General features: G+C 33.6%; 13 protein-coding genes across 20 annotated transcripts in view; 6 read left to right on the top strand and 7 right to left on the bottom strand.

Moving 5' to 3' along the window:
* LOC108780761 (transcription factor SOX-8-like) overlaps positions 1-4,154 on the bottom strand; it is a gene marked incomplete at its 3' end in the record, with an annotated part of 7,194 nt that extends 3,040 nt beyond the window's left edge. The window contains exon 1 of the mRNA XM_018548567.1: positions 3,925-4,154. Within this exon, the coding sequence (XP_018404069.1) occupies positions 3,925-4,154 (230 nt within the window). The remainder of the gene's footprint in view (positions 1-3,924) is intronic.
* An 8,510-nt stretch (positions 4,155-12,664) lies between these two features.
* LOC108780771 (transcription factor SOX-8) lies at positions 12,665-23,742 on the top strand. The gene is made up of 4 exons (XM_018548584.1): positions 12,665-12,982; positions 20,294-20,471; positions 21,513-21,600; positions 22,594-23,742. Exons 1-4 carry the CDS (start codon positions 12,856-12,858, stop codon positions 23,302-23,304), a joined length of 1,104 nt encoding a protein of 367 aa, XP_018404086.1. The 5' UTR covers positions 12,665-12,855; the 3' UTR covers positions 23,305-23,742.
* A 404-nt stretch (positions 23,743-24,146) lies between these two features.
* iPLA2-VIA (calcium-independent phospholipase A2 VIA) lies at positions 24,147-27,769 on the bottom strand. Its single transcript, XM_018548582.1, has 3 exons — positions 27,406-27,769; positions 26,607-26,697; positions 24,147-26,428 (listed from the first exon to the last, which is right to left on the bottom strand). The coding sequence occupies exons 1-3, from the start codon at positions 27,627-27,629 to the stop codon at positions 24,344-24,346; spliced, it is 2,400 nt and encodes a 799-aa protein (XP_018404084.1). The 5' UTR covers positions 27,630-27,769; the 3' UTR covers positions 24,147-24,343.
* Positions 27,770-28,760: 991 nt separating this feature from the next.
* Cby (beta catenin antagonist chibby) lies at positions 28,761-29,474 on the top strand. Its single transcript, XM_018548590.1, has 3 exons — positions 28,761-28,944; positions 29,030-29,145; positions 29,385-29,474. Exons 1-3 carry the CDS (start codon positions 28,761-28,763, stop codon positions 29,472-29,474), a joined length of 390 nt encoding a protein of 129 aa, XP_018404092.1.
* A 3,066-nt stretch (positions 29,475-32,540) lies between these two features.
* Positions 32,541-38,565, bottom strand: Top3alpha (topoisomerase 3-alpha). 2 transcript variants are annotated; one of them, XM_018548580.1, is made up of 12 exons: positions 38,331-38,565; positions 37,250-37,596; positions 36,901-37,019; positions 36,471-36,817; positions 36,118-36,406; positions 35,360-35,858; positions 34,621-34,960; positions 34,149-34,530; positions 33,918-34,070; positions 33,635-33,848; positions 33,198-33,451; positions 32,541-32,675 (listed from the first exon to the last, which is right to left on the bottom strand). In XM_018548580.1, exons 1-12 carry the CDS (start codon positions 38,547-38,549, stop codon positions 32,635-32,637), a joined length of 3,204 nt encoding a protein of 1,067 aa, XP_018404082.1. In that variant the 5' UTR covers positions 38,550-38,565; the 3' UTR covers positions 32,541-32,634. The 2 variants fall into 2 exon arrangements, with proteins under 2 accessions (XP_018404082.1, XP_018404081.1); XM_018548579.1 differs by having other exon boundaries at positions 33,918-34,530.
* A 749-nt stretch (positions 38,566-39,314) lies between these two features.
* Positions 39,315-46,075, top strand: MARCH6 (membrane-associated ring finger (C3HC4) 6). Its single transcript, XM_018548575.1, has 7 exons — positions 39,315-39,408; positions 40,745-41,192; positions 41,536-41,857; positions 42,081-42,427; positions 43,409-44,065; positions 44,141-44,594; positions 45,260-46,075. The coding sequence occupies exons 2-7, from the start codon at positions 40,806-40,808 to the stop codon at positions 46,006-46,008; spliced, it is 2,916 nt and encodes a 971-aa protein (XP_018404077.1). The 5' UTR covers positions 39,315-39,408; positions 40,745-40,805; the 3' UTR covers positions 46,009-46,075.
* A 2,096-nt stretch (positions 46,076-48,171) lies between these two features.
* Positions 48,172-52,618, bottom strand: LOC108780777 (DIS3-like exonuclease 2). The gene is made up of 8 exons (XM_018548591.1): positions 52,101-52,618; positions 50,572-51,254; positions 50,133-50,394; positions 49,531-50,066; positions 49,136-49,418; positions 48,829-49,019; positions 48,464-48,743; positions 48,172-48,382 (listed from the first exon to the last, which is right to left on the bottom strand). Exons 1-8 carry the CDS (start codon positions 52,605-52,607, stop codon positions 48,287-48,289), a joined length of 2,838 nt encoding a protein of 945 aa, XP_018404093.1. The 5' UTR covers positions 52,608-52,618; the 3' UTR covers positions 48,172-48,286.
* Positions 52,619-52,894: 276 nt separating this feature from the next.
* Vps52 (vacuolar protein sorting 52) lies at positions 52,895-56,848 on the top strand. The gene is made up of 10 exons (XM_018548592.1): positions 52,895-52,959; positions 53,034-53,596; positions 54,257-54,432; positions 54,544-54,928; positions 55,003-55,185; positions 55,372-55,497; positions 55,610-55,794; positions 55,883-55,967; positions 56,066-56,269; positions 56,354-56,848. Exons 2-10 carry the CDS (start codon positions 53,360-53,362, stop codon positions 56,777-56,779), a joined length of 2,007 nt encoding a protein of 668 aa, XP_018404094.1. The 5' UTR covers positions 52,895-52,959; positions 53,034-53,359; the 3' UTR covers positions 56,780-56,848.
* A 171-nt stretch (positions 56,849-57,019) lies between these two features.
* Positions 57,020-84,668, bottom strand: LOC108780763 (histone-lysine N-methyltransferase 2D). 2 transcript variants are annotated; one of them, XM_018548573.1, is made up of 8 exons: positions 83,894-84,668; positions 63,632-65,319; positions 62,676-63,118; positions 59,627-59,742; positions 59,240-59,377; positions 58,082-58,283; positions 57,725-57,949; positions 57,020-57,610 (listed from the first exon to the last, which is right to left on the bottom strand). In XM_018548573.1, exons 1-8 carry the CDS (start codon positions 84,014-84,016, stop codon positions 57,522-57,524), a joined length of 3,024 nt encoding a protein of 1,007 aa, XP_018404075.1. In that variant the 5' UTR covers positions 84,017-84,668; the 3' UTR covers positions 57,020-57,521. The 2 variants fall into 2 exon arrangements, with proteins under 2 accessions (XP_018404075.1, XP_018404076.1); XM_018548574.1 differs by having other exon boundaries at positions 59,246-59,377.
* A 4,297-nt stretch (positions 84,669-88,965) lies between these two features.
* Positions 88,966-91,784, bottom strand: O-fut2 (O-fucosyltransferase 2). The gene is made up of 8 exons (XM_018548585.1): positions 91,642-91,784; positions 91,275-91,411; positions 91,077-91,202; positions 90,358-90,622; positions 90,104-90,296; positions 89,858-90,035; positions 89,265-89,394; positions 88,966-89,116 (listed from the first exon to the last, which is right to left on the bottom strand). Exons 1-8 carry the CDS (start codon positions 91,782-91,784, stop codon positions 88,966-88,968), a joined length of 1,323 nt encoding a protein of 440 aa, XP_018404087.1.
* Positions 91,785-93,998: 2,214 nt separating this feature from the next.
* On the top strand, positions 93,999-98,056 carry LOC108780770 (uncharacterized). The gene is made up of 2 exons (XM_018548583.1): positions 93,999-94,114; positions 95,924-98,056. The coding sequence occupies exons 1-2, from the start codon at positions 94,096-94,098 to the stop codon at positions 98,038-98,040; spliced, it is 2,136 nt and encodes a 711-aa protein (XP_018404085.1). The 5' UTR covers positions 93,999-94,095; the 3' UTR covers positions 98,041-98,056.
* Positions 98,057-102,999: 4,943 nt separating this feature from the next.
* Positions 103,000-108,125, bottom strand: SecS (Sec synthetase). 2 transcript variants are annotated; one of them, XM_018548576.1, is made up of 6 exons: positions 108,098-108,125; positions 107,611-107,846; positions 106,450-106,723; positions 105,590-105,965; positions 104,882-105,378; positions 103,095-103,360 (listed from the first exon to the last, which is right to left on the bottom strand). In XM_018548576.1, exons 2-6 carry the CDS (start codon positions 107,722-107,724, stop codon positions 103,095-103,097), a joined length of 1,527 nt encoding a protein of 508 aa, XP_018404078.1. In that variant the 5' UTR covers positions 107,725-107,846; positions 108,098-108,125. The 2 variants fall into 2 exon arrangements, with proteins under 2 accessions (XP_018404080.1, XP_018404078.1); XM_018548578.1 differs by lacking the exon at positions 108,098-108,125 and having other exon boundaries at positions 103,000-103,360; positions 107,611-107,724.
* Positions 108,126-109,361: 1,236 nt separating this feature from the next.
* Nt5b (5' nucleotidase B) overlaps positions 109,362-128,647 on the top strand; it is a 22,886-nt gene continuing 3,600 nt past the window's right edge. The window contains exons 1-2 of one of the 5 annotated variants that reach the window (XM_018548568.1): positions 109,362-109,759; positions 114,983-115,104. In XM_018548568.1, the coding sequence (XP_018404070.1) occupies positions 109,493-109,759; positions 114,983-115,104 (389 nt within the window). In that variant the 5' untranslated portion in view covers positions 109,362-109,492. Of the gene's footprint in view, positions 109,760-111,837; positions 111,971-114,365; positions 114,401-114,982; positions 115,105-118,174; positions 118,319-119,812; positions 119,988-126,652; positions 126,769-128,647 lie in introns of those variants that run through there. The other 4 variants (XM_018548570.1, XM_018548571.1, XM_018548569.1 and 1 more) reach the window with 4 other exon arrangements.

Genomic DNA, 128,647 nt, shown 5'->3' with positions numbered 1-128,647 from the left:
AAAAAAAAAAAAAAAAAAAACAGGAAAAAACATACGTACGATGCGTGCGACTCTGCGTTCGCGACGAAGGCGTGGTACCGTGCAAAATGGCACGAACGCGCTTGTCTTGCAACGGTAAGAAACGCGCGCATGCAAGAGCGATATCGCGCTAATAATTATCACGGGAACAAAATCTCCCTGCCGTAGCTAATCTCGTTTGTTAAAATATATTTGTTGCCATAACTGTAAATTTATAAATTATGGTAAAATGGTTTGCTGTTGCTGGTATAATATAAATCATAGCTAAGACATTAGCTGTAATACCTATTTTCAGCTGTCCATCTTCTTATTTTACACCAACCATATATATAGTTACCAAACGTAGTTTTCAGTTCTTAATTGCGGCAGCTATTTTCTTTTTTTCGTAAAAGGGACAATAACGCGACAATAATTCGATCCTGTATCTTGAATATGATTTTTGCCGAACTGCTATTTTGAACCCAATTTTACGTTTAACCCTAGACCAGCCAAATTGAACTTTGAATGAAGGCATAATCGATATTTTGATTACGGATTCTGGTAGATAAATTTAAATCTGTGAAAATTAATAAAATATAATCCAACTTCTTTGTAACGGTAAAAGTTCATTGTTAAAGCTTTTATAAGTATGCAAAAATTTTTTCTGATTCTTATACAATTAAAATATAAAAATTCACATTAAAGATTGAAGATCCAGGTTGCTAACAAGAGATACAAAATGCCACATGGCTGATTCGTGGTTAATAATCACGAATTAAATGTTGAAAATATGGCGATGGTAGCTTCTGTTAGATGCGCGATGTACTTCATGGGAATTAAAAAACCGGCGGTCGATTTTATCGAGGCTCTATCGCTGGGAATAAACACCGCACCCTTTGCATCTATTTCCCCGGAGATAACCCCGTAATTGAGGGTTAGTGATAAGCAGGCGTAACGATACACTCTGTGATTTCTGTCGTGGCCCATTCTCCTCTATGATTTAACCGCGCACCTAGTGCGTAATCGCTTTTTCTAGTCATTCTGTTGAATTTTTCTAGAATCTTATCTTCGACAGCCGCGATCTTCCGGACGTTTCTTTCTGTACGCGATTAACGACGTTGAGATTATACGAAATCATACTCCATCATTTCATATAACATTTCCCTCGAGAAAATCGATATTTTTAGGTTTCATTTGCGATAAATTTCCAGCTGGGACAATTTTAAAGTTCCTATAATATATTTCAAAGAAAACACTTTGTCTCATAAATACTATTTGCCATATTGACATCTTTTTGCAGTTTCAAAATCGATTCCTAAATTAAAATATATTCAAACTTTTTATTAAAATTTTCTACAGATATCTACATAATTTTCTAGATATGGAAAATTTCATTATTTTCTCTAAATTTTTTAGAGTAGAATCTCACTCTAAAGAGTAAAAATTCTGCCATTCTTGAAAAAAAAAAAGTAAGATTTCACTCTTAAAGAATGAGATTCTGCTTCAAAGAATTTAGAGAGTTAGTTATTTTATTATTAGCTTTATGTAATATAATTACATCCAAACGTAATTCCGTGTTTTCATATTTAACATTTAAAGATTGATTTTTTGCGTAAAAAGATAAAGTTTTAGATTTTTCAATAATTATATTTTTTATACTGATAAGATATTTAATTTTTTTTTATCATTTCTATAATAATTTATTCACTCGCTTATTTTAGTGATGAAAACGTTGGTATTTTTAGTATTAACGTAACATAAGCTTCTGTAGACGCTTTGATAAGATACTTTTCAGTTCTTGGAAACTTTTTTAATCTTCCTGATAGATTCTTTCATTCTATTTTCTTTTACAAGAGTAAATATGATCATCGCAGCAACTAGAAATATCAGATCGCAGTATCAGCAGCCATTACGGCAGCTGGAGAATCGGAAAGCGCGTTGCACAATTTTGCGCATATCGAGGTCGCGCTCACGATTTTATCGAGTTCGTCGGCGATCTAATGATTTTTCATCGACTAATGCCGAGTGACGCGTCGAGGACACCGCTCTGCTTCTAAAGTGCAGGAAGAAATAGCGTTTTTTCTCTCTTTCTCTTCTCCTTTTTCTCCCTCCTCCCTCCACATCTCTCACTCTCTTTCTCTCTCTCTCGAGTCGTTATCAGGTCGCTATTTTAAGATCGCCTGCCTTCCCACGATGGATGAGAGCTGACGAGCACGACGCGCAGGACGCTGACGATCGGGCATTAATTAGCTAATTTGCGTTAATTGACGTCCGAGGACATTTTTCCGCGGAGACGCGCGTTTCCCAGGCCGAGGAAACGAGTGCGTCATAATTGAGTTAGCGTTACGTATTTTTAAGGCCACGCCACGCTTCCTCGCCCGCTTCTTCTCTCCTGGACGGCTTCGTCGCGCCGTTCCTTTCCTCCTTCTTTCTCCTCTGGTTTTTCCCCCCTCGCGCGAGTTAAGCCCAAGAGACTTAACAGCACGGCCACATGCGTGTGTTAACGCGTCGCTAATGTGACTCGCGGTGATTAAAACGCTTTGCGAAAACACTGAAAATCAAGGAAGCTTAGAAAAGGAAAAAAAAAAGAATATTTCTCGGAAACTGCGATTTATCAATGATTCCGATCTAAACGGAAAAAATGTAAAACGTCAAGAATTAAATTTTATTCAAATAAAATATCAATGTGAGAATATACCTAGAATATTTTATTTGTTTTATATAATGAAGTAACTTTGCACTCTAATTTAGATCATATTTATTTTTCTCAACTTCTTCAGATCGCTGAATTTTTGTGTAACAGCAAAAGTCTCTTTCCATCATTCTCTTTTTGGAAATTTACTTCTTTTATATATAATATTTATTATTATAACAATATATTAATTTTTTGTTCAATCGTATATTGATGTAAGTTTACATTTTACACATCATAAATTTATGGTTCATATATTCATTTTCCTATTTTGTAGACAACATGTTAACTTTACGCATACGCAACTATATCAGATCTCTACAAAGCCTGTTTAGTTTTATTTCTTAGTTCTCTTTATAGCTAGCCTATCTTTGGTGAATCTCAAGTCTGTATTATGTAAATCTATCAGTTATTAAACTATGTGCGAAGATTATAAACGCAGAAGTTATTTTTATCTCTATATTTGATCAGCACAGATCATTACAGCAACGTTCTATTAATATTGCAGTATATAACATTGTTACATTGTAGCAATGTTGTTGTTAAGTTTATGTATTGTATGTTGGTCGGATAGACACATAAGAATAGACTGCGCATTCCTATAAAGTTGACACTATCAGTTCAGAAAGATCTCTCTCTCTCTCTCTCTCTCTCTCTCTCTCTCTCTCTCACTCACTCACTCACTCACTTATTAAATATCAAATTGAAGAGAGATACTAATGTATGATTCATAATTTTCTTTCTATCGGAGTTTGAGAACAATATTTACAGCTCCCTCTTATTCCAAGTAATATTTTAACGCGGTCCTCACTTGACATGTTACAAACTTTCTATAACAAGTTATTATATAATAAATTTAAGTTGTACACCAATATAATAAATTTAAGTCTTTTTAGCTGTAAAAAATTGACCAATTACAGTCAAAGTGAGAAGAACGATCGACTATAATGGGTCAATTCCTTACGATTTACATAGGATATAAAGCTGAAGTAACGACTTATTATAGAAAGCTTATTAAGACAGTTTTACGTATAAGAAACGACCACGAATACATCGACTTGTATCTTACTACGTGTGTATTCCAAAATTTCCTGCCAGTACTGAAAACCTCTATAATGCTCGTGACATAAACTATAGAATTTCAGTCTAGCAGTCAATTTTGGAACACAGCCTATACGTCTAGGAGTAAAACGACGAATCGAAGGTGAGAAAAGTTAGCCACGCAATACACTTACTTGGTGGCAACGGGTACCAGGGTCCAGTCGTATCCTTGAAGAACCTTGGCGACGGCGGCACTGATACCTTCGCCGCCATTGGCGGCCACCGTCGCCGCGGCGGCGGCAGCGGCTGCGACGGCCGTTGCCGACGTTTTACCATTTCCATTGATACTGTTATTGTTATTGTTTCCGCCCGCTGGCGAAATCGACGCGCCGCTGCTCTCCGGCTTGACGTCGTTCATCTTCATCCCCTACGTCGCGTACGTCGCGCGAGCAACAAATTCCGCAAGGTCGTCGAGAGAGTGGTCGAAGGATGCCGTATGATCGCGCACAATCAGTCTTGTCGATTTATCGCGGACGACACGTGGAAAGAGTACGTCTCATCTCGTATCAGCCGCGACGAGGAGTAGACTCGATCGATCAGTTTGTCATCGCCGTATGTGATATCGCTTTTGTTATCGCCTTATCATCGCAGCGAGCGCGTGAACTTCCGTTTTTCCGCGATTCTTCCCTCTCGATCTGACAACAAGTTTCGTTAGCCGCCGATTTCTGCTCGAGCCTCTTTCCCTCTCCCTCGTGGAATTTCGGGTAATCGATATCGCTGTACGATTAACTCGCGACACCGCGTATCTCGCGCGTGCACGCGCGCGTGATTCCGTGTAGCGTATTCCTCTATCTGCGTATCGGTTGGCTTTTCGCTCGTCGGCAGTTCGCCGAACTCGCCGTTGTTGGTTCTTATCTACGCTGCTTCTCTTTGTCCGTGTCTCGAAAGTCGCGCGTCTGGTCTGCTTCCCGAGAAGGCGAGATCGGAACTGCGTATCGCGTGAAATCGTAATAGGCAGTTTTCCACGATACTCTCTTCTCCCTCCTCTTTAGATCATTGCACTTTTCCTTCAGGAAAGACTTCTCGTTCCGCTCAGGTGCGGATAACACGTGACTCGGTAGACAGATACATACCACTGACGGATTCTCGTATCTTAATTACGGTTCACCATTCGTCGTGTACTCTTCGAGAAGTAAAACGAGTGCGATAAATAGGAGCCCGTGTAACGTCACCAGAATCGAAATGATCAGAAAGCGGAATCCACGAGGAGTCGCTGCGACGATCCCGACAGATCTCGGCTCGTTCGATCGTATAGGGAACCGTTAACTCGCGTGCCGCCAGACTACGACCTCGCACCTTACCGTCTCGAGGAGTCTTTCGTGTGGCGTCGAACAATTTCACACATCGAGAATACCGGGATCTCGCCGGACCGGATCACGAACGGGGCGCGCGCTCGCATTACTCGCGGTAACTCGCGCCGCGTTCAAGCTCTCTCGGGGTTTCGGCGGGTCGCTTGTCGCGCGATCGGCGCTCGAGTGAGGTGGTTGCATCGCCTCGGGGCAGTTTCCACCACGAGGCCTGACATCGTTCACTCGGCACGGCTGGCTCGTTTTAGGGGCGGGGCGAAGGCAGCGCGCTGGGTAACACTTGTTGCTCCGTGAAGTCACGGCAACGGTCGCGTGCACCGGGAGGGAGATGACGACGGCCGCGGTGGAAGTGGCCGGGGATATCTAGCGGGTGGAAGCGAGACGAGGAGAGGCACGAGGCATTTGCTCCGCGTCGGCGTATCTCGCGGCCGCGGCCGTCGTTGTGTTTCCCGGCCTCGTCGTCGCCTCGAGGAACGCGGCCAAATAAGGCGGCACTCGCGAGGTCGTTACATTTTTTTTTCTCTTGCTTTTTCGTATTGTAATACACCGTCAATGGAAAGATTCCACGTTATCGTAATCGACGTACGCAAATGTAAGCTTCGCCATGTAACTGTAATAATTGTAATACTTTTTTAAATTTAGACACGATCGATTATTGTGATGGAATCTTAATTAACAATTATAAATTGAAATTAGATCGACGAAGACACATAATTAATAGAAGTAATCCTGTTTTCGGGGTGAAATTAACAGTAATTATGAAAGAATTGTTGTAATTAATAAATGAATAATTAATTAATAAACGGAGAGCTGCTAGAATTCTTGTTCATTGAAAAAAAGAAATGAATTCTCAAGTATTAAAAAAAAAGTCATAAAAGCTCTTTCTTCGGGCGAGTATGCAATAAAAATTATCAAAGAAATATATGTGATCTAAGCGGAGTACATAAAAAGTTTTACTACGAAATAAAGTCTCGAGTATCAAATAAACATTACACTTGTGTGACGCATTAAGCGTTCAATCACCTTTTTCCGTTCGACTTAATTTTCCAGAACGAGTTCCATTAATGTGTGTTATACGGTCTTCAAATTTCCTCCAACACTTTTTATTCTAATACAAAGCGTTTCTACTTTTTGTCCCAAGATTGCATTCATAAATGCTAAAGATTGGAGGATAAAGAATGCGGACATCCCATCTCGTTGACTAAAGGAAAGGACGTGTCCTGTGACAATGTTGCCACCATCTGATTGCAAGCCTGACATTTTTTTGTGCGAGAAACCACTCTCGCTCGTCTCACTGACCGACAATCAGACGTTAATAATATCGCGATTTCTTTTTCTCTCTCTTCTCTCTTTCTCTCTTTCTGTTCTCGGATAGATCATCTCCCCTTCCTCACGATACCACGTTCCCTTCCCCTTCGGGGAAGATCGCCGGTCATTCCATTTATATTTCGGTGCTCTTTGCTGACAAGAGAGTTTCCATGGCTACGATATATTCTGCGGGAGGATGGAACCAATCGTATTTCTGCTTGCTCCACCTATCTCTCGCCTCGTCCCTCTTCTTCTCTTCTTCCTGCCATCTCCTTCTCACCTTCTGTAATTCTTCAGTACTTCGCCGTTCCTGGTCGCGATCGTCTTCGTTCCTCCGACGTGGTCCCGTCGATTGGTCGGCCGCAATTATGACGTCGCGTGGAGGAGAGTACGCGCCGCAACAAGACCGGTTGCATTCACGACTGCACGCTGCACTCATCGGCTGACCCTCGCGGCGACCGGACATTTGCGCGTTTTGACAAGGAAACGAAAGCTTCGATGCAGAGACGAGTCTGTAGTTCGCGAGGATCACTTTTGATGTCATTTTGTATTTAAAGCGAATCTATAGCAAGTGAATTTACCTCCGGTCTTTTTGTGTATGGATTCTTTTCGGCTGATAGTACAGAGAGAACATAAACGTATAGATATACAAAAGAAATAAACATGTGTAGAATTTTTGTAAAAAGGCTGAATTATAGTATCACCAATAAATATCAGCTCTACAGTTTGGAAAATTTTTCACTTTTAATAAATTTTGTGATTTTTTTACAATTTTTTTGTAAATCTCTTTTCGAAATGTTATTAATTATCCTAGTAATTCTTATTTTTCGAAAAATAAAATATAAAGCCGTTCTTTGTCTATTGTAAAGTGAGTTAGAATATAATTGGTTATTTAATTAACAGATTAATTACGCTTATTACAATATATAGCGTAAATTGCGGCGTTAATTCTTGAAGGAATATACTTCTTTTATTATTTTTATTAACATGGTATAATGAGGACATCTTCTTTAATTGTCAATTGCATTTGCATCTTTGAACGCACATAAATCTTGACGCCTATTGGTATTCTCAGGCAACTGTCTTTGGAACGCAACTCGAGTCATTAATCAAGTCGGTTGTAATTAATGATTTCGTAAGCATCAGGCCGGGAAGCCCGAGCGAATTAATTAGAAAGCAATAGCAATCGGCTGAGTTTCACAATGAAAATTAAGCGTAACGAGAAAGATTTGCAGATAAAGAGAACGAAGCTGCGTTCTTATATGCAGTCAATTTTCGTAAACAAAGAGAAACGTTAAATATCGATCTATCTTACATTATTTTATTTAAAATAATAACATACAGAATATATTATATTTCATGGAACTGGATAATGATCATGTGTTTTTTTCCCTAAGATGGAAACGTAAAATGTAAACATTTTTATCACTGAAGGTAACGCAAATATTTTTCACTTCTCACGTTTTCGCCTTAGAGAAAAAGTTACGTGATCCCTATTCAATTTCTGACGTGAGTGAGATTAAGCCGTAATTACACTAGCGATTGTGCGACTGTAATTGACAATTGAGGATTACTTTTCAACCAGTTAGACCGTTAGAGCAAAGCAATCGGTGACTGCTTTGCTCTGATTGGTTGAAAAGCAATCCTCAATTGTCAATTACAATCGCACAATCGCTAGTGTGATTACGGCTTTACGTTGTTCTTGCCGAAAATAATTTAACTGCGATCGGAGGAAAAATATTCGATCGACGCGCGCGGCGCACATCCGTGCGTGTTTGCCGACACGCGTACACCCGTATACACGTGTAGCTATCGGCCTCATGTACTACGCAATGACGTTGCCAGGACGCGATGATGACGGCGCAGAACGTCTCGAGGCTCGTGTCTCCGTTGGGGGTCCGTGCACGAGTCGCCGGTACTCGCCACCCGGGGGGCTACATGTGTCGGGTACCCGGCTCCACCGACCCCCGTTCCCCGCCCACGAGATCCTTTCAAGTGCCCGACGGCACGTCGTCCCGACCCCCAGGAATTGCTGGAATTATTATTTTATCACTCGCGCGCAAGAGAGTCGCATATTCGATAATCTTCATCCTTCGATCCACCATCGGACTTTCCAATGACAACCTCCCTCCTCACCGTTCCTAATTCTGTTACCTATAATTAACATTTACGAAAATTAATGGCACAAAAGTGAAAAACTCTTTAAATTCTTTGGAGTGAAATGTCTTAGTTGAAAAGAGTGAAAATTGCGAGCTATGGTCTTGAGAGACTCAATTTGCAATCTTTAAGAGTGATATTTCACTCTTCAGGGTGAGATTCACTCAACAATTTTAGAAAGAGTATTTTTCGAAAAACATATATATTAGGATAAAGTAGTGGAAGTAATTTATTCAAATCTAAAATAAGTGTTTTTACTTAATCATTTCATAAAAAATGCAAGTTTTGCTTTTATATTCTCCAACCTTTACTCAATGTCTTCTTGACAAATTATATCTTTAAATTATATCTCGTAATTTTTTTATTAAAAATTATTAAATTCTTTATATTATAAATTTGTTATTACTGTGTTAGAAAAAAGAGAAAAATCTGATTTTATTTATTTATTTTCATTTTGAACTATTCTTCATTGAAATACCAATATAGCTTCGAATATTTGTAATAATCGTCTCGAAATAAAGAGACACGAATGCGAAGCAAGTGCGAATGTTTCTTCGGATGGAAACACTGAGGCTGCGCCTCAGGAACGGCCCTGAGAAAGAGAAACGAATTCTCGCTTACGTACATCGGGGAAAGGCGCATATTGACACCACGTGCGCGCGCGCCGGGATGTTTATCCCGGCAAGAGCAAAATTCCGGCTTCGTGAAATCAATATTATTGTTCCCGTCGGGCTAAATTTGCATTGCCGGTGCACCGAGGCCGGTACATAATACGAGCGCGCGTCCGGACAGACATTTGGAGGGTGCGCGGACAAACTTGTATATCTCGAGAAATGAGCACAGAAATGAAGAGTGTTAATCGTTACGTCGGTTCTAATACAAATTTATTTTTATTCAGGCATATAGAAGTAAAGACAATAAATTGTATTAGACGAATCATTGGAACAATACTTTATATCTTTTATTATGTAATTATATTAATTATTAGAAACATTTATCATATAATTTATATTTGTATTATACAATTTATATATGCATCACATCTTTATTATATTTATACTATTATATTTATTTAATTTAAAATATAGGATAAATGTTTAATATTTGTGATTGTATGTATAGTTGCTGTAATGTTAGTAATAACTAATAAATAATTACATTTATATAATACATTTATATATAATTCTACTAAAAAATTTTGGTTAAATTGATACGGTACATGCAACTATTTTTTCCTCAATGTATGAGAGAAATTACATTCATTTTTCAAACGCCCCGGCAAAATTGAAAAAGATTTTCGCTGATGTCGATTTACAAATGAATTATCGCCTGTGATTATCTTTTATGCTTATCGAACGGGAAATGCTAAACGTTTCAGTTTCGTCGTGTCAGTCTAACTTGCGTTTCAACATAGACCATTCATATTCGCGCACAATTACGAAAGATTGAAACAGATTGGAACGACGATCTGTACTCTCGGCGTGCGAGTACTCCGGATAGGAATGTCGTAATCTTTAATCCGTGAGGGGACCCGAGGGTCGCGCATTCGCGGTGCATTCACGCGCCAGTGGTAGCACGAGTTAATCCTGCAAAGTGCGAGAGCAAGAGATGCTCTCTTTGATCTCTCCACAAAAGCCGCTACACGGCATTGACCGTGGTTTATATACGCCCATGGTTTGTATGAGCCACTGTATTTGCTAGCTCACTCATTCATTAAATTCGTTGTATAATTAGGCTCGCCTTTCGGGGCCGTCGGAGGAAGGAGGGAACGACTTCGGGACTCGGTGCTCTTCTCTTTTCTTTTCCCCGTGAAGATCTCGCTGCTCTATTTTGTCGCACGCACTTTTTTCGCATTCCGCCCCGACGCGACGTTATTCTCGCGCATTTACGTACAGAACATACCGAAGAAAAATGTTTCAAGAGCGATGAATATTTGGGGCGAAGTGGATAATTACTTCGTTTTTGAAAAGAATACAATCATTGATGATGGAGACATTTACGAGACATTTGCTAAAGATAGCAGTTTGATGATAGTTTGAGGATTATCTAATTAGTCGCTCATGCACTGAAATAAGTACTAAATTTTAAGAAATTATTTGTATGAATTGTGTGTATCAATTATAAATGTTTATTAAATATAAAGATATTTATTTCATACGAGAGTCACATTAATTTGAATTAACTATTACTTTTTACTTTATTGTTTTGATGATTAAATATAATTATTTTTAAATCTGTGTTTGGCATAATATTTTTACATACTTTCGTAAAATCGTTTTTTTCCGACTGTAAATAATAGTTACGCTCAATTATATGAATAAAAATCTTTCGAGAATCCTTATTATTAATCATTTATTCGCATATATACGGTCAATAAACTAGCGGTCTACTTTCTGAAGACCTTTTCACGTACGATCTACTCGTTTGCGACAACAAACGAACGGTAATTAGTCGACGCTTTGTCGTGAACAAATCGCAAAATATCGTAAACCGGATGCGGATTATCTGTCAATCTATAGATTCTACATTATTATGATACAATGACGTAAAAATCCAAAAAATGTTCTTGTATATAGCAAAAATTTTTTGTTGATATTAACTTTTTTAGTTGATTTTTTGGCTGATACTTTTAGTATTATTATAATAATTACTATAATAAAGTTGTTGTACAAAACCAAAAATATCCTTAAATTTTCCCTTGAAATATCTCCGAAATAATTTTCTGACACTTTAGTATATATGTATAGTGCAAAGAAGTTTTTTTGTTCACACTTAGAAAATTATTGCTATTCTGATCATTAAAAAGAAAAATTGACTTTAAGTTAACTGAAGAATCTGCCACAGTATTCGATTTTTCTGCAATTATTCTTCAAAAGCGGACCGACCTTTTCTGCGTATTTAGTAAAATAGAAGAGAAAAATAAAATAATCATCATGTGGCGCGCCTTCGTGATTTCACAAAATCTCAGATTTCATGGTTTTCCAGAAGGAAAAGGAGCGCCGGAGATTTGCGAAGAATTGCGGTGTAAAGACGCGCTGCAGGATTGCATCGCAGGATACGTTAAAGGCCGACGCGGGAAACCGACAACGACGAAGAGAAAGAGAAGAGAATGAAGGATAGTGAAAAAGAGAAAGGAGGAAGATCTTACGTGTCTCCCCCACCAGAGGTAGGTGGTCCACGGAACCGCCTCCGCGGATGGTCTGCCATCCGCCCGACGGTTTCGGTGCGTGTGCCAGACGTGCGCTCGTCTCGTTTTGCCTCGGCCTCTTCCATCCCGTGGACCAACCTGTGCAGCTGAGCTGTGCGGACGGCTTTCTTCGCCTCCCTGAATCCATCGGGTCCATCGTCGCGTCTCTCCTCTCAGCCGATCAGTCGGCCATCGGAGTTTACCTGATTCGCCAGTACCGCCGCGCCGTCGCGTCTCCCGATCTCGGGTATCCATTCGATGTCTCGAAGTAGAAATCGGATAAAGGACGACACGGCGTCCCAATTTACATTACCTCTCGTCTTTCGATAACCGATAACAAGATAAAGAAAGAAAGAAGCAACGATAAAGAGACGCCGTGATCGAACTATGACACGACTCGATGACCTCAAGGTCGACCAGGACGAATCTTCTCCCGTTCGATGTGGCATCCCTCGAAGTAACGTACCCCACGACGACTTTTGAGCCGTCTCGGCCTCGAACGCGAGAAGGACACGGAATCCTCGAGAAAGGATCCATTGAAAGATAAGTCGAGAAGCTGCAGAGTACGAGGGATTTCCGAAGAGTGTATCCCTCTTTTTCTCTCAGCGCATCGCGTTCCGTCGCATCGGTTTCCGTTTTAATATTTCTCGGAGCTGATAACGAAGTGAATCTCTGAGTGATCTACGAGTTCGCGGGAATCGGTTTAATCAATCAGGATAAGAAAAAAAAAATATATTCGATACGGATACGGTCACATGAGGTCGACTAAGTAGCCATAAAGAAGATTTGGCGACCTATCCGACCCGATAAATCGCGCTATGATAACCCTCGATTAATTATCGAGCTCCTCTCTCTTCCTGCGACGGAGATTTCTTACCGAGAAACTCTCTTATCTGCGACTTATATCCACGAGATGCATTTTACGTCTCGTCGAAATTTGCCATTTGATTTCTCGATGGTTATTTAAATGATATTTTTGACGTTCGTGTATCAAGTACATTTTTAAGTTTATAAATCTTTGTCATCTATGAAAAAAAAAGCTTTTGGTGATCGTGGGCATCGACGGCCATCAGTGAGAGTGTCTTTTACGTTTAACGGAAATAAAAATGGAGTCCCATCATAATAATAACGGCTTGCCATCATTGGAGTCATTGGAGAATAAAGCTAGCTCTTCCAGCAACGAGCATGGCAACAATAATTCCTTGGACGATGCCGTAGGCAAATTACTACAAGGTATGCATTTTATAACTTAGCATATAATCATGTAACATAAATTAATAATCAATGAAAATTGAAAAAATGAGCTCAGCAAGTTGACAGTGCAATTAACAATTTCATATTATTTGTATTTCAATCAGTTAAGTTGTCCAGACATTTCAATTTACATTAAATCACCTTTTTAGGGTCATCCTTTAATTAATACAAGTAATACAATTGTTAATTGCTCTATCAACTTTCCATTACTCCTTTTTTCAATTTGTATTAATTGTTAATTATTTGAACTAGTTTAGTTACTTTTTGATAAATTAACAACTTTAACATACAATCATGTAACATAAATGCATTAAAAAAATTTATGACAATGAGAGTATAGTAACAGTTTCATAATGAGCAACATCTTGAAAAATAATGACAATTAAATGACAATGATGTATAAATATGATAGAAAGAACGATTTTGTCGAAAGATCTAAAATTTTTTTACGCTAGACGAAGAGCTGAAAATAATTTTATTGGACTATCAAAATAAGTCAATTACATACCTCAGCTAATTCCACGCAAGGAAAAATTATGGCAATAAATAAAAAACAAATACTACGAAATATCGCTCTTTAAAATTGGTCGACACTTGATAAAAAATTGATTATTAGTTTTTGTCTGTATAAATTTATAATAAATATTTATTATCTGTTTTGTTATGAATTTTTAAAGAATGTAAAGAGCACGTACCGTCAAAAAGAGACGTTAAAAAAATAATAAAATATTTACAAAATATATTGAAAAATGATTTACATTAGTGTAACACACTTGAATGCGATATCGGATATGATAGCGAAATAAACTGCAAATGAAAATTGGCAAATGAAAAAATATATCATCCGAAATAGCACGTGAAATGCGCGTGTCCATTCGTCGCCTCGTTCCTTTTCGTTGCAGTCTTTATCGAGTCATTTAGGGAGGCAAGGCGACTTGGTAATTGGCGCTGAAAGCCCGCGTCGTCAGCCGGCACCGTTCTCATCTCCATTTGGCCGTACGCCGATTTATCCGGGCGATATTCGCGAGAGTAGAAAGCGGAAAGCAGGGGTGGAACCCGACGAACAAGGCGGAGAAAGAGCGAAAAGCGGCAACGACGCGGCGGAGCGGAGTCGGACGAGACGGAGAAATATAGCCCGAGAGGATCGTCTCCTCGCGAGAACGATCCTCAGCTATATACATATTTCTCCGAGGGAGGGGAAAACTCGCGAGGGCCACGGCAGGTGCTGCGAGCAGAGCGAGACGAGGCGTGCGCGCCTGCCACCGCCGCTAATTATGTTAGTACCGAATTAAATCTGAAAGATCACTGCGGGAGGGGGCGCAGGGCCCATGATTTACGGCGCGCGTCGAGACTCGGATCTCTGCGACTATACGGAGTTTCGCCAGAGATATGGGCACGCGATCATCGCCAGGGAGCGGCGGAACCCCGGACGAACAGACAGGTGGAAATCGCCTGAGGATGATATCTCTACCGGACTAATTCTGTCCGCGATGTCGGACAATCGCGACGCGAATAATTACGAGGATTAATGGGGTCTGGTCGATGTAGCGGATTAGAAGGAAGAGTCGCGGACTCGTCGCCATCGCTCTTTTCTTGAGTCTGGCTATTCTAGTTTAGTCTAGATGCGAGATATACGTATATCAGACTGTATCAGCCCTTCGATGCCACTCTCATTATGGCATACTCGGGGGTTTTTTTTTACTTTATATCCCCCTGATAGAAATATCATTCATTTTTTAGCAGTTACTGCGGACAGTTGTCTCTGTCTATAGTGAGAAGTAACTTAGAACTCTAATTAAAATGTAACACTTTGCCTGTAATTATTACGCACAAAAAATATGCAAAATATATATGAATCCATTTACTAAACAAATAATAACGGAACAATAAATGGACTACTCAAAATTTTAATTAATAATAATTTATTAATACTAAATAATAACTGAGTAAATGCTTACGCGAATTGTACATGCTTTTACCAGGAAAATTGCTTTAGTTACTGAATAAAACTCTATCAAATCTTGTCCATTTTCTATACAATGTTGCTACAACTAATGAGAATATAGTAATATTAGATAATAATTAGATATCTAGGAAAAGTGCGTATATTTCTACCAGGAATACTATTACCTTTTTATTAATAAAGATACATATACCATATATTTGCTTATTATTGTTATATTCTTTAATGCCTAGCATTTAGATTAAAAATAAAATTTTTTGTATGATTTTTATGCAATATTTTTACACGATATTCAGATACAAAAGTGATACCAAAGAGTTGGTATTTCTCGAATCGTTCATTATAAAAACTTTTTTCGTGATCTTTACAAATTTATTCAGATACTGTACTCTTTAAATTAAATTTCTAGGAAAATTTCCAAGAGGATTTTAGAGTGTATTTCGACGATAACCGATCCACTCGAAGAGCGATGCCGCGAATCATGACACGCTCCCGTTTTAAGATTAAATTTGAGATATGTTTAGTTAGATTAGACAGTGCTAGAAACGACAGCAGAGTGACGGACACTTGAATCCGTCGATGGTAGAAGTTGAAAAACTGATGGCACGCGCGAGTCGTTCGTGAACATCGCACGCAGGAATGTATAATCTAAATAGTTTATCATATAACTTGAGAAGAGACAAGCCCGCGTCTGCACCACGAATAAATATTTGATCCACCGGTGCTAAGCAATACATTTTGCTACAAAGTGTCCACTCGACGAAAATACAGGTGTCGAAATTACTCTGTCATGCGCGAAGCGCCAACGTGTCTCGGACAGTTATATCTCCTGGTTTTGCAACAAAGTTATGAAATTATGCAAATTATTTCGTTTATCGATGTGTTTTACATATCTACTTAAATTTTTAAATACTTTAGCAAAACTTTTCTTTCTATGCATTAAATAAGACTTCGTAGTTGTATGTTAATGAGCGCTAATTTTTTATTTTACACTGTTATGTAGCTATAGTGTTTATGGCATTCAAAATTTTATATCAGATAAATTACTTTTTACAAACGTTTTAAAAAATTTCAGCACCGATCACTAAGGATCATCAGAGCGATCGATGTATTAAAATACAGACTTTTTAATTAGTCGTATTTAATCTTCCATCGCCAACGTGAATTTTAACTCTTTCGTCAGCAGTAAGAGTCTTCGAGAAATAATGCACATTTTTTATTTGTTGATTTTATATATAAAAATTTTTTTTAATTCTGATATACCTACACTTGTCGAAGTTTTAACAACGAGTTTTTACTGTTATCAGTTAGAAGAATGTAACTCGATATCTTTTTACACATTTTTGACGTATATTTTTTTAAAGATCTTTATTATTTTATATATATAATTAAAAAATGTATAATTAAGAACATACATGACAAATGATAAAAAGCCACAAAAGGATATCACGTGGAAGCAAAGTTTACAAAAGTCGTAACAGTTTGAATTTAGCAAAGAGTCAAAATCATTGTCTTAGTCTTCTTCTATAGGTAGACAATTTAATAAAAATTCAGCCACCTAATACGATTGAAATTTTTTTTACCAAAGTTAAAAATATGGAAGATGATGAAAAGTCACAAGAGGATATTATCATATATGAAAGCAAAGTTCGTAGCAGAAAGCAACAGTCGTAGCAGTTTGAATTTCACGAATAGTCAAATTGACTGTGTCTCGAGCTTCCTAGTGTTAAAGACTTTAATTGCTGGCGAAGGATTAAATTTTGATTGTCTCGTCTCAATCAATACTAAATAAATGCACTCGTTTCACTGATCGTTTCACATTAGTATCACGCGAATACTCGTCGCAACATGAGATCGAACAGTGCGCGGCGCGAGTCGAGGATCGTCGGGCACGTGGCGACAAGCCGCGATATCAAACATCGACGGGACGAGGTGTCGAAGCGTTTAAGAGGGCCTCGTTAAAGGCGGTAGGATTTGTAACAGGCGGATTTGTAAAGGAGTTAATGTAGCAAGAGTCAGACGACAGGTCGCCATTGACGTCCGAGCACACCGGTTCATTCACCAGACCGCACAACCCGCCTATTGTAGCACGGGCGCGCTAACTACGGCCCTGATCTCGCTACTCAAAAGCCATTCACGATCCTGAAAAAAAAAACGAGCGGTTCTCGGTCACTCGATCCGATCCGCCGATTCACCAAGTCGTTACGCTAATTAGTCATTACGTTAAATCGAAAGGGGAGGAAGTGGTGGAAGAGCCTAAAATTAAGCGCGATCTGGCGAACGACTCTCTCATATTTCGCGATTTAGGATTTATCATTTAATCGCCGAGTATAAGGCTGTATTTCGATGCCAGAGATCGATTAATTCACCAATAACAAATATGTTAACGTCACTTTGAGATAAAGCCTCGTTGTATTGCTAATCCCCGCTTTATCTTTAGACGAATATAACAATCTTCAGATGAACAGTTATTTTCTAAGTTTTATTTGCAAGACATATTTTTACTTATTTTTTTAAAGGATATCGTACTATTAATTGTACAGAAAATTAATAATGATACGGTCCTGGATTATTAAATATTAAACTTAATCCTAGAAATCAGTTTGATTTTATATAGTTTAATTTATAATGTAATGGTGAACAAAAGACGTTACGGACATAGACCCAATAATTTTTGAGCTATGATTAAAGGTACAAAACTTATGCTTTGTGAACCACCTTTGATAACATTATAATTTAAAAAGTATTTATTATTAAGCATTGCGTTTGATATTTTTTGATTACCAAACAAGCACATTATATGTGAAAACTAACTTATTTTAATTTTCTGAATTCAATTTTTTTACATATAAATTTTAACGCAAAGTCCTTTATTAAAAAGACATGGAATGCAAAGAAAAAAAATGTTTCTTTTTGCCTTTCTATGTAAGGCTCCAGCGACTGAGGAGGTTCACCTATATAGTCACTTATTAAGCCTCAAAAAGGGGCCGTCTTAACTAAGGCCTTCTACACGCCTAATTTACCACGTACGCTCGGTTCGCGCGAAATTTTCTCTATTCCCGTCGCGTTCCTCGCAAAGCCCTTCCGCGTTTCCGTGTAAAATTGTATTTCGGCCGCGGCTATCGGTGCAGGCGTTGACGAAGGACCTCTCCCAGATGCTGAAAGGCGCCGACACAAGTGCCGCGTCAGTGGACCGTGGACCCACGGTAATTAGCTCCCACCAGCCTCCCGGGTTGACGCTTCGTCACGTGCACCGTCTTTCCCCCGTTTACCCTTGTTGACTCGATCCCTGAGTGCTTAATGGTGATTAAAAACACAAAAGTAATTCAATGTAGTTAAACTGAGATTTAAGCTCTTTCCTCAATCTCATATTTTTAATTCCTGCACGTATAATGCTCTCTTCTTTCTTTTCATCTTTTTTAACATATAATTATATTAATATTGTTAAAGTAGTACAAGATATTGAGACGGAAGAGAGAATAAATATATATTATATATATATATATATATATATATATATATATTCATTTGTTAAGAATAATTTTTTTAATTTTTGTTAATCTTTACATAAAATATCAAAATGGTTCTAATTCTGAATGTGTCTCTAATACTCGATTCTACTAATGTAGATTTTAATCTCGCTTTAATTTAGCCTTTATTTGATCTTTTTCTAATTCTTTAGAATTAAGTAAAAAATAAATAATAACTAAGATTAAAGTTAATCGACAGTAGAAAGGGACATAAGTAATTTTCAGTCGCATGAAGAAAAGGATATGTTGTAAGACGAGATTTTAATTGCTAGCTCTAAAGTCAATTTCATCAATCTTATATACACGGGATATTACGCAATTTCCGAACCGACCTAATTACCGCCTTACATACCAAGCTCTTCCTCATTCCTCTAAATCTGCCTTCACCAATTTGAACCAGACTGCGCTCTTTCGAACTGGGGAATTAAGATTTAGGAGACCACAGTGAGGGCACAGGACAGATTTACATAAGTCGGTATACATTTGTTCGAAGGGAGACAAGGTTTTACGACCTCGAGCTTGCTACGAGCTCTTTTCCCACGAAGTAAAATATAGGAATCCACATCCGGAGCTGAATCCTTATTAAGCGGCGCGGAATTTTCGGTAATCCGGAGCACTTACGTCACTTAACGTCTCAACCACATAAGTAGGGCTGTGCTTTGTAATATATAAACTTCGATACTATCATATTCACTGATCTGTTACGCCCGAAATTTAATTCAATCGAATTTTCTAAATGTAAGATAGACGATAAAAGAAATGTAGATGCAAAGTAGAAAATTATTCAAAGTTAATATTTTTCTGGTTAAAATTAATGTTCAATTCAAATTAGAAAACTCGGTATTCACAAAATCGGTACATGCATTTTTTATTTCTTAATTTTCCTCGATCGCATACCATATATTCATAGGTTAATGATACTTATGGTCATCTTTCTAATAAGGAATAGTTTTTTCTTTACTGAAAATTGTATATACGGAATCTCGAGCAATCCGAGATTTCAATTAGCTATTTGCATTTGAGAAAAAATGACTGTTGGATAGTAATAATAATTAATTTCTTATAATGTGAAGGAATCACGAGAGAACAATAAAAAGAGCATGCTGCTCGTTCTCCCTCCCCCTCTCTCTCTCTCTCTCTCTCTCTTTCTTTTTTTTCTTCCTCTATCTCCTTGTACGATTTCCAGGTCGTAAAAGTCCTATCGTGTTCTTTATAAAGAAGTTAAATAAAAAAGAGACAGAAGAAGGGAAGCGAGATAGCGCTAACAAATGTTGGTCGAATCGGCCGCACGAGCCACGAGGATACAGGTGTAGTTTTATCTCGTATTATATTCCCTTACAATCCGATTGCACGGACAGGACTACTTCCGGTGCTTATGCAAGGACGACAAGAGCCAAACAATTCCGTTATCACGTGCCGTTTATAACGTACTTTTCGTAGTTGCGCTTTCCTTATGATGAAATAAAATATATCAAGACAAACTGATTTTAAATTAAATCAGATACAGATATTGTATGAAACGACGAGAAAAAACACCGAGAAATAAAGTCGAATTTTTCTCCATTGACTATCGAAAGATTATCTAAAATTCACATGTTTTTATTGAAGCTTATATTAGGCTAACAAAGTTATAAATAAGTTATTAAATTTAAATTAAATCAAATAAATTTATCGAATTTGATATAATTTTTTTTCTAGCGTATATAATGATACTCGTCAGAGTAATTTGTTTCTTCCAAAAATATTTCGGAAATTGTATATAGATTACGAGTCCCATTATATGCTGCATACTTACAGGGTACGATTGGACACTACTTCCGGTGACTTCGCGCGCCGGCGGACGAAGAAGCGCCCACGTGAAACGGCCGATGAACGCCTTCATGGTGTGGGCGCAGGCGGCAAGGCGAAGATTAGCTGACCAATATCCGCAATTGCACAATGCTGAGCTGTCGAAGACGCTGGGAAAGTTATGGAGGTAATCTAGCTTTGACCAGATCTAACTTTGTGGGTCTGTCGTAGAGTGGGATATAGAGTCGTAATTTGTATTTTGTTACAGAGTGATTTTAAGGTCTTTGCTTTAAATTATCGTACCTTTCATTTTATACACACATACATATGATAAGATTAATCTGTAACAGGAGTAAGTAAAAGATACTTCAGTTTTATATATACATATGTACGTGTATTAATTTATTCTTCTCGAATTTTTATTTCTCAATGTACATCGTTATTGTCTACAAACCAAAATATAATTCTGAAGTTCTATAAATATGTTTCGTAGCTGTAAACATACAATAATACTTCAAAACGCTTTTTGAAAATTGATTATTCTAATCTATGATTATCTAAAGAACAAATAAAGCTTTCTCCTAAAAGTAGAAGAATCAAACGGAAGAATATTAATATTAATAAATCATTTTTTTTTAAATCAAATCAATTCATCTATTCTGCACGGAAAGAATGATTTGGTTCAATCTAAAAAAAATTAAATAGACATAGATTTAAAAATAATTTTGTTGAATTATTAAAATAATTATGTATAGCAATTTTAAGAGCATGAGATAGGTAGTGTTGAAAAAAAATGGAAATAATTATTTTGAGATCAGTATTTAGCTAAATGTTATTTTATTTACGTATCATTCAGATTTTTCTAAGATGCATGAGCATCGAACTATGAAATTGTTAGTTAATTTAATTTGTGATATTATTACAGTAGTTCAATTGCGTTTCAGGACCGAAAAATCGTTTCAACACGCAATTTAAATAACTACTAATGTAGAATATAAATTTACACTAAATTATCTAAGCACTTAAGATCCAGCTTGAAGACTTTACTTCTTACTTATCGTATAATCACACTTATAATTAAAAAATTCTTTAAAAGAAATCGCTAAATTTTTTAATATATATTTCAATAAAACTCTATCTTTTCCGTGCGCAAAGTTCGATTCTTGGGCGCAGATATTCCTCACGTTAAATAACAATATCGGAGATTGCGAATTATATTTTGTCGCAGGATCCTGAGCGATGGCGAGAAACAGCCGTTCATCGAGGAAGCCGAGAGACTGCGGAACGCACACAAAAAGCAGCATCCGCACTACAAGGTAAATGACCGCCAAATTAACCGATTGACGACATACAGCCGCAGCGGAATTACGCATTCGCGTCTTAATCGCGCATCATTAGAAATAATATGAAGTATGTATCTCGTGCGTTACGAAATCGCATAACCAGTTCGCGATCGTGCGGACCGATTCGCGCGAGATGGCGGAACGAATTAGCGCGTGCAAAACGCGCATTCGTCTTTCCGAGTGCTCAAGTGGTTAATCGAGGCTCGATCACCCGAGCGATTTGAATCCCACCGCGCCGCGCGTCGGCGATGATTTACGAGAAGGGGAAATGAATTCACTGCGATGAAGCCATCCGTGTCGCCGCTCCATGCGAGGCGAGAAAGTCGAGCAGCGATGATGAGACGCGGCGAACGGGATGCGGAAAAAAGCGGAGCTTTTACCGGTTTCAAGCATATTGTTAAATTTAGTGTCATGTTTAACCTAAATTAAGTCACCACTGCTCCTACTTGTATACTAAAACAAATTTGACACTATATTACGTCGATTTGATATTTATAGTATTAAATTGACACTTATACAAATGCAGATATAATGTACATGAAAAACAGAACTAGACGTGTAAAAGGATGTCTAAAGGTACCTAAATTAAAAAATATATAGCATTAAACGAAAAATGGAAAGAGTAAATTAATGAAAAGAAAAACGCGATAATCAAAATACAAAACAGAGATATAGAACAAGACACAAAACAACCTTAAAATTTTTTTAATGTAAATTTTTTACACGTCATTATATTTTTGTATCCATTTATCATGTATTAATTAATCAATTAATTTAATTCTAAAAATTCATTCATTCTTCGCTGCAATTATATTGGGTTACATCAGAAAATTACACAAAGTATTTTAATATTTAATATACAGCACAAAAAAAGAAAATTTATATACAATTTTTCACTACTTGTAATATGATTCCAGCGAGACGCATCTTGAAGTGACTAATTCAAATACAATGTATCGTTCACAGTATCAACCTCGTCGTAGGAAGCCGAAATCGGACGATCAGATGGGTATTATCGTGCACAGGGGTGGACTTCCATCGCCGGGGACCTCCCTCGACTCCTCAGCCAGTTCCTCTGATTGCACCTACACCCGCCTATATCCGGACGCTGGTGTGAAGGCGTACGATCGACCGACAGCCTATCACGAACCGAAGTCTAGCGCTTACGACTTAGCTCGACCAGTCTGGGTCAACGAGACAGTCGCCAAGTATCCCGTCGTCGATCATCCTAACAAGTCAACGTACGAGACGACAGCTAGAAGCTATACCGAGGCAAAATGCCACGAAGTAGCTAAGTACCATCACGAGATGACCGGCACCAAGTATCACCACGAGATGGTCGGTACCAAATACCATCACCATCATGAGTCGGCGGCGACCAAGTATCCAGATCTGCAGGCCAAACCTTATGATCTACCCAAGTATCCAGAAGCCAAAGGATATCCGGATGGTCTTAAGTACTCCGCGGAAATGAGCAGCGGTGCGGCCGTAGCCGCAGCCGCCGCGAAGGCATCCTACACTTGTGTACATGGACAATACTACCCTACCGCGGAGGGGTACACCGTGCACGGCGAAGAGAACGACTACCAGCCGCAGAGTGTGTCGACACATCCCTCTTTTTACCCTTACATTTCGGCGTCCATGGCGCAACCACCGTACTACATGGGACCTCGATAGATTGTGAACAGAAAGATATAGGAGGCGACACGAGACAATTCTTGAAGATTTTCACAAGACCGAATAAGATTACACGGTGCATATTGAATAAAATAAAATCGTTCTCTTGCCAATTACGACAATATTTCTGATAAATAAAACCAAGATCGTGTCATCCTCCATTCTGACTGTAAATTGTGTTTTACTTAAATCTTGATATTATGCAAGAATTTTGGAGCGATGTGTGTATGTATGCATGGATGTGTGTGCGCTTGATAAATTTCGAGCGTAGACGATCGTTAGAATCAAGCAAGATTCAATTTAATCGGATATCGTGCGCTTAATGAAACTGTAAAGTACTTAAATAATAGCGGTTGTTGTACTTAACAATAAATTGGTAACATTAAATTGGTTAACTTTGTTTTACTAAGCGAGATATATTATTCGATCGCCTTGTAATTTTTTTTTTAATTTATTCTTTTCTGTAAACTCTGTGACAAATAAAACAAATCTATCTAAACACTCTTGAGTGATAAAGTTTAATGCATGATGTTTAAGTTTTGCGAGACTACCAAAAAAAAAAGAAAAACTAGAAAATGTTTTAAACGCAGAACTTACGAGCAGATTTATAAATTACATAAAAAATTATAATAATGTATATATTAACTGAATATATCATTCCACAAGATTTCTAGTGACTAGGAGAAAAATTTAATCATGACTGAGTTAAAATTATAAAAAGAAGGAAAAGAAGAAATACGAAAAGAAGAGAAACATTCAAGCGTCTCATACAAATCTATCTACCTATAATGAGCAAACGGAAAAAAGGCAATCTAATATCACATTTGTCGAGATATTGGCGGCAAGTACCGGTGAAGAAGTAACTATAATATGCTATGTATATATAACGAGATAATTGCTAGGTTAATTATGTAATCATTAACCGAACCAGCGGTAAATCGTTGCTAATTACATCGAACGTGAACGTGTATGTGCGCGTAAGAATGATTCTACAACCAGGTACTTTTTTTCGACGGTGGATATTCCTTAATCTTTCTTCTTAATCCTTTTCTAAACTGGAGTCGCGTCCGATAATAGTTGCCAATTCCTGCACCACGTTTCGATTCGCGTGCATGAATGCTTTCGCGTTCCAGATCATATGCACCAGTATTTCGTCGCTCTTTTCGTCCATGGCGACTTCTGTCGACAGCTGTGGATTGAATCTGTAGTACGGTACGCCGATCATAGAGCACCAGGTGCGAGCGCGATCGACCACGCGACCGTCGCTGGCTGTCGCTTGATCGACCAATAACGTGCCCAACGCTGAAATACCGAACGCAAGCTTGGCGGTGCCCCAGAGGCTGTCCGGTCGAAAAACGTCGATCTCATTCAAGGTGTAGGTAGTCGGTATGAGTCCCGTGCCGAGGGAGACCACCAACGACAGTGGTATCACTTTGTTCTCGCGATTAGTAGCCTTCAGCGCCAAATTATATTCGTGGATCTCAGTCATGGCATCTAGAGTAGGATTGTTAGCAATCAGACCGCCATCCAGGAAACGGCCAAACGCCCGAAAATACGATGGCGCCGCGCCGGTGGCCCTCGCTGCTTTCCAAAGTAACTGCTCCTGCGGCGATAATGTCGACTTGAACATTCCATTCTCCGGTAAATTCAAGATTACACTAGGTGCCTCGTAGTTTCGGAATAAATGAAGATCTACGGGCTTACGATCGGCGAGTACACCTGTAATCATTATTTTTGGTTTCTGGATATCCGCCATGACGGTATGGGCGCCAAGACACTCCTTCAACACCTTCTCCAGACCTTCACTATTGTAAGGTCGCGAACCCACGAAGGCGTTCTCCTTGATGCGAAAATAGAGAGCCTGACATTCCCGTAGAGACTTACCCGCGGCGAGGCCGAGTGCCAGGATACCGCCAGTAGACGTGCCGGCTATCCAATCAAAGCACTGCACCACAGGTTTGCGCAGCACCGATTCGATCTCCAGCAGCGTCTGTATAAGCACTAGTCCCCGAATGCCGCCACCATCGAGACAAAGTAATCTACCACCCTTGATCCGTTTATTATTTCCATGTTCGGCCATCTTCTCCATACCAGATACGTGAAGCATCTGATCGAGAATCGTGCGCGGTACATACTGTGGTGGTTCCGATGGCGCAATACCGGTGTAATTTTCGTCATGCTTGCAGCCGAGATGACAATCTTTCATCTCTGATGGACATCTTTGCGCACCTACAGCATGCAACAGGTAGATTATCTTGTTACCTTCGGTAGTATCAACGTTCGCTTTGTGTCTAGGCGTTTCCGCCTTCCAGTTCCGCGCGTCAACGTCGGAGCCGAAGCCGATGAGTGCCTGTACAATAGCCGGTGTCTCTGCCTCGACCGCAAGATGCAGCGGCGTATTACCGTCGTTATCGACAATGTTGACGGATGCCATATGACTCAGCAGGGCGACCACGCAGGGCAGCCGTTTGCGCATCACCATTATATGCAGAGCAGTACGCCCGTCGAAATTGAGCGCGTCGATGTCGCAGTTGGTGTCGATCAGCGCCGTAATCACTTCGCGACTACGTGACCAGTGCAATGGTGTGCCACCGAACTTCATGTCCTCTGCGTGAAGCACGTTCGGCTTGTTGTGTAAGAAATCGCCAACATAACCGGGATTAGAGGGCTGGCCCTCGGAAGCGGGTATGTTCACGTCGGCACCGATCAGTAGAAGCGCTTTTACGCATTCGGGCTTATCGTTTAGACACGCGACATGTATAGGGGTGTGACCATTGCTATTACGACTATTCAAACTGTTTGGAAGACCCGAACCTAAAGCAAGAATGATCTCTTTGGTGGATGTAGCTGCGTAATGATAAACTGTGTTCGCATTATGATCCAGATGTTCCAACGAACTCTTCGCTGCTATCAGCATCTCGACGGTGCGCAGATTATTAGTCTGTACAGCAACTTGCAGGGGCGAAATACCAGTTTCTGAGTCACCGCTATTGAGCTGACTGTTGACAATTGCGTGCATAAATGCATCATGGATGGCAAAGTAAGCTGCTAAATGTGCTAGAGTCCATGTTGGGTGTTCTACCAGTGTGTCACAGAGTTTTTGAATTTTTCCAATATTGTACATCTTAAAAAAAAAGAATAAGATTAATTATTATCAATTATAAATTAATATAAAATGTTTTAAAAATAACAAATCATTTTTAAATTATATATGAAAGATAAAGATATATAATATATAGGATTATAATTTCTTTAAAATACATTATATATAGATATAGATAAAATATGAAAACTCTTATTACCTCATGCACTATCTGTACAAGTACAGGGACTTTGTCTTTATATATTAAGAATCGTGTCTCCGCACCATCTAGAGTTTCTGACCGAAATAGACTGAAAACAAAATATTTATAAGTTATACAGATATCCAAGTCTCAAAAATTTAATAAAAATCAATAGAAAAATAATAGATAATAGGAAATACAAATATTCTACCACCAGTAGATAAACTCAAGGCAAATATTTTTTTTGTGAGCGTTATCAACTTAAATGGTAATGATTACTTCCAAGAAAACAATAATTATAATTACATACAAAAAATGCTACTGTATTTAAATATAATTTACTTTTTCAAATCTTTTTATAAGTTGGTATATCCACAAATCTATCACAAGCGTCTTCATTACAAGCATTAATCAATTCATTCAAAATTTATTCTATGTCCTAATAAGGTTAAAATATTTCAATCAAAATTACTAAAAATAAATCTCAGATTTACTCATTTATACAATCGCTTCTTCAATAAAATTTGTATACAAGAAAAGAAAATTTCTTGTTTTGAGTACATAATCAGTTTTTGTAAAATTTGTAAAATAAGTATATTTTTTAAGATTATTCTCAAGAAAATATTTTTATTAAAGATAACCATTACTTAAAAAGAAAAAAAAAGAGGAAACTGACAATAAACACTTTATCACTTTTTTAATAATAGAATGATATTTTTCTACATGTATTTATATATATTTCAAAAAAAATTTACAAAATAAATAACATTTGTAATATTCTTTTATGCCAAAATAATAAGTCAATAATAAGGTATACCTGTATGCTTGATGTAAGGTCTCCGTGCATGGCCTGTGCAGGACGATCTCGTATTTATCCTGATTCTTACCGCCAGGCCCGTAGAGAACAATGCCGTCCTCACGGGAGTGTATATGCCGATTACTGTAATGTTCCGGCCGTACCTCCTGGACGACGTTTGGCGGCGTGTCCGAGAAGACAATGTTCCGCAGAACGTTGTTTGCGATCGTGCCGAGCCAGGCCATGATGATACCGGCGCTGACGACGAGACGAGCGAACTGAAGCAAACAGGAATGAAACGCGGTTGTCTCTACCGCGCGAAAACGTTACACAACTTCCCGTTACTCATTGTGTCGCAGAGACACAGCATGACAATTCGCCCGTACTTTGCACTCTGTCTTGTTCTGTCTCGTCACGTTTCACCATTTACGTTATTTCCTCAGGTGAATGATACGGTAACAGTATGGCTAATATGACAGGTAGGGAATCAAGGTTAACGTTAACCGAGTAGTTTCTGTACTTGGTATATATACCTAAATAAAACCACGGCGAGCTGAGAGACCTCCGGCGGTAAAGATGCCAAGTACCCAAATCAAAAGGATTGTTCTTATTAATTGAACCGTTTAGTTGTTTTTGCACATTTTATCTTTTATCTTTATCTTCTCAATATGAAAAAAAAAAGAGAAAAGGTGAATCGTACAAAAAGTTCCGCTAAAAAGAACAAGCCTGCCACAACATGAAATATTTATGTAAATTATTTTTTTTAATATTTTGTAAACATTTGTAAAAAATATTTTAAAATATTGCCTTAAAATGTTTTATAAAAATACTTTAAGAATGTACAAATATTATAAGAAAGAGATATCTAAAAAGTTTAATTTCCCGAACATATTTATTTTCAAAAATATTTCATGAAAAATTGTAAAATATATAATTTTAAATCTTAAAATGAAATATTAATTTTGGATAAATATATATTCAGATGTTAAAGAAAGAGAAAGCAAAAAACGTTGAGTGCAAAAAATACAAGCAACGCGAATCAGAATTCTGGCTGGAGAATTCTTGAAATTAATCGAATTGAATACTTATCGGAAAGATAATCGATTCTTTGATAGTCGATAGTCCACCCTTCCATTTTTAATTCAAAAGGATTGCCTAGACAACGGTACGATAAACAAACATGACGCGTTTCACGTTTCGTTCAGTAGTTTCAACTGTGTAAAAAGAAACTTAAAAATAATAGATATATAAAAAATATTGTTTAATATCTTATAAAATATTTATGACGTAAGACAGTGATTACCGCATTCCATCATTCTTTTTTGTAATGACTAGATACTGTACTTGTTTATGCTAGACTTAAAAACCATTTAGTGATGCCCTTATTCTTCAATAAGTTTTCTCCCAAGAAGACGCCAACTAGGAAGGCGTCCATTTTCCTAGCAAATAAAAATTTAAGTCCTAAACGGATAGAGAAAGAACTCGGCCCAGAAGTGGGTCCAATACGCCTCCGCCTTGGAGATCAGGAAGCTGTTTTTGAGGATGGTCTGTGGATTCCAGGTGAATAACGTTCCATTTACCGAACAGAAACTTTTGCACTTTTATTTCAAATAATTTAAAAAAATATCTAATTAATTTGCTCTAGAGTCTGGTAAGGTCGGAGGAACTTTCAAAGAGAATGAAAAATTAAAAAAAGAAGTGAGACGACTGGAGGAAGAGAATAATCTGTTAAAACTAAAGTTTGATGTACTTTTAGACATGGTAATCTTTTTTTTATATTGCATCTTTTAAAAAGTAAATAATATATAATAATAATACATATAGATATATATTTGTGTGTGCGTGTGTATGTGTGTGTGTGTGTGTGTGTGTATGTGTATATATTTATATGTATATAAAGTAAAGTACATATGTTTATAAAGAAAAAGCTTATCAAAAGCAGAACGTTAATAAAAACATATAACGAATCGATAGTTACATTTTATGTTAATCTTTTACAGTTAACACAAACAACTGCTGAAGTTCACTCACAAAAGGAAGAATTAGAGAAATTAAAAAATTTTTCTCTTAACAAACGAGTTGTCGTTTGATCTATTAAATATTTGTTTCTTGTTTACTAGGATATAAATAGAAACTATAAAGTAACTGATTATCAAACAATTTCTTTTCAATAGAAGCCTTAATACTTGTAAAAGAGTTACAAGACGAAAGTCCACTTTTACAGATAAAAACCATGTTTAGCACTTTCTATTCTAACTAAGCTTTTTATAACTCTAATTGTTATACACTGTATATTATTTACATTACTATTTTGGAAAAAATTCCTTGATGCAACTTATGAGAGACATAACGTGCGAAAGAGACCACTTTTGGACATTTGTGTCTCATGTGGCCTATAAAAGAATAATGCAAAATATAAAATATAATCTAATTTAAATATCATGATAGTTATAATTAAGAACAATAAAAATGTTATTATTAACAAAAATTAATCAAAGAAATATAAAGAGAAAAAAAATAACAAAAAAGATCAATTCTTTACACTTTCTTCTCCATTGTACCTTCTTTTCCTTAAATTCCGCATTTTCTCTTAAGGTAATTTTTTTCTGGTAAATTTAGGTTTTTTGAAGATATTGTCATTTTGAGAATATGTATCCTCCTCAGCTACCACCTTCGAAAATTTGCAAGAGGAATTTTTACTGTATATTTCCTTGGAACATATGTAAAACTGTAGTCCTTCATATGAAAGATACCTAAAGAAACACGCAAAATAATTTTTGTATTAGATATATAAATGAAGCTGCTAATTCGCGACATTATGACTTTGATTCATTAATTAATTATTGACGTTATGTATTGTTTATCATAAAAAGTTTGTTCTGAAATTTTACTCACTTATAAGCAGGCTGATTACAGTGACATATAACATTCGTGGATGGATTTTCCCTATTGTCATTTGAAGTACTAGCCCGAGGAAAGTTACTATCGTTATTTTTGTTCGAACTAGATACCAATGAACGTTTCCTCCCTGCATTACCTCGACATTTTGCGCTATCCTCATTTTCCCATTTCAAAAAGTTGCAAATCTTTTCATTACATACGCAATATAGACGTTCTGGAATTACAAATATTATCTGAAGGAACTTACGCGATAAATTATATTTATATATGATTGCCACTTACCTTTATTTGGTCCATATTTTTCAGTTTTTTGAACTGCAGGCTTTTTGCAATTGCACATAATCTTAGCATTATTATCAACATTATCATATGTATTAGTTGTATGGTTAGCGTTACGAGAATCATTGAACGCAGATCGATTTAATTTTTTTTACTAAATTGATGAAATCACTGAAATTAATGGAGGATGTATGATTTTTTGTATTCTCCGATACTGTATCGCTGTTAACAGAATTTAAATTATTTGATTCATTCAACTGAAAAATATTTGAATTTTGGTTTTGCGCATATCTTCCGGACGTGCTAGGAGTTCCGATCAGATCGACATCGTTGTTATTTCGAACAGACTTTGTACTAATAGAAGCTGGCTGAGTACTTTGTAGTTGGGATATACTTGGAGTAGTAATGGAGATCGATGAATCTTTCGTATTATTTTTCTCTCCCTTTTCTTGCATTGCTTCTACATTTTTCTGGAATTTCTAAACTATTCCTTTCATCACCTCCATTCTCCTATCCCTTCCCATATCTTCTGTTTTACTATCCATCTCTTCCCCTCCTTCTTTTAACTGTCCTATCCTATTGTTTTTAATCTTATTACACCCTTCGCATTTTACTTCTAATTTCTTTATTCTTTCCTTTAATCTATTTCTTTCCTCTATCCAGTCTTTTTCCTTGCACCTTATTTCGACTTTTAGTTTCTCCATTTCTATTTTTATTTCCCGTCGCACATCCTCCAAAACATTCATCATTACATACATTATGTCTTCCACTACCTTACCTTGTTCATCCATCCTTTTTTTTCTTTTCTTTTTTTAACGGCTTTCGCAAAATATTTATCAAATGTGAAGAGTCGATTTCGTCAAAAACTTTCAAATACTTTATGTCCGTACTTGCAATGATGACTCGTCTGATGCAACTTAATGCAACTGCACATTGTACACTCTTATCTTATCGATCTAGAATAGTGGTCAAGAAATCTGTCCTTCGCTGCAATAAATATTCCCATCTTGCTTTTTTACACTAGTGGTCTCTTATTTTCAGCTGAACTTGCACAATTCACCTTTCCTCTTTTTCTCTCCACAAAGAAAAAAGAAAGAGAAATAAATGATACAAAATATTGAGCTAAAAAGACAGGCCTTAGATAAGCCACAAAGAACAATTTTAAAATCTCATTACAAATTCTTTAAAGCGTATTGAGTGCGATCAATCGAGCACTTTAAAATATTTTAACAATATAGAGATATGTCATAAGTATGATAGGATCCTCAAAAAGTTCAGAAACGGTTTTGAGAAAAATGTTTTAGGCAAGGCCTGCTTAAGGTCACATCGATTTTTTTGTTCCAGAATGTAATACATAGCTGACCTCGTGAGTTTTTCAAAACACTATTAATAGAGTATTTTTTTTAATTAGTACTTATATTGAGTTATCAAGTTTGAAAGTTACAATACTGCCGTTTCCTCTTATTCTCATTTTTACGTAAAAATAAATTTTTAGTGCAAAAACAAAAATAAGAGGAATACAACCTCCAATCAACAATTTGTTAAAAGTTTGATATATTTTTACTTTTTAGATACGATAATTTTTTTTATATTATGCCTTTTAAAGCCGATTGTTTCATCTTCTAGTAAAGTTTACCTATTAGGTAAATAACAAGGTTTATCCAATCACGTGCGCGGATTTACCAACAAGTAAACTTTACCGAAAGATGGAACAATCGGCTCTTAAAAAGTTAAAAAGATAATTTCTGAGAAACAAAAAGTATACATGTATATTTAATAAGTTTATCAATATTATAGCAGAACGCTAATAGAAACATATAATGGTAATTATTAACAATGATATTAATTTTTTACAATTAACGCAACAACCACAATTCACTCGCAAAAAGAAAACTTAAAGACACTAAAAAAAAAAAACAATTTCTTTCATTACAAACGAATTGTCATTTAATTTATTAAATATTATTATTTGCGCCGCTTACTAAGATATGAACTATAAAACAACATTAAACGATTAATAATTACAAACTGTACATTATTTACAATATTGTATTGAAAAAAATTCATTCGTCAGTCCATCGCGTTATTCGGACATTTCTTCTTCGTATGACCTGCAAAAAAGTACAAAATGAAAAATGTATAACGTAAAAATATAAATAATGATACAGAAGAAGGGCTACGAGCCTAATAAATTCGTTTAATTTAAAAAAAAAATACAAAACAAACAATTCGACTCCGATCAAGTCATTATCAATGTTTAAAATATATCGGTTATAATACATATATAATTATTAGTGTGTTCGAAAATTCTCTGTATTTTTCTGTCCTTGACCAACTACTTGTAACATAAATTTCATTGTCTTGATAAATATGAAATTCTTAATTGGAAAAAGAATATAGTAAAAATATAATTTAGATATGATGACAAATATAATTGAAAACATAAAATCTATTTTTAACAAAGTTAAGAGAGACAGAAGAGAAAACATGATTTAAAAAATTAGTATCAGTGCACCCCTCGCCTTGATGAAGTGAACGGTATTCCCAAAACGTCAGCATTAAGAATGAAGACACGGTGATAACCCGCAAACCTTCTGGTATAATTGATTTAAAAAGTTCTTTAAATATTATACCTTCTAATCCGCAATTTCCACACTTTCTCTTGCCTCCGGTGGGTCTGGGTCTTTTAGGAGCACTACCTTTTTGTGGAAACTTGTTTCGAGCTCTATTTCCTGTTCCTCTTGCAGTGGAATTGCTCCAATCCGTATGATTATCGTCAGCATCATTCTCATCTGCCCATTTAAAAAAATTACAAGTGGAACCTACACCCTTGGGACATCCATAAAAATGCCGTCCCTTATTGGGGCCATCTTTGTAAACTGTTAACCTACGGAAACATGAAGATATTTTTACATATATTAAAGAGGGAAGCGACGCTGTTAATTGGGAGCGAAGCTGTTAATTGGCAATACTAATCAAGATTTCAACTTACAAATTAATTATTAATTAACATTAATATGTGGTCAGTAAAAAAAATTTACCATTCTTTCTGGTTGAAAATTTTACTTACTTTCGAGCGGGCTGATTACAATTGCACATAATATTATTCATAGATGGATTTCCCCAATCGTTATTAGAAGTGCTAGCACCATCGTTGTTTCTATTCCAACTAGATTCCCAAGAGGAATGTTCGTTCGTTGTGTTAGATTCGGCGCTGTCAGATCCCCACAAGAAAAAACTGCAACCGCTCCCCTGCGGTTTAGCACATTTGTAAAACAGACGTCCTGGAATAGTAAATGTTATTAAAAGCGACTACACGACAAATCACAAATTTAAATGCGATTGTCACTCACCTTTATTTGGTCCCTCTTTTCTAACTGTTAATTGGATTGCAATCTCATGACAGTGACACATAATCTCAGCATCATCGTCTGTATTACCCCATATATCTTTTACATTGTTCGTATTGTGAGGATTTCTGAACGTGGATTGATTTGCTCTGTTCCCTGGATTGTTGAAATCAGAATTAATCCAAGAAAAATGATTTTCTCTATTGTCCGATGTTGTATTTCTATTGATAGTACTTGGCCTATTCGAGCTATTCGGCTGAGAAATATTAGAATTCTGGTTTTGCGTGTTTGGTCTTCTGGATGTAGCAGAAGTTCCGATCAAGCTAATATTGTTATTTTGTACAAATTCTGTACTGCTAGAAATTGGCTGGGTATTTCGTGATTGAGATGTACTTGAGGTAGGTAGAGATGTATTTGAAGCGGAGCTTAATATATCCCTTGTATTATTATGAACAGTATAATTCGCTCTTCCAGTTTGTTTAATACAATCTTCTTTAATGTTTAACATTTCGTTAAACGTAGTGTCACAGCCTATACAAGTTGTATAAGAGGTACCATACAAAGGTATCACATTCCTGACTAATTTGAATTTTAATTTGCGTATATTTTCTGTACACTAAAAATATTAATCGTACATACATTTAATAATTTACGAAAACAAATATATTTATGTGAAATACGCTGCGAGCAAAAATTTTATATTTACCAGATTGCATGTTTCGTTTAGAACTTCCACATCCTCTACTGCTTCTGAAAACCAAATTACATTGGTACATGCTGGATATCCCAAACAGGTGATATATTTTCCTCTGCCTTGTCGTCTCTGTTTTAAAATCATGTCAGAACCGCATTTTGGACATTTAAATATAGTAGTAATCATTGGAGCAAGTTGTGTTCCCTCGGTTTGGAGAGGTCTTTCGTCGAGATAGTGTGCTAAAGAATCGTCTATCAAATTGGCGCGTTCTATAGCCACTTGGAACACTTCGCGATATTTATTAATTTGATGTTGTAATACTTCATTCGGGTCTTTTTGACGCTGGCATATCCTATAATAATAAAAAATACAAAAAAATTATACACACATAATTATACAGATATCCATACAGAATAATAGTGAATTAGGACGCACTCGTACACGCTCGTGCATATTAAAATCGTTATGTACTAATTTAATCTAAAATAAAACGAAATGTGTAAATATTTTAAATAAATGTTTTAAAATTGCATAGAAATAGATTGAATTTTAACCCATTTCTATATTTATATCAAACAATTACAAGTGAAAATTAAACTGATAAAAATAGATCAAATAATAGAAAGAATTTATATTAAGCACATCTTTACGTCAATTATGTGACATTAATTAATGTGTACTAGCGTGCACTGCGTGCGTTTAATCGAATTTGCTATAAGACATTGTCTAATGATATATTAAGTTGGCTTACAGTTGTAAATCTTTTTCTAGATCCGCACGCAAATGTGGCTTGGACATTTGGAAGCCCATATTATCATAACCCATAACTAAACCAATTCCCAATTTGCCTGGCATGAAATGTTGAGTATCCGTTAAGCCCACATATTGCCTGGATTTGATGGTATCAATATGCTCAGCATGTGTAGCGTCTGTACCAATACCGTGTTTGTCCATCAGTGCGATCAGCTCAGCCTCAGTTAATAAACTCGGTGCTGAAGTTTTCTCTTCCACCATATCAATACTAGTTGGTCGGAAAACTTGCTGCTGCTCGTAAAAGTGAATCTGTTTATTGTTCCATTTCTCATATATGTACACGTCAAGATAATTCGTTGCTATGATTTCAAGACCGTTAGCCATAAACTTCTCTCCCGCTATATTAATTTCTATTGTTGTTTCTCGGCCCTCCGCATTCTTCGACAGACAAGCCAAAAAATGTCGAACCACAAATTCGTAGATCTTAGCTTCGTTTCCTGTTGATAAATTGCAACTGATTAATGTAGCCTTAACGATAAACCCTTATAGAAATTTAATATCAAAAGATGATTAATTAATTATTGAATATTAAAAATTACTAGTTTTTATTCTTTTACTGAAGATGGACACACACACACACACACACACGCACGCACGCACGCACGCACGCACGCACGCACGCACGCACGCACGCACGCACGCACACAACAGATATTATAGATTTCTATAAAGGAAGGACAAACACTATGAACGAACCATGCAAACTGTCGGTATACTTCGTAGGATGAATAGGAGGATGCGCTTGATCGCTCTTTTTCCCTTGTCTGGGAGTTATTCCAGATTCCAGTAAATTTTCCGCAAAGTTACCCCATTCCTGATTGTTTACTTGTTGCTCTACTAAGGATCTTAGATTCAATTCCTTTGGAAATATATTTGTTTCCGTGCGTGGATAACTAATAAAACCTTGGGTGTACAATCTTTCCGCTATCCTCATTGTCTCCTTTGCGTTTATGCGTAACTTACGAGAGCCTTGCTTTTCCAGTTCCTGAATCAATGATTTTTGAAATAAAATGTTAAATATCTCGCAATATCTTAACTTAATTACTTACAACAGTATCTAGCGGTAGAGGTCTCCATTTGCTTTTTGGTTTGCATGTTACTTTCTCCACTGTAGCTTCCGGCTGTTCCAAGCATATGTCCAGAAATATCTGACAAGGCACTTTTTCGAACAATCTTACCCTGGCCCATCTGAATTCTACAGATATCCCTTCATGATCGTCCATCACTTTTAGTTTCCAGTATGGTTCGGACTTAAAGCGATCAATGGCAAGGAACCTCTCGACTACAAATCCAAGCGTTGGAAACTGGCAACTTCCGTAACTGATAAGCAGATCTCCAAGAGTGTTGGGAAACACTTTCTGCAATCTTAAGGTTTGAAATCTCGTGAACGCCGCACCTATCAATATGTTTACCAATTAGAAGTTTATAACGGAAGTTATAACAATCATTCCAATTAACAATATTTAATATAACCAGTACCAATTCGTAAATCTAATTCGCTTCTTACATCTACAGCATCGCTCATCGCCTTATCTGGCTGTGTCAAAGTTTGCAAAGCTCTTTCAATAGACGGTCTCGTAATTTCTGAGAATTTTGCTCTACAATATTAAAAGGATATATAAACCTTGTTGAAAATGTGAAAAATAAAGAATAGTCGCATTCAACAGAGAAAACTAATCAGTGAAAGCTCAGTCATCTTTATATGATTGATTCTTGTCTTTAATTTTTTTGCTAAACCTAATAAAACCAACCAAATATTAAAGAATCATTGAGTGTATCTAATGATTAATTTTCTCTGTTAAACACAGATAAAATTGTCATCAATTACCTATATATATGTATATGAGGCTTGACTGCTTGGCAGACCTGAATAATCTCAAAACCTATGTTCTCTCCTTCTCTGTCACAATCTGTCCAAATAATCAATGTATTACAAGATCGTACTTCTCGCTCCAAGGTTTTCTTAATATTTATATGACTCTCTTCTAAGCACTGTTTAGATACTGTAGCATCAAATAAATTTAATGGATGACAGCTGTGCCATTTGTTATAGCCTCCTGTAAATTCATGACCTAATAAGTGGCCAGACACAGATGTCATCACCATTTGACAGTTTTGACCCCATAGTTGCACATTAAATTCAAAGATTTTGTTGTATTTGGAGAAACCTTCCCTCTAAAAGAAACAGAATCATTAATACATGTTTCTATCAAAGTAAGATTAATTTTAATTTTAATATAACTTACTTTTTATCTGTCTCTAGTTGTAAGAAAAAGATATAAAGAATAAATTAAATTAAAATTAAAATTAATCTATAATAGACATAATATATTTTTACAGCTCCCTTGATTCATAAATAATAACTATATTAAATATAAATAAAAAATATATATTGAATAAATATACATATACAAATGAAATTAATTGTAAAAAAAGTAAGATAGTAACTTGATGATAATATGATTCCTAATCTGAATAATATATTAGGTGTAGTAAAAAAAAATTATTTTTGCATGAAATCTATTGGAAAAATAATGGATTTCTTTTTACTACACCTAATATTTAACATGGCAAGATCTGAGCCAAAATGCAAAACCATCAATGTAAGAAAATCAATATGGATAAGATTTTGTCTGAATGATGCTCATAAATGCTTTACAGTTCGTAAAATCTTACTTACATTGAATTTTTTACATTAGTGGTTTTGCATTTTGGTTCTGGAGCTCAAATTGGATAGGCCTGAGTTAGATAGAAAAGAATAATATAATGCAAAAATGTTACATTATGATATAATTCTAACAAGTTGTAACTGATACAAGATAAAATGTGATTAAATAATGAGAAGTAAATGATAATTAAAAATGATTACAAAGAAAACACTCTATTTATATAAAGAAATAAATATTTACCCTTCTGCTGGTTCCATGCGATAAATAACCAGCAATATTTTTAGCAGCATCAGGTTTTTCAGCAACATTGAGAACCTTCATGATGCTCTTTGAACAATATTGTCTTAATGAACAAAACACATTACCAGGATTGTTGCTAGACAAGATGCTGGCTTTGTTTTTCAAATTATGATAAATCGTACAATTCAATGCAATGGTATACGACTTAAAAAAGGCCATTACATGATTCTGGCATTGTTGACAATTTCCCGCCTCGAAGGTTATAAATTTGCTACTTAAACATTTCGTTTTTTAATAAATGCAACAGTAAACAATGTATCAATTCAGGATTTAACTGCTCTAGTTGTGTTATCGAAATAACTAAATCGACAGGAAATAAACATCCGCTTCCATTTTCTATTGTATAATTTTACACAGCTGTACACAGCTGTATATATACAGCTTGTAAAAAACGCGTAAACACAAAATTTCACTCCAAAATTCTGTTTATAAATCGATACGTGCACATGTGCCGTGTGCAATCAACTCTTTTCAAGACTTAAGTCTAGTTCACACTAGGCGCGATGAGCGATACGCGACGAGCGATAACCAATGGGCTCATTCAGCGGACTCAGCAGTTGAGTGAGCGCTCGCTATTATTGGTGTATTCTTCCAGATCTAAAATTCTGATTGGATGATCTAAAAGAATACACCAATGACAGCGAGCGCTCACTCAACTGTTGATGCCTGTTTCTACCAATGCAGCTTAACTTTATGCCAGGTCTTAATCCCAAGATCCTAAAATTCAACCAATTAAGCTGCCAGTTCTAACCGAAATTTGTACTCTATTGGCTGAATTTTAGGATTAAGTCCTTAAGACCGAAGCATAAACCAGGCATTATAGGATCTCTAGCACTAGATTTTCCAGTGGTAATTCCTAGTGATTTTGCATTGTGTAGGCTTCGGGCATGAGAAATTACTAAATTGCAGAACGCAAAAGGAACTTGGAGTTGGAGACAGCGAAAAGTGCGGACGCCCTTCGTTATTTTTTGCATAATAACTACCGATCCGATGTGGATTTTTCTCAGAACATACACGGGTGGGTATCAATTGCCGTGTATCGCATTACAATATTATGTCATGTTACGTCATTGTCGCGTCTCGGACGAATAGTCGGACCAAGTCAGACCATTGCTTGCGCAAGAGTCGTAACACGTATATGTACATACGTACGTATACACGTCAGGTTGCTTGTTTTGTCGCGACGGATTGTATTTTCTTCTCTCCTTTGATCGGTCCGACGATCCAGAGCCCAAAACGCGATATTTCGGATATTGCAAATCACGATCATTAACGGTCGTTTATATGCCTATTGTTTTCCTGGGAAAGAAAAGGTCACGGAAACCTGACGTGTCATGTCACAATGAGCGTCGTGTCGTTGAACGATCGTTCTTGTCTCGTGTTTAATTTGCATAATTAATAGGCACGTAATTACGATTATCGTCCTGGTGAAACTTTCTCGAAATTTTTATACGAATTGGAACAGAGAAACAAAGTCTACATCTATCGTTAGAATTTTTTATATATTTAAATTCTGAATATTCAGAAATTTCTCATTCTATAATTGTTTATTAAAAAATACCTTAAACTTTTTTTATTAGAGTATGTATTTTGTTTCATAATTAATGCTGTATTATTTTTTCCTTGTTATTCTACATATTAAACAAGGATAAAATAATACATCATTATATATTATACATGAAACAAAACGCACCCTAAGATTTCATCAGAGATTATAGAATAAGGATTCTTAGAAATCTTAGAATATTTTTTTACAAATATAGTTGCATATTTTTTGAATATTTTAAAAAATTTGGTTTGTTGTTTATTTATGACTTAAATACTTAAAAAAATTTTGCTGTAATCTTCTGCAAATTATCAGTCTATATAGAATTATAAAGTCTAATTTTTATTGTCAAAAGTTAAGTATTTTGATGTAAAATGATAGTGTTAATAAATACTACCTTAGCTATAAGCCACAAATTTGTAACACACCTAAAATTTGTTGCATTTTTTGAATGAAATCCAGTAGTATGTATATAAAAGCATAATAAAACTAACAAAATATAAAAATTGTAAAAATATTTTTTTCTCAAAATTATTTTTAATATATTTTTCTTTAGATTTAGAATATTTATATTAATTTGTTGTGCTTTATATTTATGACCTTTGTAAAAAAATATGAAGATTATATTCTTTCTGAGTCTTCAAATTTTTGTTTCAACTTTTTCTTTCAAAATTTCACGAACGATTTGTTAATGTGTTGATAACGCAACTTTTGTTATAAAATGAAAAATATTATAATTATATCTTTTTAAAACTTCCATATTTGTTAACAATGTAATGTAAGATTCATGGATATTTTGTGTTTTCAGCAATAAAAGACCGCTTCTGACTTCCCTTGCTTGATACATAGCTGTTTTTAAAATACCAAACATGACGGAGGACATGTTAGGTGCAGACATCTGTAGGGTCTGTCGATCCGAAGGCCTCGCAGACAGACCTCTATTTCATCCCTGTATATGTACAGGCAGCATTAAATGGATACATCAGGAGTGTCTGGTGCAGTGGATGCGTTACTCACGCAAGGAATATTGCGAACTCTGTGGTTACCGATTTTCTTTCACACCTATATATAGTCCAGACATGCCGCGGCGTTTACCACTGAAAGATGTCATAGGCGGTTTATTCTCAAGCATCGTTACTGCTGTGAAATACTGGTTACATTATACACTGGTGGCAATCGCATGGCTGGGAGTTGTCCCATTAACTGCATGTCGCACATATAGAGCTCTCTTTAGCGGGCCTCTCGATTTAGTTCGGGTAAGCGAAAGAAATGCAAAATGCCATATTAGATTTATTGTATGATAAATTTTTCAAACATGTTAACATGTTGGCTACAAGATAGAAAGATTCTTGAATTCCTTTAGCTAATCAAAGAAAAGTTTGTCTTATGATAAATGAGATGCTAGCATCAAATTAGAGAATGAAATTTAAATTAACCAATTAGGAAAAAAGCAAACCAATATCAAGTTTAGTAAATTTTTTGTCAAAAACTGCTGTGAACTAGTGTTATTAATATATCTATTAATTTTTTCGTGTAGGAAAGTTTGCAACTTAAAAATTTAATACTAACATATTTAATATTGAAATTATGTATTTGCAGATAATGTCGTTACCAATGGACATGCTATCCACCGAAAATATATCATCAGATGTGTTTCATGGTTGCTTCGTAGTTACTTGCACTTTGTTCGCATTTATCGGTTTAGTATGGCTACGCGAACAAATTTTACATGCAGGCGGCCCCGACTGGCTTGAAAGAGATGTACAACTGCCCCCAGTCGATAATCCTCCACAAGCAAACGCACAACGACCACAACAACCTCAGGAACAACGTGCTATGCCACAAGAAGTCCAAGACAACAATAATGTCCCGCCTTTCATTGATCCACCTATTCCTCAAGAAGGAGAATTACACAATGAAGGTAATTTGACAAGATAAGCTAGACTCTTTCAGACTTTTAAAAATGATAATGTTACAATACGACAAACTTTATCATAATGCAAAGTAATAGTAATTTCTTACCTTACAAAATTTCGAAGGCACTGAAAGGCACTCTATACTACTTTCAATACCCTAAATAAGTAATTAATCATCATCTAGCAGTATTAAATGGAATTTTTTTGTTTTATTTAACCAAATCGTAGATCAACGTCCCATATATCGAGAAGCGGCAGGAAACTTGGCTAATAATCCACGAATTGGCGAACCTGAAGATCTAATTAGAGATGTACAGGCACCAGATCCTCCCGTACTACCTTTTCCAATCAGACTTGAACTCGTAGAAGGTGGATACGTAAATGCCGCAGGACAAGAAGTGCCGGTCGTAGTAGGACAGGCACAAGGTGAAGCCGAGGAGGCCAATTGGAATCCTATGGAGTGGGACAGACCAGCTGAAGAATTAACTTGGGAGCGTCTCTTAGGATTAGACGGATCTCTTGTCTTTCTTGAACATGTCTTCTGGGTTGTGTCCCTAAACACCTTATTTATCATGGTAAGTTTATATTATATATAGGATGTTCCGGAAATTGTAGTATAACTGAAAAGGAGGTAACTTCTTATGTAAAAGTAAGTCAAAAAAAGAATAAAATTTATTCATATAGAAACAAGAAAAAGGAAGCCAATAACGATTAAAGCTGGATCACAGTGCTTATTATAATTATGTATGAATTTTATATACTGCGTATGTAGTCCCCCCATAAATCGCGACGTTGATAGTTTTTCAGCATTGACGCATACATACTTACTACCGCAGTAATATTACGAATTTAATTGATTAACAATTTTTGATGCTCATAGCATCATGGATCTTAATAGTGTTTTGAACATATTAAAATCTGAAGATGATAAATTAAAATTTCGTATTTAAAATTCTGTAAATAATTAAATCTTTAATTCTTATATATTGCGAACAATATCATGTAATTTTGACGTTTCATCCCGGTTTCCACAAAATTACGTGATACTGTTCGCAATATATAAGAATTAAAGATTTAATTATTTACAGAATTTTAAATACGGAATTTTAATTTATTATCTTCAGATTTTAATATGTCATTCAAAACACTATTAAAATCTATGATGCTATAATATATAAGCATCAAAAATTGTTAATCAACTAAATTCGTAATATTACTGCTGTAGTAAGTATGTATGCGTCAATGCTGAAAAACTATCAGCGTCGCGATTTATGGGGGGACTACATACGCAGTATATAAAATTCATACATAATTATAATAAGCACTGTGATCCAGCTTTAATCGTTATTGGCTTCCTTTTTCTTGTTTGTGTTTATCACTTGTACGGTCCTAGAAAGATTTTAATATTTATTCACTATTTTTTACTATGATTTCCAAAACCTTGTATATGTACGATTAAACGTATTAACTAATATATTTTTCTTTTTTACGATAATATATATTATGTAAAACTGATTTCTCTTTCCTTTGTTTACCCTTCGTAATGTATTTTTCAGGTATTCGCTTTCTGCCCATATCATATCGGACAGTTAACGATAGCAGGATTGGGTCTGCAAGAACATGCAGCCGCATCACATTTTGAAGGCTTAGTGACCACGTTGTGCGGCTACTGCGTTATTGGAGTTTGTCTGGTGGTCCTTCACACTCTTGCTGCACTATTAGGCTTTCAGCGTTCCCAGCGAATCTTAGGACTTTGTTACGTTATTGTCAAGGTCTCTTTACTCTCTGTCGTAGAGATCGGCGTACTTCCATTAGTTTGCGGCTGGTGGCTGGATATTTGCTCGTTGGCAATGTTTGATGCTACACTTAGAGATAGAGAATCCTCGTTCAGACTTGCTCCTGGCACATCCATGTTCATCCATTGGTTAGTGGGGATGGTTTACATATATTATTTCGCATCGTTTATTCTTCTCTTACGTGAAGTCCTGCGGCCCGGTGTTCTCTGGTTTCTACGAAATCTGAACGATCCTGATTTCTCCCCTATACAAGAAATGATACATCTTCCCATACTGCGACACGTTCGCCGATTAGTCGCGTCTGCAATCATATTTGGCACGGTGATTTTACTGATGTTATGGCTACCCGTGAAAATCCTAAGATGGGCTTGGCCAGGATTTTTACCCTACACTGTAACTGTACAAAGCGAAGCTCAGGTAAAACAAATAACAATATTTATTTTACTCTTTCCTATTGTAGTGGTTAAATAAGTTAATATCTTTAAATTCTAGGTCAGCGAGCTTTCGTTGGAGCTGCTTCTGTTGCAAGTGATCCTTCCTGCATTACTTGAGCAATCGCACACGCGCACATGGCTGAAAGCTCTAGTAAGAGCATGGTGTCGCGTGGTAGCGTGGATGTTAGATCTGCAATCGTATCTTCTACGAGATCAGGCGGATGATCCGGGACCAGCGGTAATTGAGGAACCGCAACATCCGGACTTGGGCGCTGCGCATCAAGCGCTACTACAGAGGGAGGGACCCACGGGATTTCAACCTTATGTTAGACCACGGTGGTTTCTCACAAGATTGGTCGGGCTTCTATTTTGCGTTTGTATATCTCTCGTGATCGCCAGTCTAGTCGCTATGACGTTGCCTGTGTGGCTGGGACGTAGAGTGATGGCACTGTGGATGGTAGGAGCACCTGCTCCGTCGCCACCTGTATTGCCGCCTACATTAACTGGATCTGGTGAGTTGAAGTTATTCGTTTCTCTAAGTCATCCTTTTTATAAACATTTTTTGTGCAATCATTTTAAGAGAGAATATTCCGCACGCGCGCATGGATAAAAACATTTTATCCTTATTTTTGGTGAATTTTTATACATATGTGAATTTATGTATACATATTCATATTCAGTTCTATAAACTGCGCGCAAATTTAATTTTTTGTGTTGAAACGCAATCTTAAACTGAAACTGTGATAATAATATACTTAACAAGTAAAATTGAGCAATTTAATGATTCTGATACTAATAAAAAAAACTTTTAAAAAACTAGAAAAATTATTTAAAAATATTACCTCAACCAAGTAATACTTCGAACCTAAATACGTGTAAAAATTCACGAAATATTATTAAACATAAGGCCAATATTCATAATTCATTCAATATTTAAAATGTTAAGAAGTCATAATTAATCAGAGCCATATTAGCATCTTAAGATACTACTCAAGATAATTTTGAAATAAAAACAGACTATGAACATCTAAGATGTACCTAACAACTAGGACGAATAAGCATTTCATATTTAGTTGTATATACACATGACATTCAGTCTAATGTCATTTAATGTTATATAGTTATATATTTATTTTCAAAGATTTTTATCAATTATAATATTTTGCTTTTCTTTTAGACGGCGGCGAGACTGTGGGTTCTTTATCCGGAAGAGTACACGAAGTATACACAATAGCCTGTGGGACTTATGTATGTTGGGCCGCAGCTCGAGGCTTAGCATTGGCGTTCTCCTGGTTGCCACGTGGTCGAAGAGCCATCATAGACCGGATCAAGCATTGGGCAATCTTGGCCGTGAAAGCTTCAGTAGCATTCGTGCTGCTCGTCGGAGTCATACCGCTCCTATTCGGTCTTCTTCTTGAATTAGTAGTGGTAGTTCCATTACGTGTCCCATTAGAGCAAAATCCTATTTTATTCATCTGGCAAGATTGGGCCTTGGGCGTACTGTACACGAAGATAGCTACCGCCATAACGATGATGGGACCAGATTGGCGAATACGTCTCGCTATAGAGCGGGCCTATAACGAAGGAATAAGGGAAATGGATTTAAAGTTCATCATCAAGGAATTAGCAGCTCCCGTTATATGTTGTTTTGGCCTCGCTCTCGCGGTTCCTTATGCCGTGGCCTACGGAATAGTTCCACTTCTTGTGACTAATCTGCAAACCCAGATTCTTATCGCTAGACGTCTATATCCTTTTCTTCTTTTAGTAAATCTGGTCTGCGCAGTTATTTGCTTTCAGATACGTCAATTTAAAAAGCTGTACGAGCATATTAAGAACGACAAGTATCTTGTGGGGCAAAGGCTCGTGAATTATGAGCATCGTAACAAATCGCAGACCCAACAGCATTCATCACCAAGATCGAGCTAACGGTGTCAATAGGCATAATATTGTTACGGGCGGAAACGGATTAGGATTAGCTTCGTGTACATTCTTTAAGATTTACTTACTGATTGATAATTTATATTATATATATATATATACATATATATAGTCATGGTTTTATTTTTAATATTATAATTTATTAATGTAAAGCGATACCGAATAAATCAAAGACTGTTATAGTATCGCTTTTTACTCTGATGCTTGATAGTTTTAACATGTATCATTTATCTTGATTAACAAACAATGAATGAGATTTCATTCGCATTATTTGCAGCAACGAAGGATGACGTAAGGTTATAGACCTACGATAGATATTGAGAAGAGAATTTTACTCTTTGCTATAAACTCCGAAATTCTGACGTAGTCCAACTTGTACCTATTCTATAATTTCTTGATGTATTCTTCAAGTAACTATCACTAACGTGTCGTTATGTAAGAATAATATAAAACCGTGTAACATAACGGTTAACATTATCATTAGGCAGTTATAAAATAGGTATACAGAAATATAAGGTATAAATGTATTACAAATATAAATGTACAGGAAACAACCTCTTGATAATTCTTTTAGATCTTAGAGAAAGAGATTAATGAAAAAAAAAAAGGAATATGAAAGTACATTGTGGTCATTGTTATCTAACATTAGATTATACTGTCGATCTCTGTGTAATAGAATTTATATAAACCTACATATATATTTGATTAGTAATTGTAATCAAATATTTTTGCTATAGTCTCAAATGTTTGCAAATTAATTAAAGTTTCATACACGGGTTATACTTAATCACATTTTTGTTTTTATTCATGATTGATTATTTCTAATATTTATGCATAAATTACATGTAGATACCCGACAATATGGTACGTACATGTATGTACAAAATATTTACAATAAACTAATATTTTATAACAAGATAATATATTGTCCGTATATATACATACATATTTTAATATTTATTTATAAAATAACGTGAAAAGCTAGTATAAATGTATGTTCCTTTTACAAATTATTCTCACATATTTACAATTATTTAAAATTTAGATTACTTACTAAAAAAAAGTATCACATTTAGTAATCACTCAATAAATTTTTGATGCATTGTAAATAACAAGCAAAAGTCAGATATGAAATTCATTAATTTTTTTGGAGAATCACAAATTGTAAAATTTAAAGTGATAAAAATTCGTTTAAATTTATAATAAAATTAAATTGTACATGTATTATTCAAGTTTTTCAATAATAATGAAATATATAATGCATTTAATATTGTTATATTAAATATATTAATAAATTATATATATATCTCATATCATGCATATATATATATATATAAAAAAAAATAAAAATATTTACTATTTAAAATTTGTAAAAGTTAACAGTTTAAAATTTATTTTATTGCAGTCTCAATACAGCGACTCAATGTGATAATCACTGTATCACATACACTATATCATTTGTACTCTTAATTCATTGTAATCTGTAATCCTCCAAAAATACAAAGTAATAACATGGGCTATAAATCAAGCTAAGTTGTAGTGTTATATAATTGTATACTAATTATTATAAAATAAAATATAAACGTTTCGATCGCTATCAGGTCAATGACATAAAAAATTTCTAATGATTAAATGACAAAAAATTTCTAATAATTAATGAAATTTAGATTATTATAAGTTGGTTACTTCAAAATGTCAGAATGATTCACAAAACTTATACCAAGTATAACTGCATACGCATTCAAAACTGTCAGTGTATAAATTCTTCAGGAATCTTAACATAGCTCAAATTATTATATATAATGAGTAATTCATGATCCAATTATCACGAATATAAAACTAAAGAAAAACCAGCATGAACCATAAATATTACATTATACTATGTAGACAACTTTACAGTTACTTTTCAAATGAACTGTTTGTGTGTACACTGAAGATGATCTGATAGAAATCGAAATGTTTGAATTTTATTTTATAATTATTATGTATTTTATTTCATAATTCCAATTAGTATACAATTATACAGGTCTACAAACTTAGTTTATAGCCCTTTATTGTTATTACTTAGTTTTTAAGCCTCTGTTTAATCTTATATACAATTAATATTTCTCCATGTATATACATGGGTGTGTGTGTGTTTGTGTGTATATATATACTATATATATGAATATTCATAATTATTGAAAAATTCTTCGTCATATAATAATTTCGTCACAAATAATATAGTTGATCACTACAAAATCAATTAGAAATGGTATAAATCTGTTTACTGTTGCGGTGGGGGTAAAAGAGTTGCTTTTATATGAAATTCTTCACTAATTTTTGTTATCTGTACATGCACCAAACTAAACAAATTGATTACCTAAAATATATGTTTGTAAGATATTAAAATAACTACGTTGATTATATTTTGTTATTACTATATAAAATATTAAGATAATACCTGGACAATAGGAGGTTCTTTCCAATTAACAGTTACAGTTGATACATCATCTGCGGAATACTTCAATGTAGCATCGTTTTCTATGTCTTTGAATTTTACTTTTAGTTTTATGCCAGTGTCACAGAGAAGAATTTCTATACTGTCTTCCTTGACGCATAATACGGTAGCTATCGTTGTAAAACCGCCTGCAAGACCTACCATATATGCAAAGAATATCTCCGTGCTCTGTTCGTAAGCCAATTTCGCATTATATTTCTTCACATTGCAATTGGCTGCAATCCTATCACAAATTAAAAGTAAAAATTATTTATTGTAGCAAATTTTTATGTTATATATTTTGCTTTCATAATGCAGCATTAACGTACTCGGAACATAACTTAATCGTCCATTGTTCTGGTAAAGGTTTATTTTCAAGCGTTGCATTGAGCAAACGATGAACTATACAATCGGAATATCTTCGAATAGGGGAGGTAAAGTGCGTATAAAACGACACATTTAATGCATAGTGTTTCAAATCATACAGCGAAATGGTAGATGCACATATATATTCTGCACGCTGAAAAATTAAATTTTAATATTATTAAATTATCAGATTATAAAATTCTCTCCCTTCCTATTTATTTCTATCAATAATATTTACAAATTATAATTTTTAAAAATAACAATTCTTACTGCCATAGTCTTTGAACATAAATGTACGATAGCCATTGCAATATATTTCATGGAATCAACCGTGACAGAGTTATTTTCTGGTTCATAGCGATTGATGCTGGCCTGTAAGTCGTAAGCTGTTTCAATATTCAAATGAATTCCATATTTTTGTAGCATATCACGAAGTGAATAGAGATTGTGCTTAGGCTCTTTGTGTACGCGTAATAAAGCTGTTTCGGGAATTGCAGTATACAATTGTACGGCGACTGTCATATTTGCCAACAGCATAAATTCTTCTACAAGACTAAAATACACATTCGTAATAAGTAATCGATGATTAAATTAATTTCTTCATAATTTAAGTGATGTAATAATATGTAGAAGTCATATAAATGTTAATAATTAAAAAACTCCACCTATTGCTATCAGTTTTTTCAAGTACATGATAGTTTACAGGTATCGGAATCCCATGTTCTTGACTGAGTACGGGATCTACATCTATCCGTAAATTTGGTTTACATAATTTCAGTGCCCCATTAACAAATCGTTTGTTTTGTAACTGAGTGGATAATTTAAATAACTTGTTCACTATGTCAGATAATAACGATGCGGTATAGTCTCCTTTTATGTCTAGGAAATCTTCGGGCCAAGATTTTTTTGGGTCGTTGAGCATAGCTTGAGCCGAGTCATAGGACATTTGACAACACGATCTTATCATAGTCTTCGCGAAACGATGTTTTACAATTTTGGCCTCTGGTGTCATTTCCCAGATTACAGAAAAGGCTAAGCTATCTTTACCAGGTAATAAGGAACAAACTTTACATAGTTCCTCTGGTAGCATATGAGAAGTCATGTGTGGCAAATAAACGGTAGTAGCTCGTTTCAAAACTTCCTTATCTAATGGAGAGAAAAATTTTAAGTAGTGCGTGACATCTGATATATGTACACCGATCTGAAATTAATGGATTTGTTAGATGTCTTTCACATGTTATGGTCAAATTTAATATATCGCAATTACTTCATAGTTTCCATTGTCCAAGATTTTGCAAGAAAAGGCATCATCTATATCAACAGCTGTTACGGGATCTATCGTGAAAATGCATTCATGTCTCCAGTCTTCTCTATCTTTCATGTCAGTGTCCGTTAAAATGTAATCACTACCTGGAAGTCCTTTCAATAGGTTTTCATGATATGGGGACAAATCTAAATTATTTTCAAGTATTACTGCTGTTAGTTCCGTATTTATTTCGCCATATTTACCCACTACAGAAAGAATCCGCCTATAAATATATAAGTGTATATAACATAAGGACAATCAGTAACAACAGAAGACAGAAATGTCAATATAAGTGTATCATGATATATCTTTGAAATTAATCTTTTAAAATTGTAACATTATTTTATGTTATATATATATATATATATATATATATTACATAATGCAATAACCTGCCTACCCAAATGCACGTAGCCGTTCCCACAAATCGATATTAACTAAAAACATCATATTGTCGAAAAGTTCTGGTTGATCGCGAAATAAAGGTGGCATGGATTCAGGAAGTATCTCAACCAATGGTATCCTATGATCCCTTGGATAAAACAATAGGAGTGAATCATGTTTCTTTATATATCCGACTGCTCGTCTCGGATGCACTTTCTCTAATATACAAACCACTTTACCAGTTTTTTGTATTTCTCCACTGGGTAAAGTTCGCCATAAATTTTCAGGGTTTACACATGCCACAACTAGATCTCCTTCAAAAGCACGATTTCTATTTGGTATACCCATGATTACCAGGTCGTGTTCTTCATTACTTATACTTAAATATGCATGTTTAGCTGAAAAAGGATTTATACGGAGATTTCCTTTTACATATTGTATACCATTAGATGACTGTTTTTTTAAAATATTCTTCATTACTGAAATAGGTATATAACTTGAAAATATCTTCTTGAATGCTTTCCTCGTACTTTGTTTTTTCTTTGCATCGTTTTTTATTATTTTTTTGCTATATATTGTTTCATTATTTTTTTTCAATATATTTCCTATATTTGATTTGTTTTCTGTTTCTGTCTTATTTTTTGTATCTTGCCTTGTTAATTTCGAGTATTTTCCTTTATCATCATATTGAGTATTGACCTAATAGATAAATGATTACTATTAATAAAGCAATATAAAGCAAGTTTTATAAGATTTACTATATAGGGTGATCCACTTAACATGACCATTCCCTTTTATCTTTGCAGAATAAAGTCGTATAAAAAATATCTTTTGATAAAAGTTGTATAATCTGATGGAATACAAACGAAAAATCAATTTTTTTTTTTAAGAAAAAATTTTTTTTTAATTGATTTTTATAGTTATAAAGATCATAGTCATTTTTTAAAAAATATTATAGAATTGTATATTAATACCTTTATGCATAGAATAATGAAACAAATTAATTGTAAGCTATAAAGAAAATATGTAGTTATTTTCATAAAAATTATGCTACTTGCAACTACAAGCAATTGTGTATCTTTTTCTACACTAATTGATTCATTTCAGTCTTCTGTATATAGAAGTCTTAAGATATGAATATAAAAAATGAATAATTACAAGATATTTTATATTTTATATTAAAATATGCCAATATAAAATATAAAAAACTTTATTTTTTAACATCTCTATCTTAATACTTTAGTATGTAGCATAATTAGAGAAATCATGTTGTATAAAAAGTAACAATTCCATTAAGAAAATTTTTATGACTATGAACAATCCTTTTTATTTAAAAACTTAACATTATTTGTATTCCATCAGACTATACAACTTTTATCTAAACATATTTTTTATTTGATCTGAAAAGATAGACGAGGTGATCAAAAAAGAAAATAAACATTCTATTAACCAAGACCAATGAATGCCTATGTTGCAGAACATTTATATAAATAAGAACAATATTCCTCAAATAGCTTAAAAAATGATATGTGTTATATGTCTAACCTGGTCTTTAACTAAATTCTTAGTCTTGATTTTGCTGTTATCTGATACTGTTGTATCTTTCTTTTTTTCTTTCATGGGCTTTTTATATTTTGGTGCTATATTATGCTTTGTGTCCTTCATTTCCAATTTAGTATTCCAGGAAATCAGAGAACTGCTTGCAAACTGCATAGGATTTGTCGTATCACCTTGCATAGCACTTGAGAAATTCATAGCTTGCTTCTCGGATTTACCTGTTATGATACCATTGTGTTGTGTGTTTTTCCTTTTGGATTGGAGACTCTTGGATATCCTAAGATTACTTGCTAACTGTGCACTGAGCTCCGTTAATTCATCATAACGAGCAGTAAATGCTTTGTTCGTCAAGAAAATTGCTTTATGCACGTCACGTTTCTGATCATTTTTATGCGTGTTAGCATAACGCTTGCAGCAAGATCCACCTTTATTGACTTGCATCATAAATTTCTTATCTCTCAAACACTTGGGCACGACTGCGATCGAATGAGTCATCGACACAACAATATCTGAATCACAACTGTAATGTAGAACATAAAGAAAAGATATAGGTTACAAAAGAGCAAATCACAGATAAAGCTTGTACTTTCTACGTATGTGTCAAAAGTTAAAAATAATCTCCTGTGAACTGGACATCCCCGACTGAAAAGCCCCGTTGAAAATTTCGTATATGTTTGTCATCTGTTGCTGCCTCAAGTCACATTGAAAGAAAAAAAAAAGCCAAATACACGGTCGGTTAATTCGACACGGATGAACGATCTTCTTTTCCTAAATATTGACCCGGCAACTGCCAAGAGTCGGAGAGTCTAGTGCTACAGGTTGGAACTGAGGTCCTCTAAATCTGGGGGTAATCATTGGGGGGTAATGAACGGGTGAATAGTAACGGTGGTAACGGTGAAAATTTTGGTTAATTTTGGTTAGGTTAAAAACAAACTGAAATGGAGAATCGTACACGTCACGTGGATAACGTGGCTTATTCTCGTCGCTCATTGGACGAGACTCCCGATGCCAGCCGTGCTATTGGCAGTCCGTTTAGCAGAAACTGGAAGTCTGGAACTGACATTTGGGCCGCTTGAGGTTTGTTTGAGATGTGTCGACTGTTGACAATCGATAATATTTTTAGGTTAGACGTGATTCTTTAGAGTTGTTTAGAGTTAGAGAGAAGTGATCGCCAAAATTGTATAATTGAATCGTGTACATCGAGTTGTATATCGAATTGTGTTGCCACTGCATGGAAGGATTCGAGAATGGCTGAGATAGATATTTTTGACTATGAAGAATATGAAGAACAATTGCCACAAGATCTGGGCGACGATGTTGTTCAGGAAGTCCTCAAGACTGGCACCGATTTGCGCGAGTATTCCAGGCAGATCGAGAAGGAACTCAAGGAAGTTGAAAATAAGTCGATTCAAGATTATATCAAGGAAAGCGAGAATATAGCCAGTCTGCACAATCAGATTGCTGCGTGTGATAATATTTTGGAGGTTAGGTTAGGTTTGAATTCGCTGTTGACACATCGGATCTCGCTGACGTGTTGACATATGATTTCATGCAAATCATACCTTATTGTCGACAAAAATTATTAGTATCGAGATTCTTACGAAAATTCTGTAGATTATTTATTAGTTTAATTTTTGAAAGTATTATGATTTAGAAAATTGAATGTATAATTATAATTATAGTATTAATTTTATGATTATCCTGATATTTTATAATTATGTATGTATTAATGACTTAATAAACTTTTATTTAAAATTACAATTATTTATTATTAACATTTAGGAGAGGAAGATTAGTTTATCCATGCAAATAATAATTATGAAAAAGAATTAATTTTATGGCAATATATCAAATTGCATTATTAAAAAAATATATTTTTTTATTTATGAAGCATATAATAGTAAATTGTAAAAATACTATTCAGATCATTTATATCAAAAATTTATATTCAATAATATTGATATTCTTCAATTCTATGAAATTCCTTAAAATTGATAGTCTTTAATAATATCTTATTAATGTATGTATTAAATATGTTTGTATATTCTACTTCAATAACATGTATTTGCAAAGTAATACTACTAATCAAGCAAATTTTTTCAGGAAAACATTTAGATGCAAATTTTAATATTACTTTTTTACAGAAAATGGAGTCAATGTTGATGAACTTCCAGTCAGTTCTAGGAAATATAAGTTCTGAGATAGTTTCCTTGCAACGCAAGTCTGTTGCTATGAGCCAACAGCTGTCCAATAGACAAATAATACGAGGTCCACTTAGTCAATTTATTGAAGATATGACAGTGTCTGAGGTTCTGATTTCGTAAGAAATTATTTATTTTATAAGAGAGATAAAAATCTTATTAAATGTATATTAATTTTTATATTTAATTAAGTTCTTATATATTTACTTATTATTTTAATTTTCTTGCAGTGGTATTATGGACTGTCCAGTGACTGAAAAGGAATTTTTGATTCAGCTGCAAACTCTCAATCATAAAATTAATTTTGTGAAGGAACAAAGTTTTAAGGAAGCTAAGTCTTGTTTAGATGTGAAGGATATATTAGAGAAGCTGAAAGTAAAGGCAATGGCAAAAATTAGAGCATATTTGCTAGAACAAATTTATAAATTTAGAAAGCCGATGACAAATTATCAAGTGCCACAGAACAACATGCTAAAATACAAATTTTTCTTTGAATTTATTTTGACGAACGAGAGAAACGTGGCTGAGGAAATCTGTGGAGAGTACATTGACACTATGAGCAAGATATGTTACTCATATTTCAAGTCTTATTCATCAAGATTGATGAAATTACAGGTAGAGATTGGAAAAAAATTGGTCTTATGTAAATAAGTTGAAACATCAAATTATAATACAATTATTTTTCTCAGTTTGAAGAGAGAGCAACAAAGGATGATTTAATGGGAGTCGAAGATACAGCAGGCAGAGGTCTTTTTCATAAAATAACGTTAAAGCACAAAGGTACTGTCTTTTCTATAGATACAAGGGGTCAGGTTTTGACTTCTCAATTGGAAGCACCTATAATTGTTCCACACACCGCTTCTAAAACACGCGTAAGTATTAATGATATAACATGTTTAGTAAAGACTGAAACAACATTTAAGGATAGATTCTTGAGATCAGACTCAGGTAATTCTTAAGTATTGTTATGATTTTACTGGATACTGTAAGTATATGATATACTAATAATATTATTATAACTTACAATGTTTTCTAAATTAATAATTATAATCTTATAGTATCATTACGAAGCTCTGTTCAGAAGTGAACAATATGCTTTGGCTGATAATGCTTGCAGAGAATATCTGTTCCTGATAGAATTTTTCAAGGTCCGTAATGCACAGGCATTAGATATTTTCAATCAGGTAAGATATATTTAATACCATATATTGATTCGATAGATTTAAGTAAATATTTATATTAAGTAGAAAATATGTGTAAATATACTAAAACCAAATCATCCCTTTCTCTTGACAGGTTATGGGAAAAACATTAAATCTTATAATAAAAAATTTGCAATCATTTGTTGAGGATTGTTATGATACAATTGCTCTATTTCTCTGTCTACATTTAGTGATGCGATATCAATTAATATGTCATAAAAGAGCTGTACCAGCATTGGATAAATACTGGGAGACTTTAACAGACACAATTTGGCCTAGGTACTTGAACATATTTAAAAATAAATAATTGCAATAAAATTATCTATTTTATATCATTACAATTTGTAAAATTATATCTGCTTTTTAGATTTGAATTTGTATTTCAATTAAATATAAATAGTGTAAAAGACTGCGACCCATCAAAGTTCAATAAAGAGACTGGTCCACATTATGTAAGTATTTAAATTTAGTGGATCGTTTATAATAGCATTTAATTACTATATAATATTATAATATGTATGTTCATTGCTTACATAATTATGAATTTTAGATTACCAGAAGATACGCGGAGTTTAGCGCTGCAATTGTAAGTGTAGTCGAAGGTTTTCCCTGTGAGGGGACAACTCAATTATTGGCAGAACTAAGAGAAGCTGTGCAATGTTTCTTATTAAGAATGGCATCTATTTTCCCAAGCCGGACGCAACAATTGGTGTTTCTTATCAACAATTATGATCTGGTCCTCAGAGTATTAATGGTAAGTAGGTTTTACTTAAAAAGTAGAAAAGTGCACCAAAATTAACGTATTAACAAAGAAGTAATGGATTATATTTGACTGCAGGAAAGGACACGAGAAACCTCGAAAGAAGCGGAGAGCTTTCGGGAATTATTAAACGCGCGTTCTTCCGAATTTATCGAAGAAGTTTTGAGTCCGCACTTCGGTAGTATAATCCAGTTGGTGAAAGAAGCAGAGGCTCTGAGCGAAAAAGGTCAAATCGACGATTTGAAACGACAGGAGGGCAAAGTGTTGGTTCTAGTGCAATCTTTTACGAACAATTGGAAGCGAGCGTTAGAAGAAATAAATCGAGAGGTATTACAATCATTTCCCAGCCTAGTGCTTGGCAGCACACTAGTGCAAGGCGCAATGACGCAATTAGTACAATATTATAATCGTCTTCATAAGATCTTACCAACAAATGCGCGCACACAACTTACGAATATTCATCATATAATGGTAGAAATTAAGAAGTATAAGACGAATTATTAGGTAATTTTCTGAAGAAATTGATTACCCAAATCCTCAAATAATGGCCGGTCATTGATTATTTGCTATAAAAGAATCACTCTTATTATTGTATATAGAAATCAACTCTGTTACAGCGATTTCCAATTCTATATCGATTATAATTATTTATTAAATAAATATGTAAATTTTATTATTAAGTATTGTTTAGGAAAATTGGGATACGCGTTCTTGTAAATATAATCACAAAAATACATTCTGTACATTTATTTATAAAAAGATATGAACTATATAAGAACTAAACATGATATTGCATTACCATTCTATACAACAGTGATTAATATCCCGTACTCTTGCTCATGAGTCTCATGGCACGAGTATACGAATCTCTGGTTTTTTTTTGCTTATCTTATATAAATTAATATGTATACACATACGTTAAAATGGTCTCGTTACTTTTTCCTCTGATTTCGCGACACCTATGGCATAATATTCATTTCAATTTGTCGGTGATTGAATCTAATCGCACAGTACGACGATCTGTTTATAGAGTTTATAATCACTTTGATACAATTCAATTTAAGCCACACATTTCGCCGCATTTACGCAAGTAATTTATATTCACTTGATATATCGAGTTCTTTAGTGTTTCAGAAATTATAAATACGATTGCGTTTAATGTTATAAATTATCAAACAATTATCACCTGCATGATTGCAACTTGTGCATCTTAATCGTCAATTTGCATTCATTACGAACTACCGTTTTATAGTACACCGTCAATAGCATGTAACACACCGTTCGTTGCTGGCACATTATGCGTTACGACATGTGCTTCGTTTACTCGTACTCGTCCTGAAACAATAATGTACATTAATCATTTGAGAGATTATTTATTATTCGATTTATCTTTTTACAATAACACTATTAAAATACGGGTCTTTACTATTCATCGTTTAATTTACTTACCACCGTTTTTGTGAATATGAATTGGCGACTGTGGACGAAGGGTATCTTTTTGAATATAATATCTCATTCCAGCCGTATAAAGAGTCGTGGGAATGACGTGTCGTGAAATTATCGTCTTCGCTGCTTCCGGCCCATCCTCCTCGGTCCAAATTGGGACGCCGTTCTTTGTGGACGTATCGGTGAAAGCAGAATCGGTCGGTGCAAAGATAGTAAACGTCTTCGGCCCTAGAAAAGCATGGCTTTCGTTAAAATACTAAAAAAGGATTCGGGATAATTCATCGAATTTGCATATCAAGAAAAGGCGCACACACAAATTGAGTTCTTTTAAATTAATTTTCGTTTTGATTTTTAATTTACCTGTGAGCGTGTCTTCCAAACCCGACACGTGTAGCATTCTGAGGAACGTAGTGAACCTCCTCTCGCGATCGGCTTGCAGAGTTTGCACCAAATCGCCGACCGGCAGCGGGAACATGACCCTGTCAACGGCGTGGGCAATACCTTGGGGTATCTCAATATCTCGTTTATTGGGCGCGACACGCGCCCCGTTTATCGTCGTTACCTATTTGTAAACAATCCGAAATTAAATGAAGAGAAACGCTCGCGTGACATAGAATCATCGGAACCGTATCTGGTATACATGTATTAAGTATGTTTCTAGAAAACACTATGACGTTTAGAAATAGTAAAAAAAATTTACAATTTTAAAGATCTATAAAAAGAAACATCTAAATAATATTTTTTTACACTACAAATACCTAATTTATTTATTTGGTTTTTTTAATGAGTAAAAAACGTTAGTTTTCTTTAATGTTAAGATAATAAAGTTTTAAAGACATCTAAGATATATCTTTTAGAAACATATGTTATTTAAAATTTTTGTGCGGATGACGGAATCGTCGCTTGAAGCATGTCCATCGAGTGAATGGAAGATTTCTAATATATTCACGAAGGTCAATAAACTGGATCACGCGCGAATGCACATGAACCATATACACTGATTACATTATGAAAATAATATCATACTGACTCACGAGCTATTAATAATTTACACTTTCCGAGCGAACGATGTTCTATCAAACAAAAGAAAAGATTAAATACGACTTAAGAAAAAAAAATTTTAATTTTTTTAAATTAAAATAAAGATAGAAACTTTGAGAGAAAAGGGCACTAAGAGTCAGGCGCAGAGATAACTTTACGCAAATGCTGATTAAACATCTCTTGATCTCGTTTTATTTATGTTGTTACTTTGTCTCTGAAGAAGGCTTAAAAATAAACCGAAACATGTAAGCACATTTTTAGAATAAAGAAGTTTTGTTTGTTATATACTAGCATTTGCGTAAAGTTATCTGCGGCTGACTCCTAGTGCCCTTTTCTCTCAAAGTTTCTATTTGATTTATAAGGAAATTATTTGTTATTTAAAATTATTATATGTGTTAAAATAAAGAAACGTGAGATAAAAATGGACGAAGTTTTTTTTTTATCGAAATTGAAAGAGAGTCTAAAATATAAAATTACTTTTACATCGTTCCATTCGTGATCCTGCATCGCATACTCGTTCACTCGCAATTGCGTTCCTGCGAGACTGACGCCGGTCATCTCGTCCTGCAGAGAATCTATTCTGAAGGCCCCCGGTATAACGTGATGAAGAAGGAGCTGTTGCAAAAGGATTTTCATTAGTATATATCTCTTATTTCACTGACATCAACGTTCTTTACTGGAGAACACTTGTCGTTTTATTTTTCCAAGCTTAGCTAATTTCAAGATTATAGTTTAATTGAGTCTTCATATCTCTCTATAGAGAAGAGCAGTAAATCAATTTAATTACGGTTAGGTAACTGGTATTAGTGAAACGTATCGTTAGGCAGATAAATTATTAATGACGCTTTTAGCACCAATGCGTACCCCACTTAGAAGTCTCGGATTGTCGTGGAACTTCTGCTCAGCTTTCTCTGGTCCTCCCAGCTGCACCAGTAACGTCCTGAAGGCTTTGTCCGTAGGAATGAATATGGTATATGGACCTGACAATTTAATGTCACAAAACAATATAGAGAAATAACTCACTCAGAGCTATCGAATATCATAATTGTTATCGAAATCTTTGTTCCAATATGGAATTGATTTCTTTAAATGAAAATTCGAGACATAATTCTAAATAATTAATAATCGAAAACAAGAGATTTTTGGCATATTAAATTTAAAAAAGCAAATAGGTAATAGTTACATTTCATGTTTATAACTGCATTTTATTTTAAATTTTAATAGACTTGATCTAAAGTTCAATTATTATAAGAGCTTAGAAAGAAGCCTTTTATGTGCCTCGTTGCATTGGCTGCATTCAGCAGAAAAAGCAGCTTTGCAAATGTTACAAGATTCTTTTTAATGTGAATAGTTTATAATTTAGATTCAGTGAGAAACAAGACTAAGTATAATCATATTTTTTCAGACATTTTTACACCTCAATTATGAAGCTATTGTGTAAAAAAGAACGATTTATTAAAATATCTAAAATTTTGAACTACATACTGATCTGAAAATAATTTTGTTAAACTATTAAAATAATTATATGTAGGACGCTCAAGCCACAGTATATATGAGCTCAAGCTTAGAATATCAACATTTTTTTTGGGAAGCATTGTTCATTATACTTGTGTTTCGTATATAATTATTTCAATGATTCAACAAAATTATTTTCTGATCTGGCTACATTTTTCAATATTTCAGTAAAAATTTTTTCTGTGTATTTAATAAGAATTTTACAATAATTGCATAGCTGTTTTTTCTACTAAGCAAAGTCATTAATTCGTATTATTCTCATATGACACGTTAATTGAACGTCAAGAGATAACAATCGTTGCTGTATATATGTATATGTTTCATAGTTTTTGCGATCAGTATCCATAATTACGCTTCATATTCGCCAGACATTCTCTTCCATTACGGGCGTAGCCAGACATAGCACACACGCATGAGTTCATCTATAATCTTCGTCAACGGAAAAACATATATCGTTGGAGAACGTCGTGACGAAGTTGCACAATGTATCGATTGATAATTGAGTCCGCGATCAACAGAAAATGGAATTGTTACTGGGACAGGGATCGCCGTTATAGGAAATATCGCACGCGAGAAAATACGCAGCGGTTTATTTTCTTTCTAACGAGCTGACGTGCGAACGCGGTCAAATAAAATTGTCAGTACGAGTACGTCAAGTAAAATTATCAATATTTTCTTCACGAGATTTGTCTCTCGTCTTGAAATCAATGACGGATCGAATCAAGATACCGCGTTTATCGATTATCCAACGAAAATTAATTGTAACTGAAGGTATGCGTGAAAGGATCGACACACTATATCAATCCGCTACAAAAAGAATCCAGTTCAACTTGAACTGAATTCTTCAGAAATTAAATAAAAAATACACTATCTAAGAAAACAGCTATTATGCAATTTTCACGTAACATTACCGTAACTGTCTAATGCACTTTATATGCATAAAAATACATATCTACTATATTTATACATTATTTACTTGTTTCGAGTATTTTAAAACTTTATATCCGCAAATCTCTATCACAAGTATCAAATTTGTTTAAAATAAATTCTATCCTAGTGTAAGTTTAGTATTTCAATCAAGAGTATTAAATTAAAACTAATTTGATTTTGTTTGTTATATATATCTATGTAGTCATTACTTATAGAACAATAAAATTTTATAATATTCTTTACAGAAAAAATAAATTCTTATTTTAAATACATAATGAGTTTTTTCTTTTAAAAATATGTAATAAATATATTTTTAAAAAAATTATTACCAAGAAAATGTTTTTTATTAAAGATAACTGTTACTTAAAAGAAGAAAAGAAAATTGTGCAATCACGGTTTTTTAAGTAGTAAAATATTTTTACGTTCAGCTCATAAAGCAAGCTCAGTTTCTCGATTTTTCAATGAAAGAAAGTATAGGTAAAGGGCTAAAAAAAATAATGGGATAAAACCAAATCGTATACGCCCATAATTATAACGACTAATGAAATCTCGCGTGTCCTCTTCTGTGAGAGCCCGTGTAATGAGGTACGCGTACTTGCCTTTGTTCTCCGTAAAAGACGGAGAGGCGTCTTGTGTCGAAATGGACAAGCAGTCGTGAGAAAATTTTTCTGACAAACATTGCACGACTAAAGCGAAACGCGAGGTACAAATGGTGGTGGATTGTGCAAAGAGGCACGGGTCTACCTCGCCGCTAACAGGATCATTTGTACAACCGTTTGGACCTCAAGAACATTGACGCAAGTTGTCCCGCCTTGCGATATTGTTGGATAAGACTGCGGCGGTTTTGCGTTGTGTGTTGCGCAGGAAATTCGTAATTCGTTTATTGTAATATTTAACATTTTCACGCGCATAATACTCTTCAAAGTTCGTCTACTGCAAAGCATGTCATTAAATTTTACTAATTCATAATTTTTTTCAAAATTAATAAATAAACGTAATTATATTACCGTAATTCTATATTTTACTGTAACGCTATTTCTATTTTATATATCAATCATTTATTTTTATTTTTGTTTAAATCACATTAACATTACAACGGACTATATTTTAAGAATCAGTTTCCAAGTCATTATTAATACCAGAGAGATCGTACGTAATATAATAATTGCAATTTGTTACTTTGTAAAATGATCATGAAATTTAAAAAGTGAGTCACGTTAAGTTTCTATTAAGAGCATAGATAACAATATATAATTTTTTATTAGTAGTTATACATATAAACTCTATTCTATTATTAATATTTAATAATGCAAAAATTACGAAAAGGTTTAAAAGTTACTAAAATTTTTATTTTTATTTTTATTATAAAATATAGAAAACTGTTTAAAGTCTATGCCTCTCTGCTATTCTTCGAATGACGAATGGACAATAGTTAATTTTAATTAGTTTAAGTTTCGATCCAACTTACCAGTTTCATTCAACACGGTGTCCAATCCCGACTGTCTCAGATACTTCGCCATAGCGTAGAGGCCCTCTCTTTTCAATAATGTAGCTAGATTTTCCTGTAAAGTTTGAGACTTAACGGCTTCCGCCGAGGTCTCTGGGGACGAATGTTTGGAGAAATAGGCGTAAGAATTTGATGTGTGATAAGATGTCGGAGTCGTTGCCGTCGTCGTTACAATTTCGTTCACCGGTGCCATCGTTGGAATGAACTGGCTTCTGGTAGACGACGAGTACTTGGTAGTCACCCTCGGAATGTGATCTGACAGGGTCGTCTTCGTCGGGCTAGGATTCAAAGCGTTGTACACGTGTCCCGTGACGCTGGACGCCGAGGTCACGTATTTGTCAGTCGTGGACACCGAATTCGGCGATACTGTGACGTAAGGAATGTATTCCGTCGTTGACGACTTGCTGAAAATTTTATTTTGTGATTTATATTTACTCTTTTTATTTTGTTAATTCTAGAACCCACACATGTGAGTTTCTCAGACTCAATTGCGTTTGCTTTGTATATATAAAAAGAAAAGAAAAAAAAAGTTTTATTTTATAACTCAAAACAGTATAAAACTTTTTTTATATTTTACAACTTCAATATTTTTCAAAGCTTCAAAAAAAGAGTCTAAAAATATTAATTTGAACCCTGAAGTTACAACCTACCAAAGTTACAAAATGGGTTTTACAGATCCATGGTGTGTTTTCTGAATTTTTCGGAATGTGTTTTAGAGTTAAATATAAATAGATGGAAAATGGAAGAAATAAATTCGAGCTAATTAATGGCAAAAAACCAAAACTAAATTAATTATATTTTAGTAATCAAGGTATAGTGCGCAAAAATGAAATCACTCCAATAATTAGTTTGATAATATAAAAAATCATTTAGTTGGATATAAATTATATGAATGCGAATCATAGCAATAATCACACCTTTCGCTGTATCTGGTCGAGGTAGATCTGACGGTGGTGGGTCTGAAGGTCGCCGCCGTCGTGCTAACGGAGTGAACAGATGATACTGGTGTCCTGGATGTACCAGTGGACACTATTAGATTCGGATCGAGGTTGGATTCGAGGTGTTCTAGCGTGGAAGATTGCGTGGTCGGTCCAAGAGAGCTGGGTGGCAGCTTTAGTTCGCCCTTCTTGATCTTTTCAACGATGGATTCGACGTCACTACCGCTCTCCTTGTCGTTGGCATTACCCTTGACACCTTGCACTTTGTAACTACCGTCTGGCTGCTCCTCCAGCAGGACGAACGTGACCTTCTTCGCTGGTAGATTTTGAATGATCGGTGTTTTACCGACTTCCTCGAGCTTGCCATCGCTTTTCTGTCGGATGACCTCAAAATCGGCACCCGGTGGCAGCACGCCACCCTTCGTCAACTCCTCGAAGAGTGCTTTTGGTGGCTTGATAGTCGTCGAGGACGGCACAGCCGATGTTAAAATGGTGGGACTTCCACTAGGTGAAATGGAAGATAAGCCGTTTGGCGCGTGAATGACCTGAATTTTTTTGCCATTTGGCAATATCAGATCCCTAGTAGTGACATTCCTGACAACGTCATCATCGCCGGACTGAGCTAGAGCGAGTTTGAGTTGCTTCAGCAACAGTTCCCGCTCGGATAGTTGAGAACTCCTGCTTCTACCGCCAGAATTCTGTCTAGCTGTACTAGGTTTTTCGGTCTGATAGATTACTTTAATTTGTGGCTTCGATTTGCCTTGCTGCAACAGTTGACTCTCTTGATCTTGGACCAGGCTGAGCAGGTTTTCTGGTATATCCGTCTCTCGATGAGTATTAGTAATTAAACGTCTGGCTGGTGGAGGTGTAGTAGTGGTTGTAGTAGCCGTTGCAATTGTGCTCGCTGCTGTCGTTGTGTATTTCTTTTGATGGTTAGCAATTGCTTTAAGAAAAAGTTCCGCTTCCGACGGCGTAATACGTCGCGCAGTCGGTGAGGACAGCAGCAACGGCACGGAAGTGGTGCTGACAGCGATCGGAGTTGATATCGTGGTCGGTGGAGATGGTGTAGTGGAGGTGAGCCTCTGAAGTTGCTGAAGCCGTAGCAATTCCTGCTGCCTACGCAATTCCTGTTGCTCGTACAGCAATTGCTGCCGCTGTTTCTGGAGTAACTCCAACTCACGTTGCTTCTCGAGATACTCCTGTAACTGTATTGTGTGCTGATTGCTGAACAGCGGTTGCGACAAGTCTTGTCGAAGATTCTGGAAACCATTCTGATTGTAGTGGTTGTTGTACTGTTGTTGTTGCAGATATTGCTGCCGTTGAAATTGCGGCGATTGTATGCCGCCTTCACCACCGTTCACGAAGTTTGAAGTACCGAGCTGTTGGGCGACCTTTTGTTGTTGTTGTTGCAGAAGCTGCTGCACTTGTTGCTGCTGCTGCTGCAACTGTTGCAATTGTTGCTTCGCTCGATCAACTTTATATTTGGCCAGGGAGGAGAATGGCGTACTGGACTGTGCTTGTTCGAATGTGGGAAAATTTACTCGCGGATTCTTGAAGTCCTGAGTGGGACGTTGCCGATATCGTTGCTGGTGTTGCTGCACATCGCTCAGTATCTGGGCTTGTTGGGAAGCCGAGAGACGAGGTCGCGGATCGTTCACGATGTGGCCCTTCAACCAGATATTTAGCGAATATATTATATTACCCGTTCTTTTCAAAAAGAAAGAAAACATAAAAACGTTTTATGTTATAAGATATAAATGATCTATTTAAAGTTAATAATTATCTCTACTTTTTATGCGAGAAAATTGCGGGTTATCGCCGTGTCTTTCTTCATTTTTAATGTCAACGTTTCGTGAACCGTACCGTTCACTTCATCAGGGCGAGGGTTGCGCTGAGGGTTGCCCTCGCCCTGATGAAGTGAACGGTACAGTTCACGAAACGTTGGCATTAAAAATGAAGAGACACGGCGATAACCCGCAAACCTTCTCGCATAATAATTGAAGAAAATACCTGTGAAAGCCTCAAAAGCGCATCTCTACTTTTTTTTTATTCATATTTTTTTCTTAGAATAATTGATTTTTGTAAAGTTTTTTTTTGGACGTTAAAACGCTGCGGGTTATTGCTCTTTATTTCCGTTGTGCAATATCTTATATATACAATAATTTTTGCAAACATTTGTAGACGCATGAACATGTTAATATAAGATTATATAATACTTCTATGACATTTTTAGTGACATTTATTATCAATTTCAAAAAGAATTAATGACAACACGTTTTTAAAGTCAACTATGACTTATGACAATCAACGTTTTCTTCTAATTATTTTTTAATGTTGTAGCAAGAAGTTTATACGAGATGTTCTAAGATATGACATATATCAACTTTATAAATAGTAACCTTTAGTAAACTTAAAAATATACTATATAGTACTATCACAGACATGGAAGTAAAAATGTGACAGTAAATGCAATAAATCTTTCGTATGTATAGAGAAAGTATGACTTATACGAAGGGTATGAGTGTATGAAATCGTTGTTCATTCGACAGTTTTCATAAATTACCCTAGTTAATTACTTTGCGAATTACGTTTTGCATTTCCACTCTATTAAGAATCTCTGATGGTTAACGTGCTGTATGACGGCAAGATAAAAGATGATAAAAGCGAAAGCAAATCGAATTTATGCAATTGGCGGCAATTCGGTGTATGTCACAAGATTTATAAATTATCATAGATTTATATTTCTATTTGGAAACCAAGTGGAAAATCGATGAGAAGATTTATTCCCGCAATTCAATAAAAGTTGAATTGTGGGAATAAATCTAAACTAGAATAAACTATAAACTTGTCGTTTATTTACCTTTACGAATATTTAATTTAAATTAACACATCAGTACACAATATATATTATTTTTTATTTTTTAGATAAGTGATCTTTTAAATAGTATTCCTTTAGTTTTTATTTCACTTTTTATGTTGAGCATAGTAGAGAATGCATTAAAATATAATTAAAAAATTCTTTATATAAAATGATTATATTTTGTGATTAATTATATTATAATTATATATTGATATAATTATACATATAATTTATATGAGATACGACAAAAGTTCGGTTTGAGGCCAATATTATTCTTTATGAGAAGAGCCTAGATCTATTATAGTGCCATTTATATATGATTCCACAAAATCGACGATGTCATTATAAAAAATGTAGTTTAACTTAATCCTCAAATTAAATAACAATTAATGATTCGTAGAGCAAAAGAGAATTCGTATTATAATAAAAAAAAGTTCGAATTAGCGCTTTAACATAATATATTTTATTTTATATTATATTATATTATTATATATTATATATTAAAAAATGTATGTTTAATATGCAGGGTGTTTCAAATTTATTGACAACAATCAATAACGTTTCCAAAGAGTTTTAAATTGATAATTTTTTACGATTATAGTTTGCGCTGTAACAAACTAAAAAGATTTTGCTTTTCTGCAATTATATACTGTATATCGCTATTCCTGCTTATTGATTCCATTATCATCGCTTTTATTATTGCGATATTAATACTGCGTACGATGCGCTCTCAAATTCATTGTTGCTTTTATTGTGCGCGAGAAAGACGTGAATAATTAACGTGGCCGTAATTAAGAGGGGCATTGTTCGATCTTCCTTTCTCCTGGGTGCCTTCTGCCGTCGTCGAGCCCGCTGTGAGACAAGTCTTCTCGCGTCCTCTCGTAGAAAGTACGACCTACTGCAGTTTCCATTTCGCACACATAACGACTTACATATCATGTTCGAGTGGAGATCGACGTGTGTACTGGTTCTTTATATAACAACACAGCCCTGCGGCTAATATCCGCGTTTTGCATGATTACGCGTCTTCTCACACGCGGTTCACAGCTGTCGCATTTTTACAAGACGTTTCACAATATTATTATTCAGTGGGGAAACCGTTGAAATTTTTTTTCTATAACTTTACGAGACAGTATTTGAACGTTATACTTCCTGTATTTTACGGTGAAACTGTCGTCCAATGTTGAAAACAAAATACAATGTTTCTTAGAAATTTTTATTATTACTTGTAGACGAGATAGTCGGTTAAAATAGTAGTTTAAATAGTGAAAAATAAAATGATGCAAATGACTCGTTCGCCGGGAATTTCAATGTGTGTCAACAATGTTCCGCTTCGTGTTCCAGGTCAATTATACGTATTCGATTTCATTGACATTGACATTAACGTTAAGGAATCTGTCTAATAAACGTTCACTGTTATTACGTCGTAATTCTTCATGTCAATATTAAATAACGAATTTGTATTATCATCATTCTTATTAAATAAATAATCTACCTAATTTTTCTATGTCATTTTTTTCTTTAAAACTTTTTCTATTATCAGAAGTGGCAATAAGAAGTTGATCCAAAATCTGTATAATTAATAAATTAGCGAATGCATAATACCCACAAAAAAATTAACATCAGAATATCACTTTACTTTTCATATTTGTATCAAAATTTTTCTATTGATATGGTTTTTAATAAATCATGTCTGGTATGCTAAATAGTTTTAATTGGATTAGCAAGTGCAAGGTGATTGATACTGGATTTTCAATATCACAGTTTTACTTGTTTAATGTCATGCGGCGTAACGAAATAATTTCTCATAGACGCACGCAAGGAACAGTCTAAAATTATTCGCAACTGTATTTCATGAGTTTTACGTCTTTCTCACATACCTAACCACCTATCTCAAGTTTTTAGCTGATGATCACAAACTGATCGATTAAGAGCAATTAGGAATTGCATATTTCTCTCTCACAGCAGACACTGTGACACTTTGTTAAGTATCACGAGCTGCGATGTAACGATAACGCGTCTGTTTCAAACTTTCTATCTTTAGCACGTGCGAATGGAAATAATAAATCCTATATGTGTTTTGTAAGCGACCACTTAAAAAGTAGCAACCTTCGAGTGTTGATCGTCGTTTGCTAAGCGATCGGATTAAGTTGCGCATCGATAAGTTACACAGATTCCTAACGCATAATTACACTTTCCGCAACAACGTTGCAGCTTGAAGTGCGGCAATATCTCGGAGCAAGCGTTAATAAGATCTAACCGGATGTTTAAATGTCATGAAAGAGTCGTAAATGATAAAAAATAATGTTAGATTGTGAAATCGTAACATATATAAAAATAGTTATATATAGTTTGCTAGGCAGCAACAGACGTTACAAATGTTTGAAATTTGATAAAAATTTATATAAATATATTGCAGATTTATAATAAAATTTAATTCCTAAAAGATTTTAATTAATTTTATATGAATTCATTTCGCTTTTTAATTTACAAATTTTCAATTTTATTTATAATTTTTTAATCAATCTTCATACTTTAACGGACGAGAATTGCAAACATGTTTCGCGGGAAATGCGCACGTTCCAAACTGCGGTACAAAGAATTTTTTAAAGTCTTTTCTGGAAAATTAGAGCCCGTCATAGCCGCGAAAATGAGTTATCTGGTAATTTGCGCGATTGCCTCGAGAAATGGTCTGCTTCTGTCAGAGGATAATTGAGGCCTAGAAAGCGACGGAGTTCAGAGAAACTTTGAAGCACTGTAACAGGAATGACGGAGCTGTCCTGTTCGACGATTCATCACGCGTGTTTAGATTTTGTGGAAATTCGGCTCGGATTAAACTGGAAATCGTGTCAAGTTGGCAATTCATTAAGTGAAGCCTTGATACAAAAAAAGGTGTAAATGTTAAAGATAAAAAGAATTCAAGATATTCGTAAAAAAATATTTTTTGCGGGGACAAACTTGATTAAAAATAAATACAGTATACATTTAATGTCTGTTACATAAAAATAAAAATTTTAAGGATAATTAAAGGACACAATTTTTTTTGTCTCCAAATATGAAGCAACGTTAATTTCTTCAAACTCCTACATGCTAAACTCCTACATTTCAAAGATGCTCGAGCATCTCGAAAACAGGTCGTTGCTAAGAGTCTTTCACGAAGGGGACGAATGCAATCGCCGTAATGCCTCGCAGCCCACAGTTAATCATACTCTGTTACACACACGGACTATTAACAAATATATAAAAAATGTGAAGTGGAGCGAACAGTCAGACACGTGAATAAATGCCTTTCAATATGCTCTACCTACGCGTGGATAAATAAATGTTACAGAACCGTTAGTACAAGTTTTGATAGGCATGAAATAATCGTTATCACGTATCGCTTATCGAAAAATATCATCGCTGGAATTATAACAATTTCCGCGTCCGATTAGACTGAGCTCTGACCAGTGCGGTTCGTGAAAGACAATCCTCTCACTTTCGTATCGTAAGTCGACCGCAATTCGTAGCCGGTCACTATTACCTGGCTGTCAAGAATCATCCGGTAAACAGAAAGGACGATTAATGTATATCAGTGTAAATCTTGGAATATTATAAATACAAAATTTCCAAAATTTAGCAGCTAAATTTTTCTGAAAGAGCTTTTCCAGCTTCTCGATTGTCAATGTTTAATGAAATTTATGTTAAAGTAGTTATTATTCAATTAGATAAAACAATTGTAATTACTTAATTAAATAAAAATTTGCTACAGCTGTGTTCACTTGTAATTACTAAAATTTCTCTTTCGTCGCAATGAAACAAAAAGAAACTCTTAATATAAAATATAAAATAATTCCAAGCCTTGCCATTAAACCTGTTCACTTTTCTATATGTAATTCGCAGAAGAAATTTACCACAGCGGGGGAAGAGTAGAATAAGTCATTAAAAACATATATAACGCCACAGAATCCTCTTACTTGCTATATGCTGAGGCGATTATCGTTTCTCCTAACGGTCCAAAGATCAAGGAATGGATCGAGGACGTTTATAATGCCCAGAAGGAGCTAAGAAACCGCACACTTGGGTTAAACGTTCTCCCTTTTTTTTTCTCTTCCGCTTGTGGGAAACTCGCGGCCACTGGACCGCGCTTGGCTTTTACGACGATCGTGCGCCGCTTAATTGCGCGAGTAGATACTGATTATGTATAGCCAGACACGGCGTGAGATCATACGTGCATTTCTAACTTATATGCCGTATCTAGCGTATCTCTCGATGCAAATTTATATTCCGTTCTCATTCGTTAAAGTACGAAGATCGATCATAACGATTCGACTAAAAATTGTAAATAAAATAATAAAAAATTTGGCAATTAAAAAAGCAAGATAGGTTCAAATTAAATTAGTTCAGCAAATTATACCTTTTAATTTTTTTAAAGAAATTTATGACTGTTTTTATATTACTATATGTAAGATTTTTAATCTTGATTTTTATTTTATTTTCAATAATACACAGGAAGGTTTTGTTGCAATATCTAAAAATTTAGTTATAGATACAAATCTGTGAAAATGATTTTGTTGAACTATCAAAATATTTATGTAAAATTCTTAAGCCGATTGCTACACATGAAAATGTTGTTTGAAACATTATCATTATACTTGTATTTCCTACATCATTATTTTCGATTTAACATATAAACTTGCTTAAAATATATACTTTCTTTAGAGAACAAGATATAAGTTCCTTACAAGTATTATTATTTCGTCCAGTTTTTTCTGTAAAGTTGTTCAAGCGCGCGCGTGAACAAATTTAGCGAAAATCAAGACGTTGTAAGTATAGATAATATTAGATCTTACCGCACTACTCTTATTTTATACTCATGATTGCATAATTTGTTGGCATGCACGATCAAACGTGTGCATTCACTAACTGACGTGCAGTGCCGCATACTAGACTTGTGCAACAAGTGTTCCTTCACTTTTTGAACCGAAAGAATGTTTCCTCATAAAGAGGATCCTTTCGGCGATCACGTTAATAACAGACAAATTTTCGTAATATCTTCGACCAACAAAAATATTACACATTATATAACTGAAATTATATTTAGCATTTATGAAACTAATTATAATGGTTGTAATATATATTATCGACAAAGTTTCCTTTTATATCGCTGACTTGCATTAATTGAGTGAGAATAGTTGCCGGAAATTAATGTACTTTCTGACTAAAGTAAGGCAACGTTACGCGCCAATAGAACCTTATTTACTTTATAATACCCCAAGATAAACTTTAAGAATGACTTTTAGCCAATAAACTGCATCACCTTATCCAGTTAAGAATCAATAGTGCTTTCATATCCTGCTCCGGAAGGCGCTGCCTTGGAGCTATAAGTGTTAGCTTTCCGCATGAAACAAATCCAATTCCGCAGTAACATTCCTACTTTCATTTAGATGTGTTTCACACGTCCTTTGTGAATACCCAGCAATGGTGTATTGAATTGCATTGTCAGACTGTGTTTGAAGAACTAACAATCGTGGCAACAATAAAAAGATATAATTAAAGTTTAATCAGATAAAATATATTTATACTTGAAATCTTCACTCGTGTTTTTTCTCAAAATTTTAAAATATTTTCACAGCATGACATTCAATGGTCGTGGTCTAATTCACAACGCTCGCAATACTTATGGGCATTACTTTTTTTTATTTAACATTTAATCAACAACAACGAGAAGTAAAGATAAAATAATTCTTAAATGTTGTAAGCGTGAATTGGTGGACGCCAATATCCTTGTGTAACTTTAATGGAACGTATTCAAAATGTTTTTCTTGCAACTAATTTATGAAGGAAACAATAACAACTCGCTTTATTTAGCATGCACAAATAAAAAATACTTTTTGTTTGGGTTAAAACCGGCTCTTGTTAAAATATTTATGTTGACTGTTTAACATATTCGAGTGTTAATTTAATATAATGTATTAATTGTGTTATTTGAATATTTTGTATTAAATCGATATTCAACGTTTTTATAAACACAATTCAAAAGTAAGTTGACAAGTAACATAAATTTTATGTATTTTAAAATGTAAATTCTAATAATAAGATAAATGAATAAAATATGTTAATTTAATATATTATAGATATTAACTTTTTACTGAAGAATTATGCTACTGTAATTTGCTGATAAATTGTGTCAATTACATTTTTGTAAAAATTTTTTCATAATATATATTTATGTTACTTCCTAACATATTCATTTTGTGTTAAATTAACATAAAAATTTAGATAAATTATTTAGGACACATGAAATATGTTAAAAACAAAAACTTCGACTGTTAACACACTCAAAGAAGACTTCTTAAGTTAAAACAGACGCAATAAAATTCCGATTATTTTACAAACGTTAAGAAATTTCTTCGCGATCCTTCAGTTTAATCGGTAGATGAAAATTTCTCTCGTAACAACAAGCGGCGTGTCCTCTTAGCGAGGAGGATCGACAAGAGAAATTTCACCCCGAGGTCATTCGGAATTCACACTTTCCGTTTCACCGTTATTACCAGATGCCAACATGGTGCAATTTTTATGCGGGGGAGAACAAATCGGAAGCGATTCCCAAGGTGGTATCGCGCACGAACGAGAAGAAAAGAAGAATCGCATGGTGGAAATTGTTCGATTGAAACCAGAAATGTTTCGTCTGGAAAATTTTGCACGCGAGGAGCCACGCTTTCGAAACTTGTAACAGACTTCCTGTGACTCTTTTATTACCGCTGGATCATTAAGTATGATTGAATGCACCTGCGATACATTTCCTATGTAATTAATAAATTCTGTACGGTAAGCTTACTGAAGTAACGCTGAAGTTACATTGTGAGTTATATCATTAGAAGTACATCATTTTAATGAATTTTATGAATTATAAAAAATCTTTAATTTAATTAAATATATCTAGTTCAGATAATTTATAGAATTTCACTTTTTAAGTAAAGAAATATCGCGTAAAAATGGCGTAAAATTGGAATGCAAGAATAAATTTGATGTGTATAATAAATAGATTCTGTCACGTCATTAAATATGTATACATATGTATATCAACACTAGAACTATCATCAGAACAGGTTTTTTTCTTTGCGGAAGTTATTTTCGTAGCGACATACGAGTTGTGCAGTAAAAGTGGATAAGAGGAGAGAAAAAACAAGACAGAAAGAAGTTTAACCTTCGCTTCGTGTTCATCGAGGAGAAATTGATTAATGAGACAATCGGGACGAGAAGTATCGCCTCGTGTCTCCATTTACAGGAAGTCCGAAACATTCCAATTCCGCATCTTATTTAAATTTCGAGAAAGCTCATCGATGAATGAAGAATCATAGTCATTTTTGGAACAAAAATTGTAACTTTACCATGAAACAGAAAAAACTTCCGATTGAATATTCTCGTAATCATCTTCGTCAATTTTTAACTCAGGTAATAGGAAGACAAGAGAAAGTGCGATTAAAAACGTAATAAAAAAAGGGCACGTATTATTTCAAAACTGCTGAAAGAGATGTCGGAAAAAAAGATGCAATATTACAGCTGAAACTTTCTTACATCGAAGAAAATTATGTTGTATTAACAACATTAGCCAATAACAGAAAATAATGTTAACATACAATGATAAAATAATGTTATAATTTAATGAAATATTATATAAACATATAACACAGATCTAAAAATAATTTGGTTGGACATCAAAATAATTATGTGTAAAATTCAAGCGTAATAAAAACAATGTTGCAATTAATATTCTACTAATCAGCTTAAAGTGTTCTACATAATTATTTTGATAGTTCAACAAAATTATTTTCAGATTTATATCTAATAAAACTATTTTTTCCATACGATCATATAAATAATCTTATAAAAGTACTTTTTTTGTTAAATGTGCAGCCAATAAATAAACAAGATTATTTTTAATTAAATTGCTGTTGATTATGCTGTTAATTGAACATCCATTTATCGCGTCTTATTGTAAAATTGATCGATGAACACTTTCCGATACAGATATCGTGTTCTGTTACTCGGCGTGTTACCCGTCACGCTCTCTTCGATCGCTCGTAATTTATCTTAAGCAGTATTTGATCGTCTATTCCTGTTATTAACGTTTGATCAATTACAACATTAATGATCGAGCAACTTCGTCGTGCCGGAGTCCGGAAAGTGAAACGATGCGGTAATAACTCTGATAGTTCTCCCTCGAGAGATTGACACGAGCGAGATTCCTCGAGGCTCACCGGAGAAAAGGCAAGAAATTAATTGCACAAAAATGATAGTCTACACGATAGGAGAACATTCTTTGCAGCAGCGTCTTTCTCGTAAACTCCGTGATGAACTGTTGCGATAAAATTAATTATAACATGCGAGACGGATTTCTCGGTGTCGACGTAGGCGAGCGTTCAGGCTGCTTTTACAAAGGAAACGCTCGATAATTCCGATTGTAAAATATAATAAATATCTCCGAGAGTATATACCGTCCACACATTACTGTAAATGGTTGTTTCGTTGCGGCAATTTAGTTCTGAAGGAGTAATCTGGACGTTTGCGTAAGATCGTGGAGATGGGCTCGCGTGTAAGATCCGTCCGGTGCTACGTGTCGAAATCACAGTGGACTGCTCTCGCAGCGGGATATTTCGTTAAATAGCATTTGCGCAAAATAAAATAGATCGCTCGTTGGCCAATTGACTCAGGATAATTTGTCCGTACCGTTACGATTACTATTCGCAAAGATTATATTGCGCGAAAATTGGTTTTAGTGAGGTGAACGATTCGTGGAGATTAGAAACACGTATCGGTGTGTTTGCAGTTAATTATCTGCAATTATACTCGATTACTCGATTGCACCACTTAATCGAGTTGGGAGCAGTACGACTGTGCAATTACATCGATTACGAGGTACACCGAGGCCTAATTATTTCATTATAACGAGATAATGTTTTCAAAATTTGCGAAATTATCGCGTTTTATGAATGGAAAAAATCGCTTGAATGCGTATGTAAATCTTCTCAACTTGGAAACTTTCTTCTCAGAGCAATCTGCAATCTTTAATTAGACTTCTTTCCTACTCTAGCTGTTATAGCTTCACTTTTACCGAGATAACATTAGGCAAAGTAGACAAGCAAGAACTGTATGAAAAAACATTCTCGTAGAAATCATCCACTGATGAACTAGTTGATTAAAAGACTGTTGACAGGCTTCCGTTATCGTCTAAAACTGTATTATAAAACTGTATGAGCACAAATATTTATCTTGTTAGTAAATATTTTATTACCAATAATGCAAACTAGGATTTCTTTTAATTCTTAATTTTTTAATCTTTTCGAAATAAAAGCTTTAAACTTTGTGAAATTGAAATTTATAATAAAATATTTAATATAATAAATTTCACATTGAAAAGAAGCACTTAGATTTTTTTAATATTTAAAAAGCTTATGATATTTATTACGTTAAACAGGTGCAAGATTTCCCACAGAAATCGATTCTTCGTTTATAAAAGAGCTTATTAATATTGATAATCTATTTGTGTTGTGTTGTTATGGACAATATTTGGTGAGTTTTTTAACAGCTAGACGTGTTTTATGGAATGCTTCATAGTCTCATTCTTTTTTTTCTTCTCTCCTATCAGAACATGGTAAAACACAGTTTTAATCGGTCGTTCAATCGTTTGTTCAACTAATGCCCATTTCCATCAATGCAGATTAACTTTAATCTCGGTTCAATTTGCTCTTCGTCTTTTTCTAATTCTAAAAATTAGAAAAAGATTAACAGTAAGTTGAACCGAGATTAAAGTTAATCTGCATTGGTTGAAACAGGCATAAGACGATTTTATTTGGTCTAAAATGTCCATCACAATCATTTTATATCGATAGTGCGTTTTATAATATAAGATAGATTTTTTGTAAGATTATTTGAGCATCCGAAGAGGGCTGAATCATACAACCGAAAGATGTAATGCGTGCATTATATAATGTAATGTCAATTTGTCGACATATTAAAGTAAAATTTATAATTAGAATGTAGCTCATCTCTTTATTTAAAGCTTTGACAAATTATTTGATTCTTATTAGTCCTTTATATTACACAACTGACAATTTTATATTAAGAGTCCTTGTATTTAAATTATTATTTTTATTAATATCTTCATGATATTTTTATAATCAGATTTAATTAAGTGCTTTTATGGGCAATTTCTTTTATCATCTATAAATATCTTGACGCAACTTTTTGTACTTTACGATCTCGTCATTGTTATGTTACATCAATTTAATCGTGTCGTTAATTGCTTTCATAATATTCGATGCTTAGATATTTCTTACATATATACAATGTACACCTACGGAGAACTTAAAGCCAGCCTTTCTTCCGCATTTATGTTATCGAGATCTCATCGCGCGATCACAATAGCCTAATTGAACAACAATAGTGCAATACGATTTAGTTGATATAATCGATGATTATTCCACGATGCGCGCGTTCATGTGTCGTGTATAATTAATTTCATTAGAATGAATAATACGCTTTCACAACGAGATAGTCGCTGATACTAATTTCCTTCCGATACACGCTTCACAGTTCGTTCCGCTGTACGCAGAACATTCACGAGATTCCTGATTAATACTAGATTGCGTAATTTCCTCGCCCAAGAAATTAATTACACCTGTTCCGTTAGCCTTTTCCTACAAAATAACGAAATTTTACCTATGTTGTCACGTATCCGCTCCCGTTATTCACGCGTAGGTACATTTCTGGAGAAAGTAAGAGAGCACGTAGCATCCTTCACCTTCACCCATTGTCCTGTATATTTACCTCGATCTCACCTCGTATCGCTTGGTAAGATTCATAGTGCAAAGATCCGATGTTTCTCCATCTATCGATCTATCCGAAGACGAGTTAATGTTCCGTGACATGAAAGTGAATTATTAATAATAAAGTTAGGTATTTAAGAAAGAAGAATGAAGAATATTTTACGAGGGTTATCCAGAAAATAAGTTTTGATGGCCTATTAGAAAAAAATAAATACTTACGATTTTTTTTTTTATGAAAAACATCTAAAAATTTAACTAAATGAAGTAAAAATTTCAAACATGATGAACAATGTTGTAAGAAGTTTTGACATTATATAGCATTCTATTTTGAGAGTTTTACATAATTGTTTTAATGACTCGACAAAATTATTTTCTTGAACGATGCACGCTTGATACAATGCATAAACACGTCGCGTATATAGACAGGAACTTTCTAATATGAGAATAACGAGGAAATGTTCATCTTTATCAGAGAAGATATATTCTTGACTGAATAAATAGTTAGATTTAATATTTCAAACAACGCGATATACGTATAAAATTATTTTCGGATTCATATCTATCTAAATTTTTAGATGCTTTAGCAGAACTGTTTTTTCATAAAATTTTTGCTTGTTATTGAGATAATATATTTTAATTATCTTTTAAGTAAAATAATTTTAAAAAAATAATTTTATTCTTTGTTAATAAATTACTAATTAACGTTTACTTTCTAAAAATAAGATTTTTTTAAAAGATATCTCTCTCCCGTACGAGTTTTTTCACTCATTGTACACAATTTCCCAGAGTTGTATATGTTTTGAAATAATACTTAAGTATGTACTTTATACGATATCTCAGCATGGAATATTTTAAGAAAAGCGCGTCTTTCACACAATACGTATTGTATTAATAAGGAAAATTTTTTATTCTCTGAATTTAATCTAGATACGCTCTAAATAAATTATTCCTTATCAGGGGAAAGAAATATAAGAAGAGCATTGCGCAGCAGCCAGCACAGTTTCAACGACGAAGGAAAATCGCTTTAGCAAGCGTACCAGGTCACACGACTCAACGACTACGATCTAAAGACGATTTCTAACGCGTGCCAGAAAATCATTATAACACGACGATACATATGCTCGCATTTGTGTCTGTAATTACGCGCGCGTAAAATTGTGCCCCTTAATTTTGCTCAATATTTATCTCATGGAACGGGCCCGGTGTGATGTTGCGTGAATTGCTTCACGTTCATGCGAAAGATTATGAGTAAATCGAAGTGGAACGGTGAAAACCGTACGCCTCTTATGTAAATTGCGGAAAAGCCGCGTCGAACGTTAACGCTCTTTATTGATTATCGTTAACTGGTCACGGAGTATACGTCTAAAGGGCGACATATTTTATGTGATTGCATAAAAAAGATTATCTTTGTACTCATCACTTTATAATATATCTGCAGATACTCTCTCTTATTGATTTTAGAAATATCTCTAGATCTTATAGATATATGTTCTTCTTTTTAATTATAAGATATCTGAGACGAATGAGGCTCACCTAGTTTATATCGTTTTTTAAAAGTTTTATTTATAAAAATACTAAAATTTATGAAGAATAAAATCTGTACTTCACTCACTCACGAAAATAGAGTATATATTCTATATACAGAATATCTATAAATACAAAATTGTTTTGAACTTCAACCGTTTTTTAACATTAGGTCTTATTACACATGCACATAAATAAGGACCAAGTAAAAAATAAATTATATAAATAATAACAATAAAAGCAAATGTTATCTTTCCAGATCAATTTAAAAAATGATTAGTAATTAAAAGAAAATTACTTAGAACTTATTCTACTCTTAAACATCACAATTATCTAATTTTGTCTATAACAATCTTTTAATCATTGATAATTTCTAGCAATTTGAATGCAATTTTAGCTTCTTCAAAGTTAACAGTGTTGAAACTTGTTATCCTTTGACGTAAGTCCTATATAAATATTGTAACAATAATCACATAAATGATCCTTATTTAGTAAAAGAATTTATGATTTCTAAAAAGATATACTTATCTTAAAAAATCGATTTATTTGTAATTTTTTCTTAGCTAGGAAATTGAATAATATTATATGATAATTATAAAATAACATATATAATACTTGGTGAACAAATTATTTTAAAAATAAATCATATACACAAGTTTTGGTTGCATTAAACAAACGTATTATTGAAGTTATTTTTAATTCCCTTTTTATCTACTCTTCCTATGACATATTTTTTAAACATGTATTCTATAGACGCAAAGTGCGTTTCTAATAATAAATTTAAAAGTAGGTTTTATTCAATACTAGCCCTTATTCGACCTACATCTGATTGCACTAACGTTACTTGATAAGGCTTAAAACTCTCATTTTCTTTCTTTAAAGCCAAGAGAAATGGAGTGATAGAGAGACTTTTAAATCTCGCAAGTTGAAGTAACGTTGTTGCAATAGAGTTTTAGATACTTTATTATTTTATAGAAAGATTATTTTATATATATTAAATATATACAAATAATATGTAATAAAATAAATTATTTTATCATATGTTATTTATATAATAATAGGTTATTTTAATATTTAAATTTCAATAATGATAGCAAAAACGAGTTGATGCAAAATGTTACGCGAGAGTTATCATTATGCTACTTATACAAAACGCACCGCGCTATTCTGAATATCAAATGTAAATATCTAATCAGTTATATCTAATCAGTTATATCTTCTCTGATAAAGATGAATATTCCCTCGTTATTCGTATATTAGAAAGTTCCTGTCTATACGCAACGTGTTTATGCATTGTACCCAGCGTACATCGTTCAAAAAGCTTCCGGAAGAGGAGACGCTCGAACCGGAAGCTACTTCAATTGGATGTCCTCGTATTTCCTTTTACACGCGCACGAGATACTTTTCATACTGTACATGGAAACTTGAATGTTTTCTCAGTAGTCTAAGTGAAAGGTCTCGCGATCGGATACGTTCCACACGGTTTGGATCCATACGCATCCACTCTCGATATACAATTAGTGACAATTACTTTTCAAAAGTAACCTTTCTCCATTTAGATTACCCGCATTATATAATATAAAGAGAGATTATTTACAAAATATTATTTATTTTCATTAATAAAGCTATCACACGTGTTGGCTATCAAAAGATTTTTTTTCAAAGAAAAAGAATAAATAATCTTTTATTTATAGAGAAACTGAAAATATTTAAATGCTAAGATCTTTTTTTTTTTTTAAGAAAGACCAACACTTTTACACGTTTATCATAAATTTAATAGGCGACAATTATTGTCTAAGAGAGAGAGAGAGAGAGAAAATTGGCACTTCAAGATTTATTCTTCAATATTATGGTGTTCGTTTTTAAGTTATGAATTTTTCATTAGCATGAGAGACTTCATAAATTTTGTATACATTCTTGATTCATGCGGGGAATCGATTTCAGAGAGAAACCTAGCAATTAGAATATGCTGAGAAGGATATACGGAATGGATAATATGGTCCAGATGTAAAATACGTAGAGCGGAAGCGTAAAAGAAGATATGAGAAAGAGAAAGATGGCATAGAAAATGAGAGGGGGGGGGGGTCAAGAGTCACTCTGTTAGTGGGTGAGCACTCATGCGGTTCTACTTTCGTGCAGCCTCTGTTGTTTTACGATCTTGCGCTTCAGAGTTCTTTTCGTAACGTACTGAACGGTCCGATCTAAGAGAAAGAATATTCAAATTGACAACACGAACAGGTATCTTTCTCTTTCTGTGAAAGCATGCACTAAACAGAAGTAGGTTAAATATAAAATATTACGATGATATACAGAAAATTTGATGACAATATATTTCACAATCATCAGTCACTGAATTGTCAATTTTACAAAATAGCTATAATATTTATCAAGCGTTAATTAATTGCATATTTATTATGTGTTAATTAATTTGTATATAATTAATTTATTTTTCATATGCCATAGTTAATATTATCATGTCATTATTATAATTTGCATACTTTGTCTGTATTTTATGAGAATTATTATTTTTTATATATTTTCCGTAATTAAGGTATATTTATTAATATTACATATAATGCCAATTTAATTTTAGACAAATACTTTGTATTTTTCTGAAAGTGCAGATCTCTCTCTCTCTCTCTTTCTGCGTGGTTTTGTTAAATATAGTGTACAAAAATTCATTAAATATATTCATTTAAATTACTTTTCTATTAAAAAGATTGGAACATTTAATATATATTAACTTCAAAGAAAGAGAAAATAATTAATATTTTGCGCTAATTTTGCTTTAACTTAAGAGCATATATGTATTATTTTATCATATGTTATGATAAAAATTAAAGCAAAGGTTTTATTTCCATACGTTTGTAAATGCTTGAATAAATTAATTTGTTACATAGTTGAATTATCAGATCTATAAACCAATGCTGTGTAAAATGGATTAATTAAACACATAAATTATATCGCTTTCTAGGCAATGCTCGTTTCCTGCGCCTTCTATTTCAATTAGATACGTCGTGAAGAGTATTTGATGAACAGACGCGAGCGTGAGATGCGAATATAATATAGATTCCATATTTGTCTTTATGAGAGAAGACGAATGGAGAGCGTAATTAACGCAAAGCGCGAGTCTTTTTTTTTTCTTTATTACGCACAGTTACTGTCTCGCTAGTGAAATTTTATTGCGATCGTTGAAATAGATAGCCAGAGGATTCACGATGCAATGGGCGCACTAGCAACGGCCTGATTACGTCAGGCTCAGCAATTTCATTAAATCTGCATACTCGTCTGCGCTCGCGAGTAATCTACGTGCCCGAAGCGGTACATTAAATCGAGTCCTAGAGAAATTTCGAAATAAATCCAATCAAACGTCAAAGGATTCATTGCGGAAACGAGAGTAAGATTGATGGTGAATCTCTGAAATCATCTGAACACGAAGCTTCAATTTGAGTAAAATAACTTTTCCATTACTGTTAAATTCGCGGTTTGATTGAGTATTCAATCTTTTCTGATCAAGTAAACGGATATGTTAATAACGAAGTTAAGTATGTTCTTGATTAACGTAAGTGATCGCTTAAATCATATTTTTAGAGAATAATTTATATTATTACTAAAAACTTAATAACCACATTCATCTTTATAACTTTATATTATTTTTTATTGTGCTATTAATGTTACATTTATCTGTTTTATTGTTTAAATTAATTCAATATTTTTTCTAATTGAGTAAACGGATATGAAACGAATAACAAATGTTAGGTATATACCTGATTAATAATCAGGTAACTGATCGCTTATAATCATATTTCTAAAGAATAATCTGCATTATTATTAAAAATGTAATATCTGTTTATCTTTATATTTTATATTATCTTTTTATTATATTTTTAATGTTATTTATCTTTTATTATTTATAATAGTTCAGAGATTATCGCGCACAATCCTTTTGGACAACAGGAGTAAAACCAACTTTTTACAAGAGTGCAGCTTTATGACTTTTTCACGAATAAAATTTTCATGGCGATAAAGAATAATGAAGCAATTACTTTCGCCACAGAGCGTTCTGTGGTTTATACAATTCATTTGGATGTAAGTACTGTTTCAGCGATAATTGCAGGTGCATTTAAATTTTTATTCGCGCTTATAGGATTTTATCACCATGGATTGCTGCTTTCAAAATGAGTAAGGAAACTGATCTTATCACCGAGCGATTTTTGAGCCGAGACACGCGAATTAATGAGATGCTAAGAATAACTTCCATTTGAGAATGTTATTCTCAATTGCTTTGTGACTAACTGAAATGCAAAGAATTTCGTAAACATTTTATTTTTTCCGTACACAGAAAGAACGAGTTTGCTGAAGTATTTAAAACTTTAGCTAGATGTGTACAGATCTAAAAATAATTGGAATATCCAAATAATTATAGAAATCTCGATCATAAGGGGCAAAAAATTTCGACGTTCTAGTATAATAATCGGTTTGAGCGTCCTACATTATTATTTTGATAGTCCAATAAAATTATTTTTAGACTTGTATTTAGCTATTTTAGACATTTTAGCAAAACCGTCTTTTCCGTGTAAACATTTTATTATTTTTATTTATTTATTTTTAAATCAATATGAATGAATGGCACATTATTATACCGATGGAACGAAACTGAATTAAGATTAAACGCGTGAGAAATCACATTTATAACACCGCTTTTAGCCAAACATTAATCCATGACACTTGCGACGAATTTCGCATCGTTATACTTCCATTACGCAAATATTTTGCCGGACGATCGAAGAAAGTTTTTTGATGTGAGAGAAAGTTGCGCGATAAAGTTAATTAAGGAAAATGAAAGTAATTTGTTGAAAATTGTCGCTCGATATTTCTACAAATTTAAATAAAATAAAATTAGAAAACGCGAAGGAATCATGAAATTCTAGAACTTTGATCGAATCATTTTCGTATTTGAATAATATTAAATGTATTTTCATAATTTAATGTTTTTATATGATAGTAAAATATATACACAAAATGAATTATTGCTTCCTTACTCACCTGTTGAAGATGGGGCAAGTCAGCACCATTTAAAATTGCTGGATCGGCCTCAGCTGCCACAAGGATGTCTCCCCGCAGTATCAATGCGGTCCACAAAAAGCACAAGAAGTATCTCTGCCTCATCACGGAAGGATAAACTCTGTTCCCGGCTTTAAATCGACGTCCACACTACGATGAAGCACCTGTTGTATCCTTCTATCAAATTTCACCACCGGTACATCAGAAAATCCTCTCTTGCCTAATTTACAGTTGCTCTCTTGGCAGCCTTTCTTAGTCGACAATCCTTATAAATAAAGATGAATTCTGCCTTCCCCTTAAAAAATTTCTCTCGTGTGATCAGACGCAAGGTATCCCTATTGTTTTTGACGTTTGTTCTTTGCTTTCTTGATCTTATCGGTGTTCTCGCTTGATCACGCGGACAAGCGTTTCTCGTGTCCAGGAGGTATCAGGCATTGAATTCAGAGTGGCGTCTTCCTTTCTTTCTTTCTCTCTGTGTCTAGAAAGAAACGAGATCAGGAAGTGGCTGAGCCGATACGCTAGTTACCAGTTGCGGGACCTAACGAGTTCGCGCGTTGACGGGGACAAGTTCGGGACTGTTGGAGATCGGAAAACGTCCGAGAGTTTTACTTCTCTGCGATGCGGGAAGAGTTCTCGCGGTCCGTCAAGTGGGAGACAGCCACCAGGTAGGCTGGTGAACGTCAACAAAGAAGGAACCCACTTCTTTTCTTCATATTTTCTTATAATGGGGTAGGGTGAAGGACCGTATTATGTCTTGGCAATGTCCACGTTGCTGTTAATTAAAATTCATTTAAATGCCTTTTAAAATACAAAAATTATATATTATGTTAGTTAAATTTGGATGAAACGTTTTGCTTGTTTGTTGTTGTAATGGCTATTTAAAAATAAAAGACTCCAAAAATCATTAAAATTAAAAAGTTTATATAGTCTATATAGTTTATCATCAAATCTTATCCTGCAATTTGTATTTTTTTTTTAAAGAAAAGAATGAAAAGATTATTTAACTTCTCTAGAGATACTTCCAACATTGTTTTGTCAGTGAAGCAATTGATTTATTCCTATAATTTATTTAGAATCTATTTTTCATTCGACTTGCTCTACTTTTAACTTTCCTAGATCTTTTTTTAAATTCCATTAATAATAAAAATTTTTTAAGACTTATTAAGTATTATTTAATATAACTTTCAAAAGTTTCCTCTCTATCAATAAACATTTGCAAAAAGCATTTGTTTTAAGCAAAACCATTAGATCTTGATCGAAAAGGTATAAAGAAACCCCTTTTGTTCCTCTTCCTTATCACAAATAAAAAATCGGAACAGGAACGTTACGCGAGTGATTCCATTCATCCATTAGCTATTACTTAACAATGATCGAGATCGAACGAACGCTTGAATGGACATCGGTCCATTTTCGTTTCCGTTCAAGCATTGGCGTTCCGAAGAATGAGCAAATGCGCGACGTACCATTTTACTCTTGCCTTTTTCATACACCGCTTCCGATAACGCTATTTTCTTCGCAGCTCAACGACGCGCGCTCGCGGAAATGCAGCTTGTTAAGCCTTCGCACGCCTGTTTTCTTAAATTATGCAATTTATAACAAAATTATGTAAATATTATGTAAATCACCTTGCAAATTGTATCTACGTTTTCTATTTTGTATGTGTCTTCGTTACAAATTTATATATTTTGTTGCAAATTTATTAAAATTCTTCTCGCAATTTCTACGTGAATGCTATCTCGTGATGAATCACAATTAACATGAGAGGAATACCGATGACTTTTATTGGTTCATAAGTATGGAGAACCTTACGAAAGTTCTATCATTATAAGCAAAAAAAAAAAATGAATCTTAGGATCATAGTTGGGGCACGGAGGCGTGTGAAGCAACCGAATCGTGCTTGAGAGCAACGGGAAGAAATCAGTTCGTGCAAGAACTGCAATGACTAATGACATATACACGTAATGCAACGACGTTATTAGAGAATCAAGACCATACAGTATATACTGTGTGATACTCGTTCGATCGATGTTTCGTTATGGTCCAGTACTTTCTGATCGAGTAGCGAAAACTTTCGGGTTCGCCCCAGGCGACGAAAACTCGACCAGCGAATCTTCCTTTCTCCATTCTAGATTGTGCGAGATCCACATTTTTGATCCGCTCATTTCAAAGAAGGGTTTATAATATGGGCGTGCTAAAGTATCTAAAAATGTATATGTAATTTTTGTGATATGTATATTAATTATTACTTACTCCAGTTCTATTATTTCATTTCAATTGTATTAAGACATGAAAATTAAATTCGGCGCGCAGGATTGATTATGTATAATATATAAATTCACACCGAATTATTTAAGTATTAAAGATTCTTGACTGTTTAATAAAGCCTTTATTTTCTATCTATACGTATAGTTGATAAAAATGTACCCTGTATACAAATCTGAAAATAATTTTGTAGAAGCAAAATAATTATGTAGGATATCAAAGTAATATGTAGAATATTAAAATAATTATATAGAATATCAAAATAATTATATAGGATATTCAAATTAAATTTTTTTGCCTCGTTATGCTTAAATTTCTTACATTATTTTAATAATCCAACAAACTATTTTTATATCATCTGTGTTTGTCTATAAATTTTTATAGAGATTCCATAACAAAATTGTTCTTACCATTTATTGTACATACATCCATCAAATTAATTAAAATTTTGGGTTACGTTCTTGAAAATTGTTAAAACCAATTAAGAGTATAATGTGTTGTTCATATAATTATTACAAAGAACTATTTAATATGTAAAAGACTGACACGTTAGTATCTACAGTTTTTTATAATTTCTATTCTTAAGCATCGCGTGCTAAGTAATCGCGTGTAGTTTACAAACAGCATTATGAAATCTGGATGTATAAATAATTAAACACAGACAAGAATTTTCGCAAGATTGTTATCTGCGAGATCTCAGGCTCGTCTATTACTTGACCTCGTACTTTATCAAGTTACTTTGTAGACGCCAATGCATATACATATATGCATATAACGCAATATGCATATATTATTTCTATATTATATCATATATAGTATAATCATGGTAATGCACTCCATTCTGCACTGTTTATCATTGGTTTTTTTATGTTATCTCAAAGCTATTTTCCACTCTTCAATCGCAGACTCTTGTAATTATTGGATATTTTCAATTTTCTTGAGAAATAAGTTCTATGCATGCAATGTATGCATATGCTATGTGCGTGCAAACTTTCTTTCTTCACACGTCTATTACTTTCTTCGAGGTACGCAACTTCCGCAAAATTACCTGTCCCTAAATCTCGCAAATAAAACGAAGATAACAAAATTTTTATAAACCGTTAGACGCTCTACAATATTAATAATAGAGAAAAATACACGGTAAAGTGTATTACGAGTTCAAAGAAAGAATTCTCCGTTATACGAAGTGTCTTTAAACGAGTAAATAAAGCGATTACGCAAACGCTCTGGAGTTGCCACATGATTTTTCGATTAGTGATGAATTTAATATTACGAAAGTGTTATAATGCTTTTCAATCGGAGGATGTCAATTAAGACATTAAGACGGCCGAGTGTTACGTAAAACGACATAATCTTCGTAAGTTTATCACGAGCAAGACATCTGCCGTGTCGCCACATGAAAAGTATTATGTGAATGTACATACAAGTATCAAGTATGGGAAAAAGAGGCTTTTCTCTTCGCATACATGTATGAATCCTCGTTAAAAAGCGTTTCACTCGAATGAAAGGGAGCGGAAGCGATCTTAATGAAACAAGAATTATACGATTTCTTGTATAACAAGATCTTTTTTTAATAATTGTAAGCAATACAAAATTGTAAAAGGATATCGTAGATAAAATACGAAAAATATCGAGTAATAACTGAAATAACTTTGCAAAATAAATAAGTTTAATTAAAATTTGGAAATGTACATATATTTTGAAAGAATTAATTATATATTAGAAAAACAATATTATTGTTTTTTTTTTTTATCAAATTATGTGAGTAATTACAAATAATAAATAAGACCAATTTTCGAAAATTTGATTTTCAACATCATATATAGTCATTATCATATATTTAAATAAAACTAAATAAATTAATAATGTTACGTAACATTTTTGAAAAGGAATTTAATATTACCATTTAGTTTTATTAAACAAAATAGTTTTATTAATCATTGTGATACCTTTAAATAAAGAATAATTAGAGAAATTGTGTACTTTAATGTATATATAGATGTCTGTTAATTGCTCTCTCGTGGATAGAATATAAAAGTTCTTTATCGGGTTAATAATACCTAATAAAAAATTAATTATATGATAAAAATCCGCGAAATATCAATAAACGCTTGCATTATTTGACGAGAAGGGATAACCCAACGTTTTTTGTGCAATGATTGTGGTTATTATACATATAGTAAAATATTGGAAGAAGCTTTAGAGATAATGTTGGACACTTTGTATATAAATTATAAAGTGTGTCTTAAGTACGTTAAGAGATTTTAAGGTGTGATTCCTTACACAAATTCGAAACGAAAACTTTATAGAATATATTCGAAACAGCTGCTCACAAATCAGTTATGAGGATGTTGGAATTACGGAAACGCGCATTTCGCATTTTTCCATTCATTTCGTTTTCCTAATACAGAATAATAAATTTTTTTCTAAAATAAAATGCAAATAGTTGCAGAAAACTTGTATGAAAAACAAAAAAAATTATAATTTCCTGTAAATAAATCAACATTTTGGATTTGCTACTAGTTACAACATGTTATTATTGTCTTATTTTTTGTATCGTGATTAACTGAATCACTGATTTTTACATGTTTCTGTATGTCATGGATTTTATAAATGTAAATTTAAATGATAAATATGACGTGTGATAAAGTCTGTTTTTAGTATTTATTTTTTTGTACAAATTATATAGCTATTACAATTCATCAAATAAAATTCAGATTAATTAAAAAAGAATAAATAATAGTTATGAAGAAATTTACAAATTAAAAATTCTGAATTACTAAAGCAAAACGTCACCAAACAATTGACCAGAATCCATCTATTGCACAATCTTCATTGGTCTTACATAATTTATTAAATGTAGTACCTGATGAAAATCCGATAATCTCTCTATCTTCTTGTATTCTAAATGTAAACGTAGATTCATGTGTTCCTATAAAATATCTATTTAAAAAGAAAAAGCAATATTATTTGAAATTTCTATATTATCATAAGCTACGTATTAGCATTTATATAAAAAAGACAATTATTGAAAGAATAATCTATGTTTAACGTCTTATTAACAAATCAATCATCATATAAACATTTTTACCTGGCATATGAACAGATTATTTGATCAATGATAGCAACTCCACCATCTTTAAATTTATTTATCACATAATCAGATGGCACATATTTCATGACTTTATACTCTGATAAATATGACTTAAATTCTTCAAATTCTGAAAATAATTATTCAAGTATTATTTAATATTTTTCTTCATATTCATATTCTTTTCAGTAACTTGTGTATTCAGTACGTGTAAGATCTTTCCTTTGAACAATATTATTTTAAACAGTCATTGTAACACATTTAACATTCCATATTTATTAACTAGAATTAAAATTTTCTTGAAAAGTAAAATTCATTTAGAATTGACAAAAATATGATAATTAGAACATTGCTTCTTTCTTTCTTTAAGAACAGTTTACTAGAAATTGCCTTATTTATTTAATCTGATTATTTTCTTTCCATTTTATTTATTAATTATTATCGTTTGTCAATTAAAAATTAAAAATTTTAACATTTTTCAACTTTAGAAAAAAATTGATTACATATTGGCTAAAAAAATTTACAAACGACTTTCCAACAATTTAAGAATTCGTAAAATTCTTAAACCGTAAGTTTACACAAGATATACATACCGTATTGCTCTGCATCTGTTGCAACAAACAATACGGTTAGCCCAAGCTTAGCCATTCTTTTTCGTAATTGTAAGGCAGTATTCATTATTGTTGGCACCGATGCCTTGTGAGCCATGATAAAATCACGTCTCCTAAGATGAACCGCCAAATATGGCCCGCCTCTTGCATTTCGCCGATTCTGAACTTAGAATCCACAACTATAATTTATCATTATTATAATATAAAAAAATAACAATCACAATATACCTTCTCCTTAGTCCAATCCGCTGGTCGCTCTGTATTATCATTCTTATTCGTAGAATTCAGAAAAGTTTTCCTATAATCTTCTGCGATATTATACAATTTAGTATTATAACGCATGCTACGTCTAGCTCTCCAATACTCTTTAGATCCATATTCGTCATGTAAAGCAATCTCCATGCGATCAAACATTATGGATCTGTGCAAGAACGTTAGTGAGATTCTTAAAAAGCGAGATAGAAACATCTAGAACATTTTACCTGTATCGCATTGGCATGAGATTCTGGGAAAGATCACGCGCCATACCGTGAAATTTAAGACATTTTACATCCTGAGCCGTAACATTAGAATAGCCCCAGAATGGACCGGTATACGTATGTTGTTTTAATTCATATCGCAAAAAGTTATGATCGCAATCTATCACCTCATTTTTATCCTCAAATTTACCTGTCTTGAACATTTCCTCATCATTTTGTAGAATGTACAGACGATCAAGTTGTACCTCTCTGTTCCCGCATGAGTACTCTAAAATCAAGCTGTTATACAGTCAAATAAATCATTTATATCAAATTCTCATAATACCATTAAAAATGAGGATATTATATGTATATATAAAAGAAATTCAATACAAAATTGTCCTAAAATCTAGAAAATTTGCACTAAAAAATTTAAAAAAAGTATATGTCAATCAAAATGTATTTCCCAAGAGAAACAAAGCATAAAGCATATAGTATCTAGAAAATTTTATATTCTTTCTCTAATTTTAATGGAGCAAAATATTCTAAGAATATGTATTCCTGCTGATACTTCAAATATTATATTAATAATAAATTATTATATAATCCAAAAATTATAATTAAATCCTGAATAATTTATATATGTTTATATAATAAATCTTGCCTTTATTATATATTTTAGCTTTACTCCTTGAAGATTAATCTTCAATAATTTTGCAGTTAAAAAATGTAAAGAAATGTACCTTTCATAAATTCATACATCTCAATGACAGGTATATAACGTTGCAAACTCATAATGTCAAAAAAGATACCCCACGGTAGATGTTCCTGAGATCCTATATTTTTACTTCGCCAGTGATATAGATTACCTAAAACAAAGATTGAAAGAGACTATAAATGATAAATCTTATAGAATACATTTTCTTTAGTATATAAATTACCCCATGGTGGTAAAACCAGCTGCCACTGGAATTCCTTGTCCCTTTCAATTAATTTTCTTAAGAAAACTGCAATACGAATGTATACATCTCTTCTTAAGTTGAAGCCTTCTGCAGGATTTATATCATAAAGGATGTAACTGTAAAGAAAATCCTTGTTCAGAAATAAAACACAGAATCGACTTTAGATTTTAAAATGAGGTGAAAATTGCATATAAACAATGAGATTTAATCAGTGTTTTATATGTTTTGATTATATAGTTGTTTTTAACATAAGACAAAAATCTTATTATAAAAAGTTAATGAAACTTAATAAAACAAATTTGTAAATTTCAACTTTTTCTGACGTGAAGTCTCAGTAATTCCTGACCGTTTTTTTGTGAAGCGATTCTCAGCGAGGCATCTTTTTGAATCCACGATGCATTCGTCAGGCGCCTCGCAAAATCCGAACTCGCTGTCACTCACGACGAATGCAATCGAAATAACAATATATAGAACTTTCAAGGCAAACATTTCACTCGTAAATATTATATATTCTTCTTTCACTCCAGTAATGAATTTCCAACCTTTATGTTGTACTGAATATAACAAAGAGAATGAGAGAAATTAATAAGCTAAGCTTTTTTTCTGATAATACATAATAAAAGAATTCTTTTGTTTGGTTTTTGGCTCCGTCTCTTTTTTACATCATTAGTCATTACATGATGACAATTAAAGATACGGCTATATTTATAACAAAATAAAACTCCGTGGTTAGTACTAATACGGCTAATACCATATTAGGTTATCTGCTAAAATGTCAGTGATATATATAACATAGTTCATTGTAGTTCATGTGTACGTTTTGTTGTAAATAGAGGCGCCACTAAATGGAATTCCTAGAATTCCGTCTTCCGTCTCCGTGATTCGTCTTCTCTTGCGCCATCTACGAGCTTCTTCCTGCTTCTAAAAAGTGTCACGTTGAGCGCATAGCAAACTGCACAAGTAAAACAAACTACAGCTGTTTCAGTTTAATTTATTGAACCACTTATTGCACGCTTAAAAATAAATATTTTCTACTTTAATTTACACAAATTCACTACTATAAAAACAAAAATTCTTTGCGTTAGCAGTGGATTTATGTTTTTAAAGCAGTGCTCTTGTGCTTTTTTAAAGCCGTGATTCTTTTTTATCACTAACCAATAGTAATAAACCGAATAGTAAACGCTCACAGATCCACTTTGTACAGTTAATAAGTCAAGTTAAGTTTGCCGAATGCGACCACCGACCATTTAGTTGAATTGACAGATATCTTAACCTCTAAAATCTCGAACTAATATCTGATCGGTTCACGAGGTCGATCGCTGAATTTTGCTAGATTTTTTTATTTTGAGTGAAAACACGTCAAATGAATGTATTTTTATTAAGATTTTAGATGTGAGGGGGGTATTTTAAATAATTATCCAACAAATTGTCAAATTGTGTTAATCCAATAAAAAACGCGAAACTTTTCGTTCTTTCTTGTGTAAATATTCAAAAAATTTTACAATAAAATTACTAAATTTCCAAAACATTATAATGAAATACATAAGATAATGTGCAAATTATATAATAATATTATAATTATTATAATATAATTATTATTTATAATTTACAATTTTTTTTATATAGGGAAATAATATGTGTAAATAATTATATAGATATTATAAACGCATATATATAAAATATTGGTACTGTATTATTTATAGATGTAGAATCATTATAAATAACGAATTTGCAAGATTATATAATAATTAAGCAATTAATTATATAATTCTCTTTCTGTCATTTCCAAATTTTTGTATTGAATACCTATATAATCTGTAAATAATTTCTCAAGATGCGAAAACGGCATCGATCTGATTAAAAACGCGAAATCTTATCATACGTGTGTATTATTTTTGTGTAAAATATTCAAAAATTAATGTTTTTTTTTAATTTACTATATTATGTTAGAACTTAATAATGATATAAAAATTTAAGAGATGAGATAATATAAAATACAAGACATCGCTAAAATTATTTCAAAACTCTGTAGATATACACAACTAAATTAATCTACATTTTATTTCAAACCATGGCATAAAATAATAGTATAATAGTCGCGATCAGTAGATTCAACTATTGTAGAGCAGATCCGTGAGCGCTCGCTGCTATTATAGCGTATTGTTATAGATCCTCCAATAGCGACAAGCGCTCACAGATCTGCTCCGTAATATTTGAGTCCGCTGAACGCGATCATTAGTGTTTCTCAAAAAATTATTAATAAGATTATTATAATTAATATAATTCATGATATAATGACAAAAGTTTGAGACATCGATGAGCTTGACACGAGGCAAGATTCAAAACTCGTCCGTATTATAATTAATTCGCAATTATTATTTTTTAAAGTATGAAAACAGCAAAGTCTGACGGAAAGTGCGAAAACTTTTGTCGAAATACTTATCCAAACTCAATGAATAGATTCGTGATAAAATTATTAAATCACGTGATAACGACAGATCTGAAACGACACACAGGGGACTAAAATCTTGAAAACTGATCAAGAGAGTCGAAATAAAATTTTGAATTTTTGAAAATGTTATTTTGAGAACAATGTAAATTTAAATTTCTATCTAAAATTTTCTATCAACGTCCACTTCAGAATTATATTTCTTATATATATATCTGAATTTTTCCAGTTCAAATTAGGTTGTTTTTCGCATGGAATAATTATCGTGACAGATGAAGATAACGAAGATTTTACCCAGTGTTTTGTGCATATACATTTCGAAAACGGAGTTAGAAAATTAAATTTCACAAAATGTATCCTATTCCTGGAGGTATGTATAATAGAAAACAATAATACTATTATATTTCTATATGTTACATATATAGACCTGTATTCAGAGCGCTTTTTGATCAATAAAAGCGCGTTTTTATTTCTAAATTAAAATTCTGTATCTTAGATTAAATTCTGTATATAGTTATTAAAATGTGTGCAAATTGGTTTAAACGATTTAAAGCATTGCTTAAAGATTCAGCCCAATCAACTCATGAGCTTGCAACACAATTAAGAGTTAATTATTCAATAATTGTTCGTCATTTAAATGTAATGAGATCTTGGAAATCTAGAAGTATGGAAAGTATGCATAACGTAAAACGTAAACTGTAGCATATATATTAGCGTGCTAATATCGTTGAAAGCGCGTTCTGAAACGGGCTATAAGTTTTAAGTTAAATTTATTTAAGAACTATATCTTTTTAAAAAATTAAAATTCAAGTATCTATACATATATTAAATAATAGTTATGTACATCATATCTAATTCTGAGGTCTTATTATTACTCTCTTTTAATTTATATATTTTTCTTTCAACTCGTTAAAAATTTAGCTACTTCTATCCGCTTCTATGGTATTGCGTTAAGTTTTTATACATGCGCTCTGTACTCTGTTCGTTTTGGTATCAATCACTTGCTAAACATGTAAATACATATCGAGCCACGGCTAGATAAATACCTTATTACAAGCAGAGCTGCCAGATAATATTTATGTTGCATAAGATATCTAAAAGACGTCTTTTAGATGTCTTACGTCTAACACACACATGTCTAAAAGATGTCTTTTAGATATCTTATGCAACATGCATGTTATCTGGGTAGGATAGTACAGTGCTAAATAAAAGAATCAAGTACTATGCTGTCAAAAAATTGAAGAAAGGCATAAGAGGGACTACATACGCTTTCTGTAACAGTAATCATAAGACATACCGTAAGAATTAACTAATTATCCTCCATTATCAAATAAGCATAATAAACGTTTTATTCCAATCAATTTTATATATTCATGTAATATTATATTATTTTACACATATACGATAATATATAGATTAAATAATTTATTAATTTATATAAATCATTCTCTAACAGTAAACCAGCCAATTTAATATAACAATCGGTGTATAGTGTGGTTCTCTCGTCTCAGATTCAAATATGTATGTCATTAATTTGCCTTTGCTTTTCTTTTTGATTAAGAAAATAATTAATATTTGACTATGTTTGTACAGCATTTCAAAAAAATTTGAGATCATCTTAATCATAATGTACATCATGTTTCCCCATGAACTTCTTTGTAAAATTTATTACTTTGATTTAATTTATACTGATGAGGACCTAACCAAAAGGTCGAAATGTTTATTTATATTATTGTATAATATTATACAATAATATAAATAAACAAATATGTATAATATTGTATAATATTATTGTATAACTTCTAATAAAGTTATCTGTAATTCACACAAACAACTACTCAGTTTGTATGAATTAGAGTCAGTGTTGACTCACATTGGTATTAATTTATATTTCTTTAGATTTAATTAATTATGTCAAGACTAAAAAACTTTTAGCTCTGGCTAACTTTCAGCTAACTCTAAAGGTCTTATATAAGGTACGTCTTACCCGACTATTACAGAAAGTGTGTGCAAACTCAGATTAAAAACAGTAGCATTGAGATAACTTCTAAAAATATAATAAATTTAATGAAAATTATATTAAACTGAAATCATACTGTTATACATCTACGAAAATATTAAAATAAACAAATCCAAGACCGTAATTTGTACTACATACATATATTTTAAATCATTACAGGATCAGATAGAAATGTAATAACGTGTACTAAAGAAGAAATATTCATAATATTACGGAACGATCTGAACGAGAGCTTGCCCAAACAAATTGAAATTTTGGAAGCTGCGTGGACAAAAAAACTGAACCGTAATATCTTCATACATGACGATGCAAAGCCTGTCTTCGCTAAGTTTCTTCATGTTATCAAAAAAAGGTGGGAAAACTCCAAAACAGATGAAATATTTAAAAAAAAATACAATAATTGGCTGTCTAACTCAATACGAATTATAATTTACGATACTGAGGATCTACCAATGGAATCAAAGAGAACGTTAGAATGTTCTGCTATGAGTGACCGATGTAAACGCAGAAAAACTAAAGAACTTCACACATCCAACAACATTGAGGAATTGGCATATGCTACTCAAATAAACGTTTGCTCGTCAGAACAATTAGACGCTTCAAAAGTTATTAAAAATGTAACGTTAGCAACCCCAACAATAGATTCTATCATATGTATAACACCTTTGACATCAGAAGTTGAAAGAACATTATCTGATGATGCAGCACTTTCGGTTCTGATCGAACATAAGTTCTCGAAGCGTACTTATCAGAGTATGAGAAAAATAAGCAAAGAAAATAACTGCAAATTGTATCCATCCTACAATAACGTTTTAAAAGCAAAAAATCGTTGTTATCCACCATATACTAGCATTACGATCACAAAGTGTCATGCAGAAATAAAATTGCAGGCTTTGTTGGATCATACAGCAAAGCGTATTTTGTTCTTCCAAAGGGAAATTATTGGTACCTTGACCGTGGACAATGCAAGAAATATGCATCTCATTTGTAAGTGGGGTTGTGACAGAAGAAGTGGACAAAACGTTTACGAGCAGAGGTTTACCAAAGACGGCAAATTAGATGAAAATATATTGTTCACCTCACTTGTGCCATTACAGCTCGTGTGTAAGGTCTTTGAATTAAATACAGAAGTTGTTGTCTGGAAGAATCCTAGACCATCGTCTTCTCGATTCTCGAGACCGATACGATTGCAGTTTCTGCATAAAAATGTTGAGTCGACAATCAATAAAGATGACATTGAACAACAGGTGAAGTCGCTTGTTCCTTTTACAACACAAATACATGGAATGGAGATCTGTATTAAATACAGCATGATGTTTACAAAGATAGATAATCAAGTTTGCAATGCGATGTCAAATACAAAATTAACTCGGTACTGTTATTTATGCAGAACTGCACTCAAGGATTTCAATAACATAGATGAGATTCTGCAGAAAGAAATTACTGAAACTAATCCACGATTTGGATTGTCAACATTACACGTTTGGATACGTTTTTTTGAATGCTGTTTGCATTTATCGTACAGACTCAAAATTAAAAAGTATCAAGTACACACTCAGGAGGAAATAACAATTATGGAAGAATGCAAAAGGATTATTCAAAAGGGATTTCGCCTACAATTGGGATTAGTTGTCGATCATTCAAAACCCGATTACGGAAACATCAATGACGGAAACACTGCTAAGCGATTTTTCGAAAACTCTAGTATATCTGCTACAATAACAGGTGTCTCTGAATGTTTAATCAATCGATTTTATGTGATTTTGCAAACTATTTCAAGTGGCTATAATATTAAATGCGACAAATTTCGAGAATATACTTTGGAAACTGCCCGGAAATTTGTCGAGTTATACCCGTGGTATCACATGCCAATTTCAGTACATAAACTTTTAATTCATGGGCCAGAAATGATAACTTCCGCTTTGTTATCGATAGGACAATTATCTGAGAATATTCAGGAAGCACGAAATCATGAGGATATTAAAAAATTTTGTGAAGATTTCTCACGAAAATTTCTGAGGAAGAACACCATGCGAGACGTTTTCAACTGGCTGATAGTCATTTCAGATCCGTATATTTCTAATATAAGAAAATTGCCACAAAAGCCACTCAAGTCATTATCGCCAGAAGTTATCGAATTATTAGATTCTCCAACAGTTCATGCTGCAACCACGATTACAACGAATGAGAAATATACCGGTTTCGATAATATATCTTCAGTAATTAATTCTGACGATCATTGCGATTCTGATATTGATTCCGATTTTTGTTTGTAAAATAAAGACATGATAAGACGCTAGATGATTGTTAAAATTATTCAAAAACAATAAATATTCAAATTACAGCCTAGTAAGAAATGACTAGATGAAAAATGTTAATTCAACGTCGAATCAACTTGGATTTGAGAAGTTATTTCTCGCTGGGAATTCATTTCTCTGGTAGATGCAAAACGGTGTCAGGTCGGTTCGGCGGAAAACACGAAGTCTTTCCGCCTTTTCTTACCAAAATATCCATACAAGGTAAAATGTGTTACTTTTATTTGATAATAAATAAAAATTAAAAATTTGAAACAATTGGTTAAATTACTGTGTGTCCATTTTTAATCATTCAAATCGCGATCTCTTTTCTATACGTTTGGACGTATCATAAAATTATTTTATACAATTCAAAATATAATTGAAAACATTATATCCCAGCATATAAACTTTTAGCACATTAACTATAATAACAGTAATTTAACTAACATCTCATACAAAACAATACACTTTATCTCAGAGATCTTCCTTGACCGTTTCTCTAGATATTGGGACATCCTTCAGAACATCTCTTGAACATCTGTACTACGTAGAATAACATCAATTTGTCATCAGTCCAACAATTAATTAAGCTAATAATAACATAACATCAACGTTCAGCAAACAAGTTGACATTATATTAATTGTCTTTAACATAATTTCGATATCAAATGATAAATAATGTCAGCTCGGTCGCTGGATGTTAATTATAATTTCATATTCGACAATATATATAACAATTTTATGTAACAGTTATATTCTTGAGTGTGAAATTATAAAAATGATGTTATGTTAATGGGACTTTTAATGTGCTTATTCAGATTATTTAAAAAAAATTCTTTATACTGATGTATCTTAAATTATATTCCGCGATATACACTTTTACCGGTACTAAAAATGTATAACAGGTCACGTATAGTATAGATACTATAGATTTTCAATACTGACATTATATCGGAATACGATCATAATTATTTTCAAATGCACTCTCGCTCTTTAAGTCAACAAAGTGCGTCGCTTAACAGTTAATTTATTTGTATATCCAATAGTTTGCGTATATTACAAATAAAGCACAGACTATTACACGGTAATCACATATTTAGGGAAGAGCACGTACATTACGCCATTTACAATTGATCGCTATCGTTTGATTAATATTCAGCAAGTCTTTCTTCCAACCGCCGCGAGAAAAGTGAGGCGGAAATGGTTGTTTCCGGAGAGGGAAAATACATATTGAAGAGATCGGAGACCTCTGTTATCTCCATTTTGTTTTCAAGTTGATCCTATACAATCCTCTTCCTCTCGACTATTTTGTCTGTTAGCTTCCGCCTAAGTGCTTGGAATGCCGGCTTTTATGGAGCAACAATAAATGTCCCCCATAAGGGAACTGACGCCTTCGTGGTGCTCATGAAACTCTCTCGTTTCCACGTGCTTGAAGATGAGCCTGGATGAGCCGTTAAAGCTGCGTTATGTACAATATCAGCAGAATCGCAAACTTGTCCAGATGTGTCTCGCGATGTCGCATTGTTAAAAAAAAAATCAAATGCTACTCGGAGAACACGTTTGCGAGTTATCTCGCGTTTCGCTTTTACGCTCTTTTACATCTCATATGTGATACTCGATATAAGCCTTAATTACTCGCTCACAATTATATATCGCCCTAAAACTTTAATACAGCGAGATAACTCGGCATATATTTATATATATATATATATTTCTTTTTTATTTTATCCCTTATATGTATAAATACACATTTTTGTTTTCACGCGAACGTAGATGCTTCCTTAAATCGACGCATTCGCTGTTTGTGTTAGAATATTATTTTATATTTTTGTATATAAAAAGACAATGAAACTGCAGTTGGAGCCGGACCGATTCTGATATCGGACACGGAACTTAAGAAAGAGAGAGAGAGAGAGAGAGAGAGAGAAAGAGTGAAAAAATTAGGTCCGCGAGATCGTCGTTGTTGCGTGAAAGGCGCATAATGATGTTATTAGTTAAGCTGGCCCTTTATTGCACGAAATCCAGCTGGAAATGGTGGCGAATCAAATAAAAGTCAGAGACTCTTCTTTATTTACATAGGAATGTACGCGTTATAAGATCCCATCGTACACCAGTGTGTCCTAGAATATATTTCCTATTATTACACACATATATGCATATGTATATATACATGTATATAAATACTTATATAGGGTGATTTGTCTATTGCTCTTCGAGAAAATCCCAATGTCTCCCCTGCTTTGAGCATAGAATAAAAGGAAATCCCTCAGAAAATCGTACGCGTCACAGAATATGTAATTATTGCTTGCTGAAGTAAAAGTGAAAAGTAAATCTTAAATAGAAAGATGTAAATTACATATAAGTAATTATAGTTGAGATGGCGTGATTTTCGCGATAATAGCTTGAATACATCAAGATATCACGATATAAAAACCACTCATACATGTATATCACGTATATATGTGTATATACATATACACACAACATATACTCCTCTTTATTAAATAATATTATAACGTCAATATATCTTCTATTATAGCATCATATTCAATCCTCTTATAGCGGTAATTTTGCAATTTCTTTTACTACGTTTTAGAGGCTTTTTTCTGTGTGTAATATTCTTTCTCGAGATAAATGAATAATTAAAGAAATATACATATAATTTGTAATTAATAGTTGAAAGTACGCAATACAATAGCGATATATAACTTATATATACATACATGTAATCTTGTCTAAAAGTATGAGTATTGCTGTACTTATAAGATTCCAAACCTACTGAGCTACGTTTTATATTTTTCTTTGATAATTTTGAAACCGATTCTCTAGAAAAGATTCATGGATAAAAGATGTAGAAATCTAGAACACCCTGTAAATTATAATATCAAGTTTTGGAAAGGAAAGGTATATTTTTAAATATATGTATTAAAAGAAAGTTTCTTTATATAAGGGACGTAGTGACTATAATTGAAAAATATGGAGCTATAATTATTAGTAGAATAATGTATTGAATATAATGATAATTATTTACTAGGAGCTTCACAAAATCTTAATTAGCACTGCCATCCTAATAAGCCATCAACTAAGCGTATAATTAAATGCTAATCTGCGTATACCGCTGCCTTTTTCGCTCATAACTTTGAAAACCTCGGTGATTTATAGTTATTTTGCGCTGTTGTCAGTTTGTCATCAGATGGATTTACCGACTAATAATTTTTCGCCTTGAACATTTCGACGTAAAATGTACATACACTACGAAATCCAAACGTCAAGAATACAATATAAATATAATTTCTATTTAAAGAAAGTGCAACAGGCATCATAAATTATACATGCTTGATAAAACTTTAACAGCACTAATAATCTCTCCCTATCGGTTTACTTCTCTCCTTTATATCTATTAAATATTTATAAATACAACGTTGATATATCATTTTCTAAATTCATGAAACTTTAAATAAACTATTCTTTATACGCAACGAGTTGCGCAAGTATGAATATATCTGTATATATACCTATGCACGCAGGCATCTATATACATATAAACATACTTTTTCATATGTATAAATATATGTATGTACGTGTGTTAGTTAGTAATTGTGTTGATGTTGCTTACAAACAATACTAAATATGCCAAACGATATCAATATTCACATAACATACTCCTTCTAGTTCAAATGCATAATACTCTATTTATTACACAAAAGTACAATTAAATATAATATTATCTGTATTATTTAAATCAAATTGATAACACGATATTGTGTCTAGTTTTTGTCATTTTTGGAAACAAACCAATTATATAATACCTATACGTACGCGGGGGTATTATAAATTTTCTATAAACCCAATAGAGAGTAATAGATTCGTATATCACGTCGTGTCATTATGTGTACTATGTATCTAAATTTTGACATATTTTCCTAATAGTGTGTTTCCATAAATATTTCACTACTGTTTTCCTTTTTTTACAGATAATATATCATTTTACTAGTGCCGTAAACACGAATATACTCTGCTTAAATAAAGGAAAGGATTCTCATTCTCTATACGCAGTCTTAAAGATAACAAAAACGCTATACAATTAATAACAATTAATCCTATAAAGTGCAATACATAAGTAAAAAAATTATCAGAAATGCGAGAGCTTTCAAAAGAATAATGTGATAAATATTATAAACAATTTAAGTAGTGAATATTGCTACATATATCGACAGAATTGCAAGTTTTATAGTACTCCTTTAGAAAAAAGAAATTTATATTACATAAAGTAAATATATAATTTGTTTTGATTGATACATGCCTCTTATGTGTTTATATCAAACTGTATTGGAAAATAAGATGAAAAGTAAGTTAATTGTAAAAATTCAATGTTGCCTGTGTCTTTATAAATAATAGCATATAACATTTCAATAAGAAACATACTCAACAATTATATTGGTGACCAGCGCTTATCACTTAAATCTCTCTCTCTGAGATCTGTTTCTGAAGTAGAGCCATAGAAATCCGAATGCCTTGCGTTTCCTGTCATTTTCTTTTCTTTTCAAATATTAATTTTGATCACTCTTTAATGTCTGAAGACTCTCATCTTCTTTTGGTATATATTTTAAATTGACAATATCTCAACGCAAATGGGCAGACAAATCAGTACATTTGTATCTAGCATGTGTCTGTGAAAGTATATGTAGATCATCGTTCCTTCAATATTAATATGGTAATAGATTTTGTTATATCTTGTTTAAAAAAAGAAACATTTCCATACATATCATCTTCCCTGTCTTTTTTCTATAAAAAAATATATTATATAATTTTTAATCCACAAAAAGTTTCAGATTTGTTTTTTGTTATTAAATTTCTTCTGATTTTGTAAAACTCCTGTCAACACAAACATGATTGACATACGTATAAAGGAACGATTATACCAAATTTATATTTCTCAGAAACATGCTATAGATGTCAATTTGTAAGCGATAAGCTACTTACAAATTGATATTAATGTGCTGATTGGACTGGCCAGTTGCGTTGATTACGGTTCATTTTCTTAGACTGTCTTTGCTACTTGCACGGCTAGTTGAGGCTGTGCTAGATTCCCCTGGTCCACCAGTGCCACCTGCATCTCCATTGATGCTGGAACCGGCAAGTGAAGCAGTAGGCGTTACTGGCGCTGAACGCCTCCTTACTTTCGTTAAAGCTTTGTCTAATCTTTGTATGAACGCATCCACATCAGATCTCTTCATGCCTAATGCTGCTGCAGCAGTCAGATATGGAACTCTGTAATTGCTGTTATGTGCACCCCAGCCTGTGTTAAGCAATTGAAGTAAATATTATGAAACAGAAATATCTTCGATAAGAATAAAAATCTATAACTTAAAAATAGAAGCTTAAAATATAAATATGATATTTTTAATCCAGAAATAGTCATCTTGGGTATTTTTACAACTCAGCGGTAAAAAATATCAATAAATTTTTTTAAATACTGTTTTATATAGATAATGTTTAATATACTTTTTTTCTTTTAATAACCTTTTTTCTCTCTTTAAAAATCTTTAAATGTGCAAATCCCACAATAAAAAAATTATATTAATTGAAAATTAAAAATTATTTCAATTATATTAATTAAAATTTATTTTTAAAAATATCATTATAATAAGTTACTTAACATAATTGTCAAATATTAATAAATCAATTAATATACAACAATATATTCTTAATAATAATGATTTTAATTGAAGTATGAAACACTTCAAGTGATCTTTTACGTAAAAAATTAGGTGACTATTTTCGAGTTAAACATACTTATATGAAGATATTATGTATCTCAATGAAGGACCCTGTACAAAACTTATAGGAAAGTGCTTTCGGTCGAATTTCGGCTAAATTTTTTATATGTCTTGTTCCCGTAATTCTAAACAAATGTCTCAATAGGCACAACTTGATCATATGATTAGTTTGAGAGATATAGACAGTTGAAGTGTTCTTTGCTGAAAAAGCGATATGCACTACATTCGCGTCATTATCGACTTCTTAGAGCCTTGTTTTTAATACATATGAGTTAAATAGATACAATAATAGTAATTACAATAAATATAATAATAATTATAATACAATTACACATAATTATAATTATGCTTGTCTAAAGTCACACTATATCAATCTGAAGGCTCATAGTACGACTCCGGAAGGTAAAATGTTGAAACCATATTTTCCTACTCTCAGCGTTACCCAGGATCAACGACGTGGACGTGGCAGGTTATCTGATCCCGTGTGTGGGTATGTGTTTGTGTGATGCTGAAAATGATCAGAACCGAAGATCGTCGCTTTTCTTTTTTTTTTTAAGTGATTTCACATCCAACGTATTTGTTATTAGATAGACACACCTTGCGCATAATAAACACAGCATGTTCTATCTGAATTGGAAAAGCGTATGATGCACTGGATGTGAAATTACTTTAAGATTCAAAACTCTCCAAACTTTCCAAGCGCGCGCGCGTGTATGCGTGTGTGTACGCGCGACCGTCTATGCGTGTGCGAGACTGACTTTCTATATTATATTATATATTACAATATTTATTATATTTATTGTAATTACTATTATTGTAACTATTTAACTCATATATGTTAAAAACAAAGCCCTAAGAAGTCGATAATGACGCGAATGATAGTGTATATCGCTTCAGCAGAGGACACTTTGACTGTGATGAGAACTACACATAAATAATTCAGTCAATTCGACCGAGATCAAACTTTTCCATAAGTTTTGTGCGAAGTCCTTTAATATATATTCTCAGAATATTATTAAATTATATATTTAAATATATACCTTCAAATTTATGTGAAACAATGTGTTTAGAATCCGTGGTCGTTATTACTCTAGTACCACTAACGTTACGCAGAAATAGCATTGACCCTAGCATAGTAACTTGCTTGTTGTCATGTTGATGGCTCAGACACTGAAGAGTCATAGCCATAGATATTGGATTGCCCTTAGTGTCTAACAGTCTCTCTCCATGCCTTGTTGCTAATTTTCCCAATTCTTCTTTCAGGTAAGAATACATTTCCTTACGTTGAGCAATCAATTGTTTGTACCCTGCCATTCCAAGACTCAACAGCGTTATCATCACATCCATAACGGAACTCGCGCTTGCACGTCCTGGATACATTTTCGATATGCGATCTAAGAGATTCTTGTCGAAGGAGCCTATAATGGCACCACCCACCGGAACTAGAAAATTCTTGTCCGTGCTTTGAACGAAAGCGTCTACTCGACCCTTTTTCGATGCTTCTTGTATGAGATGCATACACCTTGTACTCTGCAAGCTTTTAGCAATATAGTGTAATACATTTAGTAAAATTATTTTCAATCGGAATGTACTTCGATATCAAGGGACTAAAAACAACAATAACATTTTGTGATTTTCGAATAAAAATTCTACGTCTGAGCCGAGAGACAGAATGTTGGTTGTTCTAGCGCCAAGGTATCGATCTAAAGATATATATATATATAAAAATAGTGCATCCTTTCACTTACCCGTATGCATTATTTACCAGATGCGGTATGTTATACTGACTGCAGAGGGCCGCGATCGCGTCCACGGAATCGCACGCTCTGGGCGCGAAACAGCTGGTTGTTGTAAGTACGCAGGCAACACTTTCGCCTAAGGCTGACATTTGAGCCTCGAGTCTCTGCATGTCGGTTTTTAATTCGTCTCCTATTATTTGCATCTCAATAACAACAGGTTCTAATCCGGCCGTAATTATAGATTTGAAGCTAGATTTTTGGTCAATTCTAGGCCATAAAACGTATTTCGCGCGTGGTCTGTCTTGCTTAAGCGTTAACATGCATAGAACTAGGCTCATTCCCGTGGCCATTGGTGATAGAAAGCAGCCAGCTATGCTCTTCACTCCTGTGAGCAAAAATATCCTTATTAGATGCTTTTTATACTAATAAAACAAAAAGAATCAGACAAAAAATAAAGAAATAAATTATAGGGCTCATAAATTTTTCTTTGATTAGTCTAATATCAAGATTCATAATCTCTCTATTTTGTCATTTTAAACGAATAATAATTTCTTTTGCGATTATTATATATGACTCTCCAGAGCTAATGGTAGGCGTATTGAACCCACTCAGTTATATCATTTGTCACATCTGCAAATGTGAATTACTATAATTGAAATAAACTTAGTATTCATGCCTTTTTATGAATTACGTCACTTTAATTCTTTAAAATTAAAGCCTTTCAGTCAACATAAATTAAACGAATCTCACAGACCCAGTATCAATAACCATATATTTTTTTATCAATAATTGTATTTTGGCTTCGGAGAGTTAAATATATAAGCGCTCTATGTTAAATATATATATATATATATATCATAACTCCTTACCCATATATCTTATAACTTCAAGCACTAAGGAGTTAGTTAATTTATACATTAAACTGCTACCAGCAGCCTTTGGTTGTACTTCTTCTAGATCGCCAGATCTCCCTATGCCGTGTCCCATGCGAAAGTGTCGTCTCGCAACGAGATTCGAAACGATCCTTGCCTCGCGTTCGCCGACGCTACAATTCGAGGGAAAGTTATTGCTATCCATTTGCGATAGATCTGACAGGAAGGCTTCTATCGTTGCGTCGTCCCAACCCTCTTCTGGCCATTTTCGCTGTTTTTTACATAACATTGCAAGAAGATATGCATTACATAAAATTTGTTTCATGCGAACCCGACAAACACCAATTAACAGCATCAATATTATAATTTCCTATTCAATAAATCCAGATAGCATAATGCTAGTGGTATGCCAATGATCACTTGATGCCAGCTTGATTATGATAAGAAATGATTCTTATCCACTGAGTCCTCTTTAAACTTGGGTTCTATCGTTACCTACAATTTGTCAATTATAATAAAACAGAAATGCAGCAAGAGAGGAGCATAATAATTTCCATTGTGATATATACAAGGTCTACTCATTTTCTGATATATTTCTATCTGAAATAAATGGCAAACTGTGCTTGACTGTTGCTGGAATTCTATAGGATACTTTCCAGTAAGAGACACAGTATAACACAATAAATTATTACATCCTTGCTCAATGTTAAACAAAGATGAAATGTTTCGCTGTACATGTAGAGATGTGTTTAGATTCCCACCTAGGTGCTTTCCAGGTGTCATGTTATCCTTGTCTAACAGTAAACAATAAGGATGGAGTAATACCTAGCTAACATTTAGATAGAAATTACCGCAAGGAAAGTACCTCAGTATAGCACAGTAATTTCATCTTTGTCTAACATTAGATATCTTAGCTTAACACTGGAAAACAATGAAGATGTTATGATTCCCTGTGTTACATTATGTCATCTGTGTCTCTTGCTGGAAAGCACACAGTCTGTAAAAAAACTGGTCCTTGACTGGTTTGGCTATCTGGGAATGCAACTATCATGTACATGTGTTACATTTTATTTTGTTGAGTAGAAAATTATATTAAATATTGATATAACGCTACTGCTAGTTGACGTTCACTGAGAAGCTAGTTTTGTCAAAACTTACATGTTCGATAAAATGCCGTATAAGGTTCTCACGAGACTTCTTGGCATTCAGGCCCTGCTGTACATAGGTCGAAGGTATGAGCCTCTCTGCCAAACTGAACGCTTGATTATTCATTTTCTTGTGTGATGAGTTCCCTCGATTACTTAGTCCACGTACGTCAGTTTCTTAGTGCACCATCGTTTTGATAATCAGCAGAAGATGATTACCATGGGTACCATGTCGCTCTTCTCATTTAGCTACAGAATACGTGTAAATGATAAAAAAAAAATCGATCTTATTCGTTCTTACACTGATACGATCGATTTTGTTTTCAATAATCGAATCTCCAGATACTTTCTAACAATTTAATATATAGGTTGACGTTAGACAAAGCAAATTGCACTTTCCAGCAAGAATTACAAAATCATAACAGCTGAAAGAAAACGCTAGATGACGGAAAAAAAATGTATGTGATTGCAACGCAAAAGATTTTCCTCTTAATACTTACGGAACTCGAGAATCTGTGCAGAATTCGGTGTATGAGGAAAAATGGGATGATATGTGCGAATGTGTGTGTGTGTGTGTGTGTGTGTGTGTAAGAAATGAAAACACAAAACACTGCTTGCGTGGGTGAGAACTAAATTTATTAACTAAAACTCAAAGGTACAGATTACATCCGCATGATAATGATGAACAAGACCAAAAGTACACATAACATAATGAAAGTAAACATCGTCAGGTTATAGCACAAAAAACGCACATATTTCATAGTCGCGGGAGGCGCGGCGCAACAAATGAGAGAGGAACAAATTTGCAACCGACCACGGGACCGTGGGGGTGGTACCGTCCTCGATCGGGATCGTTCAACGCGTCGTAGCGTCGTTTCCGCGAGGCGAAATCTGGCGGGACGACGACAACGATGACGGAAAAACGAGGCGTCGCGGTCGATGGCCGATATGTCAGGACATGACGCGACGGGAAAAACTAGAAAAAGAACGAACGCGCTGCGTCTCCGGTGGCTGATGAAATGAAGGTTATGTGGACGCGCACTATCGGGAGCCTCGTCGGATCGTTTCCGCAAAATTTCATACCCGTTCCAAGACGCAGTGGGCGAGGCGAAGCGAGGACGACGCGACGTGACGCGATACCCAGGGACTCCACTCACTGACGGCGGGGAAAGGGTATAAAACGCTGCCCGAGGAAGCCGCGCGCGAGGATCACCGCGGGTACATGACTCGAGGACGCGCACAATCCGGAGCGTGCGGGGTTGCGATAAAAGTCGAAAGTGGGTTGGGCGAGGCGTCGCGTTAACTTCCTCTCACCAGAGCGCTATCCGCGCACCACCGCCGCGCGACGACGCATCGCTCTCGCGAGAGGAGCGTACCGTGTTCAGGGTGAGAGGTGAGAGCGGCAACGCAGCGAGAGCGAGAGGAGACTGCGTGTCCCTATCGCGTCGGGCTGTTCCTTCTCCCCTTTCCCCTCGTCCCCTCCTGCCTCCCACCTCCTATCGCGTCGTCAGAAGCAATCTCACTGCGACGCGGTGACGGTGTGTGGAGATGAGGTGGGTTCCCCTCCGGTAAAAGATATACCCACCGCGACCGCAAAGACGGGGGATTGACGGGAGATGCGCCGCGGAGACGCGGCGGCGGACGTGAAAACGTAACTCAACGTAACCGCGACGATGACGGTGCGGAGGAGGAGGGCCGGCCGTACGGAGAGCGCAGCGCGCGAGGTCGTCGCCTAAATCGGATTAGTTTTACGCAATACGCGATGACCGATCGCGAGCGACGTAATCGTTTTGACACGTTGACGGCGACGACGAGCTGTCACCTGCACCGCGGCGTTCGTCGCCGACGACGAGGACGACGACGACGACGGCGGCGGCGGCGACGTGTTGGTCACGATGATAAGCGGCGCGTACGCGTGGTGGAGGCTCGCGAGGATCGTTAATAGGCACGGACTTTTATCTCCTTTCTCTTTTCCTCCTACTACTCCTACTACCGCCGCCGCTGCACCGTGGACCTCGGCGCACGGCCGACGACGACGGAGCGACGACGACGCCGGGTCACGCACGACGCCACGGACAGGCTTGGCCGTCGTCGCCGACGGCGAAGGCGGCGGTGTTTCCACGGGTCGCAGCGCGTCGAGCGTTACTCGCGTCATTCGACAGGTGCACCACTTATTGTTTAATTATACTCTGTATCGCTACCACCATCCTCCCCCTTCTTCGTGAAACCTTGATCCGCATCGCGGATCATCTTCCCCGATGATTCCTGTGCATGCCGTCAAATCTGAGGAAGAACTGCCGAAGAGAAGAGACGAGAAGCAACCCTTCTTTTCGTTCCTTTTTTTTTTTGTTTTTAGACCTTTAACACGTGAAACTACATTGACGTTGAAATTATTTTGCGGAAGAGTGCGACTTGGTATATATTCTAGAAGAGAGCATGCAAGGGGAATAATATCTTTTTGGTCTTTATAGCGCGATGCAATTTGTGCAATTTGTGTTTGACAACGTCCGATTGTACGTAGGAGTGACTTCAATAAACTACGATTAACTTAATTGATGATTATGATAGTTCAATTATTGCAATAACGATATCATAACTCAAAAATTGTTTTAAAATATTTTTATTTCTCTATAATCAATTGTTATATCAAAATTGCATTATAAAATTAATATTATAATATTTTAATGATTCAAAACGTTTAAACTCATTTTTTAAAAAAACTGTTTTTTTAATTGTGTTGCAATTGTAACGAATCAGCGATATCTGTATTACGCATTTCATTATTATGGATGGATATCATTTTTGTTGCATTTAACATATGAAAAAAAGATTAAATTATAAATAGTAAATTATAATATAGAATATATTGTACATTAATGTTTGCTTTAAATAATTTTATCAAATTAATAATCTCCGATTAAGTTGATTGCAATCTAAGGCCCAGTTTCATAACTTACGGTTAACTCTTACCGAGTTTCAGCTTATTTTAAATTTTGAAGCTCATCTCTTTCAAATTTTACAATTAGGAAGAGATAAAAAATAAATTAAACCTCGATTAAAAGTTAACCATGAGTTGTAAAACTGGACCTAAATATCTTTAATCCCCATTTCTATCAACATAGATTAACTAATATAAGTTTAATTTATTTTTTGTGTTTTTTCAGTTCTAAGAATTAGATAAAACTATAGAGAGTGAGTTAAACCGAGATAAACTTAATCTACGTTGATAGAAATGGAAGACTTTATTACGAAGATATGAGGCAAGCGCTTTCCAAGAATCGAACCCTGTGTTTTTCCTTTTACATTAATTATTATACTTATTATTAATGATTTATTACATTAATTATGATTATTACATTATATTATTAATGATTTATTTTATATTAATCAACTTTCTTTCCAACTTCGAGAAAAGTTACTGTTAGATGAATAAGAAAGAACAACGTAAATTGGATCGAGTAAAGAGCTTCTAAAGACAATATATACAAGTCATATTACAAAATGCAAATCCAAATTACTATACATGGTATACACATGCGATACTTTTTAAAGTATTGTATACATTCGAAAAAAATACAAACTACGTCTATTGAAACATTGCTGTGTGAACAACGCGCAAAACTTTCATTGAGAAATTATCGTTGTTCCAGAAATATAAACATTTTCTTTGCTTCCTTCTTGATTCCAAAAATGCATTTTTGCATGCTTTACGACTTTCTCTTCTCTGTATTAAGGTCTAAGCTTTTGTCATTTACTCCGATTTTTCTATTACTCCGATTCTGTCATCTATTCTACTCTACTTTGCATTTTCGCGCGCTCGGCAATGCTACCACAATAAGAAATGCATCGTGTCACTGCTAGCCTCGTCACATCCGCAAATACATTTTCCGTTAATTTATTGTTTATTTCGCAACTATTGGAATTGTTGTTTTCTTCGCGCTGATTGAATTATACTTTTAGATGTAGAAAGTATAATTCTGTTTCAACAAAAACTTCCAACAAATGAAAAATAAACCTTCTGCTAAACGCGGCCTTCAATTTATTATGTACACTGCGATAAATTTCTGATTGAATCGATCGTGAAGATGCCCCCACCTCCCTTTTTATTCTCGTCATGTCGATCGGGCGCCGCGCGCGTCGAATTCGTCTTAGGTAGGGATTTTTCACCGCGATCGATTGGCACACTTGCCCGCCGAGGTCGCAGTAGTTCAATGAATTGACCTCAGTATTCCGTGAAGCTGCATCGCGGTAGGGTGCGGTGGGTTGATCGTCGAACTTCGGATGACAGCTCGTAGCGTCGCGAGCGATTTTGTGAGCGGAAATCGTCAGCTTTCGCATCCGTCGTAAAAGTGATAAGAGATACTGTCGACGAGGTACGAGAATAAACGTTCATTTCCGCGCTAACCTTACATTGACAGCTCGAAAACGTTAGGTATCCATAGGGTACCTCCAAGGGACGTCCTACTGACGTTCCCGAAGATATGTCCTATGTAAATTTATAAATGTCCTAAGAACGTTCCCAGAATATCCCCGTATGTTCTGTAAATATTCCTCAGATAAAGTTCGCTATGTGAGTATGTGTGAAAGAGAGTGAGAGAGACAGAGAGAAAGAGAGAGAGAGAGAGAGAGAGAGAGGGAGAGAGAGAGAGAGGGAGAGAGAGACAAAGAGCATGAATAAGTTGTTTACCTCTCTTCCACGCATTTCTCGCATAAAGTGCCGTAGATAATAAATCGAAATCTATGCTGAAATCTAATACTGATCAATTTCGTACTGAAAAACAGAAAAAAAAAACAGCAATTATTTATTATTTATTTTAGGTATTGAAACTCTAGTTCTGTACTTTTAGTATTTTAGAATTTTATTGTTAGAGATTAATACTTTTATTAGTATATTTCAGTAATTAATTACTTATTGAAATACTAAAAGTACTGAACAGCAGTTTTTATGTACTGAATAACAGAGTTTTTAGTACTCTTATAAGTAATTAATTACTGTTTTTTAGTAATAAATTTGATAACAATTAATGTTGGCCAATATTTAACTTCTGTAAGGAAAGTACTCTGACAACAAAAGTCCAGAATCGGGACATAAGACGTCAATATAAAACGTTAAAAAGATATCATTATAAAACGTCTGAAAGACATCTTAAAGATGTCTTTGCGAGAATCGTCTAAAAAAATGTCTTGTGTCCGAATTTTGGACGTTGTATTGTTCGAAGAGAGAACTGGAGTAATATCGGAGCAACGATATTGCTCCAGTTCTCTCTTCGATTCAAGGAATCATGATGATCTTATAATTTCGGTGTGCGAGCGATAACGCTGTCACTGATATCCGCACTGATTGCAGGTTGCGATTCTGGCGGTTAAGTGGTCGATCGAAATCTGCAGCGATCATTTCATTGAGTTAGAATTTTTCGACTCTACACGCGACATCGAGTTCTTTTCATTTACCTGTAACGGAGAGATCGATGATCGTAAATGTAAATCATGAAGAGTTTTCTATGTCCGGAAACCTGGTTCAAGACCGGTTTGCGATATACTTTTATCGTAAGTAGGAAAAGCAATTTGTGTAGTAAATAATACGAATTACTTTTCCTATTCTTACAACAAAAATTTATTACTGGCCACACGACAGAAAAATATTATTCCATTATATTGCTAAAGTGATTATTTAATTTACTTTTTTTTAAATAACAGTTATCTTTAACAAAGAATATTTTCTTGATAATAATCTAAAAGTATACTTGTAACAAATTTTAGAAGAACTCATTATTATGTATTTAAAACAAGAATTAATTTTCTATCGAAGAATATTATAAAAAATATTAAAGGAGCGATTTTATATAATAAGCAAATCGAATTTGTTTTAATTTGATAATCTTAATTTAAGTATCTATATATTAAACTCTCTCTCTCTCTCTCTCTCTCTCTCTCTCTCTCTCTCTCTCTCTCTTTCTCTTTCTTTCTGGAATTCTGAATATATAATATTTTGAATAAATTTGATGCTTGTGATAAACTTATGATAAATTTGTGGATATATGAACTTTTGAAATACTTGCAACAAGTAATTATTATTATTTGCTTACACACACAGTAAAAATATTTTATATTTATCTTGGGAGTAGTCCACTTAAGTTATTAAAATTTTGTGTTGAATTTTGACATATTTGAATATTCATTTAACATAATTATGTTATTTAAATATTTTGTGTTAAATTGATATTTAAAACATTTCTTAGTGTCAAAATGGCACAATTTATGAGTAAGTGGATAAGTAACATAAAAATAAGATGATTTACAATATTAATTCTAAAATAAATGAATAAAATATGTATTAATTTAATGTTTTAAAAATGTTAATTTTACTGAAAAACTGTACTTCCATAATTTGTTTTTTTTTTTTCTTACATAATATCTGTGTTACTTTCTAATATATATTTTTTGTGTCAAATTAACATAAAAATTTGAGTGGATCCCGTTTGGAATATGTGAAATGTGTATGTATTTTTTGTCTGTGTAATACTGAACAATTTATTACTGAAAAACAATAATTAATTACTTATTTGGATCGTAAAATGGGGCTTCGAATAATTAATTACACTGTCCTTCAGTATTAAATGCATCGGTCAGTATCAGATTTCTGTAAGGGTACGTCATAATGTTTGCAAAATGTTTAATCTCTGCAGCGGCAATGCGACAAAACATACCGCGCATCCAAGAAGCAAATAAATATGTAGTCATCATACGGCAATTTCTCTGTTCCTGCGTTTAATAAAACTTGAGTCCTGGAGTCATTCATTACAGTAGAAAATTTTTTTCGTAACATTTCTTTATTGAAAAAATCTTGATACTAATTAAGTTTATTTTATTAAGAGAGTTAAACAATTTTTTATTTTAAACTTTTCTTATTAAGGACTGATTGTTTATTAAGAATTAAATTTGGGAATTTGTATTTATTTTTAAATACGAAAATTAGCTACTTAGGTGATCCATGAACACTAAATGAACATATTTATTTTTAAATACAAATTTATCGAAAATATTTTTCATTCTTAACAGGATAACAAATTTAACATAAATTCATATTGGTAAAATAATTTAATTAGCATCAATATATTATTAATAACCACCCATACATAAATACAGCTTTGGTTAAAAATATAAAGCATCCCTATAAATTGACGATTGCATAACAAAAGTTATATTTATTTTATTATTAATATTTATTTTTATAATAATTTTATTTCGTTAATATTTTTTTGGATTTTATTACTGCTTTTTTCAAGAAAATACACTATAATATGGATGCTTTATACTTATGGCTAAGACTGTACACAAGTACTATAGAAAGATCTCATTAAGCATTGTGTGAATTGCATTCGCAGCTAATCATGGAACTTGAAAATTGCAATGCGCATGAAGATCAGGAGAATACGGGGCCTAATACACCGCAGCACGACAACGATCCGAGTGGTAACAAAAAATGGTACCGACAGGCCAGCCAAAGGTTAGTAAATGCGTTTTATGTACCTGCAGTATATGTACTTATACATGTCTTTGTATCATCCATGCGTCAAGTTCAAAGCTTTTAAAATACGTTTAAGTACATTCATATTACTTTTAGATATTCAGTATTTGAATAACGAATGTAAAATTTACAATCTAGATATCCGCATATTACGATCGAAAGCTATGTCTTTTAGTTTAACGACTGTAAGAATATTCATCATGTATAAAAGTTAAACATAAAATAAAAAGGTGAATAACAAAAGTTACGTACGATATTAAATTAATGAAAAGATTAAATTTATATTTATTATAAATAAAATATAATATAAATTACAAATTACATTTATATTTGTTTAATTACAACAGTGTCATATAAATATTTAAATATTATACATTTCGTCAGGAAATAATGGATATATTTGAATATTTCGGTAGAAAAATATTAGTATATGTAGAAATGTAATTGTCTAAATAAAATGACAAATTACAGCGTATATAATATATAAGAATTTTATTTTCTAGAGTAAAATATTTTTTACTACAAAAAAAAGATAAGAAAGTAGATACAGTATCCGTATTTACATCTCACTTTTATCATAATACACACAAGGTGAATGTATACATTTAGCATACAGCTTACGTTGCATAGTATACTATAAAATCTCAGAATTACATGTGCGCACTTATCGATAAAAGTGAGATATGAATATGGATTTATGTGTACTAAAAGTCAAGTTTAATTGTTCGTTTTAAGTATAGATAGTTAGATATAGTGTTGTCGCAAATATTTGAAATTTTCTAATATATTTATACTTATCTACAGAAAGAACGATTTTTCTGAAGTGTCTAAATATATAAGATATAGATCTAAAAATAATTTTGTTGGGCCATCAAAATAATTATATAAGACACTCTAGCTGGTTGCTAGAATGTTAAAACTTTCTGCAACATTGCTCCTTATATGCTTAAATTTCCTATATAATTATTTCGATGAACAAAATTATTTTCAGATCTGTATCTAGTTGAATTGTTAGATACTTCAGTAAAATTGTTTTTTCTATGTTGATTTTATTGACGAAAGTTAAAGTATATTTCAGATATCAAGCTATTAAAACAAACAGATACTTATCATTGGATGATGCTTCTCAAACAGTCTTAATTTTTATATCAAAATTATTTTTATATCAAATTATATTTTGCGACGATTTTAATCGACGCTCAGAAGAAGTTGGCTTTACATACTGTGCCGAATAAACGAACTTCTGGAATATTTTTGGACCATTAATTTATCTGTCCTAATAGTTGCGACAGCATCCAAAATACCGATGTAACCTACGTATTTTCGAAAACGAATCCATGTGTACTGCACGAAAATAACTCGTTTAAATGATACACTTCGACTGCGATGACTTATTTCGGGAAGCTGCTCGACATCCTCTTCTTCCATGGCTAATGTCATGCAGCGAAATACACACAAATACATCCACAAGAAAAATAATCTCTAAATATCTCAAGAGAGAATATATATACGTAAAATATTTTATAAATAAATATCCATTTGGAGGGAAGGCATGGAAAAGGTTTCTTAACTATAAATTATTTAAAAAAAGAGAAAGGTCATCGATGTTGTAGGTACTAATTTGGTTTAGAAAATATTTTTTAAATAAAAGCTAAAAATAAAACTTTAGAACAACATAAATACAAACTAGAAAGTGTCTGTCAGATAATAAGCAGCCTTTATAATACTGTTTACAATTTTGCAACAGTTAACTTTTTCAAAAGATAAGAAAAAATGAGCATCTAATAAAATGATGTCTAAAACTGACACAGATATTTGCTACATATTCTTTTTTTTCACACGGTTATCTGTAGAAAATACCTCTATACCCTTATTTTATATTTAAATACGGAATACATATATTATAGAAAAAATTAAAAAGAAAAATATAAATAAAACTAATTTAAGAAACTAAAACATATGAAACGATGTAATATTATCAATAATATTGTAATTATTATTTACACTACGCAATTTACAAAAGAAAATTAAAAGAATTTTATTTTTGCATTTGTAGAATTCGTTTTCTTAGCTGATTTTGTATAGAAACAAGCCACGAATGTATGAATTATGAGACTTTACTTTTTTTATTATCTAAATATTTTTTATAATATAAATATTATATTATTTTTACTGTACATTGAGAATGACCCGATCGAAGTCGAAATGTATGTTTATAATAAATTGAATTTATCCGCTAATTTTTTTTTAAATATTGGCTCTTTGCTTTTCTTTATATACATTATTTTATAATATGTTTTTATAAATATTAATAAATTGCGATAATTAATTTTCAAAAAATAAGTGGATATCTTTAGGAGACCTGAGAAGACCTATGTCAGTATCTGCGACTTTCCTCTAGCTAGGTAATAAAAGATGCGCGCGTCATTTGTAGCCTTTTTATACCGAGTCTTCGAAAATAAATTGCCATTAAATTCTCTGTTCAATAAATGATTGTCTAATTTTAAAAAATAATAAAAGCCCAGTATGGAAAAAATTTAATATAGAAAGGAATTTATGCAAAAGAATTTTAAAATAACTCAATATAATTAAAAACTGAACACGATAGCCACGTTATCTCTGCTGAGGGCAGTATCGAGATACGCCACGTTTCGAAAACACACATCCGAATACGTATTCTTTGATACACAGCCAATTTTGAAATATTCATTAGTCTTTTTCAAGGCTGATGATAGTAAAGCACATATTTACGTTACCGCAGAAGCTTTCGCGCGTTTGTTCGTTCTCGCCTTCTGACCCGCTACGACTTCGTGCTCGTAAGAAAACGATGAAAATCGCGGCATATCACGCGAACCGCGATTATTCTTGCCTTCTCAATCGCTGTCGTCATGCAATTGACCCTTGGGACTTGATCCGTAACGTGCTTATCGCCTCGCCGGGCTTTCGTCAGACTGCAAATCGCGTTATTTGTTCACGGTCGAAAATTGTTGTACCAGTTGTTATTCCATCATTACGACTTTGCCGCTTGTTCGGAACGGAAGTCGAGGGTTACAATTAAAAATATTTTCGTGATTGATCTTCGCGACACATTTCGTGTTTTGAAGAGGAAATTAACGATTCACATCGTGATTAATTGGCGCGATGAGTCAGCGAAATGTTGACGTGGTTATTACACCGGCAAGCAACGCTGTTGGTAATTATCTTCTTTTTTTAAAAAAAATGCAATTGTATTGTAAATGTGTCCTCTGAATTTCAGATCGCACAATGATTTATTTAGATGTTAATAAATGGAAAGAACAATTTTGCTAAAGTATCCACAAATTTAGCGAGATGCAGATCTGACAATAATTTTGATCTATCAAACTAATAATATAGAATGCTTAGCCTAGACAACACCGACGTCCATTGGACATTCAAAGGACGTTTAGACGCCCATTGTCCATTGAACGCCCAGTGAATGTCCAAACAACTTCCATGATGTCCTTTAAACATCCAGTGGATGTCGTGTGATGTCTAGGAAGCTAGTTGCTTGAATGTCAAAATTTTTTGCAATATTTTATCATACTTGAGTTTCCTACATAATCATTTTGATAGTTCAATAAATTTATTTTTTAATTTATGTATATCTAGTAAATTCTTAGATAATTCAGCAAAATTGATTTTTTCCGTGTATCTTTCATAATAGGTATCGATGTAATCTTCGTTTATGATGGAAAATTTATCGTGCGATAAGTAATTTTTAAGAAGATACGTATTAAAGAGACAAGCTCGTTAATTATTGGCACGATTATCGATACCATTATATTCTTTTCTATTCTCTAAAAGTGAATCAGTATCATTGTTGAAAAACTATAAATATTCAGTGATGATTATATCAATTATAAGAGTAGTACTAAAGTCACTGATTCACTCTTAGAGTAAATAACTTCTTCGAAGTTGGACTTTTTTGTGTGATGGGTTCAATGCAACGAAACAATCCGCAAAATTTAGTTTAAATATCGAGTAAATGTTAGACAATTTTTTTGTGTGGATTTTTCGCGTCTTCCTTAATTATACATTAAGAAAAAGATATTTCAAAATTTAGTTGTTAAGTTAGATATAATGTTTATTTTACTGAAATAAATCTTTCTTTAAATATTACGAAATAAAATTTCATTTCTAACTGATAAATCATTAATTTTATTATTTTTATTAATAAGAAAGAAAGAATATAATTTTAATTAATAAAAAATAGTTCAGAGAAATTATATTTCGTCTTATTATAATCAAATTTTCTTACAACCAATTAATATCGAAGGAAATGTAATATTTGCTTTTAAATATTTCAACTTTTTTTCTCAGTCTGTGTTTGTGGCCCTGCAACGTAGACTTTACAGCCATAAATTTAACATTGCGTTCTAATTTTATCTCACATTTTGTTCAATTCTATCTCGTATATTTCGTTACTCCTATTATCAAGAATGCCACGTGAAGATGCGAATCGTGAGCTTACTTTTAGGCTTGTTCTTTTTAATTAAACTTCTTGCACAGTGCCTGTTTCCTCTTTCTTTATTATCTCTAACATGGAGAGAAAAGGAGGAAAGATGAACCGTACAAAAAGTTCAGTTAAAGAAAATAGACCTTTTGTTACCGTGGAACCTTGACCCCTTTAATTGCCAACAAAGACGACACGAATTTCACGGTGCAGGACCGAGGGTGCGATTCCCGGACGACTCGAACGTATTCCCCGAGGAATCGATCCATCGTACCATGCTTGGCCTTAACGTAAGACTGACCAGGAACGATCGTAGCGAGCAAGACCTGGACAGCTACAACGAGGGCACGCACGGCGCCCGCAGTGATAAGCGCGAACTGGGGCACAGGTAAATCTTGGATTCTGCACATTAAGCCAAAGAAGGGTGATAGGTCAGAACGTTGTGTTATTAATACGTGATAAGACGGCTTCGAGACAAAGTCGACATGCAAGACAGTTCACTGGCAAATCTTTTGCCATATTCCAATTATAGAATCTGGCTCGTGTCAGTAGTGTAGAGTTTTCAGCCTAATTTTAACCCATTTTACTTTGCGTTTCGGTCACGTCGCTTTCTATTGCCAGAGGCTCTGCGACAAGTCGCGATTACTTCCTGGTGCTATTGAAATCAATGTGCGCGAAAAGAGGAGTTTTCTTGAAACCTTTGGAAATTTGTCCAAATGCAAATCTGAAAATAATTTTGCTCGACTATCAAAATACAATAATTATATGTATAGAACGCTTATGCATAATAATAATATTGCAATATATGATAATATATTTTTCATGGTTTAAAGGTCTTATATAATTTTTTTGATAGCCTAACACAATTACTTTCAGATCTGTATTTGGTCAAATTTTTAAAGACTAACAAAATTCTTCTTATTTGTATCTAGTCAACTTTTTTTAGGATTTTATTCTTTATTTCAATTTTCCCTTGAATGTAGCGTTATTATTATTTACGATAATTTCGGTTTCTATGAAGAAAAATAAATAAGAAATGTAAAAATAAAGTAATCCCCGAAAAGTCATGAAACGTGAAAATTGTATCTTTCTTAGGTATTTTAAGATTTGTATCTAACCAAATGTTTCAACCAAGCTGCTCTTTTCCAAAAAATTACCGTATATCTACTACTTTGAGTCACTCGTTTATCTCTTCATATCGATGTACAAGGGTAATGATATTTCTTGAAAGTTTAAGTCTCTCGGAGAGCAAACTTGATTGCTGCACAACGTAATCCTCGGCTCTCGCCCGGCAGTGCCAGGACTGGAATCTTCTCGCGCGAACGAGAGATTTGCGCGTCGTATTGTAACATCGATTTTGCGTCCGGGAAAATATAGGTTTTCATGTAGTCCGGGAAACCAAGGATACATGCACGCGGCGTCGCATCTCCCGATAATGTGCGCACGCTTGCTGCACAACGATCTGCAGTGCTCGTGTAACGAGGTTGATATGAAGACCGAGGTACGCCTCTCTCTCGAGGCATCGCTCGGCGATCGATTGCTGCTTCGAATCCGACACCTCGGACTTAATCAAACTTGCGGATTTTATTACCTGCGTATTACCACGGACATCCGCTTACGGTAACAGAAGATCGCAATTTAAAAAGAAAAAGACTTAAAATAACTTACAATTAGAAGAAACTTAACTGACTCGAGTTTGTTAAATGATTCCTTCCTTGTATTCGCGAATTACAATATACGAAAAGAATGATTTTGTTAAAGTCGTTGTAATAAAGTATCTAAAAATTTAGCTAAATACGGATTTAAAAATAATTTGCTTTAACCATCAAAGTAATTATGTAGAACGCTTAAATTATGTAGGACGCGTAAATTACATACTAGAATGTTAAAACTTTTTGTCATCAACGTTTAAGCGTTTTACATTTTTATCAGGATTGCCACAAAAGGGAAAATTAGGGAAATTGGAAACTATCAAGGAAATTAGGGAAAAGTTAGGAAATTTTGCAAAATTTTCTGGAAAAATTAAAATTCTTGGCTTTTAAAAAAAGGTTTAATATACGTACATTACACCTACGCAGTTTTAGAATACCTACTATTAACTTTACAATTAAAAATGCAAACAGTGTTAGCAGCAATGTTAATAGTTTTACGTTTATTACATAATATTTATTATACGTTTACTTATATTTTATATTAAAAAGTATGTAGGATGTTTATCGTGTCTCTCTCATGAAAAAAACAAACGAGGAATAAGAAAGATGAATTCTTCGAGTATCTGCATTTTAATGCTGACGTACTCTTTAAATTTACTGCAAAATCTCTTAAGTTAACTGCGACGTTCTTCAAGTAATTATCGATTAATTCCTGCATCTAAAATGCCGTCGTAATTCACTGACGAAATTTATCGTCTTGTGTCAGACAGTGAAGTAGTGCCAAACCGCAAAGATCGAAGGCATCTCCTTAAGCTCGATAATTCATCGTCTGATGTGGAAGACGGAAATAGCCTTTACAATAATTTGCGCCACCTCTTATCTTCCTTTTCACAGATGTAGTTCTAAAAGTACGACATGCAATGCTTGCTATTTCGTCATTATGATAATACGAGAGAACAATGCAGAGAACTAATCAGAACCATATATATATAGAGAGAGAGAATAATCGCGATAGATTAATATGCTTAATGGTATTATTAGATAATAAAGGAGTTTCAACACCCTATAACGAGATCTTTTAGCAATCTTTCTTAGAATGTCATTGTGCTCGACGACAGTCATTTCATTGCGATGTAATTATTTTCTACATTGTGTTTATGTTTCTCACGATATCCGCGAGTATTTAATGAAATACTTAGATATAAATATTAAATTTAGAAATAATTATTTTTTACATTACTCTCTTCTCTCTTTCTTTCTTTTTGATAAATATGTACTTAAAGCTAATGTGTATAATTAAAAATTAATTTACTATTTAAAATTAACAATAATTGTTAGAAAATCGCTAGTAAATTTGTTTTCTCGCCACGCCTGTTATACTTTTAGAATTAACGAAATTAATTTACGTAAATGTAATAAACTTCTCAGTGAATAAATCTTGATAAATGTATTTATTTAGCTTACTCGTATTTAAATACGATGTATATATATAAATAGTAATGAAAAGATATACTCAATGTATGATTCCATAACAAAATATTATCTCTATATGGTGCAAAAGCGTTTCTCTTTCTCATCAGAGTATTGCATGTTTGTTGTAATCTGTTGGTCCAAGAACTGTCAAGATGCTTTTATGAGTCAATTGCGATAAAATGATTAAAAATTTTGAGCGACGCAAACAAGTTTCTTCACTAAGCCGATAGCAGTAACGACAATTGACGTTGTAATTTAATTAACGACGCTAAAGTATTGCTTCACAGGAATCCGTTAATTGTTACAACAGAGTAATACTAAAATAACGCACGCGTATAGAATTTTCAGTTCTTCATCGAAAGATTGAGGCCTGTTCGTCAAATAGTTTTTTGCAATAACAGTTAATAATAGTTTGTGTTAAATCGTAGCGCAATAGATTTCTGAATCTAAAGTGTTCTAAGAAATCTTCTCGGTATTATGTTGCGCGCGCGCGCGCGCTGTAATAAAATAATTAATAATTATAGCATGAACCTTTTCGTGTAAAATATGATATAAAACCGCCTTATTAGAAACCTTTCAATAATACAAATATCGTGGTAAAAGAACTATGAAGATTTAAATACATATTTTAACAAATATTCTCTTTAAAGACATTTGTTTCGCTGTCGCATTTTTTAAAGACATATTGATACGGTCATTTGTCCATAACTACCATTTTATCCACTGTAAACGTACAAAAGTAACAACTTATGCAACGGAAACAACTTATTTCGAGTCACTGACAGACACTTTTGGCACAACATGAGAAATTCCACGTCGCAATAGTAAACGCGCGTGTAATTCATTCATGTTATTATTAGCGTTGCGCCATAAACATTTTATCAACGCCACAACTGCTACTTTCAAATAATGCCCGTTATAGAGGGAATTGATAATTACGAATAGTATATAAGGTATTTCTCAGACTTTCTGTGGTATATTTGTTATTAATAATCAAACAAATTAATTATTGCAATAATTTTATGCGTAAAAGTAACGTAGACATGCGTTATACGCGTGGTAGATATCGCGAATAAATTATTGGTGAAAGTGCAAGCGGTGTATGGCTCACCCGTGACTTGCGTGCCGGTATGCACACATCCTTTTATGCAGCGCTTTGACCGACTTAACTAAAAATTTGTGGAGCAATATAAGATATTCAAGAAGGAACGATTAACAAGATTACGTAAAATTGACCATTGGAACATCTCGATATCCTTAGATAGATATTCTAAGCTTAGCTATCAGCCGCAATATGTCACAAACGGAAGTATATGATTCTATTAGAAAACACTTTAATAATTTTTTCAAAAATTAACTTAGAGAGAGAAAGAAATATACGTTATTACTTATTATTCTCAATAAATTTAAATAATTTAGTCAGTCAATAAATTTAATCAAGTCATATAAATATGCAACCTCTAATTGCATACTCGAATTCATACTTATTGAATGCTCGAAACATACCGTGCATATGTGAATCTTGTCGGCCTCAAAGTTCATTCGGTACATGTTCAAACATATAGGATCGAAATCGACAATTTCAGGACATCTAAAATTAGATTGGGTATAACCAAGTTCTCACGCGTGTACCAAGCACAAGGTGATATGACTCACCTGGCGCGCTGGATTCGCGTGAGCCATTTATCGTTCCATTAAAGTTTGCGGAAATTCTCGGTATCCATATAGAAGAAAGAAGCAACGAGCTCCTTTCTCGCAATGCGTTGCACATATACTCACTCGGGAAAAAGAACAGAGGAAATGAGAAAAACGAGACGAATACACGTTCGGACGTGGCGATAGAAGAATAGATTACGCATCTTTATGAGGTTGTCGTTATCAGTCAGAAAGAGTCAAGTAGCTCGGCTTGAATCATATCGTTCTTTCTCTAAAGCAGCGAATTGGAAAGAGATGCCGATATAATACAATTTCCATCAGAAAACTATTTGGACAATAGTTCAAATTTAGAACATAAGATAAGAATCGTTTAAAAGGAATCTTAAAGATACTTGCAAAAACTGTCGAAAACCCGTCTAAAAGATGTCATTTGAAAAAACTCAAGAAATGCATCGTCAATCACTATTAAATATTAAAGGATCAAATTTAGATCGATTCTTGAACTTAAATAATATTTTATAATTTTTAACATTTTTTGTGTCAAAGAGTGTATTATTTTAATACAAAACATTTTAAAAAACTGCCACATCTAGTATGCTTTCCAACAAACGACACAGTACAATACAATGATCCTCTCATTCTTGTTTAACATTGACGAACAACAAAGACGTACTGATACATTGTGTCACACCGTGTCATCTGTGTGGCTTGTTGGAAGACACTCTAATCAACTCATTTCTTTTGAGTTGCTGCTTATTGTTATATACTTTCAAAGTAAACAGCATAGCCATATCAACATATGTACTTATCATATAGTAAATATAGTAAACTAAATTTGAGTCAAATTTAATACATTTCTTAAGTTAAATTATTTAACTCTATTGTTTTAATTAAATTAACAACATGTAGTAGCGGCGATCTATAAGAATAATTAAAAATAATTCCAATTACAATTTAATATTATGAATTTAACATTATATACCTATATTAGGTACGTCTATGTATGCAATTGTCATTGTGTCTTGTAGCGGCATCGCAATTACGAAGTGAATTCAAGCGAACACAAACATATAGAACTCTCAGATCTAGTCGTCGATGGAGTTGGGAACAACAGTCCTGCACGCGATCACCTTGGATTGGGGAGGTTTGTGTTCCGGAAGACGATGAATTAGCTCCCATCGTCACGTATTAACCGACTCCAGCGGCTCTCTACGGACCAGTTGACGTTTGGTCATTGAGCGGACAGCATCGTCGTCGTCGCCGTCGATTTTTTTTCTTTCATTGTCAAAGCAAACGCCTTTCACGCTCGCTCCGAACCGTGATTTAACGTTGTGTCGTGACACCGGACTTTCGTGAGTGCGTCATTGAGAATCGATGACTTTTTCTGATTCAAAAACAATTTGCCTACAGATCACACTACAAAATTCACAGATCGCCCTGTATAAACAGTTCTCTTTCGAATGTGAACACAAAGTTCTTTGTGCAGTACTTGCGTTACATTTCATCAGTGTTAGCATCGTGTTTTTCTCTTCTCCTCTTTGCGGTTTTTATTAAATTTAATAAACAAAATGACCTCACGATCTCCTCGTGATTTAAAATTTCTTCAAGCTCTTTCTCGCAGTTTTCTGTAAAAAATACGAATGCTAACGAAGTCGAAAGTGTATTTGTGACAGCGTTACCAACAGCGCACTAAACAATAATTTTCTTTATCGTGAAGTGTCTTTATTACTAAATCCGTTATAGACAATCTGTGATTCAAGCCGGATTTCTGAACGAAATTTTATTTTAATTTACAACTTTATATGTAAAATAAAAATAAAATAATGTTATGTCGTACTATTGTGAGTTTAATAATAATTATACAAAGTGATTTTTAACTGAATATTTATATATCTTATAGGACTGAATATGCAAAATATCTAAAAGAAAAAAGAATTCCTACGAACGTGTAGGACAGTCGAGCTTTATTTTTGTTTTTGTAATATGTGTATTTTGAGCTAAATTCGATATATTGATTAATATCGTCTTTTTATTATGTTATATTTATTTGTTACTCGAAATTCGGAATTTCTTTTAGATTTCTAAAATTTTGTCTCAATGTATTTAGCGGTTCTATTGCTTCTATATTGTAGATATGTTCTTTGTGGCTGAACTAGTGTGCACATAAAAGAAACAGTTATATACCTATATGTGTATTTGAAGTTTATGGAAGCGAGATAGAAAGTTCCAGTGAGCAACAAAGAACAGGCCTTGTTATTAGATAACGTAAATACAAATCAACCGCAGGATATACTGATGATTAGTTGATATTCCGCGAAAAAAAATGTGGCTAAAGGATGTGAACGACGACATCTCGTCAATTGCAACAGTTTTTGTGAATTCGCGACAGTGCGTTCAAAATGAGTAAGTCAATTGTCCTCCAGTTTATTCGTACAGATTTCTAAAAATTTGAAAAATTATACACGAAGAGAAAATCCGCCTGACGTAGAAACGGAAAAAAAAGGAAAAAGTCAAATGGCTAATATGAATCTGATGCGAAGCAACGCAAAGCGGAAGTGTAATTGTAGGTGTGAATGTTCTAATCCACGCCGGAAGAATGATATGTACAATTTATGAAGCAAAAATATTTATGTCTCTTCAGATTATCATTAACTTAGGTAAAATGATTTGGGACAGTAAAATAATGTAAAGTGATTTTAAGAAGCTGTTTATATTTTCAAAATTTTTGAAAATTATTTTTTCTGTATTTTTCTTCTAAATTGTTAGGTTGGAACAAAAGGTGGTAGTGTGTATACGAATTTTAAAATTTTTCAAGCTTGCTTTGTTAAAAATGAATAAAATTTAAATTTAAAGAAAAAGTTTTAAAACATAAAATCTCTACTTTCGAAAGGTCGCTATGTCTTTCGAGTTTCTATGAGTTCGGTAATTTTTTACCTATATAGAAAAGTACGCCGAACAGAGTGGGAATTTTTTTCTCACTTTGTGAGAAGTGTCATGTGTTCGAAGAAACTTACGAAAATTTCCAACTTTCTGACGCTTAAAAGTTTAAAGTTTTCCCTACATATAATTTTTAATAAAATTACTCCTAAGATTTTTTATTACTGAGTTATCGCAAAAAGGAGTATTTTAAATTGTTCATGGTTTCGTTAAAAATCATACCGCGATTAAAAACAGATTCTTAGGCCGTTACACAAAATGACATAAGCTGTATAGAGCTATTGGACCAATGAGTATTCGATATAAAAAACGCCATGTTATATTGATTTATACATATATAAGCATAAGATATAAATATAAAAACTCTATACTATGCACATGTCGCTCTTTTGATTTCTTGATTGAAATATTCAGCTTATATATACGTCGTGGTTATATTTATGACTTCTCTTGTTGTCAAACATTAAAATTTTTCTTACCGTATCAATAACGATAAAAGAAATCAAGGAATTTTAAAGTTTTCTTATGATTAAAATTAGGAAATAGAGGAATTAAATGTTCGTGCTGGATTCGCACTTTATGTTTGATTGCAATTAGTGCTGTAAAAAAATCGCTGTGAATTGCGTCTGCTGACTCAACAATTCTGATATATTCGAAAGTTCGACCGAGAGCAAGGCTCGACTTCAAATGTATAATTTACAACACGAATGCCTCGAGCGATGATAAGTAACCTTTGTGGCGTTTCGAGATAATTAATTCGATCACACAATGTATCGAGAACAAATCGCTACATGTGCACGAGCTTGCACAGAGGCATCCTTTTGAGAAAGATATATTTGACCTTATTATAAATTTAGTTTGACGCATTAAACGGAATTTACGCTAATTGTAAGTTAAATTGCCGAGATGGTTAAAAAGTATAAAATAAAAAATTAATATTAAATTAAAACTAATAAGTAAAATTTGTTGTGATTTAAAGATGTATGAGTCACATTTCAAAAAATTATCAAAAATATAAAAATTTCAAAGATTACTTCATTATTATATCTGAATATCTGTGTAAAATTTGAGCACAATTCTTTTATTAGTTTAAGTTATTAAATTCTTTTGTTAGTCTTGATTTTTATGTAAAATCGCGTTTTGTAATATATAAAATACTTATTTAATGACACAATAACATTAAGAACTAAAATTAAATTTAAAATATATATTGATCAAACAATGATGAACATTCATACAAAAGTTTATTTGGATATTTATTTAAAAGTTATTGATCTAAAAACTCTCTCTTTCTCTCTCTCTCTCTCTCTCTCTCTCTCTCTCTCTCTCT

Source organism: Cyphomyrmex costatus, unplaced genomic scaffold, assembly GCF_001594065.2.
Source record: "Cyphomyrmex costatus isolate MS0001 unplaced genomic scaffold, Ccosl1.0 scaffold733, whole genome shotgun sequence".
NCBI lineage: Eukaryota > Metazoa > Arthropoda > Insecta > Hymenoptera > Formicidae > Cyphomyrmex > Cyphomyrmex costatus.
Note: the sequence above shows the minus strand (reverse complement) of the source record. Positions and strands in the feature narration are given on the sequence as shown.

Coding starts and splice junctions, on each gene's coding strand:
- LOC108780771 (XM_018548584.1), top strand. CDS start 12,856: ATGGAGTCCCATCATAATAATAACGGCTTGCCATCATTGGAGTCATTG. Junction 12,983..20,293: donor CGTAGGCAAATTACTACAAG/GTATGCATTTTA, acceptor GCATACTTACAG/GGTACGATTGGACACTACTT. Junction 21,601..22,593: donor AGCAGCATCCGCACTACAAG/GTAAATGACCGC, acceptor TATCGTTCACAG/TATCAACCTCGTCGTAGGAA.
- iPLA2-VIA (XM_018548582.1), bottom strand. CDS start 27,629: ATGGCCTGGCTCGGCACGATCGCAAACAACGTTCTGCGGAACATTGTC. Junction 26,698..27,405: donor ACCTTACATCAAGCATACAG/GTATACCTTATT, acceptor TTTTGTTTTCAG/TCTATTTCGGTCAGAAACTC. Junction 26,429..26,606: donor TTGTACAGATAGTGCATGAG/GTAATAAGAGTT, acceptor TTTTTTTTTAAG/ATGTACAATATTGGAAAAAT.
- Cby (XM_018548590.1), top strand. CDS start 28,761: ATGCCCTTATTCTTCAATAAGTTTTCTCCCAAGAAGACGCCAACTAGG. Junction 28,945..29,029: donor GGATGGTCTGTGGATTCCAG/GTGAATAACGTT, acceptor AATTTGCTCTAG/AGTCTGGTAAGGTCGGAGGA. Junction 29,146..29,384: donor TTGATGTACTTTTAGACATG/GTAATCTTTTTT, acceptor AATCTTTTACAG/TTAACACAAACAACTGCTGA.
- Top3alpha (XM_018548579.1), bottom strand. CDS start 38,549: ATGGCCTTTTTTAAGTCGTATACCATTGCATTGAATTGTACGATTTAT. Junction 37,597..38,330: donor CGCATGGAACCAGCAGAAGG/GTAAATATTTAT, acceptor TGTTTCTTTTAG/AGGGAAGGTTTCTCCAAATA. Junction 34,961..35,359: donor CTAGAAAAAGATTTACAACT/GTAAGCCAACTT, acceptor TTATTATTATAG/GATATGCCAGCGTCAAAAAG.
- MARCH6 (XM_018548575.1), top strand. CDS start 40,806: ATGACGGAGGACATGTTAGGTGCAGACATCTGTAGGGTCTGTCGATCC. Junction 44,066..44,140: donor CTGTACAAAGCGAAGCTCAG/GTAAAACAAATA, acceptor TTTAAATTCTAG/GTCAGCGAGCTTTCGTTGGA. Junction 44,595..45,259: donor GCCTACATTAACTGGATCTG/GTGAGTTGAAGT, acceptor CTTTTCTTTTAG/ACGGCGGCGAGACTGTGGGT.
- LOC108780777 (XM_018548591.1), bottom strand. CDS start 52,607: ATGACTCATTCGATCGCAGTCGTGCCCAAGTGTTTGAGAGATAAGAAA. Junction 49,419..49,530: donor GAAAAAACTGATAGCAATAG/GTGGAGTTTTTT, acceptor TGTGTATTTTAG/TCTTGTAGAAGAATTTATGC. Junction 48,383..48,463: donor AAGAACCTCCTATTGTCCAG/GTATTATCTTAA, acceptor CATATATTTTAG/GTAATCAATTTGTTTAGTTT.
- Vps52 (XM_018548592.1), top strand. CDS start 53,360: ATGGCTGAGATAGATATTTTTGACTATGAAGAATATGAAGAACAATTG. Junction 55,498..55,609: donor CATTAGATATTTTCAATCAG/GTAAGATATATT, acceptor TTCTCTTGACAG/GTTATGGGAAAAACATTAAA. Junction 55,795..55,882: donor ACAGACACAATTTGGCCTAG/GTACTTGAACAT, acceptor TCTGCTTTTTAG/ATTTGAATTTGTATTTCAAT.
- LOC108780763 (XM_018548573.1), bottom strand. CDS start 84,016: ATGAGGCAGAGATACTTCTTGTGCTTTTTGTGGACCGCATTGATACTG. Junction 63,119..63,631: donor TCGACCAGATACAGCGAAAG/GTGTGATTATTG, acceptor TAAAATTTTCAG/CAAGTCGTCAACGACGGAAT. Junction 59,378..59,626: donor ATCCGAGACTTCTAAGTGGG/GTACGCATTGGT, acceptor CTTTTGCAACAG/CTCCTTCTTCATCACGTTAT.
- O-fut2 (XM_018548585.1), bottom strand. CDS start 91,784: ATGTTTGCCTTGAAAGTTCTATATATTGTTATTTCGATTGCATTCGTC. Junction 90,623..91,076: donor GATGTATGAATTTATGAAAG/GTACATTTCTTT, acceptor GCTTGATTTTAG/AGTACTCATGCGGGAACAGA. Junction 90,297..90,357: donor CTCATGCCAATGCGATACAG/GTAAAATGTTCT, acceptor GTTCTTGCACAG/ATCCATAATGTTTGATCGCA.
- SecS (XM_018548576.1), bottom strand. CDS start 107,724: ATGAATAATCAAGCGTTCAGTTTGGCAGAGAGGCTCATACCTTCGACC. Junction 105,966..106,449: donor TGAAGTTATAAGATATATGG/GTAAGGAGTTAT, acceptor TTTTGCTCACAG/GAGTGAAGAGCATAGCTGGC. Junction 103,361..104,881: donor TGTTTCACATAAATTTGAAG/GTATATATTTAA, acceptor TGCTTAACACAG/GCTGGGGTGCACATAACAGC.